At 59.8% G+C, this 137,834-nt stretch overlaps 3 protein-coding genes and 1 long non-coding RNA gene across 11 annotated transcripts; 2 read left to right on the top strand and 2 right to left on the bottom strand.

Annotated features, from left to right (window-relative positions):
- Nucleotides 1-621: 621 nt before the first annotated feature.
- Nucleotides 622-10,114, bottom strand: TEPSIN (TEPSIN adaptor related protein complex 4 accessory protein). 2 transcript variants are annotated; one of them, XM_042915233.1, is made up of 13 exons: nt 10,015-10,114; nt 8,854-8,926; nt 8,475-8,566; nt 8,244-8,337; nt 6,385-6,452; nt 6,145-6,223; nt 5,930-6,001; nt 4,989-5,198; nt 4,027-4,204; nt 3,825-3,938; nt 3,667-3,745; nt 3,292-3,426; nt 622-2,318 (listed from the first exon to the last, which is right to left on the bottom strand). In XM_042915233.1, exons 1-13 carry the CDS (start codon nt 10,060-10,062, stop codon nt 1,806-1,808), a joined length of 1,755 nt encoding a protein of 584 aa, XP_042771167.1. In that variant the 5' UTR covers nt 10,063-10,114; the 3' UTR covers nt 622-1,805. The 2 variants fall into 2 exon arrangements, with proteins under 2 accessions (XP_042771167.1, XP_042771168.1); XM_042915234.1 differs by having other exon boundaries at nt 8,854-9,467; nt 10,015-10,070.
- Nucleotides 10,115-10,167: 53 nt separating this feature from the next.
- NDUFAF8 (NADH:ubiquinone oxidoreductase complex assembly factor 8) lies at nt 10,168-13,034 on the top strand. 4 transcript variants are annotated; one of them, XM_042915235.1, is made up of 5 exons: nt 10,168-10,505; nt 10,613-10,723; nt 11,177-11,258; nt 12,003-12,082; nt 12,793-13,034. In XM_042915235.1, the coding sequence occupies exons 1-5, from the start codon at nt 10,422-10,424 to the stop codon at nt 12,820-12,822; spliced, it is 387 nt and encodes a 128-aa protein (XP_042771169.1). In that variant the 5' UTR covers nt 10,168-10,421; the 3' UTR covers nt 12,823-13,034. The 4 variants fall into 4 exon arrangements, with proteins under 4 accessions (XP_042771169.1, XP_042771171.1, XP_042771172.1 ...); XM_042915237.1 differs by having other exon boundaries at nt 10,640-10,723; XM_042915238.1 differs by lacking the exon at nt 11,177-11,258 and having other exon boundaries at nt 10,209-10,505.
- Nucleotides 13,035-14,579: 1,545 nt separating this feature from the next.
- On the bottom strand, nt 14,580-61,007 carry SLC38A10 (solute carrier family 38 member 10). Of its 4 annotated transcripts, none has more exons than XM_042914687.1 (17): nt 60,606-61,007; nt 55,181-55,298; nt 50,480-50,525; nt 49,624-49,717; nt 49,274-49,417; nt 47,939-48,063; nt 45,038-45,140; nt 43,932-44,114; nt 40,024-40,135; nt 38,854-38,960; nt 27,400-27,556; nt 21,989-22,156; nt 21,384-21,698; nt 20,461-20,601; nt 19,273-19,296; nt 17,057-17,218; nt 14,580-16,835 (listed from the first exon to the last, which is right to left on the bottom strand). In XM_042914687.1, exons 1-17 carry the CDS (start codon nt 60,702-60,704, stop codon nt 15,781-15,783), a joined length of 3,153 nt encoding a protein of 1,050 aa, XP_042770621.1. In that variant the 5' UTR covers nt 60,705-61,007; the 3' UTR covers nt 14,580-15,780. The 4 variants fall into 4 exon arrangements, with proteins under 4 accessions (XP_042770621.1, XP_042770618.1, XP_042770619.1 ...); XM_042914684.1 differs by having other exon boundaries at nt 21,243-21,698; XM_042914685.1 differs by lacking the exon at nt 19,273-19,296 and having other exon boundaries at nt 21,243-21,698.
- Nucleotides 61,008-61,245: 238 nt separating this feature from the next.
- On the top strand, nt 61,246-63,511 carry LOC122205993. Its single transcript, XR_006196334.1, has 2 exons — nt 61,246-61,359; nt 62,953-63,511. It is a non-coding gene; the product is annotated as an uncharacterized LOC122205993 (long non-coding RNA).
- The last annotated feature ends 74,323 nt before the right edge of the window (nt 63,512-137,834 follow it).

A 137,834-nucleotide genomic window follows, 5' to 3' on the forward strand; every position in this document is an offset into this window, starting at 1 on the left:
ATAATCTAAGCTTCCACCTTCAAGAAACTAGAAAAAGAAGAAAAATAAACCCGAAGCAGTAGGAAGAAACTAATAAAAAGCAGACAGCAATGAAATACAAAACATGGAATGGTAGGAAAAAAGGAAACCCCAAGGTTTAGTTCTTCGAAAAAACCAGTATTAACAAACTTCTAATCAGACTAACCAAGAAAAAGAGGGGAGAAGGTTATCAACATCAGAAATGAAAGATGGAATACCATTATAGACCCTACAGAAATTGGGTAATGAAATTATGTCATAAAATATTCTATGGTCATATTCAACTTCTGTGAAATGGACCGATTTCTTGAAAAATACCTTCCTGAAACTCACCTGGGAAGAAAGAGATCACCCAAATAGCCCCACACCTACTTAAGAAACTTTGTAGTTCAAAGCCTCCAATTAAGAATATTAAAGGACCAGATACTTCCACTGGGGAGTTCTTTCGAACATTTAAGGAAGAAATAACACCTGTCCTGCTTTTAGAAAAGAAGTTCTCTAAGCGTGTCCTCATTAATGCTATCTTCATTAGCACACACGCGCACACACGCACGCACACACACACGCACAGGAAAGAAAAACAGCAACGATGCAGCTTTGCGGGAACAACCGTGTTTATTTCGGAAGCTCTGGTGCTGTGACCCCTGGAGCAGCCGCGACCCTCTGAGGCACCAGAACCCTTGCCCCGAGGCCAGCCCCGCACAGTCTGCAGGGACCAGACACAGGTCGCACCGGGATCTGGCAGCAGAAACAGCCCGCCCCCCGCCCCAGGTGGATAAGCCGCTTGGCCGATTTAGGACTCCCTGCGAAGGGAGAGCTCTGAGCCCCAAAATACTCAAGCCGTGCTTCCAAATCCACACAAAAAACCCTTGTTTCTGGGAGGCAGGCACGGGTCTCCAGGGGGCCCCTGAGGTCAGTGTTTCCCAGACCCGCTGCTGCAGGAATCCAAGTCCAGACAGCTAGCCTCTGGTAAGGGAGACATGGAGGGGAAACTGAGGTAGCCCCGAGCCCTCCTCCCAGGGTGGCAAGGGCCACGGCCCGGACTGTCTCCTCCTGACTCGTCCCCACAGAGGGGGCCGGGCGCCCTTCTCCATGGTGTCTGTGAGGACCCTGGGAGCCCCAGACAGATCCAAGTGAGGAGCCAAGCCTCTGCTCCTGTCCCCTCCAGGCAGGCCGTGCCACGCCCTCTGCCCCGGTCCCCCTCGCAGTCCTTCTGGCCGCCGGGAGAGCGGCCTGACAGTGTCTGCGGATGGGGCCCCCGGGACGGCTGCAGGGCGGGAGACCCAGCAGTCGGTCCGGGGCCCCCAGCCACCACCCTGAACAAGCAGCTCAGTTCCTAACCCTGCCCAGAAACCGGCACGGCTCGGTGCTGGTCCTGTTTCTCCCTCAAGGTCTCAGGCTGCCCCTCCGGCCATCACGCCCACAGGAAGGGCCCGTGCACGAGGGGGGTCCTGCCTCATCCACAGGAAACCGGGGAACCCGCTTTCCGGTTGGGAGCCGACCTCCGTGCACGGTGCCACCTGGCTCTGCTGGCTCGTGGACCGGCGGCACATCACCCGGGGCTTGATCAGCGGCCGTTGTATTCGCTCTGGTCAGCTGCCCGGACCGTGTCCTCGGTGAGTGAGGGGGGGACGCCGGAGGGAGGGCGGACCGGCCACACACACCCGAGGGGAACCACTCCTCGGGATGTGGGGGCTGCGGGCGAACGGGACAGCACAGAGTCACGGAATCCTGGGATTTACAGGCCGGGGCCACGGTGACTCCACGTGTGGCCCAGGCTGGCAAGGTCACGAGTTTAGGAAAGGGAAAGCAGAAGGTTCCGAGCCGGGAGGGGCTCCTGCTGCCGCCGCCCTCTGTGGTGGCGTCCAGGGGGCCTGGGGGGCCTCTTCTGTGGCGGGCCCGGCCCCCAGCAGGCGGGGACAGGCCACCAGCTCCATGCCAGCAAACAAGGAGCTGCAGCCCCCGGGCCCTGGGCAAAGTTCCGGCGCTCCCTTTGGGGAGCCCGTGCCCGGCGGGCTCCACTCGGGTCCGGCCCCCTCCTCTCTGGAACCCACCAGGCCGGCCTCGGCCTCCCTGGGGACTGAGAGCCGGGAGCCATCGAGGGGAAGGGGGTGCGCAGGGCCCTGGGGCGGGAAGAGAGCGGAACTCAGCGGCTGCAGGAAGGCGTGGCTCCCGGAGAAGGGCACGGCGTCGGTCAGCAGGTCGGCCGGGCCCCCGCGGCCAGCCACAGGGCCCAGCTCGACCGGGGGCCTCTGGGCGGGGGGCCGCTGTCGGCAGGAGGCTTCAAAGTGCCTCAGGATCTGGAGGAGGAAGCGGAGGGGACCGGCTGAAGGTCCCTGTGTGCCCGGGAGCACAGCGGGCACAGAAGACACAGCCCCCCAGAGAGCAGGTGGCTCGTCCCACCTCCTCCTCCTCCGGCCACCCCCCACCGGCCACACTGTGTGCGCCCAGACACGGCGAACCTGCTGCTCTACAAATGCACACGTTCTCTGTCCCCGAACCCGGCCCCGTGACGAGCCAGCTCAGGGAGGGGGGGGAGGGGTCCCTCGCCGGGTGCCAAGCAGCGCCTGACACAGATGCTGAGGAAACGAACGTGCCTCAAACCCTCCGGTCCTTCCCAACTCTGCACACACGGCCTCCTCCAGCCTTCACGTCCTCAGAGACACCGTGATGCCTCGCTGTGGCGGGGTCACCGATTCTTTGACAAAGGACAATTTAAAGACGCGCCACTGAGGATCCGAATTCTCAGCAGCCACAGAGGAGCGCAGAAGCCGGGGATGCCAGTGGGCAGGTGGAAGACGTGCTGGGGCCTGGCTGAGGGGAGAGGCCAGCAGCCTGTGGGGGCTGCCCAGAGGCTCCCCAGTGAGGGAGCCGGGAGGCCCGCGCACAATTCGAGCATAACTGGGAAACGGACTCGCGTGAAAGAAAACACTTCTGCCCTCCAGGGGCCGAGCACGGACTCCTGAACCGTGACCCCAGGTGGCCAGCAGAAGGATAAATGGACCTGGGCAGGCAAGGAGGGCTTCCCGCAGGAGGCCACCCGTGGGCTGAGCCAGGCGGGATGGGGAGCTGCCTGCAGAGCAGAGCTGCTGAGCAGCAGGGCAGGGGAGAGGTCCCAGGAGCCGGAAGAATCCACGGGCCAAGGACCCCGGCTGTTCTAAGGCCCGGCCCTTCCCGGCCCGGTTGGCGAGGGGCAGGAACGTGGAAGCGGATCTGGGAACGGCTGGAGGAACAAGCGTGCGACTTCTCCTCCGGGTCCCGGCTGCTGCCCACCTTGGTGGCCTTGTTGGTCACGGGTCCAGGGCTGCCCGCGCTGAGCTCCTGCAGCCGCGGCCGGGCGAGGAGCAGGATGTGCTCCTGGGAGAGCAGGTCGGTGCAGCCCAGGGACGCGATGGCGCCCAGGGCCCTCTGCCGGGCGGACAGAAGGTCAGCGCGGTCCACCCCCGGAGGGAGGCCCCTCTCACAGCTCCGTCCTCCTCTCGGCCCGACTGCAGCCCCAAGGTGGGGGAGCCCCGGGGGTGGGCCCACTGCCCCCCCCCCCCCCCGGGCAGGCCCCGGGTGAGGCGGTCCCCGGCCAGCCCCGCCCGCAACCCTCACCTGCGCACACCCGTGCCCCCAGGCGCCCCCCAGCCTCGGGCCGGCCCTCACCATCTGCACGCGCTCGCTGGTCCCGTCCAGGCGGCGGGTCAGCAGTTCCAGGACCGCCTCACAGTTGAGCAGCCCACACCTGCAGGAAGGCACAAGCAGGAGGTGGGGGCCGGGGCCGGGGCCGGGGCCGGGAGCGGGGAGCCGGTGGGGGGACTCACTCTTTGATGAAGCACTGAGCCTCCTCTCGGCTCAGAAAGGCACGCGGCCCCCGTGTCACAGTCTGGACCAGGCTCTGCTCCTGCTGGCAGTCGCTCAGGGTCACGGCCTCCACCCTACCGGGGGCACAGCGGTCAGGGTAGAGAGAGAGACTCCTGCGGGTCAGGCCCCAACCCAGGGTGGGACCCCAGAAAAGGACCTCACCGCTCTGCCAGGTCGCTGGGTGCCTGGCTAGCCGCTGAGGGGCTGTCGCTGCCCGACCGACTGCCTGAGTCTGAGACCTTGCCTGGGTCACCGCTCTCCCGGGATGAATTCTGGGAGCTGGTGCCGCTGTCTGGCTCGTCCCAACCCCCTCCTGCCTGCCCGGGCTGGGGTCTCGTGACTGTGACAAACAGGACCGTGGGTGAGATCGGGGGCGGGGGGCCGTGACTTGCCTCATACACCCCTCCCCGGGGCACCTCGACCAAGAAACACCAGGGAAGAGGTGACACGGGACAGAGCAGGGCACCCCTCACACAGAACGGTCAGGGCGGGGACCGCCGACCTGTGGCGGCAGGGGCAGTGCCGGACCCCGAGGCACAGAACTCTCGGGGAGTCCCGACAGTCCTCCTTCAGGCCAGGCCAACTCCCGGGAGCTTGGGCCAGAGCACCGCGACGCTGCGGTCCCCTCTCACCACACACCTCGCTCGGGGATGGCCCTGTGTCAACATCCCCCCGACTAGAACGCACGCGCGTGGAGGCTGGCCCCCGGCCCTGGCCTCGCAGCCGTCCCGGCTGGACCGGCAAAAGCCGGGCTGCGGCCCAGCTCCCGACCCAGGTCTGTACCCGAGGTGGCGGGGCCCTCCGGGAGCCCCCGCCCCCCTTAACACCATACACCCCAGCTCCTACTCGAAGCAACTGGCGAGAAGCTGGCAAAACAGCATCCAGACGCCGCGCGACCTTTGTACGGCACGGAGGCCACAGCGAGTGCACACGCAGCCACGGAGCTGGCGAAAGGCTGTGCGGGCCCCCGGCCTCCCCAGGACACACCACCTCCTTCCCCGGCCTCTGAGCCAGGAGCCTGTGCCCCTTGCCGGGAAGGTCCTGTCGGCAGCTCCGCGGCCCCCTCTCGCTCCAACACACCACGGGGACAGGCCTGCTCACCCGGACCCCCAGGAGAGTCTCACCGCTTCCTCGGGCGCCCGGGAGAGCTCCGGGGAGCGGCTTCCCGGCACTGGGGCCACCACGGCTGGCTGTGGGCGTCATGGCGGGCTGGTAGGCGTCACCCCGCGGGAGGGGCCTCCGGGTGCCGGGGCTCTCGGGCCCGGGGCGCACAGCATTGGCCACCACCTCTGCGGCCTTCTGGATGGTGGAGAGGAAGGCTTCGCCCGCAGAGCCTGCGCCGGAGGGAGAGGGACAGGGTGCCAGCCCTCTTCAGTTGTGCCCGCCCCCGAGAGGAGTTCAAGAGGCCAGCACGTGAGCCGTAGTCACACAGCGGAGCCCACGTGAGGCACCCAGGCCCTTCCGGAAGCTTCCCCAGTGAATGCCGCTTCAGTGCGTTCCCAGGCCCGACAGAGCCTGGCGCTCCAGCTTACGGCAAGGCCGTGCCCCCAAGTCCCCCGGCCCCACGTGGGAGCAGGACAGCTAAGGGGATCGTCAGAGAGCTCGGTCCCCACGGCGGCTCACGTCCAGTACGGGTGCAGGGGTGCGTGAGTGCCCTGACGGGACCAACCACCCTCACTCCCGAGTCAGGAACAGGCAAGGCCTGCGAGCCAGGCCTGCTTTAGGAATCAGTGCTCCCGAGGTACCGGGGGTCTGAGAGCCGAGACCAGAACCGGCAGCACCCAGGCCGGCTGCGTCCACTCACGACGGGCACCGTCCCCACGCCACCGCCCTCCGCCCTCCGCCCCTCTGAGGGACCAGGGCCTGGGTGCACGCGTACAGACCTAGCCTCCGCCCGGCTTCTCACCTGTTGGTTTCGCAGACTGGCCCTGCCTCGTTCTCCCGCGGGCCCGAGCAGAGGAGAGCGCGGTGGCAGGACACCGGCCCCAGCCGTGCCACCCGCCACGCCTCCCAGGCCAGATCCGCCAGACCCTATGCCCGCGCCCCGCACCCCCGCAGCACTCACCTGTGGGGCCCCGTTCCTTGCTGTAGCCGAAGCCCTGGAGGGCGCCCTGGGGCCTGGACTCGGAGCCCATGCCTGTGAGCAGGACCCACGTCAGTGCCAGTGTGGCCGCTCACGCTCAACCCTGTGTACCTGGGACAACGGGGCGGGGGGGGGGGGGGGGACCTCAAACCCTCCCCAGGGTGAACACCCAGCGAAGGGGATGGGCGGTCGCCTACCTGCCGGAGGCAGGGCCCTGGGTGGCTGGGAGGGAGGCAGGGGCGACAAGTTGTCCGAGAACAAGGCGCTCCCCAAGTCCTAGACGAGGAAGCAGAGGGCACTCGGCTCGCTGTGGTCCGGCTCTGTCCCCCCGCCCCCCTGCTCTCTCGGGGTCCCACAGCGAGGGCGGAGCCAGGGCCCCGGGGTGGTGGAACAAATGTCTGGCAGTCTGTCCCGGGCTGCCCCGAGTGTGGACTCACCTGGGCGGCCGCCCGCACCTTCTGGTACAAGCTGTTCCCGTGGAGAGGGTCTGGGGGCCCCGAGAAAACTGTAGGACGGAGGCAGATGCGCAGGTGAGCCGCAGCTACTGACACTCAGAGGTGCGGCTTTAATGCCCACCCCCGGCCCTCGTGGCGGGCACCCCCCCGGACCCCTGGCAGATGACCCCGGCACCCCGAGGGTCAGGGGCGGCCTCCTGAAACACAGGCCTGGCCTCCAGTCCCCGGGCGACACCCCTTCCAGGTCAAAGCCCCTATAGTGGCGGCCACCCTTCGGCACCCCCAAGCCCGGGAGCCCCCAGATCCCCCTCATCCGGGACCCACTGCCCCCACGCTGCTTTTCAGAGATATACCACCCACTGGGCCTATGGAGGCCGCACCCCGGCCGCCCCCTCGCTCATGCCCACAGAGCGGAGCCCCCTGCCGTCTCTCGCCGGGGTCCCTGCACTGGCCGCCTCGCTGTACCCCCCTCAACCCACTCTCCACTCGGAGTGAAGCGAGCAATCAAAGCCCCACGGAGGCTCTCACGGCCCTGACGATACCACCTCCCTCTACGTAACAGCTTCAGCTGTGACAAACGAGTTTTTCCTAGAAGGAATTGAGTGACACCCCCGTTCCCAGTCTCTTGTCACAAATGCATCTCACTTTCTGCCCCGGCAGGTGGCCCAGGGTGCACGCCCATCGGCCAGCCGGGAATGGAACCACCAGGGAACCACCGGGGTGGGGGGGGTGGGGGGGCATGGCGTGAGCCTCCCTGCTGTTCCTGCCGCACAGGACCCCCCCCCCCCCCGCCCCGGCCCCTCGTGCCTGAGCTGAGGCCGTCGTCTGCGGCCCCCCCCACCCCAGAGCCACCTCCTCTCGCTACCCCACCTCCCAGACAGCCTGTGGCACGGTCCCCCGGGGTTGGCACTCAGAGTACAACGGACTGGGACCGGCCCAGCAGAGACTCTGGTGCCAACAAGGACCCGCTGTCTGCCGCATCCCGTGCTGCCTCGGCTGCGCCCTGGGGTGGAGGACGGCGGTGAGGACGAGGTGGAGGACGGAGGCCTCCAGTGAAGAGACGGCCGCGGTTTCGGGGTGTGGGGGTAGGCCACCACCTGGCAGGCAGGCAGGATGCTGGAAATGCTCAGGATCCCCGAGGAGCACGCGGTGGCCGAGAGCAACTAACTGGGCCCCCCTCCCCGGCGCTGCCCTCTCGGGGACCCTCTCAGGGACGGCTCCGTGGGCGTGGTTCTTGCCTGCAGGCCGAGCCCTTCCGGTGTCACTCAGGGCGGGGTCTGCTGACGCTGTGCCCCTGAGACCCACTGCGGCCAGGACTCCTGCCTTACCTGAGGGGAAGGCCTCAGGCCCCGTCCCCCCAAATCCCAGTTAGGGAAAAAGACATGGGACAGCCCCAGGCCCGGCTGGGGAGTGAGAGATGGAACCCCACCCCAGACCCAGCTGTGCTAGACCTAGACCTCGACAGGCCAGAACCCCGCCTCTCCCGGGGGCCTCCCACAGACCTCCCTGTCTCGGTCCTGGGGAGCAGTCCGGGGGGGAAGACAGAGCCCCTCTGGTGTGCCGGGCACTGGAACAGGCAGGACGGGCCTGGGCTGCCCAGGCCAGGCAGGGCACACAGGCAGAAGTAAGCCACCGTGCGGCGGCGGGCCCGGCGACGGATGGAAGGGAAAGCCCGTGACAGAGTGAAGGCGGTGGCTGGGGTGCGGGGTGCCGGGGAGAAGACGGCAGCGGGCCGGGAGGCGAGTCCCGCCGGTGGGAGGGGCGTCTCTGTGAGGGGGCGGTGGTCAGCAGAGGGACTCTGTGCAGCCTGCCCTGGCCGCCCCGCCCCAGCGCCCGGATACCTGCGGCTTCCTGGATGAAGGCAGGGTTGCGTTTGAGGATGAGCAAGGACGAGGAGGAGCCGTGACCACACAGGTGGAGCAGGATCTTCAGCACCTGGGGGACAGTCGCAGGGGGCAGCACAGGCCCAGAGGGCAGCCCGCACGCATCCCGCGGCGACCCTCTCCCCGTGCTTCGCCACCCGCTGGCCCGTCCCCCAGCGGAGGGTCTGCGGGGGCCGCTCGGGGACTCACCTTCAGCTTCACTCGGCCAGAGCCGCTGTGCAGACGGTTCAGAAGGTACTCCAGGAGGCACTGGCTGCTGCCCAGGGACTCGTGTGAGATTTCTGGCAGGCGCTCGGGTTAGGGAAGGAGCGAGCTGACCCCAGGCCACACGAGGCCACGCCGGCGGGGGAGAGAACCAGGCCTTCCTGCCACCAGACTTCTCCCGTGTCTTCCCCGCCAACACCCACCCGAGGCCCTGGTTTCAGGAGCTTGGGCCTCTTACGGCCTCCTGGGCCCCGCGTCATCAGTCGTGTGGCTTTTGGACCCACCCACACTTGGTCCCTACAGTAAAGGAGCTGGGGGGCCTCCGAAGGACAGGCCCCTGGACGTGGGTGACGAGGAAGGATACTGGCGATCTCCTCAAACAAGTAGCCCGGACACGGGACATCATCGTCCGACGTTCCCTTCAGGAGAACCGGGAGCTGAAAGGGAGCGCGAGCCCCTGGCATGATGAGTGGGCGTCACAGGGAAAAAACCCAAACACCCATTCCCACTTGGCCCAGCATCTGGGCGTCTGGGGAGCGTGAGCCTCAGAGCAAAGACAGGACGGGGAACCTCAGGGACACTCACGGGGACAAGTGCGTGGACTCTGCTGGGTGCTCACCACAGACTGACTACAGTTTGAAAGGGCAGCGGCCTGACGGCACGAGAACATGGGCCTGAAAGTCACCTTATTTATCCAGCAAGGCCCAAAGGGGAGCTGGACAGACGTGCAGAGCCGTGGAGGCCAGGGCCCAGAGCGGAGTCTCTGCACTAACGCAACCGAACCGACCGGCGGCTTCACCGGCGGCCCAGCCCCTGAACACCTGCCTGGCGACGCTCAAGGCCACCCGCTGCATCTGCTTTGGCTCTGGCCAACACCAACGACAGGCCCCGACCTCCGCTTCTCGGAGCATTCGCCACGATGAACTGACGATGGTGGACGTGGGTCTCCCACAACTCGGGAGCGTCCTTCCCTACGACCTGAGGGCCCCGGTTTGAAACGCAACCATTAGGAAGGCCCGGGCCTGGCTCGCACGCCCTGTACGGGGGCAGGACCCCAAGTCCCGAAAGGGCCGGCCAGCTGCCGAGTTGCACGGACACTGCCCGACCCCCGCCTCCCCAGTGCTCCTGCCACAAATGGGAAGGGGCCGGGGCTGCCCGCGCGGGCGTCCGGCTGTGCCGTCTGAGACCCCAGCTGTCTCTTCCAATTCGGGTTCTGTCCGGGGAGGGGGGGGGGGGGGGGATGTGAAGCAGAGGTGGCGTGCCCCGCCCACACGGCGTCGGGGATCGGGCCCCGACCCTGAGGCCACAGCGAAGAAGGGGACCCAGGAACGAGATGCAGGGGCAGAGGGGACACCAGGGGCCCAAGAACGGCCGGTGGGGCTCGAGGAGGAGGACGGGCACGGAGAGCGCCGGAGGGAGATGGAGGCATCTGTGAGCCTGGGAGGAGGCCCCAGCGGGCGCCGAGCAGGGCCGGGGAGGGGGACAGCTCTGGCCCGGGGTGGGGGCCGCGGCCGCCCGCACTCACCCGGTGCAGGAAGCTCAGGCGGTCCCGCAGCGGCGGCGTGGACGCCATGATGCCGGCCACCTTCCGGCCCCGCCCGCGGCCGCGGACCCCCTCCAATCACCGCGCGGGCCTGGACTAGCTGGCCAATCGCTCGCGCGGGGCGGGGCCTGCAGTCTATGCCGGCAAACAACTTGAGCCTGAACCAATCCGAAGTCCCAGATCAAAGACAGACAAATTCACGAGCCACTTGCAGGGCTCGGAGAGGCCCGGCGCCGTTCCGGAAGCGAAGCAGGGGCTGGAGCCGAAGCCTAGCCAAACAGAAAGCGCAGGGAAGGCGATGGGCGGAAGGCGCGCCTATCGAGAAGCTGGGCGCCGGAAAAGGACGGGCCTAAGATGGCGGCGCCCATGGGTGCCAGGAGGAGCCGCTCATGTCGGGGAACGGAGCGGTGTGGGGACGCGTGCGAGGCCGCCTCCGCGCCTTCCCCGAGCGCCTTGCGGCCTGTAGGGCCGAGGTGAGAAGGTGTCGGGCGGGGAGGGGGCGGGGGCGGAATCTGCCTTGGGTGACCGGCGGGGGGGGGGACGCCCTCCGCGACCCTCGCCCGTCCCCGTCCGCCCCCAGGCCGCGGCTTATGGCAGGTGTGTGCAGGCGTCCACGGCCCCGGGCGGCCGCCTGACGAAGGACCTCTGTGTGCAGGAGTTCGAGGCCCTGCGGAACTGCTTCGCCGCCGCGGTAGGTGGGCGCCGCCCCGGCCTCTTCCCTTGCCAACCCCAGCCCCGCCTTGGGGAGGGGCACCGGGCGGCGGGGACCCCGGCGTCCCAGCGCTGGACCGCTGGTCGGCCGCCCCCCCTCCCCGCCCCCGCCCCGCGTGTTCGGTGCCAGGCCGTACCTCCTGCCCGCCGGATCCCGCCGCCGCGGAGCTTGTGTGCCCTCGTCTGTCGAGCGAGGGGAACACCAGCCTCGTCGTGAAGATGCTGGTGGCGGTGGTGGCATGTATGCGAAAACTCTCTGTGACTGCTGCTGTCGCTGGAGCCTAATGCCCAAACGAACTGCAGCCCAGTAGTCCAATGGGCACCCGCTGTCTTAGCTTCCTTGGTGTTTAGGACCCCGCGTGTGTACCGCGCGTGCAGTTATAACCATAGGGCCACCCAGCACACACTGAGAGGCACCCCCGACTTCCCCCAGACAGCAACCCCATTTTGCAGAGGGTGGAAGGAAATCTATAGGCCACTGTCCTGGGTTTGTCAGAACAGGCTTCCAGAGGCTGGTAAGTCCTTAGCCTAGCTGCACGGAATGTTCTTCACTGGCTGGGAAGTGGGCCCCGCTGGGAACAGTTTGTGGGGTGTTTTTGGTTCTCGACTGTAACCACTCAACAGCGAGTCCCTTCTCTTTCTGAGGCATTTTTTTCTGATCCCTGTTTGGTCAAGTGTTGAGGCAGCAAGAGTCTCGTGAATATCACCAGCGCTTTACAAAAATGAAAAACTAGTGTTGTATTTACACATTTTCGTAAAAAACGTGGAATAAGTGGGGTTGGAGGACGTAGCCGTGCCCAGAGAACCTCCATGGGGAGTTTGACAGCATGAGGAGAGAGGGCTGTCTGTGATGAGGGTCCTGGGCTGGTGCCCAAGGCATCACCACCCAAGGTGCCTCCATTGGGTGGGGCTGGGTTGGGCCATGATGCCAGCCATCAGCTCTGTCCTCCGGAGCTGCTGGTGCAGTTGGGTGAGCTCGGCAGGATTCACGGGACCCGAGGCTGTTTCCTGATGTTCTGGGACCGTCTTGAGCAGAGTGGCTAGCTGTGGCTTAGCCGCTTCTCCAAGGAGAGAGTTCACGTGTGTTCCCAGAGGGCTCAGGTCTCCTTGGACCTCTCTTTGCGATTATCATGGCCGAGAGCCTTTGGCCTCATCCTGCCCTTGTCAGCAGCCTCAGATCTGATGTGGGCTGTTCATCCAAGGTTGCACCTGTTCCTTGGACTTGCTTCCTGCTTCTCAGCAGCTTCCTTGTTTGACAGGCCTCCCCAGGGGACAAGATGAAGCTTCGCTGTGTGATTACTGGTTGGAAGAATTTAAGTGCAAGATGAAGATCAAACGTGTTAGTTATGCACAGATTTTCTGTCCCGCCTTTTGTGGTTAGGAGTTGTCTGTTGCAGGCATCTGATCACCTGTGACTGTTTTTTTTTTTTTGCTTTTCTACCCTGCTCACTTGAGATGTCCCCACAGTGTGCGTGCTGCCCTCAGGAGCCCTCTGCTATTTTAATGTGCCATTCTTCACGGAAGGTGACTTACCTGCAGACCCTGGGCCCCAGGCACTTGGGAGTTTGGGACTAGGGTGCTCGAGTGTCTCTCACCACGAGGCAGCGCGCTGCTGAGTGCGTTTCCGCCCATCCTGCTCTCGTCCCCGGCACTCGTGCGGGGCTGCAGGAGGCCAAAGGGGCGTTGGGCTCCAGACCAGCTTCGTCCCAGGGAGCCCTGTCCCTGGGCCAGTGTTTCAGCAGCTCTGCCTCAGCGTTTTCTGTAAGAAGTTCCCGCTGCCTTTCAAGGACCAAGTGGTGTGCTGGAGGGGGGGGAAGGTCTGCACAGCACCTGGTCCAGGGTGGGCTTGGCTTTGGGAGCACGCTGTCACCAGCAGATTGAGCCCCTTGGCCCGTGGCAGCTCCGAGCAGCTGGGCCCTCTGCCACGCATCCACAACCAGGCTCTCCCACAAAGTGTTCGCTAGGAGATGGCATTGGGGGGGGGGGGGGGTTCTGCCCTTTGCGGTCACATCTAACAAGCCCATTCAAACCAAATCTTTTCTCTTCCAGGCCAAGACGACCCCAAGGGGAGGCCTTTAGGATGGACAAGCCTGCACTAAATTTGTGTTTGCTGCCCACAGCCTTGAGGGACAGACGCCTGAGACATCTAAAGCTTTTAGAACTAAAAGGACTGCACGCTCATCAGGGCAAGACGTGGGCAGACGGGGGATCTGGTTTTCTTGCCTCATGTATGTAAGGTTTCTGGTTAGAGTAAGAAACGACAAAGCAACAATACAGACTGTGGCAGACCACGCCGGGTCTCTGTTCTTTTGTACCCAGAGTGTGCGTGGGCCCTGGGAGTACACTTGTCAAAGAATTTGCACCCCAAACACGTTATTGGAATCTAACAGAGCCCCCAAATGTAGTTACCGGTTTACAGGATGTACCAAAGGACGTCAACGCCGTGAGGAAAAGATTCAGGCGTAGGGAAGGAAACTCAGGTGCTTTTTCTGGACTTAGAGGCAAAAAAGGAGGGGCTGCCCTTCTAGAGGCTGGGAGGGTGAGGCACCAGCCAGCCCAGAGAGGGTCTGGCCTAGGAACCCAGCAGCAGTGACAGCATGTGGGGCGTCTGCCCTTCTGCGGCCTCCTCTGGGGTCAGAGCCCAAGCCCTCTTGACCCCACCCTGCAGTGCTTACGTGCAGCACACACAGCCAGTAGGACGCCCAGTGCCTGTGGCTGAGGATCCCACGGGTCCTGAGTGCCACCTGCTGGACGCTTGGGCATTGTGCTCCAAGAGCCCCTCCCAGGGGTGTGGCAGCTGTGCTACCCCTGGGCTCCACCCAGCCCCTGGCCTCTCAAGAGTCCCCAGCATCCACATGCTGATGGGGGGGGAGGGGGGCAGGTGACTACGCTCTGCTGACCCCACACACACCCCAGGGGCCTGAGGGGGAAGGGGCGGGCCTGGGAGCCGAGTGATCCTTACCACAACCCCCACCACCATCACAATGCTCCTCATGGAGCCTTGAGGGTTGCTCTAGACCCTTGCACTCTGTCCCAGGTCCTGACAGCCTCTCGTGTGGAGTGTGTGGGTGGCCACTGGCCACTGGCTCAGGCCCTTCCAGAACCGTCCTGCCAGGTGCCCTCCTGCCCCCATGCCTCCCAATTCTGTCTCGTGCTTCCCATGTGCCCCTCCCCTTTGGGCCACACACCAAGATCCCTTCCAAGTTCCTTGGCCTTTGTGTTTGCTTTCTGGCTTCGCTAAATTCGCCCCATCTTTAAGAGTGTGTTTATGGAAGGAAATTCAACGAAACTGGCATCTGGATACGGCTGTCATCACACCCAATTCCTCGTATGCCTCTGTACCGGTCACTGGTGGTAGCCCTCGGGTGGCCCTGCCCTCAGATGGGAACCTTGAAGGCAGGATCCTTCCCCACTCGCTCAGGGCAGCTACCCACGAGGAGGGGCGCCCGCGGACGGCTGTGCTTGCTGCTTCAGCCAGACTGCCCGTCGCACCTGCTTGGCACCAGCGATCAGTCCCCACCCCCCACCCCAGCTCTCTGCAGTTCTGGCAAGGCGGCCCCACCCAGAGGTCCCAGGTTCTTCCCCGAGGGCTGTGGACAGGGGAGGAGGTGGAGGTGAGAGCCAGGAGGCAGGGAGAGTGTGGGTGGGACCAGGACCAGAGTATCCAAGGGCAGCACGACCCTGCCCCTGCCCTGGAAGGAAGTTGCAGGATGGCAGGACCTCCAGGAAGACGCGAAACTCGGGTCTAGAATGTACCTGGGTAAATATGTTTGGAAATAAAATCCCACTCTAAAAACTTAACGGAGTTCGGATCCTAGGGAAACATCCAAAAGGTGTCTTCCCACTGAGCGTGGTTTGTTTGGAATTTTTACTTAAAAAAGGATAGGAAACACCCAAGACCCCTCCTCACCCAAGGCTCACCAGGGGCTTTCCTCTGAAGAAGCAGTGCTCCTCTCCCTCCCCTCCTTTTATTACTAATTTCTGGTCCTCAAGCCGTCCAAGGACAGAAAAAACTACACGATTTCGAAGGTGCGGGGGAGGACAGATGAAGCGACGGCTGGAGCTGCCTGGGCAGCTGTGGTCCTTCCACCGCCCAGGCACCCCTGGCCAGCTGTCAGGGAGCAGCCGCACCCAGGGCCCCTGCCCTCGGAAGGGGTGTGGGGCATACACGTGGGACGGAGCTGGCACAGGCCTGAGCTTGAAGGCGGGCAACCCCCGCACGTGCCAGTCACACCTGCCCCCCGACCAGCCTCCGAAAAGCCGGGGGCAGCCTTGGGCTTCTGTTCCCTGAAAGTCTCCCCCAGACACCACCCCGCCTGCTCACAGGGTCTTTCCGGGGCTGCGTGGGGTCCAGTTTCCGTGTCAGCCGTGAGGTTTGGTCAACAGGGGTTCTCCGGCCGCCTGTTGCAGCTCTATGCTGGCCACAGGGGCTCCTCGACGCCGGCCCCGCTAACCAGACATCGCGCCGTTGGTTATGTTTAAAACCACTTTCTGGTTTGGGAAACGCAGGGAGTGGAGCACGCAGAGCAGAGCTCGAAGGGGCAGGGGCGGGTGTGCGCCCGGGCAGCTCTCTGACCCCGTGGGCAGCCCAGCCCCGTGCCCGGTGCCCCACCGACACGAAGCAGCGTCCACTGAGCAGCCAGGTGGTGGCAGTGTGTATTAGGGTTTTCCACAACACTCAGAACATCGCGTGAGCAACGAACAGTTAGAGCAACTGGGAGTCGGGCAGACGGGGGGGCTCTCGCTCTCCCCGAGCCCCTGTCGGGGCTGTGGTCCCCGGCCGGCCTCTCTCGAGGCCCCAACCGGACGCTGCATCGTCGGAGTCTTGGCGAGTGGCCGTTTCTCCTCGAGGCCGCAGCGAGCTCAGTCACTTGGACGAGAGGCGGGATAGCACAGGCACAAGCTGTCTGGAAACGAGGCCACAGGGAGAGGTCTTTCAGACTCCCACCCAGGGTGTGAACTCTGGAACTCCGCGCCCACGTGGTCCCGGTGTGGCTGGGTGACACCAGCCAGGAGGACGGTGGCCATCAGGGGTGCTCAGGGATCCTCCAGGGCCTCAGCCAGCTGCTTAATCTGGCGACCATGGACCACCCGCAAAGCACCCCCTGCAGCCTGGCGGAGCTGGGTCTCTAGGGCACTCCGGAGATCGTTGACCTGCACATCCGGGAGAGGGTTGAAGCTGATGATGACCCTGTCCTTCGGGGCTGGGGCTCCCTCTGCCCCAGGAGCCACATCCCGCCGTCTCCTCCGAAGGTCAGAACCGGCCTGGACTTTCAGGTCTCGGTTGGGTTTGGCGTAGTCTGGCTTCTGGGCCCCGGGGATGGCTGGTTTGGGCCCAAGATCTGGGTCTGGCCTCTGCTCAGGTTCTTGGACGGCAGCGTCCTCCCCCTGAGCAGGCACACGGTCCCCGCCAGGGGCCTCCTTTCTGGCCTCCAGGTGACCGCCCTGCTGCCCAGCCTGACCCAGTGCGGAAACAGCCCGGTGCCCCAGCTGCCGGGTCTCGGCCTGGGCCCGGGGGGCCGCTCCTCCGGGCTTGCTGGCCAGGCCTGCAGGCCCCTGGTCTCGGATGACTGGCTGCGACTTCACACGCGGGTCCCTTATCTCCCTCGCCTCCAGCGCATCTGCCTCCTTCCGAACCCCGGCACCAGTGGCTGCCACCTCTTTTCTGGATTTCCTCCTTTCGCGGGAGCCTCCGCCAAAAATGTCCTGACCCTGCTCCGGGAACTCGCCGGCGACGAGCTTCTCTGGGGTCCTGGGCGCCTCAGCAGGGCCCGGCACGGGCACCCGCTCCCGCATGCCGGCGCCCGCTGCCTCAGGCACGACGCCCGGCCGGCCCTCCCTCGGCTCAGCCGGGGCAGCCCGGGGCTCCGCGTCGGCCGCGCCAGGAGGACCGGCCGGAGCTCTGCCCGCGGCCCCCACGGGCTCCTCCGCGGAGCGCTGGCCGTGCCCCTGGGGCGGAGCGGGGGGTCGCCCCGGAGCTCCGAGCGCGGCTTCCAAAGGCTGTTGGGGGGGGTGCTCCACGGTCTCCTCGCCGGGGGCCTCCAGCTCCTTCCCCCTGGGCGCGGCCACTCCAGGCTCGGGCGGCACTTCAGCTGCAAATGAAGGAGGCCACCGGTTTGGCTACAGAAGTGAGAAGCTGCTGACGAAGGGACTGGAAAGGAGAACTGGCCAGCGCAGCCGTGTTAAGAAACACAAGTGCCCAGGGGGACTCTAGGCCCTGGAGCCACGCACCCAGCCACACGGGGACACGGGGAGACGCTGCCGGCATCCTGCGTCCGGGGACCACCCCCTTCCCGACCCGGCCCCGACTTGCCCTCCTCGCCGTCCTGCCTCTGCTGGTGGATCTCCTTGTGCTGCTCCTCGATCACCGCCAGCAGCTTCTCCTGCTGGTCCAGCAGCCGCTTCTGCTGCACCTGCTGCTCCTTGATCACCTGCAGCAGGACGGCGTGGTCCAGCATCTCCGCCCGGCCAGCTTCTGTTGGGAGAACGCGCGGTGAGAGCCGGCCCCGCCGCACGGGGGCTGTGCCGGCCGGAGGGGAGTGCGAGACGTGCGGCCACACCACCGGGTCGCCTGCGGGGGGAGGGGGAGACACACCCCAGCACACCCTGCACCGGTGCCGGCTCATGTGGGCCTGTGGTTTAGCCACGCCCGGCGGGGTCCCAGCTGCTTTGATTGTCACTTGCTGGGAATAAAGGCTGAGAAAAGCCCCAGAGAAGGTTCTGGGCCACGATGGCAGTGATGGTGGCCTTCTGGGCTGGGTGATTTAAACTGCAGACTGTTCTACGAAAACAATACCAATTCTCTAAGAAAGCGTCTGTCAAGTTGAGAACTTCAGAAACAAACAGAATTTGGGGCTCCTGGGGGGGCTCAGTTAAGTGTCCGACATCAGCTCGGGTCATGATCTCACGGTTTGTGGGTTCAAACCCTGCATCGGGCTCTGTGCTGACAGCTCAGAGCCTGGAGCCTGCGTCAGACTCTGTGTCTCCCTCTCTCCCTGCCCCTCCCCCGCTTGTGCGCTGTGTCTGTCTCTCAAAAATAAAGATTAAAAAAAAAAAAAAAAAAAAAAAAGGCAAACAGTTGCCTTCCTTTCCAGCAGGGACCAGACCCGCGACCTGACGGACCAGAGGCCGGCTGCTGGCGCACAGGGGTCCCGACGCTGCCCCTGCCTGCCGCTCGGGAGACGGGCTGCAGGCCGGCCCTAGAGGAGTGCCAGGCTGGAATGGGAGGAGGCCAGAGCAGCAGGTGCGTGTAAGAGGGCCCGCCGTGCTCTCTTTGTACCACCGACGCAGAACAAGGGCCCAGGAAGAGGCCTGGAGTCCGAGCGCCCGGCAGCCACCGGCGGGCACACGGGAGCTCGTGTCCGCTACAGATGCTTTGGCGCTGGGTCAGCTTTTCGCAGCGAGCAGCCACAGCTTATGCAACTTCTACAACACGCGTGTCTCTACTGAGGAGGCCGTGGAAGATGATGTGAGCGGTTAGGGCCGGTCGGGGGGAAAATTCGGAACGGAGAAAAACGTTCCGTGAGTGGTCACGCAAACATCCCGACCGGGCCCCACGGCCGGGCACGCGCAGAAGTGCTGGCCCGTCCTCCCCGATGGTGACCTGTGACGTGCTACAATAGCACGGGGTTGGCCTCCTCCCAGGGGCCGCGGTGGCCTTCCCCCAGAGGCCAATGAGGAGTATGCTGAGCCAGACCCTCAGGGAGGACAGGAGGACCAGGTGACACAGAAGGCAGGGCCAGGCAGAGGACAGGGCCCCTCAGCAGCCCCCGCTCCCCAGGCGCCCATCCGGACACCCTAAGGTCATGAAGACGCCTGCCCGAGCCACATTCCATAGACCGACGCGGGGCTCCACGCGCCCCGTTTGCGTGAAGGAAGTACCCCGCGCCATCTCCACGGGGCTCTAGACCAGCCACCTGAGCCGTGGGCCTCGCTGTCGCCCTGGGTACCTGTGGCTCATGGCCACATCACGGTCAACGGTACAAGGACAGCCCCACGTGCTGCCCAAACCACCCGTCCGCAGTGCTGGAGGAGGCAGGCCCCATCCTGCGCGGCCCCTTGGGGGACCGGACGGATGCTGGAAGAGGAGTGAGGTGACACCGTGTCACGTCCAGCCGGAAGCGACACACGGGGCAGATGTGAACCGGAGTGGTGGCGGGCCGTGCCCACAGGCAGAGCCCGGCCCCCGGGACCACGGGCACCGGCCTCGCGGACGCAATGCAACAGACACACAGATTCACGCGGGGCCACGCACGCGGCAGGAGTCGCACATGGGCCCCGTCCTCAGGGGACGCCGGAAGCCAATGGCACTTACAGACAGCACCCGCTGCCCTCCAGGGCCGGGCCGCTTGTGACAAGCCGTGAGTCGGGGCGCCAGGGGGACCCCAGCTACGGGGCTGGGGCCGAGCCCGGGGGACAGGCTACGTGTGTGGCCCCCGGGGTCTGGCTGTCACGGGCGGCCTGCCTGTGGCATCTCTGTCCCCTCCGCAAGCAGGCTTTCTATCAGGACGCGCTCCTCTGGATTCGTACCTGCTACTATCTTTTTGATTTCAGCTGTTCATCCCATTGAGAGGCATACGGAAGAAAGGCAGAATAGGAAACTGTGAAAATTCTCTTTTCAGAAAGAAAAACAAATCAAAAGCATCAAACAGGTTTAGGCAATAGATTATAAGGACCGGAATCAACAAACACAGGGAGACTAAAACCAAAGACAAAGCAACACGTGTGAAATTCCTAAAGCACCCCCCGAACTCCAGGGCCTCTTGGTTCAGGCGTCTGGCTGTTCAGAGGTTCAGCAGACATTCCCAGGCTCAGTGCTTGGAGCTGGCTGACCCCACAAGACCCGCTGGGAAGCAGCTGGGGGGCGGGGGGGGGGGGGGGGGGAGGCGAGGCATGCGGACCAGGAGCTGCCCCCAGTGCTGCTCCAGCGAGATCCCCGCGCAGACCCCGGGAGCACAGGGAGAAACGTCCTCGCAGGGCTCACGGGGGCCACGCCTCAGACAAAGTCGGTGAGGCCAGGGCTGGGTTCTCACCGGGCGAGCACATGCACAGAGGGCCCCCGGTCACCAGGAGATTACGAGCCGGGAAGGCTGCCCCCACCCACGCTACAGAGGCAGTGTCCAACGGGGAGGGGCCGCTAGGAGGGGGTCACCCCCAAAGAGGCTCGAAGGTCGAAAGGGAGATGACCCGCTGGAGGAAAGCAAGACAGACTCTTGTTTTGGGACAGGTGCCAGTCTTCACTGCGGGTGGCACAGATCTCCCCCCGAGCTAAGGGCAACAACAGCCCCCTGCCCAACTGGGTCATGGGGAAGACACATCCTGAAAATGAGCCGCGTCTGGGCGCTCAAACTCGCCTACGCCTGGCGGCGCTCGTCGCTACACGCGCGTAGCTGCTTTCAAGGAGCTACAAATGGGAACGGAGAACCGTGTGACAGGGCGACAGATGTTCTCTTAAGGGGAGAAAGAGACGTAAAAACCGTGCCTAGGGAGGGGCCCGAGAGAAAGCTGCTGGTGGGAGGGGGTAGTTCGAGTCTCTCCTCAGGGGGACACCAGGAGGTACCGAGGTGGGGGATGGGCTGGGGACGCCTCGAAAGGACCCCCCAGGAGGACAGGCACCTGCGGCGGGGGCTCCTTCTCCGTCATCGCCGTGGGTCTGGCAGGGAGGGGCAGACGTCGCGGGGCCCCGGGGAGGACGCGGCAAGAAAGCGAAGGCCTTACCCTCCAGTTTGCTGCCGGCGTGGCCTCCGCCCTGGCCCGCGCCCTGGCCCGCGCCCTGGCCCTCCGCGTTCCTCTGTTCTCGCAGCTCTGCCTGCGGCCCAGGCTCGGGGGCCAGCTTCACCGGGAGGGGAACCTTCCCACCTGCACACACGAAGATTCTGGAGGTTTGCAAAGAGTTCAGAAGGAAGCGGCAGGCGGGTGGGGAGGGGGTGGGGGCAGAGGGCGGCAGAGGAGGGACAAGGAGGGGAGCTGCTTCCTAAAACCCCCCTCCACGTGGCCCCTCTGTCAGCAGGCTCATACCCAACCTGACGATTACCGGGGAAGTCGTAAAAACATATTTAACAGGCTCACGGGCTCGTGGCAGGGAGCCAGCGTTAACCACCTTCACCAATTAACATGCGAGAACCGTCCCGGCCAGCACTCAGACGGCACTTAACAACGCGGTACCTGTCAAGCACTCCCCGCCCGTCCCCCGTGTGCGCCCACACACACAGGCACAGCGCGGCACCTGACGTTTAGTGGTCCGGCAGACAACTGTGTGACAGATACCACGGTAGCTGTCAAGCCACCAGACTCCCAGGTTCCCCAACAGCTGCTGAAGGGGCCGCTACGCTCACTTACTGACATGCCGGTCTCGGGAACCGAGCAAGAGAGTAGGGACTACGGTGACGACAATCAATCCCCACGGCCCCGCCCCAGCCCCCCTCCCCCCCAGCGGGGCCCACGGCACGGGAGCCTCTCGAGGGAGAGGAGTCTGCCGAGACAAGCCCACTGACACCCACCGGGCTGATTCTTCTCCGCCAGCTCGCCCGCCGCCCCTGCAGCCCGGCCTGGCAGCGGGATCCCGCCTGCTCGCTCCCCTGCGCCCGCCGCCGGGGCGTCCTGCCCCTCGGGGAGCACGGCCTGGGGCCCCGGATGCAGACCCCTGTCTCCTGGCCCCCGGTCCTCCTTCACAGGCTCGACGGCTGGCTGGCCATTTTCTTCTGGAACCTTCTGGGGCTCTCTGGGGAGACCACCTGCTGCCTCCAAGCCCTGGTCCTGTCTGGGTCTCTCTCTTTCTGAATCTGGCAGAGGTGGTGCCATCTGAGCCTTGCCGCCCACAGCCTTTTCATCCAGGTGCTTGGACGGACGCTCCTTCTCCTCTGCTTCTTCTTGGTCCTCCCCCTCGTCCACCACCACCTTGTCATGAGGGACGGGGGGCTCGTGGCGGTGGGCCTCGCCCATCGGGAGCACAGCGCCTGGAAGGAAACGGGTGTGTCGAGGAGCAGGCGGGGGAGGGTGGTCTCCATCCTGGGGGTGGGGGTGGGGAGTGAGTTCTAGTGCCCGACGGTGGCACACGGGCTGGCAAGCGCCACCTTTTACGGGTCGGACTTTTGTCCAAGCGCTGATACTCCTCCTGGAAAACTACAAAAGGGGCCCGGCTGCTGCGGCCGGGGGAGGAACAGCCACCTGGATCAAAGAAGGAAGGAGGCCGAAAGGACCAGAACGGAGGCAGGCCCCTCCCCCGCCCTGCCGGCGCGCGCCCCACCTTGGCCGGGGCGGTCCAGCTGCACCTCCTCCTGTTTGTTCTTGGCATCTTCCCTCGGGGGCACGTTCACAGGGCCCTTAATCTGGGCCTGCTCCGTCTCCTCTTTGTTATTCGGCAGCTTCGGCTTGTCTCGGCCGTCCTCGGCCACGTCCACCATCGGGTTCTGGCCTGTAAGCACGCGCAGCTGATTGAGCAGGGTTTCCACATGGCCACACCGCCAATCGGCACGGGAACTGGGCGGTTTTCCCTAGATTGTAATCACATTTCCTGGCCGAATGGCAGAGCCTCGGCAGTTATCTTCCTCCTGCTCCATCGTTAGCAGCTAAACACAGAAAGCCGTCATTTTTCACGTGTATTCATAACAAAAATAGCTCAAGATGCAACTTACACCTAACTGGGTACAGAAGAGCAACACTCTGCGTAACGCTGGCCGTCACCACCAGATGGCAGCACGAGCCCGCGCTTCACCGGCATCAGCCCAGGGTCCCCCTTTCTCCGGAACCACCACCCTGCCCTAACTCAAGCCCTTGCTGCAGGCCAGCACGGAAACGGGAGATGCTTAGGGAGGCCGATGTGCCATCTGTCAACGTCGTACTGCAGACGGTGAAAATTAGCGTCCAAGGAAGACGAGGGCAAGCAGCAGAGCCTGGGAAGAGGCACCCCGGCCCGGCCTGAGTGCCGCGGCCTGTCCCCACACAGCCATCCTGAGCCACAGCTCACCTGCACAGCAACCGTGGGGCCCACACGCCGGGGCCAAAACGGAGCCTCTTAGGAAATGGTCTCCGCTGAAAACGTTAGGCAGATGTGGCAGAAACTAAACACCCTGGGAAAAGAAACTTCAAAAAACCCCAAAAAACCCGCCATGTCACCCTCTGCTCCCCAACTCGTCCTCTGCGGGCAGCAGTGCCGCTGGCCTGAGCAGGGTTGGGGGGAGGCGAGGCGGGGAGGCTGGGGTCACAGCAATCCTGTTCAGACGGGGCCCGGCCTCTCCCGAAGGAAATTACCCAGGCCGACCCAATGCGCCAGCCGGAGGAGGCACGCTCACACGACAACTTGGGATAGCGCCCTCACCGAACTGGGGCCCTGCCAGGTGGCGGGGGCGAGCCGGCAGGAAGCAGACTCCGAACTCTACAGTTTAACCAAGTGGCTGATAACAGTAAGCTTGTGAAGTCGCCTGGGCAGGTGAAAATGTTCTGGTCGCCGGCACACAATTAACCCCTTCCCGGGGCCCCATGCTCCAACAGGAACCGCCAATAAATCAAGGTGTCTGACCAGTGGATTACAGAGCTAAGAAAAAAGGCCAGGAGAGGAAGGAAAAACACGGGAAAGCAGAGAAAACCGCCGTGCTAGCACGGGACCGAGCGGCCTGTGCGTGGTCCTGTCTCAGCAGGGAACGAGGTGAGTCCGCCACGAGAGCAGGGAGGGCCTGGCGTGGTCTGGGCCGAGGGGAGCCCTGTGTCGGCACCCCGCCCCCAGCTGCTGGCCTGACCCCCGGCATCACTGTCCACAGCAACAACCAGTCCTTCCTCACCTAGAACGGGGCTCTTCGTAGGGCACAGCTTGCCAGCCATGCCTCCTGGCGCAGCAAACCAACCCTCGGAATCAGTGACTGAAAAGCAGCCCGTGCTCACCAGTCTGCTGGGGCCGCACACACAGGAAATGGCCCAGTGAGCAGAGAGGCACCTTGGCTTCTCCAGCGACCCCGTCACTCAGCCTCAGGGTTGTGGCCCCTGGTTACCAGCGACCACTGACGACCCAGGAAAATCCCGTGTCTGTGCCTCATGCTACCCGGGGCGGGGACGGGCTGGTTCTCAGGGGTCTTGTGCCACACTTAGAACTGCGCCGCCTGGTGGCAGGGACCCGCGCACCCTCCTGACTGTGCTGCGGGCTGGGAGCGCCCCAAGACGGGCCGACAGATGGTTACTCGTCAGACTTTCCTTTCCAGCGTCCAGCATAGGCATCGAGTCCGTGATTCTGGCTCAGTGAGCTGGACGCCAGGAGCTCCCGGAACTGTGCCCCGGGCTCTGTGTTTGGAATCGGGGACGCAGTCTGGGGGGGCACAGCCCCCAGAGCAGCCCTGCCCCCTGCCCCCTGCCCCCAGGAAGTCTGCACTTGAGGACCAGGGACTGGGGGTGCCTCCTTGTTGGCTCTCCCCTCCAGAACCCCGTTCTGAGTTGGGGTACACGCTGCTGATCACCGGCATCACGGGCCTGTCTCCGGGCACTCAGTGGTCAGGATGGAAGGCAATCACCTCAGACCATCAAGCACCAAAGTAACGGGACCTTTCCAATCACGCCCGAGTCCACAGACACAGGGTCCCTGTCAACCAGAGGGGAACCCCGATTCAGGACACGCACAGGGCCCCAGGACCACGTCATAAAGCAAGAGCAGCTGCCTGACGGTGCTTGAGGAAGCCGGGCCCCGCTTTTAGGGAACTTTCTGGTGACCGGTTTCCAGCGCTCCTTGGAAACACCTGCCTGGACGTTGCTGTGAGCGGCTTAGCAAGCGCGTCTGTCTGAACCGCACTGTCCTGGACTTGACCGCGTCGCGATGACGGCCTTCTCCCGCCTTCCCAAGGGTGCAAGAAACACCATGGGCCCGGTTCTCCCGGGAGAGCAGCTGGAGGGGGGACTCCGAGGGCAGGTCCAGGTCGCTCAGGGCCGCACACCGGGGGCAGTGCCCTCCCTGCCCCACGGGTCCCCCCTGAACCCGGCACAGCGGGGCTGGCGGAGTTATCTCACTGCACACTGCCGTGTCCCGCCGCGGGCAGAAACCATGGGGGCAGCACAGCGGCCGGGACCCGGGAGAGCCGAGGTGGGGCCCCGCTGCCCCGGCTGAGAGAAGGCGGACGCGTGTGGAGCCACGTCCCCCTCACACGCACTGGCATCTGTCACAGAGTGCACGCGCTTTCGCGCCTGTGTGCAGGGGTGAGTCCTCGGGCGAGAGGGTGTGGGGCGAGGGGGCCCAGTGGCGAGCTGCCACTCGGGCCGGCGGTCACCCTCTGCCACCTGAGTCCACAGGCACGGCCACCGTGTGGCCCGCGCTCCGGCCCAACACCCGCAGGGCCCGTCCTGGCTCTTCTTGTTCCTCCCCCACAGAGCAGAAGCCAGCCGTGCCCCCGCAGGGCACTGGCGGGGACAGTGTGGGCCATGGGGGCTCTGACACATGCACAGTGGGGATGCGGGGCGGGGAGGGAACGCTGGGAGGGGAAAGAGGAGAGGGGACGTGGCACATTCAGAGGAGGGAGCCAAACAAGTTACAGAACCCGACCTGCCCAGCCAGACCCTCTAGGGTGCCATCAGATAGAGGAGATAAATGGCCTAATTAGCCTTTTTAACAGATAATTGCCTCACGGGAATCAGCAACCTCGTTCCTCCACACTCGCTGTTTGCCACACCTGCGCGTCCGGGGCTCTGCTCCCCAGGGGTGCCCGGCCATGGGTGCCGGTTACGTGCGTCCCCAGCAGGGCAGGACCGCCATCATCTGTCCCGGGGCCCGCTTGGGGCTCTAAGGAAAGCCGGCACCATTCTGGCCTCTCCAACATCAAAGAGACCAATAAAACCCCACTCCGGCTGACGGGCAGAAGTCCGACAGGGCGTGCACACGGACGGGGCAGGGCCCGCGGTCCCAGCTCTGCTTCAACGAGGCAACCCATCAATTACGGGGGAGGCCGGGGCGAGAAAAACGGAGAACGCGCTAAAAACAAACGGCATGTGGTTCCAAGGGGGGCCATGTGTTTCGTTACAGCCTCGTGGAAGAAATGGAAACCAGATGTGCCCTCGGCGGGCTCCAGGTGAGCCAAGGGCCCACAGCCCGCCTCCATGACAGGACGCAGCTGCTGACACAGGCCGTGGACTACGGCGGCCACGGGGACAGGCAGCCGGGTGCTGACGGATGCTGGAAAACCCACAGCCGGCTGAGATGGGGACACCGGTGCCCGAGTCCAGTTCTGCCAGGATCATCCCCAAAGCACCCAAGATGCCTGGTGGTGAGAGACCTGGCGGGCCGTCAGCGTGGCAGGTGCAGGCCACCCACTTCCCTCTTCGAGTGGACTTTCTCCACCCAAACTGCCCAACCCGTGCAACTCGGGGCGGGACGCTCAGGCAGCTTCTGACCACCCTGATTTGTTTCTCTGGCAAACGCTGCCATTCTCAGGGTCCTCTCCGCAGGGATCCCAGAAGGGGGATCTTTCCGCCGGCCCTCGCCACCCCAAGAAGGCAGAAGAGAGCAGAGCCGGCTCCTCTGAGCCCCAGGACGGACTGTTCTCCCGTAGGGGAGTCTGTGGGCTGCGCTGACGCAGCCAGGGGCTCTCAAGGCCAGAGACAGACACGGCAACACATCCAAGGGCCGTGTGCCTTCAACTGCTGGCAATTCTCTCGCCAGCCCTTTGGGACCTTCTCTTTTATCAGTCACGGTAGGGGGGGGAGACCGGGGCTCCCACCTAGGGCAGGCACTCCTTAGCTATCGGCGTCGACAGACACCTGAAACCCACGAGCAAACAGCCTCCCCTAGGGGGCCTCCTCCCGAGGGGTAAGCCTGGCAGGCAGCCTGGCGAATCTCAATCCAAGTGGGGGTCTCTTTGCAGGGGAGGGGAGTCAGACACGCACAGGCACACTGCTAGCGCGGATGCATACAACTGTCGCCAGAGCAGGAGCCCCCAGAGTGAACGCTACCACGGAAGCACAGCCCGCCGGTGCCCAAGCCTGACGCCGTGCAGGGCCACCGCTGGGGGTGAGGGCCCAGCACGGAGGAGGTCCTCCCCGCACGCCTCCCAGCTTTGCCCGGAAGGACCACAGGCTCAAAGAAACCTCTTCTCTTCCAACCGACTCCGGACACAATGGACCCCCTTCTGTACCCTGGCAAGTCACGCTCAGAAACCACCCTGCACCCCATGGGCACGGCCACAGGTGGGGTGTGACAGAGCCACAGCCCAGCGGGCCTTCCGAGGCTGGCCCGCGGATGTAGCAGGCCGTGTGGGTCATCACCCATCGACGTCGGGGCGGAGGCGGGGGTGCCGAGAGCAATGCGGAACATCGAACAAAGCCAAGGGCATTGCTGACTTTGTCCAGGCAAGACCTGGCTCGAACCCTACAAACTCACAACAGAGCAAGCAAATGTGGTAACACCCGCTCATCCGCTTACCTGTGGGCGCACCGAATGGTGGGCAAGGAGATCTCAACCCTGCTGTCTGCTGCCCACCATCTGCCATCTGTCCCCTGGCAAGCAGGTGGCCGTACCCTGCCCTGGAGGCCCCCTGCCCCACTTACCACCCCAACAGGACAGGGGCAGGTGAGACAACCTGGAAAGCGCCTTCTGCACACCACGACCCTGAGGTGATGCCGCCAGGGTGCCCCGAGGAGGCTGCGGGGCCGTGTGCGCCCCTGGGAGCCGCGCCCCTGGGAGCTGCATACCTGGGAGCCGGGCTGCCTCTGCCTCTATGATGCCCTCGGCCTCTTCCAGCCGGCCGGCCGGGGCTTCCTCGGCCAAGTCCACAGGGGCCTCCTCGCTCACGGACAGGGTAGTGTGTGTGCTGACCACCAGGATGCCCAGGCCAACCCAGAGCACCACCTGGACGAGACAAAGACCCAAGAGCAAAAGGGGTCAGGCAGTTCCTGCGGCCCTGCCCTGCGCAGGGGAGGAGGGGGCGAGTGGGCACAGCACACAGCAAGAGGGGCTGGGGAGCACAGGGCACACGGGCCACGGTCCCGCCAGCCTGCCGGCCACTCACGCCGGCCGCTGGGAGACGGTGGTTCCTAACTGGTGAACGCGACCGAATCGTCAGCGAAACCGGCTTGAGCCACGTTGGCGGTGGGGGGAGGGCGGGCTGGGGGCCGCGTGAGGGCAGCTTGAGGGCGGCCTGCAGACAGCCGACCCCCAAGCCAGACCCGTGCACCTGTGGCTGCAGAGGTGAGGCCCCGTCACCGACTCGAAGGGGGCGCCTGCGCCTCCCACCCCTCACCCAACGACCTTGCAGAGGGCCCAGGCCCCTGAGGGCCCGGCTCCGCACAGCCCGGGTGCGATCGTCCGCCTCCAGCGTCACCCACTGAGCTGGACGAGCCCAGGGCCGCTGGCACAGACGGAGAGAAAGCCATGGAGGCGGCGGCTCCGCGACCTCTTCAGAGGAGGGTGCCGTCGGGGCCGCCCAGGTTGCGGTGCCAGAGGCGCTGCTGACGGCTGGGGGGGGGGGGGGGCCTCGTCCCCGACCCCATCCCTCCCGTGAAGGAGCCGCGGCTCATCACAGACGCTGCCCTCAGTAATTCAGTACGACAAACCCCACATTCTATGAGGCCGTCTCCTCCTGCAGCTGTTTTCAGACGCGCACACGTCGGACCAACGCTGCGGTATTTGTGCCGCCACAGCAGTGGATGCTGCTATTTCTGCCCTGCCTGCGCCCGGCCCACCAGGCTCTCCCCGGGGAGCAGGAACTCTGGTCCTGCAGAGTCCGCGGGGGAGGAGCCCGCGGGGCGACCTGCCCCAGGAGCCAGGGAGAGCCTGCCACTCACCTGCACGCACTCTGAGCCAGGACTCAATACCTTTTTCTGAAGGGCACGTCCGTCGACTCTAAAATGTATCCGTTCAGAATAACCAGTGAGCCTTTCTGGGTCCGACACGGCTGGAGAAGGGGCGGTCCCAGGAGGAAAGGCCCCACTCACCAGGGTGGGCGAGAGCGACGGGAGAGCCTCCAGGACAGGTCCACCTCTGCCCCGCCGCTCCAAACACCCCGCTGGTCCGGCGCTCACACAGGCCGAGTGCAGGCCATGCTTCCGAGGTCGGCTGTGGCTCGGGGGGGGCCTATGGATTCCCAGAGCCCCCCAGAAGCGACCCCCCACCCACCTGCCGCAGTCAAGTGCAGTGGGGCTACCCGAGGTACGTGCAAGATCTGGGAGGCAGGAGAAGCCATCTGCAGACTGGGGTCAAGAGGGCCTGACCGTGACCTCGCCCCCCCCCCCCCCCCCCCGCCAAGTATGCTCATACCCTGCTTGAGTATGCTCAGCTTTAGCACACGACATCTTTCCGGGAAGGTAAGATTCGTGGAGCGAAGGTGGTGTCCAGAGACGACCAAAGTCATTTCCCCCGTGACTTGGAAGGACTTACTGTAACACTCTGCTTTCTAGGCTTAAAAGAAAAATACCCCACACGAAATAAAAAACATGGGTGCCTGGGTGGCTCAGTCGATTAAGTTTCCCACTTCGGCTCGGGTCATGATCTCACAGTTTGGCTCGTGAGTTCAGGCCTCCCGTCGGGCTCTGTGCCGACAGCTCGGAGCCTGGAGCCTGCTTCGGATTCTAGGTCTCCATCTCTCTCTTCCCTTCCCCCATTTGCACTCTCTCTCTCTCAAAAATAAATAAGCATTAAAAAAATTTTTTTTGGGGGGGCACCTGGGTGGCTCAGCATCTAGCTCTCGGTTTCGGCTCAGGTCATGATCTCATGGTTTCGTGAGTTCGAGCCCCACCTCGGGCTCTGCGCTGATGGTGCAGAGCCTGCTTGGGATTCTCTCTCCCCCTCTCTCTCCCTCCCTCCCCTGCTCACTCTGTCCCTCTCAAGATGAATAAATAAAAAAACCTAAAAAAAATTTAAAAAAAAATTTTTTTTGAAAAGATAAAAACCAAAACCAAAAACATAAAAATAAAAATAAAAAACGTCAACTCCACCAGTACCGGGAGACAGCCGAGCTTCCCAAAGAAGACTGACAGGCGACAACTTAAGGTTGCTTTATAAAGGAGGGCCTGCATGGGACCAAGAGGTTCCAGAGAACAAGCTCAGCTCCACTGGGTCCCAAGCAGACGCCTGCCCCGGCCACCGGCCTGGAGGTCCCAAGTCCCCACCTCGTAGGACATGGCCCAAAGCTCCACCCACGCTCCCCACCCAGCGGCAGTCACCGAGACCCCGCCCGTCTCCTGACACACCTGGTTTGCACGCCAGCCCCGGGCCCTGCGGGGCACTCGCCAGCCGACCGCTGTCCCCAGCGTGAGCAGCCCGCGGGACCGGCCAGAGGCTCTGTGAGGAGCCACACATCTCAGCTCTCCACCCTCACCTTTCCTCTGGAGAAACACCACAGGCCCACAGAAGCCCCGGGGCAGGGAAGTCAGAGCCGCTCCCGCTTCGGGGAAGCCGCGAGATTAATGGCACACGGGTGCCATGAGGACACTGGGGGACCACACCGGACACCAGGCAAGTTTTGGTCCACAGGGAGATGGCTCACGTGGTGACCAGACCGCCATCTGCGAGCAGGAACGTTGGAGGCAAGAGTCGGCCGGAGCCAAGGAAGGAGCAGGAACACGGCCACATGACGGTGCCGGGTGCCCCAGGTGGGCCGGGCACTGGGAAAGGGCACAGGTGCCGCCCAAGTCCCCCGAGGCAGCCATGACAAGTACGTGCTGACCACAGGCCCACGAGCACAGCCTGGAGCTAGCTCTACGAGGCCCAGGGCTCCCGGGGCCTTTGGAGGCTGGATACGGAATGTGCAAACAGGAATGATGGCGGTGCTCTAAAGTCCCGGATAAGGGGCCCTGCTCCTGGAGGAAGGAGCCGAGCTCTGTGCCATCCGGGCCAGGAGCAGAGAGACAGGGAGCAGCGGTGTAGGGGCGCACGGTCTAAGATGGGAGTAGGGAGTTCCAGTCCCTGGAGCTCAGCCTCAGCCTCAGCCCGGAAGCCCCAAGCCCAGCCCCTTCCGGGTCTAGCCCTGTGTGCGTCCAACAGGATAAGGCTCACAAGTGTGCCCAGTGGGCCAGCCTTCTGACTTCACAGTCCCCCTGCCGGGCCACCAGGAGACAGACACAATACATTCTGAGGGCTTGGGGCGCCTGGGTGGCTCAGTTGGTTAAGCGTCTGACTTCAGCTCAGGTCTGATCTCACTGTTTGTGAGTTCGAGTCCCGCATCCGGCTCTGTGCTGACAGCTCAGAGACTGGAGCCTGCTTTGGATTCTGTGCCTCCCTCTCTCTCTGCCCCTCCCCCACTCGCACTCTGTCTCTCCCTTTCAAAAATAAACAAACATTAAAGAAAAATTAAAAAAAAAAAAAAAAAAAGACATTCTGAGGGCTCGGCCCAGGCTTGGCAACACCAGGAGCTTGGCCTGGGGGCCACACGTGACATGATGTCCCGGAGCACCCCTCAAGCGGTGACCTGTAACCTCCAGATCTGCTGAGGTCCCGGACTCAGAGAGAAAGGCACCCAGGGACACGGAAAAGGTTCCCTTTTGCTTCGCACACGGAAGCCTACGTGAACAACACACAGGCTCAAATTCTGCACCTCAAGGATGAACACACACCTGGAGACGGGCTCGGGCCAGCGTGCGGCCACACGCCCTGGTTCTGGTCTCCGGGTCAGCACGGCCAGTGTCTGACGGGCACTCCGGCCCCAGCCCACAGATCCCAGCCGGAGGGTCTCCGGTGTCGGGCTCCGGTCGAGGTCAGCAGGCAACGTGGGGTGACTCACTGGAATCCAAGACTCGGTGTGCATTGACTCACTCGTGCCCTTCCAGGAGCACAGAGCCAACCTTCCGGCCCTGCCTGGGTCAGCTGCCACCCGCTGGGCGCCCGGAGAACGGCTGCACCGGTGAGCTGCACAGGCCGTGCCCTGGGCGCCCGCAGAACCTCTGCTCTCTTCCGGGGGCCCCTCCCATGGCTCCTGAGCCCCTGCTGGCTTCCAGGACGCAGCGCGCCAATTCCAGAACCCTCCACCTAGGTCAGGACCGGACAGACACTCTAATGTAGTCTCTGATTCTCAAGATAAAGAATGAATGCACTATGGCAGATAATGTTCCTTTTCGATTCACTAAGGGCTCATGGTGTTTGCACAGTCCTTGCTCCTCCTTCCAGAATGTTTCCCAGGACACTCCTTCTCTTGGGACTTTCTGCAGCCCCGCCCCGACACACCCATCACCCACGCACCCCCAGTCCAGCTCCTGTCTAGGCCGGTGTCCAGGGACAAGCACTGTTGTGTCAAGGAGCACTCAGGTGGGCTGGGGAGAGCGGACCCTGGGCCCGATGTCCAGTCTGTGCCTTTGACAGGAGCAGCACCTGGAGCTCCTGGGACAGAAAGGAGATGGGAGCCAAGCAGGTGCCCCCAGGGCCCAGGTCTATGCGCACCGACCTCCAGCCACATTTCCAAGTGCGTCCCTTGGGAGATGTTTTCCTCAACATGTGAAAGCTACATGTTCGGAAATAAAACGCAAACAAAAGGCAGCAGCAGGTGAAAGGTATGCCACGGTCAGATGGTCCACTCCAGAACTGACTTGCGATACAACTCACCAGGGCGCTAAGTCAGAGGGAGAAACTTAACCACCTTCTCCACAAATGGTTAATACAGTTCAATGTGCTCTCTAGATTAAAAAAACCATACCCTCCCCTACTTGCTGGCTCTCTCTCTCTCTCTCAAAAATAAATAAATAAACATTAAAAAAAAATTTATCATGATCTCACAGTTCGTGGGTTCAAGCAGCACATCAGGGTCTGTGCTGACAGCCCAGAGCCTGGAGCCTGCTTGGGATTCTGTCTCCCTCTCTCTGTGCCCCTCCCCTACTTGCTCTCTCTTTCTCTCTCAAAAATAACTAAATATATAGATGTTAAAAAAATTTAAAAAACACGGTAAAGCAGGCACAGAGAGGGGCTTCTCTGCCACGATTCCGTGTGTGTTTATGTAGGTGTATGTGCAGAGGTGGGTGAATGTATGGAATTCTCCATGCACGAAGCCACAGCCAGCACCAGGCTCACCAGTTAAAGACCAGGAGCTGTCCCCGCTGAGGGAGGAGGCCCCTCCCACTGCCAGCCCCTCCCACTGCCAGCCCCTCCCACTGCCAGCCCCGCCCACTGCCAGCCCCGCCCACTGCCAGCACCACGGCCAGAGGGGCAGGACACGCACACGAGGAAAGAGAAGTCGTAACCCCTGGAAAGGAGGAGGTGAGGTTATCAGAGACCCTGTACGGTGGGTAAAGAGCTGACATGTGAAGGGGACAGGCCCCTACACACAAGCAGGGAGAAGAGCTTTTGCAGAAAAGGAGATCCCGGTGGCGCAGACGCACGGGACAGCCTGGGAGAGGCGGACAGGACACCACACCCTGGGACGCCCAGGAAGGCTGCTCCGTACACACTGCACATCAGCTAGAGCGGAAAGATGGCACTTTCCAAATTAACCTACAGTTTCGGTGAATTCCAACTCGACCAAAAACCAAAAAGCTGGATTTAGTTTTGTTAAGAGTCAGATCGGCTAATTCGAACATTCATATGGAAAATGCACAGGCAAGCACATCCAGAAACGTCATTAATAAGAGTGAGGACAAGAGATCAGAATTAAAACGTTTCCAGGGCAGGGTGCCTAGCTGGCTCAGTCAGGAGGCCACCGGGGTGGGCATGTGACTCTTGATCTCAGGGTGGTTGAGTTCAAGCCCCACACTGGGTGTAGGATTACTAAAAATAAATATGCCTTAAAAAAATAGTTGGATCCAAATTTTAAAAAAAGTCTCCAGAACGATGCGTCACAGTGCAGGGGCCCCTGTGCTACCAGGGGCCATGGCAGCAAGCAGCGTGGATGGCTGCACGACAGGGCAGGCCAGAGATACTTTTTTTTTGTTTTTTAAAATTTTTTTAATGTGTATTTATTTTTGAGAGATAGAGAGAGAGAGAGTGCACGTGCACATGAGAGGCGGAAGGGCAGAAAGAGAAGGAGACACAGAATCCGAAGCAGGCTCCAGGCTCTGGGCTGTCAGCACAGAGCCCGACGTGGGGCTCAAACTCACAGACCATGAGATCATGACCTGAGCCGAAGTGGGAGGCTTAACTGACTGAGCCACGCAGGCACCCCCACCAGCGGTACCTTTGAATGCAAGTGCCACGTGAGGCCCATGCACATGCAAGCATCTATATACGTGGGAGCAGTAACATGGCACGTCGGGGACAGAGCGACAGCTAATGAGTTGGCTTTGCTTCTTACCCCACAATAAGACACAGATGATCAAAGATTCAAAGGGGAAAAAAACGAAGTCATGACAGTACTAGAACCGAGGAAAAGAATTTTTAAAAATCATACCGAGAGGTGGGCCTTTCTAACAATGACTTTTTTCCCTTATAAGAGTCTGAGGGACTAAAGCTCTGGGACTTGATGAAGGAAAAAACGTGTGCAATCTGGCAGTCATGGGCTAGTTAATTCCCAGAACTCACTAAAATCACCGAGTTGAAGATAGCGGCAGACAACCTGGGCCACTGAGACTGCCCGTGAGGATGGAGGCCAGCACAGAGGCCCCAGCTCCTCCCGACCCGTGGCACTGAGCACCAGGCAAGAGAGCAGCAGCCTGGAGCTGGCACAACATGCAAGGCGGGCACCAGGGGCTAGGGGTGTGGGCGCTCCAGCATCCAGAACTCAAGCGCCCCCATCCTTGGAGAAGGGCACCCATACCCCATGTGCAGTTCTCCCCAAGGCACATGCCAGCTACCAGCTACGCAGAGGCGCAAGGAGCACCTGCCAAGAAAATCAAAGCTAAGCGGAAAATTTAGCAGTGTGAGGGCGATGGCGTTGAGCTGAGACCCTGGAAGGGCTGTGCCCTAGGAGTGAGGCAAACCACAAACAGACTCACCTCAACTGAATACGGGCCTCCTGCCCATCCTCTGTCTGCTGGAAGGCAGCATCTTTCAGAATCTCTACCAGTTCTCAAACAGAAACTACCAAGCACACCAGAAGACAGGACCAAGTGACAGAAAACCAAGAGGCTGCAAAGGATCAATATAAATAACACTGACAACTTAAAACAGTAACGGTATCTTGTGATGTTTAAAACGTATATGTAATTAAAATACACATAAAGAAAGAAGTTTTAAAACTAAAATACACAAAAACAACAGCACCAAAGGCTAAAGGAAGGTAAACCGAGGCAAAATATCATGGGATACTTGTCTTATCCGGGAAATGGTAAAAATGATTTATAGCCAACTCTAAGATCCATATTAAACTGCCTTGTATAACCATTAGAACAGAGATGTGCAACTCCAGCTAAGAGAAAAATAAAAAGGTGAATACTTAAGGGGCACCTGGGTGGCTCAGTCGGTTAATTGTCCGACTTTGGCTCAGGTCATGATCTCGTGGTTCAGGGGTTCGGCCCCGCATCGGGCTCTGTGCTGACAGCTCAGAGCCTGGAGCCTGCTCTGGATTCTGTGTTTCCCTCTCTCTCTGCCCCTCCCCTGCTCACACTCCATCTCTCTCTCAAAAAAATAAACATTAAAAAAAAAAAAAAAAAAAGACGAATACTTAAAATGCCTGACTTATCCAAAAGTCAGCAAGAAAGAAACAAACAAAAAAAGAACAGATAGGACAAATAAAAAACAAAGAGTAAGACGGAAGTTTTAATCCCCCCCAAATCAGTAATTATATTCCCTATAAAAAAATCTTGGGGTGCCTGAGTAGTTCAGTCGGTTAAGCATCCGACTTCGGCTCAGGTCATGATCTCATGGTTTGTAGGTTCGAGCCCTGCCTCAGGCTCTGTGCTGACAGCTTGGAGCCTGGCGCCTGCTTCAGATTCTGTGTCTCCCTTCCTCTCTGCCCCTCCCCTGCTCATACTCTGTCTCTCTCTCTCAAATAAATGTTAAAAAAAAAAAAAAAAAATCTTACTCTTTTTTTTTTTTAATCTTAAATACTCTTATTAACAAACTGGATAAAAACAAAATACTACAAAAGCCAACTACATGCTGTTATCTAAGACATACTACAGATATAAAAAGCATAGAGAGATCAAAAAAGGATAGAAAACTATACTGTGTAAATATTAATCCAAAGCAAAGTCAAGTTAGTCACGCTATATCAGACAAGACCAACTTTAAGGACAGAAGCAGTCCCAAAGATAAAAAGAGACGTTTCACAGGAAAAAGGGTTAGTTGGGTTTAAAAAAAAAAAAAATGTTAAATGTTTGTTTATTTTTGAGAGCACAAACAGGGGAGGGGCAGAGACAGAGCGGGGACAGAGGATCCCAAGCAGGCTCTGCACTGACAGCAGAGAGCCCAATGCGGGGCTCGAACTCACAAACCTCGAGATCATGACCTGAGCTGAAGCTGGTTGCTCAACTGACTGAGCCACCCAGGCGCCCCAAAAAGGGTTAGTTTTAACAAGAAACAACCAGCCTAAAACGATATGCTCCTAATAACATAGCTTCAAGATAAAGAGCAAAGACTGATACACCTAAAAGGAGAAATAAACAAACCTACAATTACGGCCTGACTTGTCCTATCTTTCCCTTAACTGATACATGAGGTCAAAAAACGAGCAAGACCACGTAAGATCTGAAAATCGCAGTCAGTAAACGGTCTAACCACCCACAGGCCCTGAGCATCCACTGGAGAAGACCACGTGCTGGGACACAAAACAGGCCTCAGAAATGACAAAGCGCTGAAATTCAAGTTCTTCAGCGTATGTTCTCCGACCGCAAGGGGATCGTGCTTGAAAACAGTAGTACAAAAGGTTACCAGGAACCCCAAAGGTCTGGAAATCTAAAGAGAAACCGTGGGCAAAGAAGACAGAACGAAAATGAGGAAACGTTGTGCCGTGAAGGGCGGTAGCGGTTCTTGCGTCTATGGTTTGCTGCAACCCCATCGAAACCCAACACGGCTGTGTGGAGGGGGCTGAAAACTGACACAGAGACAGCGGGGACCCCCTTGCAGAAGAACGAAGGAAGGAGCTCCCGCTGCCTGACGTGCAGACTCACTGTAAAGCCCCCGCACTCGGAGCAGGGCCACGCCAGCACCAGGACAGCCGGACAGACCAGCCCCAGAGGCGTCCCCGGCAGTCCCCTGAGGGCACAGGTGACCGGTGATAGCAGGGCCACCTCAGTGGCGGGGACAGAGGGTGCAATCAGCTAGAAGCCCTCACCCTACCTCCCTATCCGTTCCAGACAGAGTGTGCGTCTGAATGTGAATGATAAAAGCTTCCAGAGTCTAACACGGGAGGCTATCCGTAGGACCCTGCAGTGGGCAAACGTTTCTAAAACAGCACATAAAAAGCACCCAGCAAAAGAAGGGTGACAAACTGAAGTACACTAAAATTAAGAACAGCTGTTGGTCAAAAGGTATCATGAAGAAAGTGAAAAGGTCGCCAAGAGCGAAAACATCTGCAGTAGGTATTTCTGAAAAAAGATTTAGATCCGGAATCTTCTAAGAACTTCCACAAAATCATTAAGAGAAAGACAGCACGCCTGGGTGGCTCAGTCGGTTAAGCATCCAACCTCGGCTCAGGTCATGATCTCACGGTTCGTGAGCTCGAGCCCCGCTTCCGGCTCTGCACTCTCTCTCCCTCTCTCTCTGCCCTTCATGGGATTCTCTCTCTCTCTCTCTCTCCCCCTATGGCCCTTGTGCCACTCTTTCTTTTTCTCTCTAAAATAAATAAACTAAATTAAATTTTTAAAATAAAAAAAAAAAAACTGTTTATAAAAAGAAAGGCCAACAACCCACTAGCTGAAACGGGACAAGACGTGAAAGGCAGTCACAAAGGCTCCCACGGCGGACATGCCCATGTGAGGGGGCTCAACACCACTAGTCATCTGGGAACTGCAAATTTGTTTTTTAACTTTTTTGATGTTTATTTATTTTTGAGAGAGAGAGAGGCAGAATGCGAGTGGGTTGGGGCAGAGAGAGAGGGAGGCACAGAATCCGAAGCAGGCTCCAGGCTCCGAGCTGTCAGCACAGAGCCCGACGCGGGGCTCGAACTCACAAACTGTGAGATCGTGACCTGAGCCAAAGCTGGTCGCTCAACTGACTGAGCCACGCTGATGCCCCATGGGAACTGCAAATTAAAACCCACACGAGGTGCCACCGCACAGCCCTCGGAAGGACTAGCATCTGTGACCAGGACAGCAGATGCAGAAGCAACTGGAATTCTAATGTGGGGCCAGAAGACCACTTTTGGAAAACTGGCAGAAGTTTGGCGAAAGCTGCCGAAGCCGGGGGGACGTAAGCCCGGGACCCGCTACCCCTGCCTCAGTGAATCACCGACGTGCTGCACGCACATCACAGAAGAGTCTCGTGGAGGGTCCCACCGTCTGCCCTGGGGGAACCATGCGATGTCACGCAGCAAGAAGAGGCAAGCTGCCCGACCCCGCGGCGACACAGCTGGCCACAGATGTGACGCTTGGGTAAGGAGGCCAGACGTACACAAACACGCATTGTTAGACTCCATTTACCCCAACTCGAAGACACGCAAAGTTTTTCCAAGAGGTCAGAAGACAGACGAGCAGTAACCTTTGGAGGGGAAAGACTGTGAGGCACCCCAGGGAGCCTTCGAGTGCTGGAATGTTCTAAACCTGCCACGGACGGTGGCTCTGTGGCTGGGTTCACTTAGCAAGGGGTCAGGCTGTGCGCAGAGAATTAGGGGCTCTGCTGTATGCATAGTACACGGTACTCCTGAAACAGTCACCAAACCACACCGGAGGGGAAGAACTCAGCAAGCCCCTACCAGGTTGGCAAGAGGCAAGTCTATCCCAGCACTCGGGCACACACACAGTCGTCACAGTTGTCTCCACGCGGCAGAGGGCACCCCATCACGCGGTCCAGGGAGACAGTGGGGGCACCGCGGCGGGGGAGGGGGGAGCTGGGGGACGGGTGTGAAGCGTGCAGCACACACGCACTCACGGAAGCGCCACTCACCGTCCAGACACACGGTCGCACAAAAGCACTCCGGTATTCGGCGCTCGGCTGAGGAAGCCGGTGCGACACACACACCTGGCCCCCGGGAACCTCCCCACGTCCGCATGGCAGCGGTGTGTGGCCTGACCCTGTGCCTCCTGAGCCATCCGGACCAAGGACCTCGCCTCCTGAGAAGCCCTCGTGGGACAGCACGACCCCCCGCCTCGCCCCGAGCCCAGACCCAGCCCGTGGGGCCGAGCCACACTCACCTGGGAGGAAAGGGCGTTCTTGTGGATTTTCTTATGGATCAGAGCCGGACAAATGAAGCAGATGAGGCTTCCCATCGTGGCGCCCGTGAGGCCCAGGATCGTCTCCACTGGGAACAGGAAGCAACAGGGAGGGGTGAGGGCCAGCGGCTCCGGCAAGGGACCGAATGAAAGCTCTCGGCAGGCCCAGGCGAGCAAGCCCCTTGCCACGCACGCCTCCAGAACACGAGTGGGAGCGGAGGCACCCCTCCCGTGCCCACAGCCACACTGAAGGGGACGCCGTCCGAGGCTACAGGGGGGCACGGCGTGGGGCCGGCGGCCCCAGGAGAACCAGAGGCCAAGAGGCCACGCCTTCCCAGCCGTGCCGTGGAGTCTCAGCCTAGCTCCATGCTGCCTGCACCTCAGTTCCTGGCCAGTGAAACGGGGCCAACGCGGCTCCCTCCCTCGACCGCGTGGGCCTTGGCGAGGCAGGGGCGGGCGTCTCTCCGTAGGGTCCGGCCCAAAGCGAGCCCCGAGAGCACCGCCCTGGTTCCTCCCAGAGCACGTGGGCGTCCAGCAGGGGCTTCTCGGATGGCTCATCTTAAATCACCACCCCCTCCGCCTCGCTCGGCGAGAGACGGAGCAGGACGGGTCCTCGGACGTGTGTGGGAGCCAGGACGCATGGAGGGCGGACGCCCGGCCGGTTACCTGGGGGGAGCGCACGCTGGCCCCGCCGGGTATCCGATGGCAGGAAGCTCTGTGTGTCCGGGAGAACGCGTTTGAGAGCTCAGACCCCCTCAGGTCCTCCCTCGGTGATGTGTCATCAAAACCGGGAGTCAAGAGCACAGGAGCTGCCGTAGCCCCTCGTTTTCACAAACCGGGCCCGCGTCCCCGCACCTCCGTCTCCACCCAGGGCTCAACTGCTCAGGTTTCTGCGTGTGCTTGTGGTTCCCTGAAGCTGAGACGTTCGTCCCACGCTTTTCTTGGGGTGCCAAAGATTCACTGAGTGTCTAGACTGTTCTAGGACACCAGGGAGGGTGGCAGGAGACTCTGGGATGTGTCCTGGTTGAATGAGACTCCAGGCAGGGACGGCTCCGGGGTCCCTACGCGTAATACAGGGACGCAGGAGGACGGGGGACAGGCAGAGGGCCGGCAGGAGATCGGGCCCCGGAGCAGCCTCCCCCCCACACTCACCGTTTGGGATCATGATTCCACCGACCATGGTTCCAAACACGACAGAGAGGGTGAGCGCTTTAAACCGCAGAGGGGGCATGTACCCCCCAGCGGTAAAGGTGCCATCTTTCTGCTGGGTGAAAGAAAACAAAAACAAAGGTTTCGAAGTCACTGATCTCCTCCCCGCGCTCCAGCCAGGACGCCCTCAAAGGGCCCTGCCTTGTGTCGCCGACGGGCGAGGGCGAGGACGAGGCCGCCAGCCGCGCTCCAGACACGGCCGGGCCTGGCTCGGCAACGTGACTGGGAACAGGAGACCCAAACCGGCGAGACGCCAGGAAGGCACAGGCTGCGCCTCGTGTCCGGCGGGGAAGGGAAACTGGAGAACTCCATTTCTCGACACGTGAGCGGCAAATCCTTCCGTCTTCCTTTAGAGCAACCCGCGGGAGAGACGGAGAACAGCGCCGCGTGGTAGCAGCACGGACACCAGAGCCCAGCCCCAGCCCCGCGCACACCGGCTGATGGCTTCAGAGCGCAGCGGGAGCCCCGGGGCGCCCACTCCCGGCACACCCTCGTGCCACCCGGTGCCACCCACTGTCCCTTCCAGGCGCTGGACACGCAGCCCGAGAGGAAGGAAAGGACGCCGCGCAGTGTAACCAAGGCCCGCGCACCAGAGCAGCGCTGGGCACACAGGAGGGGCCGACCGCGGTTCCCGCTCGTGGGCTGGGAAACACCTCTCCGGGGGAGGCTCAGAACCTTCCATAACCAGAAGTTCAAAGCACCCGATTTCCAGAATAGACCTTGACGCAGGCGGCTTTCTTAGGACGGCCGCAGCCCGACTTTCTGAGCGGCTTAGGAGGACGGCTCGCACCTGGTCTGGCGAGGGGGAGTGTTAGGGCTACCCCTCTGGACCCGAGAACTCCTGCCTAGAAACCTCCCCGGGACTCCAAGATGAGGGGGGGAAGGGGAAGCTCCATGTGCGGAGGAGGTCGGGACAGAGTCACCCCCGAGAGGTCACGCGTGAACGCCCCGCAACGACCGGAGCACCCACAAGAGCTGGGACCCAGAGCAAGGGCGGGGAGGTGTTCGCGGTTTCCACGGAGACACGCACTCGCAGACGGGAGCGCACTCAGGGAAGGACTCTAAAGAGACACACGCTTGCCACGTCATCTGTGGGAGGACGGAGAGACACAGATGAAGTCTCTTTCTTCATTTTTGAAAGTTTTATTTTTTATTTTAGAGAGAGAGAGAACATGCGAGTGGGTGGGAGGGGCAGAGAGAGAGAGAGAACCTTTTTAATTATTTATTTGTCTTTATTTTGGGGGGGGGGGGGGCGTGAGCACAAGCCAGTGAGGAGGAGAAAGAGAATCTCAAACAGGGTCTGTGCTCAGCATGGAGCCCAACGTGGGGCTCGATCCCACGACCCCGGGATACTGACCTGAACCGAAATCAAGAGTGGGATGCTCGACCGACTGAGCCACCCAGCCACCTGAGTTTTTTTCCTTGATTTACCATTTCCTCTACTGCCACCATGGATTTTACTTCTTAAACGATAAAAATTGGGGTGCCTGGCTGGCTTAGCAGGTTAAGTGTCCGACTTTGGCTCAGGTCATGATCTCACTGCTCGTGGATTCGAGCCCCACGACAGGCTCTGTGCCGACAGTTCGGAGCCTGGAGCCTGCTTCGGATTCTGTGTCTCCCTCTCTCTCTCCTCCTCTCCCGCTCATGCTCTGTCTCTCTCTCAAAATAAACGTTAAAAAAAATAATGTAAACGATAAAAATGCATTATATACAGAGGCACAAATGCCGCTCATACACTAAGCGGGTGTTGGCAACAGACCATGAAAGATGGACTCGAGCAACTCACCGTGCAGAGGTGGGGCGGGGAGCCGACCCAGCCACCACCCCCAAGGGACAAAGTGCGACGTCGTGCCATGCCTGGCGCCCAGGTACCTGAACGACGGGGGGTGAGGGGGACAAACCAGAGGTGGAAGGACCGCCAGTCCTTCAGGACTCAGCCTCTGCCACGAGGTGCTGTCTCTGGTGGCACCACCGGTGGGGGCGGGGGGTTGGGGGGGAGGCCGCCTCGAGCGCATGCCAACCACGTGGACAGCAGGCCCCACTCTAGCTCTTCTGGAGGCCCCGGCAGCCCGCCCTCCCCAATCTGGCTACTGGACCCCCCGTCTCCTGGAGTTCAAGACCCCAAACTCCCCACCTGCTCTGCGGCCTCGGCAGTTCACGCGGAACTTGTGCGGCCACCAGGAGTCCTGGCTGACACCGCAGACCGGACTCGAGGACCTCAGGCCAGAGTCACAAGACACGGCCACGGAAAGAAGCTGCGAAAGAAGCTGCGAGGCTGTGGGCTCCCAAGGACGGGGACTCCCACAACTTGGGGCACGAACTGTGACACAGAACTTCTGTTTTTGACTGGGCAACACAGAGCCGAGAGAAACTTCCAGTTCCAACCCATGCACGGGAAAACGTCTCATAAAGGGCTAAGCAGGGCCCTGAGTGCACACATGAAAGTGAACGAAACTCAGCCTCTTCTGGAAGCTTCTGTCAAACTGCTGAAACTTTAAGTTCCACCAGCATGGAGAGCACCGGGCGCCGACCCCAGTGCTGACCTGGCCATCGTCACAAAGTGGTTCTTCCACGTTCCCACACATTCCACAGCTTCAAGGGCCCAGTTTCCTGCTGCATCGCTGTTTTGGGGATGACAGCAGGGGGCTGTACAGTCACGGGAGCGGGCCTTCGCTGTCCACTCTCCACGCGCCCCACGTGAACAGACCCCTTCGTTCCAGCTCTTCTCTCCAAAGTTGGCTTAAAAAAGTAATAGTAATAATAATCCCAAGGTGCCTGGTCGCTCAGTCGTTTGAGCGTCCAACTTCGGCTCAGGTCATGATCTCCCGGTTCGTGGGTTCGAGCCCCACATCAGGCTCTGTGCTGATAGCTTGGAGCCCGGAGCCTGCTTCAGATTCTGTGTCTCCCTCTCTCTCTGCTCCTACCCCACTCACGCCCTCTCTCAAAAATGAATAAACATTTGGGGTGCCTGGGTGGCTCAGTCGGTTAAGCGTCTGACTTTGGCTCACGTCATGATCTCGTGGTTCGTGGGTTTAAGCCCCGCATCGGGCTTTCTGCTGTCAGCACAGAGCCTGCTTTGGATCCTCTGTTCCCCGCTCTCTCTGCCCTTGCCCTGCTTGTGCTGTCTCTCTCAAAGTAAGTAAACCTAAAAATTGGTTTTTTTAATTTAAAAAAAAAAAAAAAGAATAAACATTAAAGAAATTCCAAGGTGCCTAGTGGCTCAGTTAGTTGAGTGCTGACTCTTGATTTCAGCTCAGGTCACGATCTCACAGTTCGCAGGATGGAGCCCCGGTCGGGCTTGGTGCTCACAGCACACGCCTGCATAGGATTCTCTCTCTCGCTCTCTCTGCCCCTCTCCTGTGCACGCGTGTGCCTCTCTCTCAAAATAAACATATAAAATATATAAAAATTATTTTTTAATTAAGGTAAGTCCCTATAAAAGATTTCACTTTAATCAAAGCTTTTCCATTTTTTTAATTTAATTTTTTTTGAGAGAGAGAAAGAGCACGCGCATGTGCAAATACATGAGCTGGGGGGGGGAGGGAGAGAGAGAGACAGAGAGGGAGGGAGGGAGGGAATCTCTAGCAGGTTCCACGCTCAGCATGGAGCCCAATGCAGGGCTCGATCCCATGACCTGGGATCATGGCCCAAGCTGAAATCAAGGGTCAGACGCTCAACCACCTGAACCACCCGGGTGTCCCAAAGCTTTTCCATTTTTAACTAGGAAAAGCTCCCCCTACCACCACCTAGAAAAGAAAAGACCGAGCAAAAGCCAACAAAAGAGAACACGATTCAGATCAGGAAAGTATTTCCCTGGCCAAGTGTGGTCCGAAGGGCCTCGAGAGCCTTACCTGCTGCTCGAAGAGCAGTGTGTTCAAGGCCTGTCGGCACGGCAGGATCATCATGGGGAAGCCCACGGCCACCGACATCATGAAGCCCACGCGCATCATCTCCGTCACCAGGTTGGAGGGAAAGTGCATCAGCACGTTGCCCGCGGTGGCCTCGGTGAAGCTCACGTAGCCGAAGAAGCCCACCTGTGGGAGGACAGCGGCGGAGGGCGGGAGGTGGGGCCGTGCTCCCCAACCCCCGAGGCGGCCACAGAACCCTGCACAAGCAGCTCCGGCAAGCCCATGGCGCACGTCGGACTCTGGCTCGCAAACCGCCCCCCCGCCCCGCGACCGGAAGGCTCAATTCTGCCGAGGCTCCGGGAGCTTCCCGCGGGGACAGCAGGCACCGGGGAAGCGGAGCCGCCCCAGCGGAAGGAAGCCCCCGGACGCCCCGCAGGCCCCGCACGGCGGCCGGTCTTCATCTGGTGCAAAACCGAAACCCGGGAGCCGTGGGGCACACCGTGCTCGCCCGAGGACGGACACAGCGGCCGCCACGTGGACGACAATCTGTGTGGACCATCTGCAGAAACCGACACGACGCAGAGGCCGCGAGGCTCGGGGAAACAAGCTGGGATCTCGGCACAGCCATGATTTTGTGTGCGATGCGAAAACCAGAACAAATGGGAACACTAAGAAGTCTGGAAAAAAATCTACCGAAATGTCAACTGTAACGGCACCTGGGGGCTGGAATCGGAGGTTATTTTCTTCCTCCGCGATTTTACACTTTCTAGTTTCTATTAACAGACATGCCCCCTTCCACAGCTGACCGGCAAAGGTCTCGGAGAAGTCGAAGGAGCCTCCCAGCCAGTGCAACCTGGGAACGGTCCCAACGCCCAAACGCCCCCCGGAACAGGAGCGACGGCAGCACCGCCCAGGGCAGAGCGGCCTTGCGGGTGGCCGTGGAGCCGAGCTGAGGGGGTCTGTCCCGTGGCCACCGGGCACTGGGTGGGAAAGGAACAAAGGGCCAGGCTGGTGGCAGGTGGGGGGGACGGGGGGATGGGGGGGAAGGGGCCGAGAGCCAAGTCCGTTCCTGACGCGGGAGACAGGAGAGGGCGCGAAAGGGCTCCTACCGTGACGTAGAAGGTGGTGACCACGTTGAGGGAGGAGGCGAATATAGAGCTCATGGTTTTCACCGACGGCTCGTCCAGGCTGTCGTAGGTGGGCAGAACCTGGCTGTAGAAACGCAAGCCACTTCAACAAGCAGATTCCAGAGAGATACGCCCCGTGGCTCCCTAGTTCCCAGGTCCACGGTCGAGTCTCCAGCACCTTCCAACCACACCCGCCACCACAGTAAGTCGGGGCCACGGCTGACCACGGTTTGGACGGCGGACTGCAGCCACTTGCACCCGGAGCGCCCCCCCCCCCCCCCCAAACGAGCTCTCTGTAAACATTTCACAAGTGCCACAGGATGAAAGGCCATCTGTCCCGCTGGAGCAGGAGTGTGGCCCCCGTGCGGAGTGCTGGGCTGCGCTGGAGAGCACGCGCCCGCAGGAGAAACAGGAAGCGGTTCAGGGCACTGCCGTCAAAAGAACAGAAAGTTAAACAAACATAAGCGGGGCCGGTCCAAGGGCCAGGAGTGCAGAGCTGCTGGGTGTGAGGGGGACTCGTCCGGGCTCCGTGCGAACAGAGAGTCACTGAGGGAAGCAGGTGGGGAGAGGCGGGGGGGACAGGGAGGTCTGCGTGTGGCCCCAGGAGGGGAGGCTGCAGGGCGGGGGGGGGGGGGGGGGGGGGGGGGGGGCGGCGTCCAGACAAGGCAGCAGGGATGGAACTGTCCTGGGGGTGAATGACGGAGAGGCGGCCACCCTCCATCCCATGCACTGTGGCGTAAGGATGGGGGCAAGGGGGCCACGGCCAGCCGTCACGAATGCAGGATGCCAGCTGGCAGGGGTGCGTCGGGACACAGAAGATCGTCGTCAATGAATGGACAAGCAGAACGGTCAGTGGAGCCAACCCCCCAAACCACCTTCAAGAAAGCGAGAGGAAACGTCACCGAAAAGCCAGCGGAAACCAGTGAGAAGGCCCGGCTGGAGTGCACCGTCCCGTCAGGGCACCCACGGTGGGCAGGGGCACGCTGTACGGCCGCCTTCCCCTCCGCCCGGCCGCACGTGCCGTGCGGCCCACCCACACGGCAGAGGACACGCGGGGGCCACCACACAAACGTCTCGGCACCGAGCAGCTCCCGGGCCGGGGCGGGGTCCACACGGGCGAGTGCCGACTCGGGGGAGCGGGGTCAGACCCCCGGACAGGGACCTCCCTCCCGCGGCCCCCGGCACACACCAGGAGCTGCAGGGACTGTGCGGAGGGGCTTGTGCCCGGCACGTGGGCACGAGCAGGTGTGGGAAGGCCAAGGCGGTGGCCCCTTCTGATCCCGCCTGTGCCCCAGAAGCCCCTGGCAGTGGGAGCCACAGACACCCACGGCGCCCCACCTCGGCCCTCCGCAGAGCGCCGAGACCGCCCGCCCCGCCAAGCGGCCTCCACGGGCTCCGGGCCTCTCCGTGCTCAGTGTTCTCTCGGCTGCTTCTCCGGGCCCCGGAGCCTAGTGGTGTGGCACCAGGTACTCGTTACTATGAAGTCAGACCAGAAAGGGCCAGACAGCAAGGGCCAAGCAGAGACCTGGCCCGTCCCTGCAAGAAGGAGACCAGTCACACAGGAAGGGCCTGGTGGTCCCCTAGCGGTCACCTGGCAATGGCGGGCAGGGGCCCCCGTCCTGCACGCGCTCTGGTGCACAGACGCAGTGAGAGGGGAGAGCTCTATCTCTGCCCTTGGCAGACGCACGTGTTGTTAAGGATGGGGACGTCGGCAGATTGGTCACGCCGAGCTCTCAAAGCGCCATGGACACCCCCCCCCGCCCCCCAACAGCCGCTCACTACGGAGAATGTGGGCGTATCTACAGGCCGCCGCCCTCTGCAAGCAGCAGAACAAGATGGGGGCCCACCACCCTTCCAGAACCTACAATCTGACCTAAGAACCAAACCCAAAGGATGTGCGCTGGCTGCTACGTGGCCATCACCAAAAAGCCCAACCACGGGTTTATTTTTTAAAAAGCAAACTCACAGACAAAAAGGACAACCGGTAACTAGGTACGCGGTAAGAGAACGTAACTTCTGTCACCGGTTATAATGGGGACATTAAACAGCAAGCGTGGAGCACGTTCTGGTGGGAAACCGAGCTGCCAAGAGAGACAGCAAGCGGGAAGTGACGATTTGGATCCCGCATGTGGTGTAAACACAGCAGCACGAGCAAATTTATCTGCCACGTTAGTTTACGATTGGCACAATACATGCCCAGCGGAGCTACGGGGGGGCGGGGGTGGGGGGCTGCTCCGCCAGCCCCCCACCCCCGCCCCCCCACCCGTGCACTGATGGTCTTTTCCCGTCCGTGCCGGATTTACGCCTCTCTTTTGAGCGGGTTACCGTTCCGACCGGGCATGAATCACTGGCTCTTGTCATCCGGGGAGGACGGTAATGCTGCTGGAATTCTGGAAATCGCCTGATCTGCATTCACAGAGCCCCGTGTGCCAGAGAGAAAGCACGCTCGCGCACGCGCACACCCCTCCGAAGGCGCCCCGGCGGCAGTCGGAAGTCAATGTTTGTGCAATTTCCTTTTAAATATTCTCACACGAACAGCTCAGTTTTGGCAAAATGCTTGGGACTGTGTGAATCAGATGGTTTTGGGCTGTTCTGTGTTGCCCACAGCCAACTCTTCGGGGAGGGGGGTGGCGAACTGGGCACTGTCCCCAGTACTGCCAGCAGCACGTCTCAGGAATGAAGTCGAGTTCCCTCTCGATAAAAATACACACAGCTCTCTCCCTCAACTTGGAGGGGGGACAAGTCACAGCGAAACGAGGCATCGCAAGCTGGTGGCCCGCGTCACCAATTACAGAGCGCAGACGACGCCCACTTCCTGCATCGGACCCCCGCCCCACGAAACACGCTGGCGCCTGGGGCCCCTTGGGAGCAGACGGCACTTACGACTGGCAGGCGAAGGACATGCCGAAGATGGGGATACAGCGGAAGACGCCCTCCCAGCGCACGTAGCTGACCCGCTGCAGCCACTGCCCACCGAACAGGCCGTGCTTGAGGGAGGACAGCACGATCTGCACGAGGACGAGAAGGGAGGGCTCAGAACACACGGACGACCGAGACGGGACCCAGGACCCCCGGGGCCTCGGCCACGTGCTCCCCTGCAGCAAGAGCTGGCGTGGCCGGCCGGGGCCCGGGGTCCCCAGTCCGCTGCCCTCCGCTGTGCCACGGGCTGGACGCACGCAGCCACCAGGAGCTCTTGCTGCAGGACCCTCCTGGGCCTCCGGGCGGCTGCCTGCACTGGGGACTCGGCACAGACGGGACACGGCGAGGCCCAGATGGTCCCCACAAACTGGGCGGGTCCCTCCTTTTTTTTTTTTTTTAAAGTAAGTCCTACACCCAACACGGGGCTCGAACTCACAACCCGGAGATCAAGAGCTGCACGTTCCACCAACTGAGGCAGCCGAGTGCCACCCCCGACCCAGACAAACCTGGGGCTCCTGGGTGGCTCAGTCAGTCAAGTGTTTGACTCTTGATTTCGGCTCAGGTCGTGGCCTCAGGGGTTCGTGAGTTTGAACCCCATATTGGGCTCTGTGCTGACAGCACGGAACCTGCTTGAGATTCTCTCTCTTTCCCTCTCTGTCCCTCCCCCGCTCGTTCTCTCTCTCAAATACACGAATTTTAAAAAAGAATAAAAGACAAACCCATAGAGGACAGGGCTGTCTGGAGAGCAGGGGCGACCATCACCGCACTGGCCCTCACAACTGGGGGTGCTGGCCGCACCCCCCCCAGCGCTCGGAGTCCCGAGGAAAACCCACTGCAGTATTTCCACCCCGTTCACTCAGGAGTGGGCGCTTCTGACCTTCGCCGTGAACGGGCAGGTCCGGGGCTCGGCTCCGAGGGGCCTCCGGGCACTCATAGGAAAGGAGCATTCTAGGCGTGAGCTCCACACCGGACCCCCCAGAGCTGGCCGGCTGTACACGGTCATCGAGAAAACAACTTGCCCCCTCGTGACTAAACACTGGCGCCAAGCCTCCCGATCCCAAGCTACACAGAAAATGTCTTTCCGTAAAACGAGGAGCATCCACACTTTGTCCCCTGGGGAGTCGGCCGCGCCCCCCGCCCTGGAAGACTCCCCTCCCCCGCCGTCGACGGCCCCCGAGGCCAGGCGGCCCGTGTGCCCCACCGGGGCTCACGAGGATAACTCTGGCTGCCAACCACGTTCCCGTCATCCCCAGAAGGCAGCGGGGGGCCAGCCCGGAGCCTCGGGCGGCCTCCACTCACCACGAACATGAACACGGTGTAGAAGATGAGGGCCATCGCGCTGAAGGACTGGATGGAGGCCATCATGTTCCTCTGCAGGCTGAGTGGGAGCACGATGCACAGGGACACCGCAAAGAGCAGGAACACGCGGAAGGTGCCGGTCACCTAGGGGGGAGCCGAGCATGCCGGGAAGGCCTCGCCCTGGGGGACCCCCAGCGTTACGAACCTGCGCGCCTGGAACCGACCCTGGCCCATCCCGCCGGCCCTCCCGTCCGCACGGGGCTGAGCAGTGGCCCCACAGGGGCGCCACGCGGAACCGCCACAGCAGCGGCCACGGACCCTCCAGGGTACCGGGCCCGGGCGTGTCTTACCTGAAACCCGAACAGCCGAGCAAAGAAGTTGGACCCCAAGTCGCCAATCACAACGTAGAAGGCCATGCAGGTCCCCAGCATCAGCCCGATCATGCTGCGGAGAACGCGGGGGGGTTGAGAGGGCACCATCCTAGCAGGAGGCCAGGGGTCGAGCCCCGGGAGTCCCCGCCGATCATCACGGCTGGCCGGCGACCGCCCGGAGCCGGGCCCCATGGGAGACGCGGTGCCCAGCGTTCACCGGTCTGCGGGGCGGGGGGGCGCAGTGCGCCCTATCACACGCGACGCACACTGAGCAACTAGACTTCCCTCCCCACGGGGGGCTGCACACACCTTCCGGAGCTACCAAAGCGCCCCGCGATGCTGCTCAAGTTAAAAGAACAATCGACTGCTTCCAGAGAGACTTGTTCTTCTGCGTTCACGATTCCCTGGTTTAGAAGTCTACAAGGGCAATTTCCCGGCAATTTTTTCTTCTCGCAAAACTTCACTCCAAAGGGAGAAAGATAGGACACGTCCAATCTGATGCCGCCCTGAGGCGACAGCGTGCGGGGCTGGGGGCGCATGGGCTTCGGGAGGGGTGCCGAGGAAGGGGCCCCAGCCAAGCGAGCGCTGCTGCGCTCTGTGTTCCGAGCTGTCCGGTCCTGAGGCTTAAGTAAGGCTTTCACCCTCGACTCTAATCATTTCAAGAGAACACTAACTTGAACTCTCAACTCATTAGTAGGCGACACCTCAGAACAGGGTAGCCTTCTAAACCAACGCACGTCTGAGGCACGTGGCTCACGCAGCAGCTGTCCCCCGGCTTCTCAGCACGGGCGACGAAGGGCAGCGGGCGTCAGGTCGGCGAGGCCGCTCCACCTACCTGGTCTCCACCAGCATCTTCCCCGCTTTCCCGTAGGCGTGCAGCGCTAGGGCGGAAACACAGAGTCAGCTCCCGGCCAAGAACACGGAAAGCGCGCCGCCCAAAACGCCTCTAAAACGAGGTGAGGACGGCCATGTGACAAGGACCCGCGGTCTGGAGTTTCACGGGCGTGAGGAGAGCGTGCTAGGATTTTGGTTCCGTGCTGCTTCCGGTCTACCATCAAGGAAAGCACAGGAAAAAGAACAAAGCAAAGGAAAGACACAGGCAGTCGGCTTTTCTCATTCAAAACAAAACAAAACAAAACAAAACAAAGGAAAGCTGTCCCTGCAAAGTGGCAGTCTCCCACACGCAGCCCTGAAGGAGGCCGGCCCGGACCCGAGGCTGCAGGTGCACACGGGCGGGGGGAAGGGCGGGGACAGGGCGGACAGTGCCAGGCGACCTCGCTTCCCCGTCACCCCAGAGCGCCGGTTCTCCAGGCTCACGCCAAAGGGACCTGGTTCAGGGCTCTTATGTTCACTCTCTGTGATTTCAGAAGAAAACTCTGAGAATCCTTTCTGGTGGGGCACTTTGGGTGGGAGGGGACAAGAGGTCTCAGACCTGCCCCTTTTCAGGACGGTGAACAGCGTGTCCCACGGTGGAGGGGAGTTGCCTGTCCTTCCTTCTTGGCAACAGAATGGCTTTGAGCAGATGAGAGGTTAAGCTGGGCTCCACAAGGCCCTTCCCAGGACTGAACAGCGGTCCGGGAACCCTGCATCCCCCGCCGTCCAGGCAAGTCCCCATCCCCCAGGGGCAACCGGAGAGGGGGTGTGAGCGCACAGCCCAGCTTCCTGCTCCGAGGGACTCGGAGAGCAGGAAACATGCAGGCCAGTTGGTGTCGATGAGTCCAAACAACACTCGTCACTTTTAAATGACTTCGGAAGAGGCACAGGGCCGCCAACAGCAAGGGAGCTTGGCACAGGCGACACGGGCTACGAGCGGGCCTCCCTGGTTTGTCTGACTCCCCGCCGGAGACTCAAGGCCAAGTTGAGGCCTTCACGAACGAAGGACTCCAGACGGCAGCCAGTAGCTGAAGGTCTGCTGTCACCAAAGGGAGGTGCTCCAAGGCCCCCAAGGACGGCCGGCAGGCAGCACAGCCCTGGACGTGACCCGGAACTCAGTGCCCCGCAGAGGTGGCCCCGTTCCTGGCCCTCCCAGTCCTTCTCCTTCTGCACAAGGAGACGGAATGTCTACAGCATACTCCAAATGCTCAGAGCAGCTGCCAGAAAAAATTCCAGAACGCGCCCGCATCCTGGACAGCAAGAAAATGGAAGGCACTCTAGGAAGCAGAGGAGCACGGTGGGAGGTGACCCTCTTCACCCAGACACTCAGAATGACATCCTGACCGGGCCGTCCCAGTTCCCGGCCTCCCCACTCACTCCTTTCTTTACCTACCCCGCCCCTGCTTCAAGTGCAGATCTCTCAGCAACCTCCAACCCAGAGTCTCAAACAGAAATGCCCAGCAGCCCCCAAGCCCCAGCCTCCCGCCTGGCACGGTGCTGGAAGGGCAGAGGGGGCCCGGGACTGCCCCTCAAGGGTGGAACCACAGTGCCAGACCGGCCCCATTGGGCTGGCAGGCGTCCGCAAGAGGGTTTCTGAGCAAGCCCCATCTGGTCTGGGTGTGGACCAGAGCTAAGCCAGGCCGTCCCCCCCACCCCCACCCCGCCCCGCCCCCGCCGGTGATGGGCACTCTGCAGCTAACAGGCCGGGCCTCATGGGGACAAGCAGTAGGCGTGGCCCCGTACCAGCCTAAGCAGTGCACTCGTGCGGAGCTAGGACTGGTGCCAGGAGGCTCTCCCGGTCCTTCCCTGGGAGACAGGGTGGCGGCTCCTCCTGGGGGCCACTGCTCGGCCCAAGGCCCTGAGGCTGCCACGGACACAGAGCTCTCAGACCACCGGGCTCAGTGCGGGAGGCGGGCCGCGCTCCCGCTCTCTCCGCCAGCTGTCCAAAGCCTCCTCCGGACCACCGCCCGGCATCAGCAGGGCAGAGGAGGTGGTGCGCACACTAAACTGTGCCGTTCAAGACAGGACGGCGACCGCAACCCGGCCATCCCCGGAGCCGGGCCTCGGACTGCATTTGATTCCCCAGTGCCACCTGCACAGAGGACAATAAAACATTTGTTGCATAAATGAGGGTGTAGAGACCCCTGGGCATCAGGAGGCTTGGCTTTATAGCCCTCGTGCCCAAGCCGCGTACCCACACGTGTGGGTCACACATCTGAAGACAGGCAGGGAGAAAACTGGCCGGACAGGCCCCCTGCAGGCCCCACCCCGGGCCCCGGAGCGGGCAGCAGGCTGACCAGGCCCCCGGGAGGTCGGACGACGAGACCACGGACACAGCACCAAAGCATCTGGTGCTCACAACGGAGAGCTCGGAAGCACCGGCCACACTCCACGGGTCGGGGTGCGGGCTCAGGGTGGCCTCACGGGGGCTGAGGCCACTGGAGGAGGCGCACTGGCCCGCAGGCCTGTCTTCTGAAGGCAAGGTTTAGAAAAGTCTACGTGAAGCAGGCTACACAGGGCGAGGAAGCAGGAGGTAAGAAGTGGATGAGACTCACCAACACGGCCCGTGAGCAGCCAACGCCACAAACACACAGAAGTAACAACAGCAAAAACCGCCCGGCGCTCTATTTCCCGACCAGCCGAGCTCCCTGTCCAGCAGCCACCTTCACACGGGTCACAGGGAGGGGGCAGCACGTGACCACCGCGGGGGATCACCACACCGCAAAACCATCGTAGACTCACGTCTGGGCGAGGCAGACATACCCGTGAAAAAGGCCCGTACGCGCCCCCCCCCCCAACAGCCGTGGAGCGTTAGTGCCTCAAACGGCCTATTTGTTTGAGCTTCGCCCCCGCCCCAGCCCTGCACGGTCTCCAGGTCTGGCCGAACGCCATCTGTCCACGTCCCTGTCCCCCACGGCTGCCCGACGCCCACGGACCCAGCGGACGATGCACGCCGGGGCCAGGAGGTCTGCTGACAGAGACGGTCCGTCCTGACCCCGTGGCACCGGGATGCGGGGTGGCACCGGGATGCGGGGCGCCTCCTCGAGGGCCACCTTCTCCAGCCGTGGCGCAAGCTCTCACGGTCTCTTCCCAGAGGCAGAGGATGGAGAGAAAGACCCTTCAGTAGGTCTCCGCCCAGGTGTGGGTCCGAGAGGCACTCTTCTCCTGTCGAGGACTCCTCTCTGAGTGGCGGGGTCTCTGTTTCTGGGAGACGGGGCCAGGCCGAGGCTGGACACCAGGCGGCCGACACCGCAGGCGGGAGCTCACCCAACTGAGCCACTTTGCTGAACGAAAGACACCACCCACAACCGAAGACCGGTGGTGGTTTGGGGCCTCTTCTGCTTCTAGCAGCGGAGCTGCAGTCGCCCCAAGCGCGTAGAGGGGGGGCCCAGGCAGCCGCGTAGACGGGTGCCCACTGTCCGATTCCCTTTCGGCCTCTCATGTGCCACCACATCGGTCTGCCTTCTCGGGGACTTTCTAAGAATAATCAGACGGACCGCCGTCAAACCCGCGGCCTTCCCGGGCCTAGGGTCACACGTCCTCTTTCGGGGCACAGCCAAGCACCTCGTGGGCCGTCTTCTTGGGAAACCCCGCCGTATGCAGACCCTCAGAGAGGAGAGAGGGGACCCCGAGGCCAGGGCCCCACAGGCGGGGGAAGGGGTGCCCCGGAGCACGATTCATCCCGGCGTGGTCCGTTCACCTGTCACTATCCCTTCCTCAGGTGGCTCCGAGGACGACGACGGCCTGAGAGCACGGCTCTCTCCGGGGAGGAGAGAAGGAGGCGCCCCTTCGGCTCGGAGGTCAGAGCGGATGCTGGCAGCTTGGCGCCGACGCAAAGCCGACGAACTGGAAGGAAACCCGAGGTGGAGCCGCCAAGAGCCCACGCGCGGACCCCGCAGATGCTTTTATTTCGTTTGGCCCCTGGAACCCGCACGCCGCTTCCCGTCGCCGCCCCCTCTCGGCCCCGGCGCCCCGGCCACACGCTGGCGGGAGGTGGGGGAGGCCGGGAAGGGGCTCTGGTCCGGAGCCCAGGGACTCTGCCCAGCTCTGAGATCCCCCACGCCAGACATCCGCGGTGCGGAATCCACACCAGCCCGAGGACGCTGGGAAAGTAAGGGGCCCGCCCGCGGAGCCAAGCGGCCTAGGAAACAGTCCAAACCACAAGGAAGCAGAAAGCGCAGCCTCCTCGTCCTCGCCCTCACCCTCGCCCGAAATCCAAGGAAGACAGAACTAAAGGACACAAACTTACAACCGTGAGCATCGGGGAAACAGCACCGCTAGGGAGACAGGTGACGGGCCCGCCACCGGCCCAAGCCCATGACCGTCTCCCCCATGGCATCCACGGCGCGGAAGCACAGCAGACCCCGGGCCTGAGGACCGCGGGTCCTGCCGGAGTTCGGAAGGGAGACTCCCCACGGGTATTTGCACAAGTCGGGGGCGGCGGAACAAGGGTCCCCTCGATGGTAACGCACGTGTTTCCGTTAACGGTTTTTGAAAACCGAGTTACGCTTTACGATAAGGAAAAGAAATGCCGTTCAAGGAAGCATAAAGTGGACGAAAAGCAAACAAACGAGGGAGAAAGGGCCCAGCGCCAGAGTGCGTGCTGCCTGCCTAAGAAGGGGCTTCGGGCTGGGGCCACCGCGCCAGGGGCCAGCGCTCTCACCCAGGCCGGCGTATGTTCTCCTCTTGCTCAGGCTGGCGGACTTCACCAGGAACATGCAGGACTGATGTGTCATCCAAGAGCAGAAAACCAAGAGCAGGGCCCCCAGGACAATGCCACACTGGAGGGTTGGGAGAAAAAGAGACAAAATAAAACCAGCCGGTACTGTGGCCTCACGCGCGTGGCTCCCGAGAGCCCTCCCCGCCTCCCTCCGCTCTTGCTGATCCAAGACCCCGGCTCTGCCTCGCTTCTCTGCCCACGGGTGACAATTCCTAGCGCTGACAGGGACCGATTCCCCACGTGTGGCGGCCACACGCGTTGTGGCCCTGAAAGAGTGCCACGGACGCCATTTCCTCGGTGGCCTCTCCGAGTCTTAATGAACAGCCAGGTGCCGCCAACGAGCGGCCCCCCCAGTTCTCCGCGTGCACCCCGCAGTTCGCCACCTTCTAGCCACTTACATCAGCAGCTATGAGTGGTGACCACATTCCGGAAGGAAGAGATTAAAAATGACATTGACACCTTTCTTACGAGTTCCAGAGTCACCATCTGACCCAGCGATCGCACCCCCCCCCCATTTTCCCGGGAGAAATGCACACATACACGTTCACTCCAAAACCTGCATGTACGGAAGATTTATCCGTAATCGAAAGCTGAAGAAACAGCTTCAGGGCAGGGACTAGGAAGCCTTGGGGAGCGTCTAAAGGGCTAGAGCATTTTTAGAAATAAACACAAGGTCAAAACGCCTGGGTGGCTCAGTCAGTGGGCATCCAACTCTCGATTTTGGTTCAGGTCATGATCCCAGGGTCATGAGATTGAGCCTCAAGTCCGGTTCCACACTAGGTGTGGGGCTTGCTCAAGATTCTCTCTCTCTCTCTCTCTCTCTCTCTCTCTCTCCCCCCCCCCGCCCCTCTCCCCCACTCGTGGTAATAAAAAAAAAAATTTAAGCAACTGAAATAAACACAGGGTCTTGGGACCGGGTTTTGAGGTTGAGTTGAGAGCAGGGGAAACAACCCGAAGGTTGGTGCCCCTACAGAGCAGACCAGTAGAGAACCTCCGTGACTGTATCTTTGTTTTATCCAGTCGTCTTTCCTCTCTGACTTCCGGGTCCCCCGTGTCAGGTGAGGTACCAGGGGTCCCTGTTACAAGTCAGGAGCCCTGTAGAGAGAGCCCTCCTTTCTTTCGTACAAGTGCCTGAATGCTGCAACGAGCAGACTTTTGTAAAATTTTCTATTAGTTCCTAACGTCAACGGTGACTTGGTTCCTGGGGGCTACACCCAGCCTCGGACTTTTGTAAGAATTTCTGGGTGACTCACTTAGATGTCGTTTCCTTCTCACTCCCTTTTTTCCGCTGTGTAATCTAAGCGCATTACCCATATTTGCAGGAAAAAAAAAATAAAACAAAAAAAAGCTGAAGAAACAAGTGTCCTACTGGTGTCGACCGGAGACGAACATACAACATACCCTACAATCCAGCGATTCTACTCGAAGATAAACACCCCAGAGAAATGCACACGTGCCGGCAAAGCCCGCGCACAGGTGCGCACAGAGCTCCAGATGCAGGGAAGGGAATGAATTGTAGCGTATCTGTATAACAGACATTAAAACGCACAGGTAGGTAGGTAGACATTAAAACGCGCACAGGTAGGTAGGTAGGTAGCAGGGGCGCCTGGGGGGCTCAGCCAGTTGAGCGCCCGACTTCAGCTCAGGTCATTAGCTCACAGCTTGTGAGTTCGAGCCCCGTGTCGGGCTCTGTGCCGACAGCTCGGAGCCTGGAGCCTGCTCCGGATTCTGCGTCTCCCTCTCTCGGCCCCTGCCCTGCTCGTGCTCTGTCTCTCTCAAAAAATTTAATTTAGGGGCGCCTGGGTGGCTCGGTCGGTTAAGCATCCGACTTCGGCTCGGGTCATGATCTCGCGGTCCGTGAGTTCGAGCCCCGCGTCGGGCTCTGTGCTGACAGCTCAGAGCCTGGAGCCTGTTTCGGATTCTGTGTCTCCCTCTCTCTGACCCTCCCCCGTTCATGCTCTGTCTCTCTCTGTCTCAAAAATACAATTAAAAAACGTTAAAAAAAATTTTTTTATTAAAAAAAAAAAAATTTAATTAAAAAAAAATTTGTTTTTAATTTAAAATGCACATAGCAGGATGATTCTGTGTCCATAACGTCAACACAGAGGCACCACCCACGGACGGCCCTAGAGGTGAGAGGGTGGGCCGCCCGTGGAGGGGACAGTGCTGGCAAGGCTGTGTTCCTTGACGCGGGAGCTAGTTACCCGTGTGTGCTCACTTTCTCACAACCCGGCACGAGGACACCTAAGAGGGTGTTTCTTTGTATGTATGTCTTGCTTCGGCAAAATGTCCATTTTTGCTTAAAGGACCCGACTTACTACAACCAGACCAACAAAAAAAGCCCTAGACCAACTTTTTTTAAATGGCATGGTTGTCGGACACTAAGCACACACATCCCCAAAGTGCCCGCTGGCCTCCTGCTGCGCTCCAGCCGAGGGCCGCCCACGGAGGGGATGCCACGGCCAGACGAGAGTGGCTGTCCCAACCCCGCCAGGCCCTCAGGGTGGGGGAACCACTTGCGGTTCTGTGCGTGCACGTGGGCCTCCGCCACTCAGCTGTGAGCTCCCCCTGGGCCAGTGAGTCTGGCCCACGTTTAAATGCTCTGGCAGGGCCTCGTGCCCACCCCACAGCAGACTCGGGGACGGCTGAGTCACCCGGGTCCAAACGCGTGCCTCGCCAGAGCCCTGCCACGGTGGCGCCTCACCGACCGATTTCAAGGATGGCAGCCGGGACTTGCAGGCACGCAACCACACGTGTCCCGGGAGGCCGGGCCACGCCAGGCAAGTCACAGTGCACGCTGGGATCTGCATGGGCGCCGTGGGCTCTGCAGCAGCAGGTGCAGCGTGGCCTGTCACCTCGGCAGGCAGGGCCCCTGTCCTCCCGCCCACGTGTCTGTCAACAGATCAGTAACCCACATGGGAGCTCTAAAGGAATGCAGGCTGGTAGGCCCTGGGCGGGGGACCAAGAATCTCCAGGGGCACCTGGCTGGCTGGCTCAGTCGGTAGAATGTGCACTCTTGATCGTGGAGTCGTGAGTACGAGCCCCGGGTTGGGGCTAGAGCTGACTTTACAAATAAATAGATTGGGGCGCCTGGGTGGCTCAGTCGGTTAAGCGTCCGACTTCAGCTCAGGTCACGATCTCGCGGTCCGTGAGTTCGAGCCCTGCGTCGGGCTCTGTGCTGACCGCTCAGAGCCTGGAGCCTGTTTCAGATTCTGTCTCCCTCTCTCTCTGCCCCTCCCCCGCTCACGCTCTGTCTCTCTCTGTCTCAAAAATATAAATAAAGGTTAAAAAAAAATTTTTTTAGGGGCGCCTGGGTGGCTCCGGCGGTTAAGCGGCCAACTTCGGCTCAGGTCACGATCTCGCGGTCCGTGAGTTCGAGCCCCGCATCGGGCTCTGTGCTGACCGCTCAGAGCCTGGAGCCTGTTTCAGATTCTGTGTCTCCCTCTCTCTCTGTCCCTCCCCTGTTCATCCTCTGTCTCTCTCTGTCTCAAAAATAAATAAACGTTAAAAAAAAAAAATTTTTTTTTTTAAATTTTTTTTAAATAAAAATAAAAATAAATAGATAAAGGGACACCTGGGTGGCTCAGGTCATGATCTCGCGGTCTGTGGGTTCGAGCCCCGCATCAGGCTCCACAGGGACAGTGCAAAGCCTGCTTGGGATCCTCTCCCTCCCTCTCCCTCTGCCCCTCCCTCACTCGTTCTCTCTCTCTCTCTCTCTCTCAAGATAAATAAATAAACATTAAAAAAAAATTAAATGCAGATTCAGGGGTGCCTGGCTGGCTCCAGTCAGTAGAGCATGTGACTCTTAATCTCAAGGTTCAAGCCCCATGTTGGGGGTGGAGCCTACTTAAGAAATTTTTAGGGGCACCTGGAGGGCTCAGTCGGTTAAGCATCTGACTTCGGCTCAGGTCGTGATCTCACAGTTCGTGGGTTCGAGCCCCACGTCGGGCTCTGTGCTGACGGCTGGGAGCCTGGAGCCTGCTTCCGATTCTGTGTCTCCCTCTCTCTCTCTGCCCCTCCCCTGCTTGTGTTGTGTCTCTGTCTCTCAAAAATAAATAAACACTCTTTTAAAATTAAAAAAAAAAAAAGAATCTCCCGATTAAAAACATAAATGTGCTATTTTTATCCAAAAGATGCTCAATATGAAAAATGCAAAGTGTCTGTTACTCCAAAATCAAACTACTGATGCCCACTTTCAGTTCCAGAACGTCATTTTATTTTCATTTTTCTACCTATTTGGTTTCATCACGCAAGACTGGTATGTGTGGCCTTGCGGGCCACCTGCCCTTTCCCTCCTCTCCCCCCCCCCCCCCCCCCCCCAAGGAAGCAGCTCTCTCAGGTGGGCAGGGAGAGCCGCAACTCCATCCACCGGGCACTGAAGCTAAGAAGTTCATTTTTAGGGAAGAAGTTGCCCAATTGACAATTTCACCAACGTTCCTCTTCTAAAGTACCAAACACCTATTTTTTATGCGTTATTTAAACAGAAGCCAAATGAATCCACATCTCAAAAATGGTGACTTTTTTCCATCCGGTCGTTAATGCCCGACACCTATTTTTTTTATTTATTTATTTTTTTGGGACAGAGAGAGACAGAGCATGAACGGGGGAGGGGCAGAGAGAGAGGGAGACACAGAATCGGAAACAGGCTCCAGGCTCCGAGCCATCAGCCCAGAGCCCGACGCGGGGCTCGAACTCACGGACCGCGAGATCGTGACCTGGCTGAAGTCGGACGCTTAACCGACTGCGCCACCCAGGCGCCCCTCGACACCTATTTTTAAATAGATTGCCGATTTTTTCAACCGAGGTAAGATTTACATATGGTGACACCCACAATCTAGCAAATTCTGTAACGACCTTGGAACCAACACCCCAATCTAGTTCCAGGACGAAGGACTTGACTTGTGCCCCGCCCCCCCCCAACACACACACGCCCCCATTACAAATGCAGTCGGGTCAGAGTTTTTAAAAATAATAATAAAGAGGGGGCGCCTGCCTGGCTCAGTTGATCTCAGGGTCCTGAGTTCGAGCCCCAGCACCCAATCTCTTGGGTGCAGAGATTACAAATAAAATCCGCAAAAAAAAAAAGTTATAATCCTAAAGAGGGATAACACCGAATCCTGTGGCCACTCCCCACCTGGGAAACATCAGTCCGCTTTGCCACGCTCTGCACTGGGGTCTCAAGTTGTTAACCGGGAACTCTCCGGCCAACGCTGAAACTCCGCCACCGCGCGCCTTTTACGGAGGGAATCCTCTGGGGCTTCTCCCGCACATCCACCCGGCCCTGGCTCCCCGCGCCCCGCCAACAGCGGACCCTGGGCCGGGTGAGCCCGCGGCGGCGAAGGGGCGACCCCTGTCCCGCTGGACTCACCTGTTTGAAGCAGAAAGGCATGGTGAGCACACTGACCCCTACTATGCTGTTCACTATGTTGGTGATCAGCCCCCAGTTGGAGGCGGCGGCCGCCGTCATAGCGCGGTGTCTAGGGCCCGGGGGCCCCGGTCCCAGGCGCTGGACGACCGCAGGATGCGAGACCCGAGGGGAACGGGCGGCTGCCTGGAGGCGGCGGCCTCACGGGAAGGCGGCAGGGACAGTCAACCTCCAGACCTCGCCAGGCTTTCCGGCTGCCTCATGGCATCGCCCCCCTCCCCCACTAGCTCTCGGGGCCGCCTCCGGGTCCCCGCGCCCACACGCGGAAGAGTAGCCAGGCACCAGCCAGGGACACCTCAGCCCGACTTCACGGCCGCCTCTGCGAGAACACTTCCGCCTTCCGCAGCCTCCTCTGCCCGGAAGTGACGGCAGGAGGCGGGCTCTGAGGGGCGAGCACCAATGAAAGGCGGGCCTGGAAGGGCAGGCGGTGTCTTGCGGGGCTGGCGTGGAGGAAGAATCGACGTGGCCTGGTGGGGCGGGCCTCGGAGGATCGTGAGCCAATGAGAAGCGGGTGCGGGCTTCCGGGGCGGGGCCTGGGGCCTGCGGTCGGCGGGTTGCAGGCGGGGCCTGCCGTCGGCGGGTTGCAGGCGGGGCCTGCCGTGTTCGGGGTGAGGGTCCGCATCCGACCGGAGCTTCAAGCCGCTTTTCCCGCGGATCCGGTTTCTTGAGCCTCGCCTTGCAGGGGCTGGAGGACAAGGTCAGTGGCGGTCAAGAGAGAAAGGGCAGCGCGGCGCCTTTCGGGGAAGAGCGGGGCTTGGCGGGTTCAGTTTCAGCGATTACACTTTGGGACCGATTTCGGGGCGTGTGCTGGGTACCCCGGCCGCGGGGACCGGGGCTTAAGTGTTGGAGCTGAACACCGAACCAGTGTGGAGGAGCTAGCACCTCCGTTTTACGAGTGACACGCGGAGGCACAGAGAGGTTTGGTGGGCGCACAGCTGGTAGGAGAGGGCGTGGGGATCTGCTTCCTGGGCCGGCGCCCTTTAGCACTACACGCGGATCAGTGCAAAGAGAGAAGCTAACATTGTAAAAGGAGCAGAGGAAATACTGTGAGAGGACAAGAGAGGTAGAGACCAATAGGACTCCTGAAATCTAGGCGGGCTTCAAGAAGGAGGTAGCTTCTAGGCCTGGCCTTGAGGGACAAACAGGAATGGAAGACTAAGGGAGAGAATGGAGAGAGGCCCTGAGACATCTGTGAATTCCTGGCACCTGGCGATGCTCACTATGTGTCTGCTGACTGGATGCATAGAGACAGGAGGGCTGGGAAGGACCTTCTCAGGAGGAAGCAAGAAAATCCAAGCAAGGTGGAGCTGTGCACAGGAAGAGTTACCAGCTGCTGGGAGAGGATATAAGGCGACCGCGTTTGTGGACACACCAAGGACCTTCTGTCCTAGAGCAGAAGCTGATTCTTCAGCTGCACGCAGGGCAGCCACTAGATAAGGCTCTCCCCCCGCCCCACCCCACCCCAGACACGAGAGGAAGAAGAGGGAATACCGGGTAAAGAGTACTTAAATTCAAAGTCAAAACAGGAAATGCCATTTATTTTCCTTTATAGAAATCATACATACATTCTATAACCTTTTTATTACTTACGTAATTTTTGTGAGATGTTAGCATGCAAGATAGGATATGAAACTCAAATGTGTGTTTTCACAGAGAGTGATAAATACTCATGACCCCACCGTTCGGCTTTAAGACAGAATACTAACTTAGAGACTCCCTTTGGCCCCTTCCTGTCCACTTCCCAGATGTGGACACAGCTTTTCGGGATCATCACTATCCAGATTTTATCATTTCATTACTTTTCCTTTTTTTCAATAGGCTTCATGCCAGGCACAGAGCCCGACACAGGACTTGAACTCACCACCTTGAGATCAAGATCTGAGCTGAGGGGCGCCTGGGTGGCTCAGTTGGTTAAGCGTCTGACTTTGGCTCAGGTCATGATCTCACGGTTCCTGGGTTCGAGCCCCACATCGGGCTCTGTGCTGACAGCTCAGAGCCTGCAGCCTGCTTCAGATTTTGTGTCTCCCTCTCTCTCTCTCTCTCTCTCTCTCTCTGCCCCTCCCCTGCTTGTGCTCTGTCTCTCTCTCTGTCAAAAATAAACATTAAAAAAAAAAAAAAAGATCTGGGCTGAGATCAAGAGTTAGATGCTTACCCTACTGAGCCACCCAGGCACCCCCTCATTACTTTCCTTTAAAGGTTTACCACATATGGATATATCCCTAAACAATTACTGGGAAGTTTACTATTTGTCTCTTAATATTCATTTTTTCTGTCTCCCAAATTTCGCCAGCACATACGGCTGCCTAGGATAAAGAACGCACTTCCCAGCCTCCCTCGTGTCTGGTGACGCCTCATCCTACTGATTGTAACATAGAGGTCACGGGCGGAAGCTGGCTCGGGCCATGCGGACCGTGGCAGGAATGGAACAGCCAGCTGGAGCCTGGATCCCTGGACAACATGAGATGGCAGAGCCATCATCCCAGCCCCTGACTGCCTCCTCCACACTGCTCCACGGAGTGGAGACAAACCTCCCGTTTAAGCCATTGCTACTTTGGACTCCGTTGCATGAAGCCCAAGTTGTAGCCTAATTCAGCAGCGTACGGGGGTAGAGCATTTGGGCCTTTTTGATGTTTCTACTCGTGGACTCACATGTGTGTATTCTTCTGTAACTTCCCTTTTGACTCAACCGTTGGCAAGATTCACCATCATACTGCTGCTCTGAATCATTCCTTCTTGCTGCTCTATGGAAGTCTACTGTTCAGATAGCCCAGAATACATGTGTTTATGCTCCTGCTGAGGGCACCTCACTTGTTTCCAGTTATTTGCCATTATAAACAGTGATACAGTGACGGTATTGTCTCTTTCCTCTGTTAGAGTTTCTCTAGAGCAGGTACCTACGAGGGGAATTGTAGATTGAAGAGTATGCGAGCCTTCGATGTTCCTAGATATGGCCGAACTGCTTATACTGTACTTCAAAGTACTTACAAGAGTTCTTGCGAGTTTACATCGGAGGCTGGAAAACTTTCCTGCAAAGAGTCAGGTAGCAGATGATGTGTTCTGCTTTGCAAGCCATGTGGACTCTATCCCAACCATTCAGTTCTGCTGTCGTAGCTCAAAAGCAGGGCTAGCCACTACGTAAACAGAGAAGTGTGTCTGTGTTCCAATAAAACTTTATTTACAAAAATATTGGCCGGCCCCATTTGGCCTGAGGGCCGTGCATTGCGCTCCCCTGCTCTGAATTGTCACCATCACTTGGTATCCTCAATGTGGTCAGTCTGGTGACTAAAATGAAATCTTCCTGTGGTTTTAATTTGTTCTCCTTACTTGTAGGTCAACCACCTACTCGTATTTTTTATCGTCCATTCGTATTTCTTCTGTGGAATGCCTGGTCCTTTTGACCCATTCTTCTAATTGGCTTATGAATTTTGAGAAGTTCTTTCTATGTGCTTGATAACTAACCCTATGTCCCTCATACTGGGCCTGTCTGATGTCTTCTCATTGTATTAGTTCTCCATTGCTTTTGTAGCAAATCACCGTAAACCTATCAGTTTACCCAACACAAATACCTTATCTTACGGTTCTGTAGGTCAGAAGTCCAGTATGGGTCTCAGCAACCGAAGTCAGGGCCTGGGCAGGCCACCCCCTTTCCGGAAGCCCTAGGGGAAAATCAGTTTCCTGCTCCTGAACGCCCACAGAATTCACTTCCTTAGAGTGGTAGGCCCAATAGCCCTGTTTTCTTGCCAGCTGTAAACGGAGGGCCGTCCCCAGGTTCTGGAGGCCACCTCATGGTCCCCTTCCTCCACTCTCAGAGCTTCAACGGAGGGAGGGGTCAACTCTCCCTCAATGTGCATTTCTCTGACCCAGCCAGGAAAAGTTTTCCAGTTGTGTAAGGAGTCACATGATTAGATTGAGCTCATCAGATAACCCCGGATAATTTTCCCATCTCAAGGCCTATTACCCTAGTCCCTTTCTACCAAGTCCCCTGGGCCAGATGAGCCCATTCACAGGTTCCAGGGGTTAAGGGGTGCACATCTTTGGGGAGGCCTTTGTGCCTACTACACTCATTCTGAGATTTAAGTTACGTTTCTTTGGCAGGAATATCTTAGAAGTGATGACCTGTTTTCACTGAATCCTAGCGGGTGCTGCAAGACTTTGCTTTGTCCAATCACGGACGATGTTCTCTTTGATGGCCTGATTAGGTAGGCTTCTCCACCGTAAAGTTACCTCTCTCTCGTTTGTAATTAATGAGTGCTTTGGGGGCAGGTAATTCGAAACTAAATATCCCGGTCCCTATCAAACTTCCAATTTATCAACTGATCGATATCCGTGCAGACTCGTGGTTTCCTATTTTATTCAGTGGGTCGTAATCCGTGACTATCACTGGTTTTCTTCCCCATGTTCTAGTTTATCCCAGATCTGCACTGTCCCTCGGTGTGTCCTCGTCATGATCTGAGGACTTTTGCTTTCTTGCTCAGTAAGATGTCCCCGGCTCATCTCGTACTTCTCCTGCAATTAGTCATTTCTCCAAGGATCCCCGATTCTTTCCGATGGAGAATGGTAACAGAAGCAAAGATCTGGGCCCCGGGTGTGCGCTCAGCCGTGGGATGTCCCTGCTCCCGGGCCACTCAGTGACAGAGCTCGGAGGTCTGGGGGCATACACCACACGCTCACGGCCGGACTTCCGCGTAAGCCCATCTGTGCATGTTAAAAGCCACGAGTTCGTGGCAGGACCTCCAAACGCCCGTGGAGGTCCAGGGCCATAGTGTTCATTCTAGAAGACCCCTTCGGCATTAGCAACTCCCTGGCTTACGCCCGCCCACGTCCTTCGGGCTCCAATCCCCTGCCCCCACCTGGATCCCCTCCCCATCCACGTCGGTGCTGGGTGGCCTCCCCACCATCCAATCCCTGCTGGCACAGACACCCAGCTCATCCTGCCCCACCTGAAGTCTTCAGGACGGAAGTGAAAGCCAGTGGCCATTTTTGACCCTGTGCCCCCTCCACACTCACCTCCCACACGTGAGATCAATCACCAGAACAGACAGGGTGCCGATGTCCCGTGGGAGACCTCTGTGGCTTCTCCAACACAAAGGCTGTGTGACCTCAGGCACATTCGTGAACCTCTCTGAGCCTGCTCTGGGGCACCCACCGCTGAAGTGGCAGCTCTAAGGGCAGCAAGTTTCCATAAGTTTGCTAGAGACGACAGCTGTGGGCGCCACCTAGGGAAGGAAGAGACCGCACATGGGTGGGGAGAGGGGGTGCTGACCCTGTCCGTGGTGAGGTGAGGATCCTTCTTCTCCCCTGCTAGGCAGGGGCTGCTGCTTTGCCAGGGGTGAGTCTGTCTCACCCCATTCCCCTCCAGATCCCCCCGCCTCAACCATCGCCGAAGAAATGCGGGGGCCCAGCCTGGGCTCAGTCCACATGGGAACCGCAGCCACTTGTGAGAAGGGCTCTAGGGGAGCGGGTGGCAGGCAGAGCCCGGGCCAGGGAGCAGGATCTGTCCTGTGTGTGAGTGGAAATGGAGCCGATGACCCCACCTGGACACGTCCAGGGAGGGCTGGCCCCTTCTCTCCCAGAGAGCATCTTTATCAGGCAATTCTCTGCTTTTTCATCTGGGTCTCCAGCTTCCAAACTGGAGGCATGATGGGAAATGAGTGTCAAGGACCCCGGCGGGGCGGGGGAGGGGGGGGGTAGGGGGGGAGGAGCCTGGGCTATGTGGGCGTCAGGGAAGCTTGCATGGGGCCTGGCAGGCAGGGGTTACATGCTCACTCCAGCCCAGTGACCGCACTGTCCAGAAACGAGTTTCCATCCCCCTTTCTGGTTGGTGCTCCCCCGGTCAGACCGCCTGCATCAGAGCAGGGCCTCGAGGCTACCCCAAATCCGGGGACGTGTCTGGGGGAGAAGCCCAGGGCCTGGTGGCTCCGTCCCTGCCTCCCGCTGTTTATACAACCCCACAGCCGTAAACCTGACAACAGGTCCGGAACACAGGAATAGATCTCATTTAGCATCCCCTAGATGGGTCGCCACTGGAACCCACCAACCCCCTACCACAGCCAGACACGCCGAGGGCCACGTCACAGGGGTAGCGACCACATGAGATGCCAGCTGCGCAGGGAGTCTCAGGATGCTACCCCCCAACACACGCACTTGGCCTTGGCTTCTTGGGTGGGGGCAGGGCTGGGGGCAGTCAGGCCTCGATGAGGTTGGAGAAGCCAATCGAATCTTGTCCCTTCCACCAGCCCTGAGTGTTTGTCCTGACTGTTTCACTGGCCCCCTTGGGAGGGGAGGGGAGACCCAGGCTGGCCGTAGCGTGGACACATGCCCTCCTCCTCTGTCAGGATCCCCAGCTTGGAGCTACCTGGGGCCAAGATGGGGTTGGGTGCAGGGGGCTGGGTGGGCTAGGCGGGCCCAGCTTTGGGGGCCCGTCCTTGGGCCCAGATCTAGAAGCCACTACCCAAGGGTTTTTCCCAGGCCTTAGACTGTGGTCACCCCCTGGTGGCTCAGATACAGGGAGGGGGGCTACGGGTCGAGGCTCAGGCTGTGCTGAGCAGGCTGGGCTCCCGGGGGCTGCTCTGGACCCCTGTGCTTGGCAGGCCTGGGAGAGCCGGGAGTGGGGGCACAGCAGCAAGGTCTGTCCTGGGTCTGGACGCTGATCACTCTGCCTCCAGAGACCTCTCGCTGGCGAGGGGCTGGGGAGGGGCACCCCATCTCCTCGGAGCCTGGCCCCTGCCGCACCTCCCCGGCTCTGCCGTCCCCACCCCTGGCCGCCTTAGCTGCCCAAGCCAGCTGCAACTCATGCTGGGCTGGGTTCACACACCACCTGATTGGCCACACTCGCCCTGGAGAACCCCGGGGATTTGCCTGATGGAAGCGTGTGCAGAGGAGAAACCTGCCTAATTCCAGCAGATGCCTGCAGGTGAAGAGGGTGGGGAGCCCACCACGGACCCCGGACCCCTCGCCTTCTCCCCCTCAGCTCTGACCTCTGCTGCTTCCCACCGCCCCGCAGGTGGCCACTCTGATCCTGGAGCCCCAGACTCTGTCCTGCCCTTGGGGAGACCCTTGGCAGGAGCCTAGCCTTCTCCAGCCTCTCCTCCTTCCCTCTGCCCTTCTCTGCAGCATCCGCCGGCCCCAGCGCGCATCGGTCCCGTGGATGGATGGGGTCCCTGCCTGGGCTCCCCTCATGCAAAAGCACCCTGGCGATCAGAGGCCCCAGAGCCCTTTTGCCCAGGGAGAGGAGCTCACAGGGCTCTCTTCTCCGGGAGCAAATTCTAGAACTAGAGTGCTCACGCCGGGGGCGTCCACAATGGCAGCCTCCCGTGTTCTCAGAGCTTTCTCGCCCGCGCTGCTCATTTCCAGGTGCACGGCGTCTGTTCCAGTGGGTGGTCTGGGCAGGCGGCAGAGGCTGCGGTGACGGGAGCTCAGCCCTGGGACTGATGTATGGAGGCAGCCCCTCTAGACTGCTTGGGGGTCCGAGGCCATCACTGCATGGTGGCCCACAGTCTTCGCGGGGGGAGAGGTGGGGACAGGCCTGGTCAGGACAGCACAGGGGCCGGGGACCCACCTGCCTCGCTATCCCCCCCCCCCCCCAGCACAGGTACACCGGGCAAACAGGACCCTTCCCTCTCAGCTGCTGGACGGCAGAAATGAAAGTCCCCTCAAAACCTCTCATTCCTTCCAGTGCCCCAAGAGTGGAAATGATGCTGCTCCTGGACTCGGGACTTCTGTCTGGCTCTGGGTTCAGCGGTGGCAGGACCCTGGGTAAGTCACGCCCTCTCTGGCGGCCTCAGCTTCCTCACCGCTAGAAAGGCCATCGGATTAGAAGGTCCGTGCGCTGGGAGCCACCCGGCAGCTCACGCTCAGTGTCCCATCCCGGTTCGCCCAGGCGCCTGGGTGGCTTTGCAGACAAGCCCACAGCCCTGCCATCAGACTCCCTCCCTCCCCTCTGAGTGACGCACGGTGCTGGCCCTTCCCAGAGGCCCCGTCCACGGGGCCTGCCGCCCGGCCCGCGGTCGTCAGTACCCACTGGCAGCTGACTCTGGGCTAAGTGTGCCTCGAAGTGGCCCTCTGACCTGCATCCACGCCCCCCTTTCCTTACTAGCAGTGTTCCTGTCATTGCCCACAGAGGGCAACCAGCTACAAGATTACTCTTCCCTTTTTCCCTTTGCGGCCAGACGTGCTCATGCGACTAAGATCTCACCCATGTTAGCTGAAGGGTTGAGCAGATTTCAGGAAAGGCTTCTCAATAGTCCTTTTTACCTCCCCCCTCCTCCCTCATCCTGCTGCCTGGAATGGAGACGTGATGGCTGGAACTCCCGCAGCTACAATGGGGCCATCCTTGGCTTCTCCCTTTCAACACATCTCTCCCATCCAGTCTGTCGGGAAACCTTGCTGAATCCATGTTCAGACGGTCTCACTTTGGACCACCTCTCACCACTGTCTCTGTTTCCACCACGATCCCAGCTACCATCATCCGTCTCTCTCCTGGGTCCCTACAAGGTTCCCCTCGCTAAGGAGCTGCTACCCTGGCCTCCCCACAGTCTGCTCTCCGCACAGCAGCCAGAAGGTCTGACCTTACCTGCTTCTGTTCAACCCCTTCGCACTCAGAGAAAAGCCTAGGCTCTCACTGAGCCCACACGGTCAGCGCCCCACCATCCCCTTTCCTCACTGTTCCCTTGCAGCCACACTTCTCCTGCCGGGGACACCCCCCCCGCCCCCCGCCCCCCAGGCCTTCGCCCTGGCTGTCGCCTCCGCCTGGAGCATGTCCTCAGATACCCCTAGGCTCTCTTCTCTACCCCCACGCTTCTGTCCATTCCTTGCCTCCCTGGAGGCCATTCTGCTCATCCTACTTAAAATGGCAGCGGCCATTTAAGGGCCCTCTGCCGAGCCCTGGGTCTTCCCACGGAACCTCCCGCCTTCTGACACACCCTTTAATTTACTACTATTTATCGTCGTAGTAGGGGTATCGTAGAAGTATCGTAGAAGTCTGCCAGCTTCCAGACCATCTCGCCTACTAAAGGGCAAACTCTATAGCATTTGCTGAGAAACGTATGATGCCCGGACCCCGAGGAGGGAGGCCGCGGGAGGCGGGCACTGCCCAGCTCGGGGCCACCCACCACCGGCAGAGCCTCTGGTGTTGAAGCCACTTGTTTTGGGTCTCCGGATAGAGGCAGCCAACGGCAACCCGTTAGCCGCTCCACTTTACAGATGGGGAAATTGAGGCTCAGAGAGGCAGAGCAGTTTGTCCGAGGCCACATCACTCCTGAGTGTGGGGCTGAGATGTCGGACGCATTGTTGTGGCTCCGGGGTCCCCTGCACCCCAGGGCTGTTCGCCTCTGCCCCCTGCTGAGCTGAGGGCAGTTTCTTCCTGCTGATGCTGGAGTCCAGCACAGCGCCTGTGGGACTAACCCGTGGGGACACTCTAGGACACGTTAGGAGAAAGAGGGTACAATGAAAACTATGACGCACTCTAGACCTGACCCCTGGCCACAAGCTTTAGGAGCCTCGTGTGGCCCTCACGGGGCCCCCCTTTCCCTGGCGTGACCGGGTCCGGTCCAGCGGCTAGTAGAGGTGCATCCCCAGTCCCATCAGGTGTGGCCAGGCTGAAGAGGAGGGACAGCGTGAGCCCTGTGAAGTTCCCCAAAGCTGCAGATTGTAGTCCTGGTCTGTAGGAGGAGACGCCCCCGAACCTCATTATCATCTTGTAATTAGAGGGGTTGTTGAGATTCAGCGAGATGAAAAACCTGCCTCTGTCCGTCCACATGCTTTTCCCTTTCCCGAAAATTCCAGGCCCGAGGGTGGCGCCGCCTGGATGCACAGGTGCACAACGCCCGCCCCGGACGAGGGAGCCGCGTGCACGAGCCGCGGGCGCGCTCTCCGCTCTGCGAGTGTGGGCCGGGTCCTCCCTGCAGGTCCCGGGGGAAGTCACAGGTCGTGCCCCTTCCTGTCAGGGCAGGAGGCAGGCCTGGGGGCACAGGAAAGGCGGGGGTGACTTCCGAGCACGTTCTCCACCTGATTTCATTCTCCCGAAACACCAAACGGGTCAAGAGCTGGCGCTTGACCCCAGTCACCTGACCCGTAACCACCAGGCCACACAGCTGCCCCCGTCTGCTCTGGGCCTCAGTCCTCCCTAAGCCGGGACGGCCAGGATGTCCCGTGGCCGCATTCTGCCCAGCCTCCGCCCCGTAGTTTGGGACAAAGCCGGGGCTGAGACCCCCGCACTGCTTTCTACCCCAGGGACCCTCTGCCAGGCAGGCCGGCGAGGGGGCACAAAGCCTCACGCCTGCTCCCCAGGCTGTGTCTAGGGAGGGGTGTTCTGGCAGCAGATGGGTGGTCCCCAGGCTAGCCAGGGTGAGATCCCCCGAGGCTCTGAGAGAGAGGAGGGAGAGGTGTGGCCTGCAAGGGCCCTAGTCTGGCACCTCCTGGTCCTGGGGGCCCCCTGCCTGCCTTCCTCTCCAGCCCCGTAGGTGGGAGCTGCCCTGTCCACACTGGCCCACCTGGGCCGGCCTCCGAAGTGGGGAGACCTCCCAGAACTGACCCTCCCCCAGGGCAGCCACCCAGGGATCAAAGAGGTGTCACTGTCCCCCCTGAAAGGTGTGCCCCAAGTAGGGTTTGTCCAAATACCACAAAGCCTGTGCACCCTGCCCAAGGTGACTCACAGTGGAGGAGGGGCGACCCTGGAAAGTCACATGGTCCTGCCTCTCGAGGGACATCCCCCTCCTGGGAAAGGTTTCCCTTGCCCTCAGGATACCCGAGCTCCTCCAGGTGGCCCCAGTGGACCCCGAGTGATAGATTACTGACTTCTCTCTGCAGGTTGGAGGATGAGGCTGGGGGGGGGGGGGGAGGGGGGAGGGAGACACAGCTGGGAGCCCTGGGGCACAGTTGGGCTGTATTCAGGCTCCCCATCCAGCAGCTGCAGCCCCCCAGGCTCCCCATACCCGTGGCTGCCCCACAGTTGAGCAGGACAGTGGCCACGGGGAGGTATGCAGGAATGCGACATGCCCAGACGAGGGAGGGACAGAGCTTCTGAGAGCGTCCCCAGCTGTGCAGAGGCCAGGGCAGATGGAACCCAGGTAATTAGAGCCTCTGACAGCCTAGGGGAGAGGGAGACAGGGAGCACGGGTGGGGGGTGTAGGACAGGCTGTCCCTGGGGGCCTAGGGGACCTGGGGGGGTGGAGGAGGGATGGGGCCCGGTTCAGGTGGGGGGGGGGGACTTCAGGGGCATGGGGGGGCGGGGCCTGGACAGGCCCTCTGTGTGAATCCTCAGGTCCCTCCCGTGGCAGGCTGTGGTCTGTGCCTCTGACCTGCCGCAGGACCCCCGCCCGCGTGGGGGGAGGTGGCTCAGCCCTCCTCTCCGCACACAAACGGCTCAGAAGGACGGCACGTTCCAAACAAGGTTCAAATCCTCTCCCCAACATCCAGCCAGCAGTCTGGACCAGGGACTTCACTGAAATGCAGTGCTAACCGCACCCCCTCCCGAGACTGAGGCAGGAAGTTGAGTGTCACAAAGGGCCTGGTACACAGCAGGTGCTTAATCGACAAGGACCCCCGCTCGCTCCCTGCACTGCCCACCCCTTCCTCTGCAAGTGGCCACAGCGGGCCCCGCTTCTAACTCTGCCAGGGAAAGACCATCCTCCACTTGCTGGAGCGTTGGTGGCTCACGGGCGCCCTGGGGATGCAGAGGGCGGTCACAGCACCTGCCATGTCGTGTGTCCAAGGTCGAGCAGCAGGAGTGTTCCGGACGCGGGCACCATCACTGCCACCTGGTGTCACTGTCGTTGTTGGGTGCCCAGATGAACACAGAAGAAGTTTTCATATAACACGGGTGGGTTCGTGAAATCCCAGGCCGGGGGGTGGTGGTGCTGAGGCCAAGTTCAGGCACCCATGGCACAGCCAGGGCCCTGCCAAGGTCAGGACTAGTAACAAAGGTCCCCCAGACTCGGACTCCCGGCCCAAGCCCCTCCAGCTGTCCTCACCTTCCTGGTGCAGAAGGCGGGTGGTCCCACCCACCTGGGGGTGTGTCTGGGAAAAAGAGGACCCCTCCTCTTCCCCCCATGCTGTGCAGGCCTAGGTGTGGTCACCAGCCTGGTTCAACGGGCAGGGGGGTCAGGGTGCCCACCCTTTTATAGGGCACGGTCCAGCCCTGTGCCTGTCCACTCCACGCCGATGGCTAGTTACCCTGGGCTGGGCATTCTGGGGGCCTGGCGGTGAGGCCCAAGCAGGCGAGTAGCCCCCGGCTCTCCTGGGGACGACAGTCACAGCATGCGGCCGCAGGAAGCTTCCCCCACCCTTCCTGGGGGCCCCCAGCCTCTAATGGGGGGAGGATATTAAAAGAGGCCCTTTGTGTGGTAATCTCCTCCCTGGGGGCTGAGCCACAAGGTCACCTCAGTTTCTCAGCTGACGGGGGATGGAAGTCACTAGAATTCAAGCCTGTGGATGGGAGTCACCCCAACAGGTGGCTCCTGAGAGGTGCCCAGACCAGGACTTCCTAATGTTCCCCCCACCCCCAGGCCAGGCCTGTCATCTGTGGGACCTATTACATACCCTGTGGGGCCCGGCACAAAACGAGAGCATGTGCCCTGTTCAAAAGGCTGGGAAAATGCCCCAAAATGTATGAGAGCATGAGATGAGCTTCCTCTTCCTCCGTGGTTCCCCATTTGTCATGGTGTTTTTATTTATTTATTTTTTTTATTTTTAAATTTATTTTTAATGTTTTTATTTATTTTTGAGACAGAGACGGAGGCAGAGCATGAGCAGGGGAGGGGCAGAGAAAGAGGGAGACACAGAATCCGAAGCAGGCTCTAGGCTCCGAGCTGTCGGCACAGAACCCGACGTGGGGCTCGAACTCACGAACCGTGAGATCGTGACCTGAGCCGAAGTCGGACACCCAACCAACTGAACCCCCCAGGCGCCCCTGTCATGGTGTTTTTAATGGCCATTTAATGTCATTCCAGTAAAGAAAAGTGCAAAGTAATGGCACACGTTGTCCCGGTCACCGTCATGCTGGGCGATGCCAGGCTGCACCCTAAATACAGACAGAAGCACTGAGGTCGCTCAGTCCGCACAGGGCCGCCGGCACAGGCTCCTGGGTTTGGTTATTAGCAAGAGAGCGCAGACTATCTCCGTCCGGGAAGCAGGAAGCCGGCGGGGGAGGGCCTGGGTGCGGGCCTGGCGCCCGGGGGTCCCTCCCCTTGCCCAGACCAGCAGGGTTTCGGTGGGAGGGCTGGGCTGCCGAGGACACCAGCGAGCGGGGGTGCGGTGGCTCTGTCGGCGGGTGATGCTTCTCACAACACGTTTGAAGGGGTCTCCGGTTCTCAGGGAAACGTGGCCCCTGGAGGCTGTCGGTGCCCCCCACCCCTCACCGCTGCCTCGCAGGGGACACGCCTGTGCTTGCTTTGGGGCTCCCGCATCATCGGCCCCCACATCTGCTCACAGGGCTTCCTGGACTCAGCCTACAAGGCTCACGGCACAGCTGGAGACACACATAGGGCACCTGTCGCCTCGACTCTCGCACACGCTCCATTGTCCCACGCACAAACACAAATGGAAAGATGAATTTACTCAGAATTTCAAGACAACGGTAAACCACGGGCTCTTCTGAGCGTGGGGCCCCCCCGGCTGCTCCTCCGTGAAGCCAGCCCTGTCTCTTGGTGACTTTTGCTAAAATACCTGTTTTGGCCGGTGGGTTGGGGGCCCGGCTGGCAAAGCAGGGGCCTGGGGCTGGAGGAGGGGCTCCCGCTGGACCCCGGGAAGTCCCTTAGAGCTGGGTGTTGGGGACCCTAGCTGGTGGGTGTGCCCCATCCTATCGGATCCCCTTCTCCTAGTGCAGCAGCCACAGCCACCAAAACACGAGACTTTGTGCCCCTCCCATTTGTGGACAGACTGGGCATGAGCCCCGCCTCCCCTGCTCTGCGGCTCCTGGCCCCCACCTCTGTTCCTCGGCTCCTTGAAGAAACCAAGCCTACCTGGCTTCTGCCTAGTGGGCCCATCTTCCCCACCCATCTCAGAGCTCCGTCTCCTCCTCCTGGAAGCCTCCCTGGCCCTCTCCTTCCTCCAGCTGGGTCCTACGTGCCCAGGGCCCCCCAGCCTTACATGCTGTTGTCTCTTCCTGCAAGGGCTCGTGTGCCCTTGTGGCCTCGATATCTAGCACCCTGTCTGGAACATCACTAGAGCCCTCTTCAGGAGGGTGGATGACTACGGATAGGAAGAGATAGATAAGGATGGACGGGAGGACAAACGGACAGACGGATGGACGGGCAGGCGGGCGGGTGGGTAGGTGGATGGATGTGTGGGTGACTGGACCAGCAGGGGGGTCGGTGGGTGCGTGTAACCTGGACGGCAGTCCCCTCCCAGTGGAGTCTCAACTCCTAACTCTCTTAGCCTCATCTTGTGGGTCCTGTATCAGCCCAGAGCTTTCAGAGATGAGAATCAGGAGGCGCAGCCCGGACAGGGGACCTGGGCGGCCGCACCCTGAGGACTCTCTCTGTGCCTCCACCTGGTGACCTAGTCAGGAGTCAACGCCCAGAGCCAAGCGGAGTCTGCTGGCCAAGGCCTGGGCTGCCAGGGGGGTGGAGCCCGGCGGCTGGGTTTCCCCGTGGGGACGGAGCCCACAGAGCTGCGTCGGCCAAGAATTACGCGTGGCCCCTGCTAGTCTCGTGGCACAGAGCCCACCGCTCAGGAGTGGGGTGTGCCGGGGAGCAGTCTGCCCCGTGATGGCCCCCCAGAAGGCCGTGTTCGCATCTCCACCTGGCAAAACCATGCAGAACTAGTGGGGATACAGAGGAAGACCCCAGGGTCCCAGGGTTCTCTTTGGCGGGGGGGGGGGGGGGGAGGCACAGTGGCAGAGCTGGAGGCGGGGCAGGGGCCACGTGACATCGTTTTTGCTCGGAAGGTCCACTGAAAGCTTCCCAAACGCGGTCTATGCCACTTCATAGAAGATTGCAAGCTCCTCCCTTGTGCACAAAAGACCCTCTTTATTTCAGGCGGCAGCTGCGAAGGGAACGGCTCCCTCCTCCAGAGGGGACCTGGTGAAAGCCGACCCTTGTCCCCAGGTGTCCCGTGAGACCTCAGCTACAACATCAAAGAAGAGCTCAGTTTGAGAAACAAAAATGGACTTAACTCGTAAAAGACACAATTAGCCCAGTCACTCGTCCCTTCCAAATGGAAGGTCACCTGCCAAGGGACAGCCCCTCCCCCCAGGTGTGCCCCGCCCCCCCCCCCAGGAAGCTACCCCCAGGAGCAGGTGGAGAGGAGGATGTGGTGCCCACGGTAGCCCTTCCGCCAGGGAATTCACACTCCCCCCGGACGACAGCCCCCCTTCACAGTGGCCGGCTGGTTCCACGTCCGCAGGTGAGCCCTGGGAGTCAGCCCCCCGGCAGGGGCCGATTATGGGAACCCCTCCCGGGAGGAGACGTCCTCCGGCCAGGGCCTGGACGCCCAGCACAGCCCTGCAGAGGGCAGCTCGTGAACAAAGACCAGGTAAGGACATAAATCAGCCCCCGGATCACATTTCCTGCTCTGAAAGGTTCTGTAAAACATGGGAGAAAATTGACCTGTCAGGGGGGATAGATGGGCCGCGATAGTGGCCGCCATCTGGGGGCCCGTTCTCCATCCTTGGGGGGTCCCACCTGCACTGGCCGCCCTCGTCCTGCCAGGGGCTGGGCTTCTGTGGCCTGGGCAGCCCCTGGGCAGAAGCCAGGGAGGGGAAGGGGTGGCCCGTCTACCAGGCCACCCTGGTGGCGGTGGGAGGGGAGGGGTTGGCTCCTCACCCCTACCCCCGGCACACCCTGAGGGAGGAGGCCCACTGCCTGAGCCGTCAGGCTATAAAACGGATGGAGACCAGAGACGGTGTCGGCAGACAGCTAGAGTACCTTTTAAAAAATGTAATCTCTTTTTATGTCCCCTCCCCCTCCCCCCAACCTCCCAGTCACCCCTCCCCCTTCCTGCAGCACAGGCTGGCGGTGACCTTGATGCCTGGACCTTGGCGTGGGACAGCCAGAGCCCTCAAGGACGCCCTCATCACCTTGGGGGGTTCTGTGGTGGAAACAGGACGTGGGGCTGGAGTGGGCAGGGGCAGGGGGAGCACAGAGCCCGAGCAGGCTGTGGCCCCGTGGCCAGGCGCCACCCCTGCCGTGGTGACCCCAGCACCTGCAACTCCCACAGGCCGGGGCTGAGATGGGACCAGCCTTGGGAGGCCTGGACACCCCAGACCTCGGCGTGTGGCCGCCTCTACTGTCCCCCCACGGTCCTCGGGGTGTTGGGGGCTCCTGGTCTCCTGGGAGCTGGGCCTCCTACACAGTTACAGCAGTAACTGTTGTCTGAAGCCCCGGCTTTGGCTCCGGAGAGCTCCAGGGCTCACCCGGGCTTGGGCCGCCCATCTGGCCCCTTCTGGTGCCGGACCATGGCCACAGAGCCCCCAGGGTCTGACGGCCCCCCTCTGAGGGGAAAAGCCAAGAAAAATTAAGGGAGGGCCCTGGAGCCGAGCAGGAGGGAGAAGACAGGGGGAATCAGGTCCAGCAACAAGCTACTGAAAGGCGCAAACACCCCACCTCCAGGGGCGCAGCGCCCAGGCTGCGGGGCCAGGATCGTGGACTCGGGGGCCGCAGCCTGCATGGCTCTCGGTGGGGTGACCAGGTATCAGAGAGGCAGCCGCTGGAGAAGGCCAGGGAGCAGGTCAGGGTGTGGGGAGGGGGCGTGCGGGAGCCAGGGGTCCGTGCAGGCGGGGACTGTCAGGTGAGGCACTTGTCCTCTGTCCGCTTCGGCGAGGACAGGCTGCTGGGGGCAGGATGGGAGGGGATGCATAGGTGGAGAGATACCCAGAGACGGAGAGAGACACAAGGAGAGAACGTGGGGACCAAGGCCCCACAACACAGAGCGTGCAGGCCACACGGCTGTGGGGCTGCCCGGGGACGTCGCCCCCCTTCTCAGCTGGACCAGAGGCTCCGGGGACTGGGGCCCTGGACTCACCACACAGGGTTGATAAGGGGCTAAGAACAGGGAAGGTGGCCTCTGAATTCAGGCCTCACTCAGGCACTGCCCTCTCCCGGGTCCCCACTGGCTGCCCAGGCACCACTGGCCCTGAGACTGGCCCAGCCCGGCACCTCGGCTCTGACCCTGTGTGGCTGGCTGACAGCTGATGGGTCTCCACACCCTTCCAGAATCCCCTCTGGAACAATGGCCCTTTCAGGCCACTTGCTGGCAAGGGTAGGCCTGGCTGGAGGCCTGTGGCCTGGCAGTGAGCAGACAGATGACTGATAAGGAAAACAGGGCAAGGAGACACCCAGATCCAGTCCCAAGGGAGGTGGGGTCCCCCCAGTTCCCCAGCTCCCGGGGATGCCGGGCCCCTGGGGGACGGAGGGCTGCTAGTCAAGGCCGGCTCATCCTCTCCCTCTGAGCCGTTCTCCATCCTTAGGGCTTGGGGGGCAGAGAGGAGGTCCCTGAGGGCTGCGGTGGGGGCACAGTGAGCCTGAGTGGCCGATGTGGTGGTCAAAGGGCACGTGTGGGGAGCTCGTGGACGGGCAGGGCTGCGGGTGTGGTTGGGATGCCCCCACCACCTCACAAAGCCCTCTTTGCAGGGTCTCCCCTAGCACTCGCCTGCCCACCTCACCCCTGCACTCCCATCGCCTGGACGCTGCCTCCCCCCCAGCCCCCTGTCTCCCCTGGGAACGCCCACCCCTCGCTGTGGCCCCAGCTTTGGGCGCCAACTCTCCACCCTGGGATTCTCCAGCCTCAGCCCTCACCTGAGCATGCACTTCTGGGTCCAAGAGCACACACGGCCCTGGCCTCAGGCTCCCCGGGGCGTGGGGGTGGACAGTGGGAACGGGGTAGACGCCTCCTCTTACACACGCACACAGTCGTGCACACATATGTCCGTGCACACCTTCCTTCCCACCCTGTGGATCCCTTACCCCAGGCTCTCAAATGGGGGGCTGAGAGTGGCCTGTCTGGCAGCCGCACGGGCACAGCGAGTTTGGGGTGCTTGTGGACGATGGAAGTTACGAGAGGCTAAAGTTCACACCAGTGTCCCCACGGTGCCAGGTGTCATCACCCCCTCCTCCCTCCAGGTCACCAGGGCGCATCTCTGTCTCTGCGCCTTCTCCCTCCTCCCTCGTTGCTGCTGTCCCCACGGCCCCTGGCCAGTTCGGGAAACCTGGGGGGGGCCAGTCCGTAGAGCCTGTCCTGAGAGGGTCCCCTCGCTGCCTGGGTCTCATACCCCCAAATGGCAGACAGGGGTTGATTCTTTGGGGCTCTTGTCTGAGTTGTCTAACCCTTCACTGTACCAGCCCTAGAGGGGCCCTGGATTGCGCCTCAGGGTGTCTCCCACAGCTCAGCCTGAGTCTCTGCTGGTTTCGTATTCCCTGGCCTGGGGCCTGGCCCTGTGTCCCCGGACGTCTTGCCTAGTTACATCCTGTCTGGCGGCCCCTCCTCCCCCATGCCCCAGCCTGCCTCCTCCTCCAGTCTCCACCTGAAATCTTTGATATTAAGAGCTAGATCCCGGTTGGCCCAGACACAGGCTTAAGTAGGGCAGGCCTCGGCTCCCTGGGGGCAGGTGGCAGAAAAGCAGGTTACAGCCAGCGAGCGGAACCCATCAGGAAGCGAGGGTGGAGGGTGGAGGGTGGGTGGGCTCTGGGCGGTACGCGGGGCGGGGTTTTCAGGGCCTCCCCAGTCCCCCTGGGCAAACAGAAGGGCGGCCCACGGTTGGACAACCACTTGCCCAAGGTCACTTAGGGTCCCCACGTTCAGGGACACTGCAAAGGGCTACCTGAGGGACAGGCATCGAATATATCCCCATTTAGTCCCCGGTTTTGATGGTGATTTTTTTTAAAAGCGACTTTATTTTTCTATTTCTCAAAAAAACTAACTTTTCCAACTTGAATGAGACAGAGAAGTCTCCTGGAGCCAGCGAGGTTGGGTGCCCACTGTGGAACTGTCCACGAAGGGCCACCTGCTGGGCGAGGTGGAACAGTGAACACAAATGCAGGGGTTGGGGGCAGAGGGGGCTGGGAGGCTGAGACCACCGGGTCCAGGGGGCTGGCGGCACCCCCTGGCTGTTCCCGGTACAGCACATCGGGGGAGCCTGCGGGTTGGGGGACCCCTGTTTTGCAGGACTGGGAGCTGGATGCCCTGTCCACCCCCGCCTCACAGCTGACCCCAGCCCCCCAGCCCCCCTGGAGCCGGACAGCACCACGGCTCCCCCTCCCCAGACACACCTCTCTCTCCCACAAAATAATTTAATGCAACTTAATGGCTTGAAGTTGATGTAAAAATTACAGGCGTGTGGGGGTGGGGTGGGGTGGGGGCCTCGTAAGAAATCTTTTTGAAAATATAATTGAGTTAATGGAGCCATAACTGTGTCTCGTTTTGGGGGTAATTGGCCTGCTTTTTGTCACTCTGTCCATTTACATACTCCTGTTTTCTTTTCTCTATTGATTTTTTCTTTATAAAGTGGGCCACTTTACTGCAATTTTTAAAGCCCCAGTGATGAATAAAAACCTTATCTTCCCACTCATTAAGACACAGGAATTAGCTGGGCTCGGAGCCCCACCAGCCAATTTGTGTAACAATCCTGGGCTGCCTTGTTTTGGCTGAGGCTGGGGGGGCTGTCTGCCTAAGGCCAGGCCGAGGGGTTCAAAGGCAGCTAGGCTGGCTGAGCCAATTTCCGGGAGGCGGATCCGGGGTGAGGGAAGCCTCCAGAGGGGGTCCACATCCAGAGGAAAGAGGCGGAGGACTGAAGGCCTCCCAGGAATCTGGGTCCCCTAGACTGTGACCTTGAGACGCCCTTCCCCGGCCCCTGCTGAAGCGGCCTTGGGCCCCTCCCTCATCTGCACCTGCCTCCTGGTGGCTGAAACCCAGAGGCCCCACCCACCTGCCTTTGACTGCAGACCGAGGTCACATTTCCTAAAGGAAATTTTGTTTCAATTATAAAATCTATACACACACAAAATAAATGAAGCCAATGGCACGTGGGGCACAAAGCAAAAGCCACAAACCCCCCAGCTCCCTGGTCTCCAGAGGCAACATCTAGGAGCCGCTGGCTCGTGCCCCCTGCAGCTTGGCTGTTTTGTTGAATCTCACTCACTGGGGGGTTTCCCGGGACTCAGGATTTTTCAGTCCTAATTCCGGGACGGTCCCGGGGAAACTGGGACAGATGCTCAGCTTATGTGAATTTAGCCAACCTCCCGCTGCTGGACGTTTGGGCCGCTTCTGGTGTCTCAACGTAACAAATGTTGCAGCAGAGGACATCTCTGTTCACACATTTTTGTGCTCTTGTGCAAGCGTCTGGAAGACACAGTTCCTGGAAGAGAAGCTGCTGGGGAAAAGGCAAGCGTGTTTCAAAGTTCGATTGCTATTGCCAAATTGCCCAGCAACAGCGGGCCAACTTACACCCCTACCAAGCGTGAGAGCTTCCTTCCCGCCATCGTTTTGGCCTCCCTCATCCGACAGGTGACAACTAGCATCCAGTTGGATTTTTATTTTGATCAGTTTTATTGCTACATGATTTCGATACAATAAAAGGCACACAGTTTAAAGGGTACAGTTCGATGAGTGTGGACAAACGTATAGAGGCATATAACAGGCCCCACAATTGAGACAGAACATTCCAGCACCCCAGGACAGTTCCTTCGAGGCCCCTTTCCGGTCTGTCTCACACCTGATGGCAGTCCCAGCGGCCACGCCACGGATTCCCTTCCTGTCACCCCGGAATGCTTTCGCCTTTTCTAGAATTTCGTACAAAGGGAATCATGCGGAATGCACCGAGCCAGGCGACGATCCGCTCAGCACCACGATTTTGAGACTCGTGAGGATCGTTCGCTCTGTGCACGCTCTTATTGCCTGGCTGGACCGTGTTTGTGGCGTCCACTCTGGTTGGACGCTTGGGCTGTTCCAGCGTGGGGCTCTTCGTGAACCTTCGAGTGTGAGGCTGCAGGTGGAGGCGTGTCCTCACCTGGCTGCACACCGCGGAGAGGAATGGCTGGGCCACGCGGGGCTTCTCCCTGTGCTGCGTCCCGTGGGGCTGGGCCTCGGGCACTCCCAGCAGCCCGGCTCCACGCGGCCACGCTGGGGGCTGTGTGGCCACGTCTCATTGCAGCATCTGTGTTTGCCTGATTAGCCTGCTGCCTTTTGACATTTGTTAACAACGAAGCTTTTATCATGCAGACATTTCAAACGTTTTGTGTAATACATTTCTCCTTCTGTTGGTGGTTTTGGGTTTTATCAGTCTCCCTTTAGACCCCAGTTGTGATGCCTTCGTAGCCATAAACTGGCCCCTCAGGCTGACCCTCACTTACCCTTAGGTGTTTCCAAAGCACAGGAACACCGCCCCCCCTCCCCCCCCCCGCCACCCGGGGGGCTCATAAAGCCCATCTCCCTCCTCTCCGGCCACACTGGGGTCCACCAGGAGCTTATTGGAAAACAGCACAGAGACGGACATCAGTGCCCCCAGGGGGACCGACACCCACACCGAGGGTCCTGTCCTGCGTCTGCACAGCTTGGCCTGTCTCTATCACCCCCGACCGCGGGCCTCAGCCCCAGGTCGAGGAGGCTGGAAGTTATGACTGTAAGCCACAGCCACCTGCAGCGTGAGCCTGCATGCAGGGGCGTCGCCCAGAGAGACTGCTCAGCAGGACACAGAGTGAGGTCCCCGTCACGTCAGCCCTGACCAGGGAGCCAAGGCTGCCTGTTCCACCGGGGCTCAAGGAGCCCCACATCTGTCCCCTCTTCTTCCTGGCACACGGGTGCGGCCACGGTTACCGTGGGCCGTGTCCGGTCAGCGGTTTCGGCTCCTTCTGCGACCCATTCCCCCTTCCCAGCCGGGCCCCCGCCCCACTGCCAGCCAGCCCCCCAGGGAGGAGCCCTCTCTTCTCGTCACTCCTCTCGCCACATTTGCTTTGCCAAGCCTTTCCCTCAGCTCAGGGCAGCTGCCACCCAACTATGCCCTGACCCGTGACAGCGCTGTCACTGACTGCCCTGGGCCGAATGGTGTGTCCTCCCAGAGCCTCAGGATATGGCCTCCCGTAGAGTAAGGGCCTTTGCAGGTGTAATTAAGGTAAGGATTTCGAGACATGATGGAATAGGTGAGCCCTAAACCAAGTGTCCTTTTAGGAAGAGGACAGGTCGCACCTCACGGGGGGGGGGGGGGGGGCAGAGGGGAAGGCCGTGTGGGGATGCACCAGGGGGGCTGCAGTGATGCAGCCACAGCCAAGGGAAGCCAGGGATGACCTGGGGGGCCCAGGAATGGGGCAGGGCCCTCCCTCAGAGCCACAGGCGAGCGGACCCTGCCGACACCGGCCCGGATCTGGGCCTGCTGGCCTCCAGAGCCGGGAGAGAATCCACCGCTGTGTCTGTGGTCCTTTGTTATGGCAGGTCCCAGGCCGGGGGCTCCCTGTGCTTCCCCCTAAGCAGGGCCCGAGACAAGGGCCCCTGGGAAGTGACCCCAGAGTGTAGGAGTGAGAAGGTGATGAAGGAAAGCCCGATGCAGGTGCACCGACAGGGGCTGCACGTGGGCAAGTGGGGCCACACCCCCCCCCCAAAACGTGGTTCAGAAAGGTCCCACGAATGCTCACGCTCGGGGACACCGGCGGCACCTATGCGGGAGGACCTCTGCGGGCCCCCAGCCCAGAGCGCACACAAGCGCTCCGGACGTCTGCACGTGGTGAGCCGGACGGTCCCGGGGACTCAGCGGGCCGACGGGTCTCAGCAGCCCCCGCCCCCGCGGGAATCCAGCTCCTGCTCTGAGCCCCCAGTGTGCCCACCCCGGGAGCGCCTCGGTTGTCAAGCTGGGGTGCCCACCAGGCAGACAAAGAGGTGTGTGGAGGGCACCGGCAAAACCAGGAAGCCAAAACTTCTCGGAGATAATCCGACACGCAGTGGTTCCAAAGGGCACCAAAGCACTCACCTCGGCCGGGCTCAGCCAGGTTCTGATGGGGGAGGGGGACACCTGAGCTTCCAGGACCCCAGTCCCTTGCCCAGTGCCCCTGCTGGGACCTCTCCCAATGGCCTGTCCCCAGGGGCTCACCCCTGCAAGAGACACCAGCTCCTGCCTCTGCTTCTGCCCGGGGCTCCTCTGGATATCCTTGCCCTCTGTTCTCATCTGTCCCTCTCACGCGGGCTCCCCCAAAGCCACCACCTCCCGTGGACACCACCTCCTAACACACACCTCAGCTCACAGCAAGAGCCGGTCGAGCCTCAAGTGTGGCGGTTTACGGGGAGGGGTGAGTGCCTGAGTCTGTGATTTTACACTTCCCCAGAAGCAGCCAGTGTCCCAGTGTCTGCTGCTCCCGCAGTGAGGGGGGGGGGGGGGGGGGGGGGGGGGGGTGCGGTTGGGGGGGTGGCAAGTCTGCTCCCCGCATGGGCTGTGGGCGTGGAGGCAGTTAACGGGATGGGGGCTGCCCTGGGCGGCCTAGTGCCCCCGTCCCCCCTCCACTCGAGGACAACCCCTCCCCAAGTTCCCCCCTCCCCTCCCCCACCCCAGACCGCCCCAGGCTGGTGGGGGAAGGGTGCTGGCCCAGGGACACCCGCAGCCACAGCATCGAAAGGGCGCGTGGCACCAACTTTCTAGCAAAGAAGAGTCTGTAGGACGAAGCAGCGTGAGGACAGCGAGAGGGACCCAGGCTAGAGCTTGGGGTGAGCTAGGCGCTGGCAGAGGAAACTGGGGTGCCCTCCTTTTTAGCTCTGGGCAGACCTTTTTGGTGAAAGTGGCCCTCCGCACACATTTAGGAGGAGCCCCAAGGGTCCGATGTGCAGGCCGGCCCTTTGCAGCCCCGCTGGCCCGTGACGAGAGAGGCCCTCGGACTCTCAGGACGTACGGGCACCAGGGCCCTCACGGTGCCAGGCCCCCTCCTGAGGGCGTCCCTCGCGCTTGCTCACCAGGAACCCCTGCGGCGGGGGGGGGGGGGGGGGGTGGCGGGCATCACTGGCTCTCCCTACAGACAAGGAAACAGGCACAGAGAGGTTGAGTGGCCTCACCCAGGGCACGCAGCACCTGGCCACACAGAGGGTGGTGTGGCACCCATCACACCCGGCCCTGGCGTTAACCCAGCAAAGCAAGGCAGAGGCATTGGAGCCCAGTTCTCAGTATTCGTTTCTCCGACGTTGCAACTGTACATGTAGTTCCCCAGCCCAGGGCCTCTCTTCTTCTTCTTTTTCTTTACTGTTTATTTATTTTTGAGAGAGAGAGAGAGAGAGAGCACGAGCAGGGGAGGGGCAGAGACAGAGGAAGACACAGAATCCGAAGCAGGCTCCAGGCTCTGAGCCGTCAGCACGGAGCCCGACGCGGGGCTCGAACTCGTGAACCCTGAGACCATGACCTGAACGGAAGCTGAATGCTTAACCGGAAGTTGAATGCTTAACCGGCTGAGCCCCCCGGGCGCCCCCACCAGGCTTCCCTTCTTACGAACTTACAGATGCGTTTCAGGCTGGGTCATATGAGCCCCAGGCGCCCCACCCTCTTCCTGAAAGGACCTTTTCCTGCCAGCTCCTTCCAGGGTCTTGCCTGACGCAGCAGCTTCGGGAGGCCCTGCTGGCCGTGCCACCCAGGGTCTCACCCCCAAGCAGGCACCGCACCAGCGGCCCGGCCCCAGAGCTTCCAGGTAAGCAGGTCCATGCGCCAAGGTCTCTGCGTTTCCAATTCCCAGCACTGCTTCCGGGCGGGGGGTGGGGGGTCCCGGGGCCACGCTGAGAAGGCAAGTCTACCCTGGTTGTGGCCACCAGGTGTTGCCAGGAGCTGAGCCCACAGCCCAGACCCACCCCAGCGCATCACGTGACCAATGTGTGGCCTGCTCGGATTGGCCAGCGTCGGCCGTGCACCTGCCCCACCCGCATGACACCCTGAAGTTGAAGCCTGAGCAGAGGGGCCGGTGCTGGGAGGTGTCCCCCGGGCCTCACTTTGTAACCAGAAGGAGAGGTGTGTGTGTGCCTCAGCCCCTTCCAAGCAGGCAAGACCCACACTCTCTGAGAGCCTCCCTTCCACTCTGCACGGGGGGGCCCTTGGTGGCAGAGTGAGGACTGGCGAGGGCCTGGGTGTCCCGCGGCATCACCCTTGCCTGCATGAGGTCCCGGGCTGTGAGAACGTGGGCCTGTGGCTTGGGGCCTGTCACAGCACAGCTGGGGCTGGAGGGAGAGCGTCCACTCCCAAGCAAGGTCACCGGCTGCCAGTCCAAAGTCCCAGGGCTGAGGGGACTCAGTTCCCAGGGGACCCCCACTTGTAGCTGAGGCTGGTTGCACCTACGGGGGCCTCGCCACCTTTCCTGCTTCCTGTCCCACACCGGTTAGTGTGAGGTCACCTGGGGGCACCCAAGGTATGTGCACGTCCACAGACAGCGTGACAAGCACCCGTGACATCTACTCAGGCGAGGCCCTGTCCGGGGCTGGAGGCGGAAGGAGCTCTTATGTTGGGGGTCGGGGCTCCCCACGGTTCCAGACACCCTGGGATGCCTAACGAGGCTGCACGCCAGCGTGAGGGCGCTGGCCAGTGTCGGCCCGGAGCCATTGGGACGGGGCTGCTGTCACCCACGATGGCCGATGCGGCAGGGAGAGGGGACCGCTGACTTGGCTCTCAGGGCCTGAGTCCAGTCCCAGCTTCAGCACCGCAGGTCTGGTGACAAGGTGGGTCTCAGCGCTTCCTACTTCGGAGCCGGGAGCCCGGCTCAAGTCGGGGAGCAGGTGTCTCTCTCCGCCTCCCAGGAATCCTGTGAATGTGTTCTGCCCGCTGGGTGCTGGGGCTGTAGAGGGCCGTGGAGATCTCCTCCGGGGAGACCCGGAGAGGGGGCGGCTTGGGCCGGCCTCTTGTCCTCACTGTACCTTCCGGAAGTAGAGCAGAGAGCCCCAGGGAGGAAGGCTGAGAGGTTCCTGCCCACCGGGGACAGGGGCCGAGCAGGACGTGGTCAGAAGCCATTCCCCGGCCCTCACACCCCCTCTCCCCTCTTCACTCCTGGGCCAGGATGGGGGCTCCGGTAGGACACAGACACAGAGACTGAGCAGTGACACTCTGAGAGACACTCATGGGAGGAAAGTCCCAGAGATCAGAGAGGCCTCCACAGCGCCAAGCCTCCAGCCCCAGAGCGAGGCCAGGCCTCCCAGGATGGAGCCATGGGGAGGCCGAGAAGGGACAGAAGAGGGGGACTGGAGGGGAGAGCTGGCGTCCCCGTGTGTGCCGCGGACCTGCCAGGCGGCCTCCCGGACATCAGGCACACCTGAGGCCTGGGCCCCGGGAGCTGTGTTTCTGTCTGGTCCCCAGAACTGGCCCGTGTCCCAGAGTGGAAGGCTGGCCGGACAGAGCCTGGGGTCCCAGGGAAGGAAGAGCAGGGGCTAAAGTGGGTAAGTGAGCAGAGCTCCAGGAAAGTCCCAGTTGGAAAAATTACTCGTAAGTGCTCAGGAAGCATTAGAACATAGAGACTGCTAACGAGCCCTACTGAGATTAAATCAGGAGCCCGATAAACACTGTCATCTGGTTGCAAAGGGCAAATGCTCTCCTTACCATGGTTCTCCTGGTGTCGGGGGAGGAAGGGGGCGCCCCACACCCTCCCATCTCTGAAGGGGTCCTGGGAGGCCTGCAGGTGTCTGGGCCAGGGGTCTGGCCCCTGGGGCACCCCTCCAACCCAGCAGGCTGAAAGATCCTGGCCCCAGGAACACCCACCTGTCTGAGGGCTGAGAAGTGGGGCCCAGGGCCCCTCACCCACCCTGCCCCCATCCCAGAGGCTATCCCAGAACGCTTTGGGCCGGGGCTGTTGCCCGAAGTATGACCCCCAAGCTTCTCTAGAAGGGAGGGAAGGGTCTGAGCCCCTGAGGCCACACCTCCACCCCCATCACCTCTCATCCTGTACAAGCACCCAGACTCTAAGTGGACTTCGTTTGTCTTGGGGTAAAATCCCCATCTACAGGTGCCATTGCTGTTACCCTGGCCCTCCCCAGGGGTGCTGCTGGCTGTTCCTGGAGTGAGGAACGTGCCTTGGGTCCCACTCTGCCCACCTTGTGCTCAGACCGTATCAGCCGTCCCCCTTCCTAAGCCTGGGCCTGGCCTTAGGGGTCCCCTTGCAGCCCCCGCCCGTTATAGGACGGACCCTGAGCCCCAGCATATTCCCAGGGGGTATGTAGGAAGCAAAGTCCCCTGCCCCCTGTGGTGAGAGGGATGGCCTGGTGCTGGGCTGGGGGCAAGACTGCCTCCTACTCTGGGGTCACAGGGTTTGGGACCTCCGTCCTAGAGCATGCTGTCTAGGGGTGCGTCGACTGGGGCGGAGAGCAGGGCAGGGGCAGGGTTGTGCTGAGATCACATCTGGGAGAAGCGGTGGCCATCCAGCCTGGCAGTCCCACCCGGGGCCCCCCAGCTCCCTCCCCTTCCCCTGGGAGACCCACAGCACTTGTTTTCCGGAGCAACTGGAGGCCGAGGTCAGCGGGAGGCCAGCGGGGAGAGCCGGCTGGGGGTGCGGATGGGAGGCCCGGCCCCCGTGCCCGGCAGCCCTGGGGCCCCAAGAGGGACGGGGTGGCCCGGCCAGCCCAGGAGCCGCCAAGGGCACACAGAGTGCAGCGCTGGGGCGAGCTGCCAGCAACCCCCCGACAATGTGGTTTCAATCTAATTGTCCCAAAATATTGTTACAACACGAACCACGTGCCATCCACTCACCTGCAACTAATCAGCAGCAAAGCTACCGAATAAATCGGTTCCACACCCGTGGGGCTGGGCAGCCCGGCGCGCGAACCCAGGCACTCAGGCCAAGGCCGCTGCTGCCGGGGCCTGATTCTCCGGGGGGGGGGGGCAGTGAGAACGGTCAGGACAGGTGGAGGTGGGGGGCACCCGCAAGGGCTCCTCCTCCTCTGGGACCCCACCCTACTCTGGGGGGCAGAGCTGGAAGGGCCAGCCCCTCGCGTCACGGCCCATCCGGGCCTCAGAGGATTGGCCGGGGAGCTGGGGCCACACTGGGGCTGAAGCCGGGTCAGCCGAACTCTGCCCGGGGTCTGAGGGCCCAGGGAGTCCTCAGCGCCCTCTCTCCAGGCTGTTTCAGCCTCAGACTGTGTCCCGCGGGGGATATGCGTCCGCTCACTGCAGTAATAACACATAACCTTCAAAGCCCCCAAGGCTACGTGACTTGAGTGATTCCTCCAACACTCAAGTGAGCCCTACTGCAGTCGTGGGCATCGGGACCCCTTCCCAAGAGCCTGCACGGCCCCCGCGGTGGCCCTAGCGCTTGGCCTTGAGGGCGAACAGTGTGTCTTAGGCAGGAAACATGGCGGAACAGTGGGCTCCCCACACCCGCCCTCAGTTGTTTGAGCCTGACCTGACAGAGATGCTTTTTCCGAAAAAGATCACACTCGAAGGTTCCAGGTGGACTTCTCTTTCCGGGAGGATTGGGGTTACCATTCCACCCACGGCACAGAGAGAGCCTCACCTATGACCCGCCCTTGAGAGGTCATATTCCATAATCAGGGTGCCATACAGATAAGCGCTTTTCCTACACTACTTTGCACATTTCTGGGATGTAGATACTACCCTCTACTTTTTAGTAAGGAAAGTGAGGCTCAGAGATGTTAAGCAGCTGCCCTGAGGCTGCATGGCTTGGGAACAATGGAGTCGATTCAAACAAAGCCTGTGCCCTGCCTACAGCACTCAGTAAAGCCTGAGAAGTGACACTGGAGGCTTTGTTACAGCAGGAGCTGAGTACCAGTTACCTAAATGCCACAGAAGGAGGAGTCACGTCCCGGAGCCACCAGGAGCCCCTATCCCTCACGCGGGGGGCCATTCTGTGCAGACTCAGTGGCCCAGGAAGCCCGTGGAGTACCCAACAGCAGACAGCTGCCGGTGTTGGAACAAGGGTCTAACTCGGGCTCACATTCCTGCAGTGGCCCGCAGGCCGAGGGCGGCCCCTGACCGGCCTTCAGGTGGTGGCCAGCTGACAGAGAAGGTATGAGACTGGACAGAGAGGACGACAGCACACCCCAAAACCCTGCCGTGGGGTTCCCGCCGCCCATGCCGTGCCCCTGTTTGTGCCAATGGTTTCGCCCTTCCCCATCCATCTTTGAAGCAAAACAAAGTGGACAGGATTGCTTCTTGTCTCCCGTTGAGCTGGGCTCGCCTGTCAGGGAGCCACCAAGGAGGTGGGCTCGGGGCTTTGACCCTCAAGAGGGATGGTGCAGGGAGGGGGAGGCCGCCGGGACCCCCTATATGCCTCTCACTGGGCCCTTTCCTTTTTAAACCATTGTTTTATTGGGGCAAAAAATATATAACATATAACCAGCCATCGTGACCATTTTTAAGTGTAGAACTCAGTGCCTTTGACTGCATTCACAAAGTTTGCAACTGTCAGCACTATCGATTTCCAAAATTTTCATCATCCCAAACAGAAACCCGGTCTCCATTAGGCAATAACTCTCCGTCCCCCTCCCCCCAGCCCCTCGTAACCTCCACACTACTTTCGGACTGAATTCGCCTGTCCTACACGTTTCGTAACAGCGGGTTGGACATTTGTCCTTTTCTGTCTGGAATCTTCCGCTTTACATGATGCCATCAAGTTCACCCGTGCTATTCCTTCTTTTTTTGTTTTTAATTTAATGTATTCATTTTTGATATATATATACACACATATGAGAGAGAGAGAAAGTGCGAGCCCGAGCAGGGGAGGGGCAGAGAGATAGGAAGACAGAATCCCAAGCAGGCTGTGAGCGGTTAGCACCGAGCCCGATGTGGGGCTCGAGCCCACGAACCAAGAGATCATGACCTGAACCGAAACCAAGAGGCGGACACTTAATCGATTGAGCCACCCAGGCGCCCCACGTCATTCCATCTTAAGGCTGAGCACAGGTCCCTTAATTACGTGGATGGGGCACACCGTTCAAGGCCTTGCATTTGGTTCTTTGGGGTGCAGACCCAGAAGTAGTGTGGCTGGATCTACGAACCCCCCCTCCTCTTTCAACCCATTTTTAGTCTTTGGAAAAAAAAAAAGAGGTTCTGTCTCCCTTCCCTCTCGTGGACCAGTGGCAAATCTGTGGAGGTGGGAGATGGCCACACAGCCACAGACACAGCCAGGCCGGCGGGGGGGGGGGGGGGGGGGGGCGGGGCGCCCTGCAGGCAGCAGTGTGGACCTGCCTGCCTCTCCATCTTGGCTCTGACACTCTCCCCTCCACCCCTGCCCAGCCCAGCCCAGTGGTGACTCATCACCCTGTGCCTCGGTTCCCCCATCTGTCGAAGGTGGGTAGAACAGCATGCCCCCGTTGGGAGGCACTGAGTGTGGAGGCAGGCCCGGCACGGAGCCCCGCATTGGTCGCCAGTCACCAGTGCTTGGTAACGTCTGTCTCATGACACGCAGCCTCCCTCTGGGGAAGATGGGCCAAGACAGGCTGGCCCTAGCCCACCCAGACCGGCCCAGGTGTCTCGGGGACTCTGTCAACACTGTCCAGCTCATTTGCTCCCTCTAAACTGTTCCCAAGGGACCCCGGGCAGGGTAGGCCTTCCAGCAGGCTGGGAAGTGGACCTAGCAGCCTGGAGGAGGGGCCCCGGGGAGAGGTGGAGAGCAGAGGGCGCGGACCTCCCCCCTTCCTCCCTGCCTGACCCACTGGGCTCACTCATCTGTCCCTTGTGAAAGAAGGGAGCAGGGCTTTGAGGGCTGCGGGGTTGGCCAGCCGCCCAGGGGAGGAGGCTGGGTGCGTCCCACGGTTCTTTCCAGCAGGGGGCGCCCTCTGCGTTCCGCCCTCACGCTTGCTTTTCCAGCAGGGCACCAGGGATTCGGTCCTTAGCTTAAAGCGCTGGCTCTGGGCCTGGGCCTGGGCCTGGCCAACCGTGTGCGGCTCCCCTGACCTTCAGAGCCCCGGACAAAGCTGGTCATGTGGCCACGCTGGTATCTCCGAACCGGGGTTCCCAGGGACGGAGGAGGTCACTGGGGTTCTCTGCCTCACCCTGGGCGAAACGAAGAAGCGCTTAGAAGGGGGGGTTTGGAGATGACTGAGCAGCCCAAACAGGTGATCTCAGGGGAGGCGTGGGCGTGTGTGGGGCCCATGGGGAGCCTGCTTGGGATGCCCTGGCCTTCACACTGTTCCCAGGGCGGAGGGGACCCCAGCTGCCCAGAGAGGCTGATTCTGAGGGTCCGGGCCTGCAAGGGCGAGGCAAGGGGCTCCAGACTGGACTCGAGGCCGGGGCCTCCCCGCTCTGGGGCTGTCCCTTGGGAAATCCCTTTCCCAGATCACCCTCTCTGGGCCCCGCGTTGCCAAAGGAGGGATTCGCCTTCCCCCAGGCTGGACTGCCTGACATGATCCACAGATGGCCCCGAAAACATTTTTAAATGCATGATTTCTTTTGCATGTGTTAGGGAAAACAACACATCACGCCTTCGATTTCACAGATATTAACGCCTGGGACGAGATCAGGTAAAAGAGAAGCCTGTGAAAATTAGAGGAGGCGTGGGGGTGAGCAGCGGCACGGGGTCTGGGGACAGTCAGGCCTGCCGTGACTCAGGTTTGGGAAGTGCACCCCCTCTCCCACCACGCAGGGGCCTGGATGGTCCTGAGCCACTGGGCTGGAGCAGAGGGGAGGAGCCAGCTGGGTGGGGAGCCGCCCCTTGGGGGCCCGAGGGAGCCCCTCCATCCTGCCCCGCCTGCAGGTGCAGTGAAGATGCTCCCAGCCCGGCCCCTTCCCGCAGGTTTTTCCTGTCCGTCAGGAGCCCTGGCAGGCAGGCCACAGGCTGGGCGGTGACTCAGAGCTGGCTAGGGCCCATGTGCCCCTGCCCTGGGGTGAAGTGAGAAACCTGACCAGGCTCCAGCACAGATGGGAAACCCCACCCCAGGGCCCGCGGCAGGACAGGTGTGGCTGGGCTCCCTCCCACACCCACACAGGCCTGGGGCCAGGGCGGCCGAGCCCCGCCTGGCAGCTGCCTGCCGCTCCGGGCCCAGGATCCAGGCCGCCGTCCCAGGCATTCAGCTGGGGTACGGGGAGCCCCTGGAAACCGGCTCCTGCTCTAGTTAGCCGTGCGGCCTCAAGTGAGCTGCTTGGCTCTCTGCGCCTCCGCATCTGGCTTTGGGGGGCCTGCCGTTCAACAGGCATCACAGGTGACCCCGAAGGCTCCTGAGACCGCCCCTCCCCTCCCCCACCCCCATAGTTTGCTCTCACCTGGGGCAGAGGGGTGGAGGCTTCCAGGGCCTGGGGGCAGGGATCTGGTCAGTCTGAGCTTCTCACACCCTCCCTGGTGGAAGGGGCCGGGACCACTCAGGAGTGTAGGGGGGGGGGGCTCCCTCCCAGGGGACCCCTCCTTTGCGAGCTGCCTTGGGGAACCCATCGGACCCTGGTCATCCAGAGTAGCAGCATCTGATTCTTCTTCCCCTTCTTCCATCGTCCCCGGTGCCAGGCTGGCTTTGCTGCAAGAGGTGGGGGGATCCAGGCAGCAGCAAGAGGGGCCCGTCCTGCCAGGCTAAGGGGCACAAGGACACCCGGCCTCTGGGGAGCTGGCTGGGGCCTCTCAAAGGAGACGTTCTTAGAGCCGAGGAACGAATTCCCAGCCAGAGCAAAGAGCAGAGGCTCTGGGCAGGACCATGCAGATGGGGTCTGGGGGACTAAGATATAGGTCGCGGGGCCGTGAGGGGAACAGTGTGGGAGACGGCCAGTGCCTGCCGGCATTGGGGTGCATCAGGGCTGTGTCCTACACCAAGCTGCCCTGCCCGCCCCTCTCTCTGGCCGGGGACTTCACTCCCGTATTTTGACCCCACAGCAAGGTGGGGAGGGCAAGGACCAGATGATGGGCAGAGGGCTTAGAGTCTCCCGGCCCCCAGCCCAAGTGCTGCTGAAAGGCTGAGATCTGAATTTACAGCCAGAGTCCTGGATTCCAGGCCCACCCAGCATCAGAGAAATAGGAGTTGTCGTCTTGAGCCCGCTGACCGCTGGGAAGGGATGTACACACGGATACCGGGGTGCCTGCTGGCTCCAGGGGACCAAGCCGAGCCCCGTGCTGTGGGCGAGGCGTGCCCAGGAGTGGAGGGAGGTAATCCCTGGCTGGACCCTGGTGGGCCTGGGGCCGTCGCCAGCCCGGAGGGGCCAGCAGTTGTGACGTGAGCTCTGGGGAGCCAGCTGCCCGTCCCTCCCCCTGCCTGGGGCTTCCAGGCCTCAGGGAAAGCCGAGGCTGCGGAGGGTGAAGGGGCCAGGCCTGGAGGCCGGACCCAGAGCCCAATCCTTGCCCCTGCCCCCACCCTGCCAGGACCGTCCGGCAGCCGCACTAGGCCCATTGTCTGCTCGCCAGTGCAGGATCTCACTCGTGCACGGGAAAAGAAATTAAAGGAGGAGGAAAGGCAAACTGGTGAGCTGGGCCTGGAGGCCTCGTGCAGCCCGGGAGGAGGCTAAGGGGGGCTCATCAGACTCCGCTGTGCAACTTGCCTCATGAAAATACAGAAGGCCCCGGGGGTGCCTGCGCCTCAGTGGGCTGATTGTGCCCTCCTCCCAGGGGCGGGGACCCTTGTCCTCAGTGGAACAGAGGGGACTGCCCACGCCGTGGAATGCACCCCTGCAAGTGTGCGGGCGCCTGGGTGCGGGGCGTAGTCTGAAGGCATCCGTGTGGGGAGTCTATGTCTGCGTAGCCGCAGGCCTGGAGCTGGAGGCTGGTGTGGACCTCATTCATCCCCGTCGCCCCCAGAGGCTGCTGCAGGGGAGAAGCAGGCAGGGAGGCTTAGGGCTGCTGCCCGTGGGGCCTGCCCGGCTCCCCTCAACTTTCTCATTTGTGGAACGGGAATCAGAGTAAGACCTTTCTCCCCGTGTTGCTGTGAGGGGCAGGCGAGGTGTGCCACGTTCCGTGGCCTGTGCGTAGTAAGGTTTGGGTCAACTTGAGCCACTGTGTCCCCAGCTTCCCCTAAGCTTTAGTCTTTCTTGGCCTCAGCTTCCTATCTAAAAATGAGTTAAGGGGCACCTGGCTGGTTCAGTCGGTAGAGCATGCGAGTCTCGATCTCGGGTTGTAAGTTCGAGCCCCATGTTGGGTGCAGAGATTACTTAAAAATAAAATCTTTAGGGGAGCCTGGGTGGCTCAGCCGGTTAAGCGTTCGACTTCGGCTCAGATCACAATCTCACGGTTCGTGAGTTTAAGCCCTTCAATGGGCTCTGTGCTGACGGCTCGGAGCCTGGAGCCTACTTCAGATTCTGTGTCTCCCTCTCTCTCTGGCCCTCCCCAGCTCACACCCTGTCTCTCTCTCTCTCAAAAATCAATAAACATTAAAAATTTTTTTTTTTTTTTTTAATTGGATGCTCAAAGGGGCTCCTGGATGGCTCAGTCGGTTAAGCATCAAACTTCAGCTCAGGTCATGATCTCACAGTCCGTGAGTTCAAGCCCCACGTCGGGCTCTGTGCTGACAGCTCAGAGCCTAGAGCCTGCTTCCGATTCTGTGTCTCCCTCTCTGTCCCTCCCCCACTAGCACTGTCTCCCCCTGTCTCAAAAATAAATAAACATTTTAAAAAAATGTTTATTTTTGAGAGAGAAAGAGCGTGAAGGGGGAGGGGCAGCAACAGAGGGAGACAGAGGATCCAAAACGGGCTCCAGGCTCCGAGCTGTCAGCACAGAGCCCGACACGGGGCTCGAACCCACAAACCGTGAGATCATGACCTGGGCCGAAGTCAGACGCTCAACCGACTGAGCCACCCAGGTGCCCCTAAAGATTCTATTTTTAAGTAATCTCTACACCCAACGTGAGGCTTGAACCGATGACCCTTAGATCAAGAGCCAGTCAGGGGGCGCCTGGGTGGCTCAGTCGGTGAAGTGTCCAACTTCGGCTCAGGTCATGATCTCACAGTGTGGGTTCAAGCTCTGCATCAGGCTCCGAGCTGATGGGGCAGAACCTGCTTGAGATTCCCTCTCTCTCTCTCTCTCTCTCAAAATAAATAAGTAAATAAACGTAAATTAAAAAAAGAGAGAGAGCCAGTTGGACGACTGAGCGAGCCAGGCGCCATGTTTAAAAACACGCCATGGTGTCTGTGCTCTTTCCTCCCTTTAGAGAAAATCTCTGAGCCACATGGGAGTCATTCGCAGATGCCATGACACTTCGCTCCAAAATACTTGGGCATCGAGCGGGTAGGCATCTAACAAGTGGGCATTTAATGTCCAAGAAGGATTCTCTTACATCATCACACCCAGGAAACGTACCTGGCACAGTCTATTAGGTCCTACTCTGTCCCTACACAAAATCCCTGCTTCTGTCCATGATCCCTTCGAGCTGACCCCCAATCCTGGGGGTCCAGGACCCTACCCGGGCCTTGCACTGCAGTTACTCGTCCCCTCTCTTTAACCTGCTTTCCTGTAAAACAGGCACCCCATCTTTCCATCCTTTTCACCACTGACCTTTAGAAAGCCTCCAGAGTGGTTGTTGTGTAGACTGTCCTTTGGGATTTTCTTTATTCTTCCCTGTAGCTCAGTTCAGGTTAAGCATCCTGGGCAAGAGCATCACACAGGTGATGCTGTGAGCCACTTGGTGGAAACTGAGGCTCTGAGAGGTGGAGTGAGTCGGTCATGGCCGAGGCCCATCTCCAAAACGCCGCTGGCCTCCCTTCTGCCCTTGCAGGGGCTCCAAGGGGCTCTGTCTGCCACACCCAGGTCCCACAGCAGCCATCACTCATACATCTGTCCTTATGTGGACCCAGGGCTCCTCGAGGTGGCAACCTGCCTGTCGTGTCTCCTCTGAGCTGACCTGCGGGCCAGCGGGGAGCAGACAGGACCTGGCTGGCCAGAAGTGAGGGGCGGAGTGCCTGAGGACCAAGGAGCATGGGGCTCTGGCCGGGGTGCCTCGGAGGGCTGGGTGCAGAGCAGCACCAGGAAAAATCCAGCCGGGAACTTCACGCCCTTTCTCTAAGCCGGGTCTCAAGGAAGATCCAAAGTGTGTGGGCCAAGGGCTCCGGGGTAGGGGGTGGGGGGGGTGGGGGGAGTGTAGGACTACAGTCTGGCTGTGTCCGGGAGGAAGGTGGGAGCAGCCTGGATTCCTGTCTCTGCAGCTGCCGGTGCCCAGGAAGGAGGGCGGTGGGCTGAGGGGGGTGGGGGAGGGAAGGTATCCTCGATTTCCCAAGCTCTTCTCTGACAGATCCCAAAGGTGCTGTGGCTGGAGGAGAAGGGAGCCCCCACTGCCAAGGGGGCTCTTGGCCATCAGGTCAGTGTGTGCTACGGATCTGCTGGGGCCCTGCAAGGGCCCCCCAGAGGGAGATACGGGACACTCTCTGCAGGGCTGGGGGGGCATCACTCTCCTGGGGAGGGAGGGACGGGAGAGAAGGCACTCCTGGAGCCCAGGGAGGGTGGGAGCTGGGAGAATTGTGCCCGAGCGGGGTAAGGGGTGCACAGCCCTCTTGTGCACCTCCTGTCCTCATTAGCCTGTGCCTCCCCGGCCCCACCCCCGTGGGGGTGCAGGCCACAGGACCAACAACCACCCCACAAAGCAACACACAGCAGGGTGGGGGCAGTGCAGAGAGGGGGTGGGGGCAGGGCACAGCCGGGTGGGGCAGTGTCTGCAAGGGGCCCATCGGGCCCCTGTAGCTCAATCTATAAACAAGCATAGAACAAATGCCATCTCAATGAAAGCGTCACCAAACAGCAGATTCCCAAGCCCCAGGATGGGGGTCCCAGAGCCGATGGCCCCAGCTGGGCCTGCTCCTGCACCTGTCAGGGTCCACCCCGGTTGCCGGGTCCCCCCAGCTGACCGGCACCGCCCTCTGAATGTCCACTATGGGACATGGGGAAGGCCATCCTGGGGCTGGGATGGGGCCAGGGAGGACAGAGGCCTGCTAGGCCTGGAGCCTGGAGGTGGTTCGTGGATTTCAAGGTTCCTGGCTGTGTGTGGGTCTAGGATGGATGAGGACCAGTGGGGAGAAAGGCTGGCCCAGGGAGGCCAAGGTGGGGCAGTGACACATAAGGGACTAGGGTGAGAGAGAACTTCAAGCTAGAGACGCGACATCGGGGGCAGGATGGGCAGGACTTGGTGGGAGAAGGGACCACTGGAACCCCGGAGAGAGCTGGAACCCCTCTGCTCCCATGCTTCTGTCCCACCTCCACCCCAGGATGTCAGGGGATGTCCTCAGGGTGGGTGACTTGCCAGGATGGCTCTATGTGCAAAATACCCCTAAGCCCTTAGAGGCTTCTCCCGAGCTTTCCCGAGGCCGGGACATCATTACCTGCAGTGACTCAGGTGGGGCCAGCCCGGGTGCACTGAGGCCTCAGTCGTGGTGCGGTGGGGGATGGAGGGGGGGGGTGTTGGCATTGAGCGGTATGTCCTGTGCTGACCTGACCTGAGCAGGGCACCTGATGCTGGTCTGCGGGACAGAATGGTCTGTGTGAGAAGTGAGATGTTCTCCCGGAGGATGGCACCCCCTTTCCTAGCAATGTGCCCGAGGTGGCCCCACCCCCCCCCACACACACACACCCTGGGCCCTCTCCAGGCCCCAGAGCGGTGTGGCATGACCCTCTTCACCCTCAGAAGCAGCCTGCCCAACCTGCCCAGCCCACACAGGTCAGCTGTGTGGCTCAGGGCCAGGGACACAGTCCCAGGTGGGAGGAGGGACCCATCAGGTGCCCTGCGGAGATGATAATTTTAATTAATCTGCAATATGTCATGTCTTGGACAAAGGCAGGCTTCCCAGTCAGACGGGCCTGGCTCAAATCCTGCTGTGTGGCCTCGGGCAAGTTACTGACCCTCTCTGTGCCTCTTGTCTTCAACTTTAATGTGATTTCTACGGAAGGGCCAAAGCTATAAATGTAGCGAGTGCAGGCGCCGGGAGAGTCAGTCCTCCCCCCCTCTCTCCTAGCCTGTGTCCTTGTGGCCTCTGGACAAAGCAGTCTGGCAGTCCTGTTGGGGTGGTGGGGTGGCGGTGTGGTGGGCCAGCAGAAGCACACCACGGTCAGCACTGCTTGGGGGTAGACAGAGATGGCCGAGGTGGCCACGGCTGGCCTCTGCACCTGCCAGGTGAATAGAAGGCCCTTCCAGCAGTGGCAGCCGGCTGGGAGCCTAGTCCAGGAGCACAAGGGGGGATTGCTGTGTTCTCGCTGCCGCCCTCCGCGGCACCCCTCCACCTCCCTCCCTCTCCATTACATCCTGGCCCCTCTGGGGACATTTTGGTCCCACTTCAGCAGCATGGAGGTGCTGGGTGGGCGGGACCGTGAGGTGGGCCACATCCCGGGCCCTCCGGGCCCTCGCCCAAGATACGGGGCAGAGGCTTTCTTGTGTCTCTGCAGGGAAGAGGCCAGGAAGCCCTCTCTCCCAACTCCCCACCCCTGTGTGCCTCCCTCCGAGCGTGCTCTGACCTCAGGTTCTCGGAAGAAATTTTCCAGTGAAGCCGGCTCTGTTTCCCATAGGCAGCGCACACCCGCACCGCAAGAGTGACAAGGAAACCATCCTGGTGCCGGGCAGACCTCACCATCCATCCGTCCGTCCGTCCATCTTCAACAAACACTTCCTGTGGGAGGAGCACCCCCCCCCCCCACTGCCTCCCAGTACTGACCCTGCGGCCCATCCAGGCCTCCCGGGTGGTAGTTGGACTGCCTGGTCAGAACCATCCAGAGTCCTTGCTCGTCACACCCACTCCTCCCAGGCCGCTCTCCAGGGTAGGACACACCAGGGACACCGGAGAAGCCCTGCATCACCGCATCTCTCAGAAGGTGCCGAAGGCCTAGCAGAGCAGCCAGCACAGCGGCTGGCTGCGATGGAGCTGTGGGGGGGACCCTGCTGTTGGCGCTGTGCCCTACCCACTCCTGGGGCTGCAGAGACCCGGGCAGAGGCCTGTTTGGCGGGAGTGTTAATTCCCCCACACCGCCCAACAGGACAGGCCCTGTCCAGCCTGAGCCCGTGAATTCGAGGAAAGGGACTATGCCTCTTTAGAGGCCGGGGGTCCCGGGGCGAGGTCTTCAAGCACCGGGTTACCCTCTGCCTTGACTGGACCAGTAAGACCATGGTCACTTGTCTCCAACAACCCCAGCCCCCCGCCATCCACTGCATGGAGGTCTCTGGGCTCCCCCCTTCTTACACCTCTCTAGTGAAGGCCTCTTCCTTGTAAGGGACCCAGCTGGAAGCACCCCAGAAGACCCCATCAGGCCCAGGTCACATAGCAAGAGAGCTGGAGTGGGGGTAGGGTGCAGGGGTGGCTTGAAGCCTTCCAAAGCACCCACACACCTGTGGTGGCTATGCTGGGGCACTGGGGCCGCAGAACCCCTAAATTGCGCCAGGGACTCCTGGCCCCCCAGAAGGCCTCGTTCATGCTAATGGCTTTTCAGGGGTCCTTGTGCACCAGCCCCCCCTTCTCCCGGCTGGCACGATCAGCAATGAGTTCAACGCCAGGAAAATTATTAATTTCCATCCTCAAGTTTACTTCTGGGGAAGTTTGCCAATTAACTCAGCAAGCCGAGGCGCCCAGAGTAAGAGGGACAGGCGGGCAGAGACCCAGCACAGTCCTTGTGAGGGGTGTGCGGGGAAGCCGTGTAGACTCCATGACCCTCAAGAGCTCGGAGGGCCACAGACAGAGGAATTAGGAGGCCACCCCCAGCCCCTACCCACCCATGGCTGCTAGCAAGGGGTAGGAGGGCAAGGCCGTCTGCTCTTCTAGGCCACGGTGGCTGCTAAAGCATGTGTGTGTGTATGCGCGTGTGTGCGCATGTGTGTGTTGGGGGGCAGGGATGATAGGCTGGGCCGGGAGCCCTGGCTCTCACAGTGTGCACGTGTGAACAACAAAGCTGATAGTTTAGCACTAGGTTTGGATGGCAGGAGCTGGTGGCCTTGGATCCTGTGACAACCAGGGCCAGAGTGCGCTTCGGGGTTTCAGATGTCCTGCCGGACGGTCCCCAATCCCAGTCCTACACATCCTTTCTTTCCCTCTTTTGTTCAAGGCCAAGCCCCTCCACTTCAACGCTGGGTTCCACTCCGGTAGCCTTGGCTACCATCTCTCCTGGGTCCCCAGTCACGGCTCTGGCCTTGCCCTGCAGTCTGTGTACAGGCAGGGGAGGGGGTGGAGGGGTGCAGAAGGAAGGCAAGGGGACACACCTGCTGGGGCTGTCTGGGCCCTCAGGCCTTGGCATTGCAGATAAGGCCAGCAGGAGTCAGCTGGCCCCTCCAGAGGCTTCGGAAATGGGAATGAGATCCTTCCACAAGGCCAGAGGGGGAGCTGAGCCTAGGTAGGGCTCCTGACAGTGGGGGGAGTCCCCGGCAGGCTACTTCTGGACCCGAGGAACCCACCCTGCCTCCCACGGGATGGGCAGGGGACCACTCTGCCCAAGGTCCCAGGGCCCCCGGGGGACAGTCGTGCCCAGCAAGCTTTCAGATGTCTGGCTCAAGAATGCTTCCCCAGGCCTGCTCTGCAGCGTCCAGGAGCAGAAGGGCAAGGCCTCAGGGTGACTTTTCGTTGCTTTTTTACTATTTATTATTTATTTTAAAAAAATATTTATTGGGGCGCCTGGGTGGCTCAGTCGGTTAAGCGTCCGACTTCGGCTCAGGTCACGATCTCGCGGTCCGCGGGTTCGAGCCCCGCGTCGGGCTCTGGGCTGACGGCTCAGAGCCTGGAGCCTGCTTCCGATTCTGTGTCTCCCTCTCTCTCTGCCCCTCCCCCGTTCATGCTGTGTCTCTCTGTCTGAAAAATAAATAAACGTTAAAAAAAAAAAAAATTATTTATGGGGCACCTGGGTGGCTCAGTCGGTTTAGCATCCGACTTCGGCTCAGGTCACGATGTCATGGTTCGTGGGTTCAAGCCCCGCGTCGGGCTCTGTGTGGACGGCTCGGAGCCTGGAGCCTGCTTCCGATTCTGTGTCTCCCTCTTTTTCTGTTCCTCCCCCACTCATGCTCTGTCTCTCTCTGAAAACCAAATAAACATTAAAAAAAAATTTTTTTAAAAGAAAGCTTATTTATTTTTGAGAGAGAGAGAAACAGAGCATGAGCGGGGGAGGAGCAGAGAGAGAGGGAGACACAGAATCCGAAACAGGCTCCAGGCTCTGAGCCGTCAGCACAGAGCCCGACGCGGGGCTCGAACTCACGGACCGCGAGATCATGACCTGAGCCGAAGTCGGATGCTTTAACTTAAACTGAGCCACCCAGGTGCCCCTCACCACTTTTTTTTTTTAAATGTTTATTTATTTTTGAGAGAGAGAGAGAGCAGGGGAGGGGCAGAGAGAAGAAGACACAGAATCCGAAGCAGGTTCCGGGCTCCGAGCCGTCCGCACAGAGCCCGATGCGGGGCTCGAACCCACAAGCCGTGAGATCATGACCTGAGCCGAAGTCTGACGCTTAACCGACTGAGCCACCCAGGCGTCCCCCTCACCCCTTTTTTAAAAAGGCAACCCAGAACATTCTGCCAGCCTAAGGCCGCTGCCTGCAAATGCAGCTTCCTCTGTGTCTCCTGCTGCTCCCAGCCAATTTCAGCTCCGCCATTCCTTGTCCCTCCAGTGGAGGGGCTGCTGCGGCCCCTCCGGTGATCCCCTCGCTGCCCCCATCAAACCCTAGAAGTACTTAAAAACGTAAATTAAAATAAATTGCATTTTTAAATTGTAAGTAGGGGCCATTTAATCGCTTTTATTGCATAACAACCATTAATGAAGTATAGTCCCTGCCGCCTTAATTGCCTAGAGACTAAAGTTCAATTCCTGTTGTCCACGCGGACTGGGGGTGCTGGAGGTCACGTCCACGCACCGGGCCTAACGCAAGCATAAATAAATTTATGGGCAGAACAAGAGGCTTCGGGGAAGGTCCTGGAGGCTACAGGTGGAGTCCCTGCCTCCTGAGTGATGCATCAGGGGGTCCTGGGAAGGCAGACCCTCTGTGGACAGGACAGGAGGGATGGGGGCTGAGACCTCCCCACTCTCTTTCCAGGCCAAGGAGGGCAAGAGATGGTGGTGTAAGCGCCCTGGCAGCCCCCCACACTCAGCCCCAGCGAGAGAGAAGCAGAACGGGATTGACCTGGCGGAGGCTGATACCGGAGGCCCAGATCAGCCACACACCACGAGACCAGCTGGCTAGCCTGGCCCCTCCTGGGCATGGCCACTTTCCTGGGCTTCTCCTGCCACTCTGCAGGCGGCCAGGAGGGCCAGAGCCCCCTCCGCTTCCTACACTATGCACCAAGAGGCTGCAGGGGTGAAGCCGACAGCCAGTAATGGCTGTAGTTGGCAACTGAGCTCCCCAATCTCGCTCCCCGTCCCCCAGCAGGACAGGTGAACACACAAGTGTGGTCCTCTTAAACCTTCCGTTCAACCTTGGGGTTGGGGTGCAGCCTTGGTGCCCAACTGAGAGAGGGACCAAGAGCCAGCCCTGTCCGACTCCATCCACAGCGCCCCCCGCCCCCACCCCCAGGCCCATTAATCTTTAACTGCCTCTGGGCTATCACTGACCCCGAAAGCAAACATGAACAATTCCTGGGGAGGGGACAGTCTGGTTAGGGGCCACCTGAAGTGGGCTTGGGGTAGGGGTGAGGGCCAGGTGGGAAGGCTGTACCTCGTCCCCCAGCATCTACCTCCAGGCAGCTACTTTCTCCCCAGTTTGGAGCGCTGGGGCCCCCAAGGCGATCCTAGATTTCGGAGCCAGAGCTGACGGCCCAGCAGGGGTTTCGGGCAGGGGCAGGGGAGGAGGTCTCCGCGGCAGCCTGAGGGCAAAGGCGTCCCTGGCAGAAAGCAGGGCTGGGGGCGCTTCCTCCAGAAATCCGATGGGCTATTGTTACACTTTCCGAGGCCAGGGAATTTTTCCGGGAGGTTGTGACTACCAAAAAAAAATAATAACTCCCCTCCCCCAGCATCAGGAATTCTGGAGAAAACAGCTGCAGCCGCGATCGGGCCGAGAAAAAAACCAGGTCAGGCGCCGCGAAGATCTAATTTAAGGCGCGCACCGGCACCCACACCCGCCAGCCACGCACCGGCACGCCACCGCCCTGGCGGCCGCGGTGCAGGGTTCGCGGCCCCGCGGCCCCCTAAGACCAGGGCGCGCGCCCGACTCCCGCGTCTTGTCCGGAGTCTCGGGCGAGGGCCTGTCCTGCGGGGCTGTCGCAGCGGCCGGGAGACTGGAGGGGGCGGGGGGGGGGGTGGCTAATTCGGTGTTCAACAAAGCACCCAACACATGGGGGAGGAGGAGGGGGCGGATGCCGCCGCCGCCGCCGCGGGGTAAGCAGAGCCCGACCTCAATCAGAAGTGACAGCAGAATGGGCCGCGGGCGCTGGCGGGCCAGGCCCGGGCTGGACTACCGAGACCCCGTCCGCACCTCCGTCTTCCGCGGGCCGCGCCTTTCTCCGCGGGGTGCCGAGAGCGTGGGCTCCGGCGTCGGCTTAGAGGCGGGGGCCGGCTGGGCCTGGAAAGTTCCTCGAGTTGACGCCCACTCCCCAGGGGCCGCCAGGGGTCCGGGGCGGGGGGAGGGGGGGCGCAGGGGGTTCTGGCAGCCCGGGTCGTCCGGGAGGGCGCGGAGCAGGCCCTGCGGGGGCGCAGGCGTTTCGCACACGGTAGCGAGGCCGAGCCTGCCCGGTCCCGGCTGTCCCTCCGAGGGTCCTGCGGGGGGCCGCTGTCCCGGGCAGACGCTCCGGCCCCCGCGGATGCTCCGATGGCCCGACACTCCGGGGCCAGTGCCGGGAATTCCGGCGTTTCGAAGGACGCCGAGAGCGGCCCCAAGCCTTCTCGGGGAAAGGGCACCGCGTGCGCGGTACGGGGCGGGCGGGCGGCGCGGAGCGGGGAGGCCGCGGGGGACGCGAGGCCGGCTGCTCCTCGCGCCCCCTCCCCCCCGCCGCCGGGTGTGAGTTCCTGTCTCTGGGGCAGAAATCAACACACAAATAACTCTCCGTATTTCCCAAACTGGGGGGCCGGGGTTGAGACGGAAGGATGGAGACAGGAGGGGACAGGGTCGAACTCGTGGGGTGTGTGTGTGTGTGTGTGTGTGTGTGTGTGTGTGTTTTTACTTTAAAAATTATATATTTTATGTCACAATCGCTTTTCGTTAAGACCACAAACATCCAATTTGGCTTGGCGTAATAAAATCAGCCGGAGCTCCCTTAAACGGAGCCATTCCGGAGAATTAAGTTGTGAAATCTAATCTATTATATCCATAAAGGAGAATGCTTTCATTGTAAATTCAGGTTATAAAGCAACTATACCTGGGCCGCCAGCCTCCCTTTCGGATTTGCTACTTGAAGGCTTATCAAATTACTTCAAAATGTTGGGCTACCCTCTCCATATCTCATGGCAGCAAAAATTAAATGTGGCAACATTTCTTTTAATAGTAGGAAAAGGTCAGGTACAACCGCCACAACAAGGGGGTATAATTAAAAAAAGGCTTTCCCCCCTCAACCTCTTCTCTGTGTTGGGAAGGGCGGTTTCTATTTTACCAATTAATTCGAGTTTTTAAAACCTATCTAAGCGGGCCAAGACTTCTTCCACGTTCTCTCTTGCTCCGTGGCTGGAGGCGTCTAGGGCGTAGCTGGGAGCGCACGTGGGCCCGGAAGACGAGACACCGGGACCCCCGGACCCGGTGCTGGGACCTCGTGGCTCAGCCCCAACCGACGTCCAACGTCCCCGCCCGCGGTCTGCACACCTGGGCCAGAGAAGGGCCTCGGAAGCCCCGCTCGCTCCTTCCCGCACCGGTGCGGGGACCCTCAGGCCCAGCGCGCGGTTGGTTGGTGTCCGCAGTGGCCGGGCCAGACAAAGGAGTGCTCCACGAGGGGTTAATCCGCCCCCAACCCATCTGCGTCCCCACCCCACCCCCTCCTCGGGCAGCGCGGAGCAGGGGACGTGCAGCACCCTAATAATATTTATTTGGTTGGCAAACCGGGTGGGGGGGAGTGCCGCTTTTCCTTGGACGGGGGTCCGGCGCCCCAGGCCCTCGCTGTCCAGACCACACCCTCCCCCTGCGACACCTTCATCCATTTCTGAGAATTAACTGACTTCAGGCTGGGGCAGGGAGGATCGTGCGCTGGCCACAAGTCGGGGGCCCCCAAGGAGTCTCCACCCGCGCTCTCCCGAAGAGGGGTGTTGGGGGGACGGTAAGGCGCAGATCGAGAAGCTCGAAACTCCCAGGTAACCTGAGGACGCGGCTTTCTGTCAGGCCCGCGGAGATTTACGAGGCGCCGGGCGGAGTGTCGGCCAGGCCTCGCCGGGGCGGCCAGCGCACCCCGCCTAATCTTTGACTTCCATCTAATTATTTTGTTCCTGCCACTTTCAACTCAGTGTCCAGAGGAGCAAACAAAGGGAGGATGGGGGATGGGGCCACCAGGCAGCTGCGAGGGATCGGTGGGGGTCCCCCCCCCCCCGCAGCACAGTGGGGGCCCCTCGACGCCCCAGACTCGTACCCTGCGTGGGTCCCCAGGAAGGTGAAGGATGAAGGGTGACCGTACTGGGACCGTGGGGGACTCACTCTCCGACTTGGCTCACCCTCCGCCACTGGCCTAGGGTGGGGGGCCACGACCCCTAAGCAGGGTTCCGAGCCCTGCGCAGTCCGGGGCGCATCCAGGGTGCCACCAGGCAGGGCTCCTTAGGAGGAACGCCCTTGGGCGGCGGGAGAAAGAAAAAAACAAAACAAAACAAAACCTTCCCCTAAATTGCTATGGAGGGGGTCCGGGGGCCGGTTGTGCTCAAGCGGAGGTGGTAGAGAAAGCAGAGGCAGGCCGGATTTCTCTTCTTCCCACAAGATAAAAGATCCGCCCAAGCGGGTAAGAAAGGAGTGAAAGTTGCATTTTTCATGTTTAAAAAAAAAAAATTCTAAAATGGAAAATGACTTTCGTGGTCACCACCCATAAGTCAACTAAAAACGGGGATAATTAGAGTGTGGGGAATTCGGGGGACCATAAATCTTCGGCGCCTTTTCTACTGGAATCGGGAGCCTTTATGGTTTGTTGAGTTTTATTCCCGGGCTTTGGTGGATGCGGGTCCGTGCCAGGAGCGCCACGCCGGGGCGAGAGGGGACGCGCGCGGCCAAGGGCGCCGTGAACCCGGGCTCTTCGTCCCGAGAAGGTGGAAACCGAAACCACGCACTTTGCCCAGAGGAGGGGCCTTTGCTGACCTCGGGGGGCGCCCCCCTCTCCCTCTCAGCAGTCCGGTAACCGCGACTTGAGACGGCCTGAAGGAGGGTCTCAAGAGCTAAGCTCGACTCTGGGCGGGGGGCCTCCTTTTCTTTCCAGCCCAAACTCCAGGAATCCTCGGGTGTACACCAAGACCGGGAGGTGAGGCGTTTTTGTTGTTGTTTTTTATAGCGTGCCCATTCGAACCGCCACCTCTTTCGCCTCGGCCCTTTGTTCTAATTTATGGTGGGGGGAGCCGGAGAAAAGAGCACAGCATCATCCCATCCGCGTTAACCATTAAATCTCTCCATTTTCAGTCTTCCCCCAAACGGCAAGGAATACACTTCACTCCATGGGGGATTTTCCCCCACCGGGTAGAGGCCGAATTTCCAATTTCCCACGTATAACTACAGTCTCCAAACAAAAACACCCCAACCAACTATCACCTAAAGCCCCATCAATCAGGTGGGTAAGTGGGGAGGAAGAGGTGCATTCTCTTCCTTAAAGTGTCCCCAAATAAAAGCGCGCTCTTTCCTTCAACTCTCTCCAACCCTCCCTCCCCTTTGTTGTAAAGACTCAGTCCCATTCTAACAGGGGCGGGGGGGGGGGGGTGCTACAGGTTCACATTCAGAAGAGCTTTCCCCCCCAGACGATTCTCGGAGGACTTCTTTTGTTTGACGTGGGCATGGGGGAGGGGAAGGAGCCCGCCCCAGGCCGGCTACCGGGCCTCCTCTATTACCACCCCCCCCCAACCAAAAAAATAACTCCAAAGCCCAAGGGTCTCCCCTAACTGGCAAGTCCGGGGCTCCTGGGGCCAGGAGGGGCTCAGTACGAAACGAGGGGAGCTGCCCGCCCAGCATGGGGCCGAGATTGGGTCTCTCCATTCCGAGCTTCCTCCAACCCTCCCCCAAACTGAGCACCGCGGCTCTAAAAAGAATCCGGGTTTTCCGGGGGATAAGGGTTAAGAGACGGCAGGAAACAAAGCCCCGTCGCCCCAGCTCTGGGGCCGACGCAGGGCTCGTGGTCTCTTCGGTGAATTAAACGGAACCTGGAAAAAAGACACTTTTTTCCAAAAAGGCACTAGCTCCCGGCCCCGAGGTGGAGCGGAAGACTGTCCACCGGCAGGGACTGCAGGCGCAATCCGGGTCGGCATCCACCCCGCGTTTAGCGGCGCTCCCTGAACACTGCAGAAAGACACGCTTGCAGCGAAAGGCTCTTACACACCAACCGGGTTTTTATTCGTTCTCTACCCGGGTGCGCTCTGGGCGCGCGGGAAACAAGGAAACGCACGTACCTGGCGGCGCTCCGAGGGCGGCCTCGCGGGCCCTCCGTTGGCTAGGGGGCCCCCAGAAGCCACTCCCCGCCCGGCCGGTCGCCCCACGGCCCGTCCCTCCCTCCCCGGCGACGCACCCCGCCGAGTCAACTCTCCAGGAAGCGCCAGGAGCTTCCTGTCCGAGCGCCGCGTCCAGCTTCCAGTGCCAGGGCCCGCGCCTCCTCTCAGTGCGCCGTCCCTGCAGAGGATCACCGCAGTCCGGCAGGCCGGAAAGGAGGCGCCGAGCCCGGGGAGAGGCGCGTCCCGCCGCTGGGCAGGGGGTCTCGCCGCACGTCCTACCCCCGGCCTGGGCGCATCCTTCTCGGCCGGGGCTCCGCGTTCCCGCGTTCCCAGCCGAGCGGCGGAGACGGACGCGGAGCCCTCGGGGAAGACCAGGAGGCGGCAGCGGCCGCGGTCCGGGCAGGAGCCCCGGAGCGGGAGGGGTGCTGGGCGGAGGGGCGGGCGGAGGGGCGGGCGGGCGCCCCGCGCCCCGCGGCCGCCGCCCTCCGGGGCGCCCCGCCCCGCCCCCGCCCCGCCTCCGCACAGGAGTCCTCCCCCTGCACTGCCCGCGCTCCCCCCGAAGCGCTCCAGCCGCCTTCCCTCTACCTCCCCTTCCGCGCCGCGCCCCCCTGCCGCGCCCGGCCCAATCACCGCCCGCCGCCGCCGCTCCCTTTGTCTGGGCCGCGGGCTCGGACCAATGGCATTGCGCGGACACGCGGGCGGTGCGCCTCTGGACCAATGGGCTGGTCGGACGGGCCGCGTGGGGCGGCGCCGGGCGCCGGGCCCCGGGTGTTCGTGCGCGGCCGCGCGGCGTCTGGCGGGCCCGCGCCCGCGGCCCAGACGTAGGCTCGGAGACAAGGGACTTGCGGCTGCAACCCGTAGGGCTGTCTCCCTTCTCGGAGTCGCCTCCGCTGCGCGTCCAAGCGCCCCGCGGTGCGCAGGGGCCGACGACACTTCACGCGGGCCCGGGAGCCCGAGGCCCCAGGGGACTGGGGCCAGAACAGCTCTGGGCCTGCAGCCCCATGCGCTCCGCGCGCCCAGGGCCGCGTGCGTCTCTCTGAGGACTTGCAGAGAAATGCAGCGCTCTGGGAGGGAACGAGGGCGCCCCGAGGGAGGTGCTGTGTCCCTTGGGGCGGGATTGGGGCCCAGGAGCCAGTTCTGGCCGCACTCCTTGCCTAGCGGCTCTAAGGACCACCCGGAATAAAGAGTGGCTCCCTGTCCCCCTGGGCTGGGTCATATTGAGGGGGAAATCTCAGGACGCCAAGAGCTGGCACCCAGGGCCTCTCAGATCTGAAGTCTACACAGCCAGGGCTGCATGCCTGATGCGCTCTGTCTCCTCCGGGCAGGTGGGGTTCTTCCAGCTGCTAGAGAAGTGGGTCGAGGGAAGGCCTCTGCCTGTGCCCTCATCCAAGCCCTGTGGGGGTGAGAAAGGCTCTGACCCCTTTATAGTGTCCTTGTTGCCTCCTCACGGAAGGAGGAAGTGACAAAGCCTCTCCAGGATGCCGCAGTGCTCGTTCTGGTCTCCTTTTCCCAAGGGAGACACGCAAAAAGCAGGTTGGCGTCTTCGTGGAGGACTTCTCTCCACCCGGATCCTGTATCTTCTGTAAAAGTAGCAAACATAATTAGTTTTCCCTCGGTGAGGGGAGATGACCACAACACATGGTCCTGGGCCTCAGAGAGGCTTCCAGACTTGCCTTGGTTTCCAAATCTCAGCTCAAAATGAAATCACAAATAAGCCAAAATAGAATCCTGAGCACAGCAGCCTGGGGGGGGGGGGGGGCGGTCACCCTGAAAGCATTGAGGTAGAGATTGGGAATGTCCCGCTCCGTAGGATGGGGACCCTCCCCGGGGGAGTGGAACACGAGTAAGGTGCTGCTTGGCAGAGGGACCGGCCAGGTCACAAACGTCCCAGGACTTGTTGGGTTTGGCCTGAGCATTCTCAGTCGCCACATGACTGGAGCTCATGTCACCAACGTCACCATGCGACTCCATTTCTAAGGCCACAAGACCGTGATCTCTAAGGCTCCATTTTGGGGTTCCCCGCTGCAGATCGAGGGGATCCCGAGGCAGGCCCAAGAAGGCCGGCAGCAGACCTCTCTGGCCCAGGCCCTGTTGCTGCCCACAGATTCCATCAACTTGTCCTTGGACATTCTGCTCCCAGGGACTAAACATCCAAGTCTTGAGAACTGAATGGGTTTAGATGCCACAGAGACTGAATAAAGATGATGGCCTAGATGCTTCTTAGTAGTCTCCCTAGGCTCACCTTCAATGCCTGGAAATGACAGAAATTTTAAAAATCTCTTATAACCAGAAGAACAAGAGGAGGGAGTGTCCTCAGTGGGCCAGAAATCCCCAGGGGTTCTGGGGAGATGGGCTGGGGGTGTTGCTCTGGCCCAAGGGAGGAAGCCAAGCCCAAAGCACACAGGCAGCCAGTGCTGGCAGGTGAAGGTGGCTCAGAGGCAGCAGCTGAGGGGGCCAAGGGCAGCTGTAGGGGTGCCCTGGAGGGGCATCGGACAGAGGAGAGACGCTATTGGTGACTAATGCCTGGAAGGAGCCGAGGTCCCGTGTCCCCTGAGCGGTCACTGATGTCCTCGGCAGCCTGCTGGACCCTCCGAGTAGCAAGGGGCCACCAACAACGTGCTGATGGACAAACAGAAAACGTGGCGAATGAAGAGCACAAACCGGCAGTCGCCAGCCCCGTGGGAAGTAGCAAACACCACAGACGAGGTCACGCGTGAAGGGGGCTGGGGCTGCAGCTGTCCACCGAGGTCAGGCACCCCTTCCTCCAAGCTCGGGCTACACTCCCTTTCCCAAATTCCTCAGCAAGTGGGTGTGGCCAGGAGACCCACCCTCTCCAGTGGAACTTGAGCAGAGGTGACAGGTGCCACTCCCACAACCGGCCACAACCCCCTCCTGGGGTCCTAAATTGTAACAACCCCCAGGGACCGGAAGGGACCGGGAGACTGCGAGTGGCCATCAGTCTGGGGCTGTGAACGCAGGCAAGCATTAAGGCCACCGCCATACGGGAGGCTTTTCTGTGGCTTCTCCAGAAGGAAGCTTCTCTTCTGTGCGTGTGGTCACACCAGGATCTGTACACTTCCCGTGGCTCCTGTGCGTTCCCTGTGCACTTCCAGGGTGACTGAACTGCCCGTGATCCCCGTTTCTTCACTGCCCTGCACCAGAATTCCACATCTGCCTCCGCGCCCCGGCCTCTGGGTGAGTGGGATATACTCCCCACCTCGACTTGGGACTTGGCAGTGTGACTCCTTTGGCCAACAGGTGTTTGGCAGGTGCGAAGTGAGCGGGGGCTCCGAATGCAGTGGCACGGTCGGCCTTGTTCAGCAGAAGACGGCCCGTGACAGAGTGAAGGGCAGACTGCCGTGCGCCGACGGGAAGCTCCTGGTCCAAGGAGCACGAGGGAAGCCCGGAGCAGGCCTGGACCCGCCCCGCAGCGGCCCTTGGCTCCGTGAGAGTGGGCATCAGTGATTGTCGCTTTGCCATGGAACTTTGGAGTGGTTTGTTATGCAGCATTGCCGTGGCAACAGCTGACTAACACGCCAGTCCTAACTAATACAGAAATGGGTGCCCAGGGAGCGGGTGTGACAAAGCCTTAAAATATGTGCTGTTGGCTTCGTGGCTGGCTCGTGGACGATAGGGAAACGGACATGGGGAGCCGGAATTAATAACACTCTTCCCTCGTTATGTCGCAGCAACATTCGGAAAACCGGGGCCGTGATACACAAGGGCCCGGGCGCGAGTGCGTGCTGGCAGGTCCCGGCTGCTTCACCGTGACGTTACCAGAAAGCGAGGGCCAGCTTGCACTCAGAGAGGCCTGGAGACCCGGGACCCACACGTTGGAAGAGCCAAGTGCTTATTCCTCAAACGGTGGGAGAGCCGACTGATGTCGCCCAGGGCCCTCCCGTGAAGACAGTTCAGCCAAAAGGCAGTGCGGGGCGGGGGTGGGGGGCGGCAGTGAAGATCTGATGAAAGACCAGATTGGAGGGGCGGGGGACAGATCGCTGGACAGCTAGTCTGGCAAATGGACCGGGAGGATGCAGAGCCGGACCCGGTGGGAGGTCGCACGTATTCGAGAGACTTGGGCTTTGGGCTGGGCCATCTCCCTCCAGACGAGGTGCTTTTCACCCTGGGGGCGGGGCGCGAAACCCGGTGCTCACGGACCTCCGGAGCCCAGAGGGCGGACTGCGGGTGTCTCAGCCGTCCACCAGTGCGCCCCTGGCTGCACTACATTTCCCGGGTTCCCTTGCAATTGGTGTGACCAGGTAACTGGTCCTGTCCGACAGCACGTGGGAGAAGCAAACGAGTGCCAGCTTCAGACTAGCACCGAGCCTCTCGGGAGCCACGTTTCCCTGATTCCCCTGCCCGTGGCTGGAGCGGGGACAGGCGCGGCAACCGTGGAAGCCACGGGTTGTAGGTAGGGCTTCCCGCCTCCAGTTGGAACACTTGCCCTGGGCAGGTGAGAGACAGCGACGCTTGTGCTAACACGAGAAGAAGCAAGAGTTTCCGGAACACAAAGAACGTTTAAAACAGCATGGGGGGTGGGGGTGGGGGTGGGGGGCAGCGCCTGGGTGGCTCAGTCGGTGGAGCATGTGACTCTTGATCTGAGGGTTGCGGGTTCGAGCCTCACCTTGGGTGTAGAGATTACTTAAAAATAAAATCTTTTAAAAAAATAAATAAAAAATAAAAATAAAAATAAAATCTTTAAAAAATAAAAATAAAACAGCCTCAGTAATACTATCAGAGAGAAAAGAGAGTTTATCTTTTAAAAACAGCATCTGGGGAAGCAAAGGCTCAGATGATTTTTGCTTTTTTTCAAAAAATAATTTTATGTATCATACACATTTTTATAAGAATTTATTATTTACATATTAAGAGGAAAGACAACGGCAAAACTCTGTTGTGAAAGAAAATGAAAATGAGGGGCGCCTGGGTGGCTCAGTCGGTTGAGCGTCCGACTTCAGCTCAGGTCATGATCTCGCGGTTTGTGAGTTCGAGCCCCGTGTCGGGCCCTGTGCTGACAGCACGGAGCCTGGAGCCTGCTTCAAATTCTGTGTCTCCCTCTCTCTGCCCCTCCCCTGCTCATGCTTGCTCGCTCTCTCTCTCTCTCTCTCTCTCTCTCAAAAATAAATAGACTTAAAATTTTTTTAAAGAAAAATGAGTTTAAAAAGATACTTTCCAGAAGTCAACTCTCTTGGGATATAAAAAATTTGGACATTGAAATAACAGATACTTAAAAAAAAATACTCAGAGGCGCCCAGCCAGCTCTATCGGTGAAGCAAGCAACTCTTGGTCTCAGGGTGGTGAGTTCGAGCCCCATGTCCGGCGTAGAGATTACTTAAAAAAAAATAGGGGGAAAATACTCAATAGGTGGGCCAAGAAATTGAATAGAATCAGTTGAGTCTGGAACGGGTGAGCTGGAAAGTCAAGCTGAGGAATTCTCTAGAACGCAGGGTAAAAGATAAAAAGTTATAACGTAGGAAGAAAACTTAAGCATGAAAAATAATTCCACAGTTTTCTACATCCAGTTATTTAAAAGGAATTCCAAAGGACAGAGACTAGAAGGGGAGCTCGACTTCAACAAAGAATACAGGAAAACCACCCTGGACTGAAGAAAACCCGTGACAGGACTTTGGAACATGGACAAAGGGGGCAAATAAAAGCTCCCAGTGGGAAAAAAAAAACATGTTACTTCCAAAAAAAGAAAGAAAAGGATAAGCCTGATGTCAGACATCAGCAACTTTGGATTCCAAACAATCCAGGGGCACCTTCACAGTTTGGAGGGGAAATTATTTGAGCCTATGATTCTCTGCCAGGCCCAACAGCCATTCAGCTGGGAGGAAAAACAAACACTTTTTTGGGTCATGCCAAGTGTTCAGAGAGTTTATTTCCAACAAATACTATCTGACATAATTGCTAGATTATATGCTCTAGCAAAACGAAAAATGAATCCAAGAGGAAGACATGGCCTTCAGGAGTCAGTGAAACTATTTTTACCGGGGAACTCAGGCCGGAAAATACTCTCAACAGTCTGGGGGGAAAATCCAGATGAGCTCATCCTGAGCAGGGCGGGGAGAGGAGGCGGGAAATAAAACTGCCAAATGTGTCTTATTTGGGGGACAACCGGAATACTGATTAATTCTCCACATGGCTAGGGAAAGGGGAGTTCAGATGTGCACGCTAAAAATTTTAAGTCACCACTAGGCAAACAGAAATATGGTGCCAACCTTTCAAACCATTAGAAGAAAACACTGGAACGAAGACAAGGTTGGAATCGAACAGGAACAGGAAGTGAGGCCAGGACGGGGATAGCGAGGGCAGGAAACAGGCAAAGGAGAACCTAACCCTAACTCACAGGACTAGGTTTCCGTGTGCTGATAATCACAATAAATGCTAACGAGTCAAATTTTATGCATTCAAAGGCAGAGACACTGCGATAAGTCGAAGTTCGAAATCCAGACCTGTGCTGTGAGGGAGGCTGACCCCACACCGACCTGGGCCCGTGGAGGCTCCCGGACAGAGTCAGAGGGCCCAGGAGCCTGGACGGGAGTGCACCACAATGCCTTTCTTTGCTCTCATTCCCAACTGCAACTCGGCGTTTCCGTGGGTGATGAAAGTGGACTTCGCTGGAATGACATTTACTCTCAAAGCACACTGCAATTACCACAGATGTCTTGAAATACTGCTTCTGTTCGTCAACACCTTCCAAATTTTGGTAGCTATTTAATGTGTTAATGAAGATGCTCAAATAGCGCATATCAATTTTGATGACATATTAACATACATGTGAACCATACGTACAGAAATCATACAGACTTTGATGATTGTATTTCAACATAATTGGTTTTCTGTATTTTGTTTATTTATTTATGTATTTGTTCATTTTAATTTTTTTAATGTTGATTTCTTTTTGAGAGAGAGAGAGACAGAGTGTGAGCGGGGGAGGGGCAGAGAGAGAGGGAGACACAGAATCCAAAATGGGCTCCAAGCTCCGAGCCGTCAGCACAGAGCCCCACGCGGGGCTCGAACTCACGAACTGTGAGATCATGACCTGAGCCGAAGTCGGATGCTCAACCGACTGAGGCACCCAGGCGCCCCCGTTATGTTAAAACCTGTACGTTAAAACCTGATTCAGAGAAGGGGTCCACAGACCACCAGGTGCCAAGAAGAGCCCAGGCCGATCTCGGGGACTTTGCTGCTGGAGCCGGATCCGGGCGGGGTGGGCGTAGGTCCGGTTGTGCACGACGCATGCAAACGGACATGTGCTGCCGGACTCCAGGACAGGCGGAGTGCTCTCTGAGGAGGTGCTCCGTTCTCCCCCTGCATCCTGCCCAGCCGGGGTGGGGAGCCTGCATCCAGCAGCCACCTCGCCCAGCCTGGGGGCAGACCCGGCCCTTCCGCATCTCTCCTGTGAGTCCCGGCATGTGCCCCCAGGTCTGGGAGACGCGGAGCCACCCCAGTCGCCAACCCTGGTGCTTGCCCACCTCCGTCGTGCGAGACGTTAAGCGGCGTCGTTGACGCCAGCGTGAGGCCAAGTTACCGCCCCCTGCACGGCCGCCCGGGAGAGAGCACTGCGCAAGGCCAGAAAAGGGCGGCAGGCCCGGGGCAGCAGGCAGACGTGTGGCTCGGTGAGCTGGTTGTTGGCGCGCTCGTTGCGCGACGGTCTGTAATGCAGCCGCTGACACAGGCGTGTTTTTGCACGTGCGTCTTGTGCTGCAGTCCAACGTTTCAAAATGCTGTGTCGGTGGTCACGGTTGCAAGGCATTGTGGGAGTTCTTCGCGTCACTGAATCGCTGATTGACACGATGAAGGCTCTACGTACGTTTTCCTGCAAGCAAAAGAAAGGAAAATTCATGCGATTACGGAAAACATGCGAAATCAAATGCTCCCCAAAAGGGACGGATGTAGGGGCGCCTGGGTGGCTCAGTCGGTTAAGCGTCCGACTCTTGATTTCGGCTCAGGGTGTGATGTCGTGGTTTGTGGGTCCCGGCCCCGCGTTGAGCTGTGTGCGGACGGCAGGGAGCCTGCTTGGGATTCTCTCTCTCTCCCCTTCTCTCTCTGCCCCTCCCCTGCTCACGCTCTCTTTCTCAAAATGAATAGCTAGACTATAAAAAAAGGAACAAATGTAGTAATCTTAATGACAAATTGAATTCAAGGCCAAAGGCATGTAAAGAGACCCCCAAAAGTCCACTGTATTTCACTTCCAGTCGTCACGGAGGTTTGTCAATTGTATCTGCACTTGGTAGGTGTTCAGTTGCAAATAACAGAAAACTTAACAGATAGTGACCCGCACAAGCACATTCTGGCCTTTGGCGGCGATTGGCTTGTGTCCTCGGGGTTGTGGTGCCTCTAGTCACATCCTGTTTCCAAAAATGAGGAAGGGGGAAGGGCCGAGAAGTAGAGCTTGGTCTCCACGAAGCTTCCTTTTATTTTTAGGAGGGGAAGTCCTCAGAGGTGGCTGCCCACATCTTCTTAGCCAGGACCGGGTCCCGTGGACACCCCTGTCTCCGAGGGGGACAGAGGCTGCCCCTTTGATTGTGAACTGGTGTGGAGCAACCAGCATCTCTTCAAAACAGAGAGAGGAAAAAAGTATAGAGCGCGCAAACCCGCACACCGTAGAAGGTCTCAGCCCATCAGTTTCAGAAACCGAGAGACCCGGCGAACAAAAGACAATGAAGGAAATGACAGCTTTGAAAAACACAACTAACAGATGCGATCCGACAGATCTCTGTGATAGTACTTGGTGATCAACAAACAGAGGTTCTGTTATTTTCACACATATGGACCAGTCACAAAAAGTGGTCCATTTATTGGGCCACAAAAGATTCGGGCCGGCTCAGTGGGCGGAGCTTGGGGCTCTTGATGTCGGGGTTGTGAGTTCGAGCCCCACGTTGGGTGTGGAGCCTACTTATTGAAAAAGACAGAAAGGAAGAAAGAAATCGAATAGATTAACAGAGCAGAGATCATGAAGCTCGCATCCTTGACTACAAGGAAATCATTTAGAAATTAAGAGGAAGAAGGTTAAATAAAAATTAGTCACTTGGATGTTTAAGGACATCCTTCTGAGTAATTCTTGGCTAAGGAAGGAAATCAGAGCACCAATCATAAACTCTTTACAAATGAGGAAGCGATGAGAATACCGTACTCAAAACCTGTGGGCCACCCCAAAGGAATAATTGAAAATGTGTACCCTTACGTCCTAGAAGGCAAGAAAGATTGAAAAGGAACAAATTCAGTTTTTAACCAGAGAAATGTATAAAAAGCAACAAAGAAACTTCGACATTTTAGTCAGTTCATAAAAGAACACAGGAGGTTGAGGGGCACCTGGGTGGCTCAGTCGGTTGAGCGTCCAACTTCGGCTCAGGTCATGATCTCACAGCTTGTGAGTTCGAGCCCTGCATCGGGCTCTGTGTGGACATTCCAGAGCCTGGAACTTGCTTCAGATACTGTGTCTCCCCCCTCTCTGCCCCTTCCCTGCTCACACTCTGTCTCTCTCTGTCTCTCGACAATAAATAAATGTTAAAAAAAAAAAAAAAAGAACGCAGGAGGTTGAAACAGATTTCCGTTGGTTTTTCCGCTTTGGTTTGTAGAAGAGTCGGGCAGAGTCCTACCTTCTGCGCTTGGAGGGGTCTCCATATCTGCTCCGTGAGAATGTGGCTGCACGCGCCTGAAGGCCGTCTGGGCCTGGAGCCATTTTTACGGATAGATTCGTCCATCTTGCCAACTTCTGATGGTTATTTCTACTTCTTCTTGAGTCAGTTTTACTTTTTTTCCCCTAGAAAATAATCCAGATTGTTTTTTGTTTTGTGGGTGCTGAGGTGTACCACGCATTCTCATAATAAAAACGAACGAACAAACCCACACCACTCTGCATTTGTGTGTCTCATCCCTTTTCTTATTCCGTGTGTGTGTGTGTTCTTTGCTGTGTCCTGTGACCCATCTTTCCCCACTGGCTTTTCTCCAGTGTATAAACGCGCTCAAGTTTCTCTCACCCTAAAAGCAAACAGCACCATCATCAACAACAAAACAACCCCAAACACCTCCTTGTACACTGACTTTCCCTTGGCTTATGCTCTGTCCCCCTCCGGCTCTCCTCGGCAAAACATCTGGAAAGACTAGTGACTCAGGGCTTCTGTTTTAGTTTGTTTTTATCCCGATCCATTGGAACCAATACCTCTGTAAAATATAATAAATTTGAATTACTAGAAAAATGAGGGGCGCCTGGGTGGCTCAGTCGGTTAAGCGTCCGACTTCGGCTCAGGTCACGATCTCGCGGTTCGTGGGTTCTAGCCCTGCGTCGGGCTCTGTGCTGACAGCTCAGAGCCTGAAGCCTGCTTCGGATTCTGTGTCCCCCTCTCTCTCTGTCCCCACCCTGCTCATGCTCTGTCTCTCTTTCTTAAAAATAAACAAAAAACAACAACAACAAAAAAGGAAAAGGAAACAAAAACCCCTAAGACATCCACAGTGCGGGTCCTAACTTTGTGTTGTCAGATTCCACAGGTCCGAATTACCCTGTCAGCTTGCCATCAAAGTTGCTAAATGCTCACTCCGGGCCCCCGTGCCCCTCAGCCGGGCCTGGTGTGCGGCCCCTCGAGGGCGGGGCCCGGCTGCCACCCTCCCACGGCCTCCAGCGGCTCCCTGCGACTCCTCAGCCCTTCCCTCCCTGGGCGCTTCCTTCACCACCTCCTGGTGCCTTTTCTTCACTGAAATTGCTCTCCGGTCTCTCCTCCTCCTTCCGCTTCTTGTCCTTCTTGGCTCCTTCTTTCTCCCCCACCCTTCGAAACACCGCACCCTGCCCCCTCTTGGCCTTCTGCATGCTCTCTCTGGAGAATCACACCGTGGGCTGGACCTCCCTCGCCTGAGTGCTGAGAACATCCAGATTCTTTTCTTTTTTTTTTTTTTTTTTTTAACTTTTTTTTTTTTAATTTTTTTTTTTAACATTTATTTATTTTTGAGACAGAGAGAGACAGAGCATGAACAGGGGAGGGTCAGAGAGAGGGAGACACAGAATCGGAAGCAGGCTCCAGGCTCCGAGCTGTCGGCACAGAGCCCGACGCGGGGCTCGAACCCACGGACCGTGAGATGGTGACCTGAGCCGAAGTCGGAGGCTTAACCGACTGAGCCACCCAGGCGCCCCAGAGAATGTCCAGATTCTTGCCCCAGTCGCCCCCCTGTGCCCCCCCCACCCCCGTCTGCTGGTCACCTCCTCTTTGGCGTTCACAGCTCCTCCTGGTCAGCACCCTTGCATCGGTTAGGGTTCCTGGAGCGACATGGGTTGGCTCACGGATGGGGGCAGAGCCGCGTCCCCAAGCGCCCCACGGGACAAAAGTGTCTGGGGTCTGGGCTGGGAAGACAGCTGGCGGTGACTTAAATGGCCGGGGGCCTGGAATCCTCTGGAAACACCCGCGCTCCTCTTTCTGGTGGTTGATTCCAGCTGTCGGTCTCTCCGGTGTCTCTCCTGGTGGCTTGGGCCACACGACCTGGCAGCCTGGGTACCATGTTTTCTGCAGCACAGCTCGGGCCTCCAAAGGCCCGCACACCAAGAGAACCGGGTCGAAGCTGCGGGTCTTTTCGGACGCAGCCAAGCCAGGGAGCAGGACCAGCCCCGATCTGACGGGGCTGGGGGGACGCAGTGCAAAGTGTATCAAGCTATCTGCAAGCATCTTTTTTTTTTTTCAAACTACCGCACGAAGGAATTGTCACATAAGCTTCTGTCGCTGCCCAAGTGGAAATTCCGGGGAGGGAGAGTCTAACTGCTGAGACGCCTGTTCCGGTGCAGAAGAATCCCCAGGAGAGTCTGTTTCAAATTCAGATCGCTGCCCGGGAAATTTGGTCTCTTCGTTCAGGGCGGGGCCGGGAAGCTCACACAATAGGCTCCGCCAGTGATTCTGAGGCAGGATCCCCCGGAGAAACTCACTTCCGAAGACATCAGAGTGAGTTTCTCCTGGTTTTTCCAAATCCTGAGTGTGAGCGGCCAAGGTCACCACTCCTGCCCTGAGTCAGAGCTGGGCGGAGAGACAGAGGGGTAGGCCCCAGGCCTGGCTGGGGAGGGGGCTGTGAGCTGAGTGTGAACAAGGGGTCCCCCCGCCCCCGCAGGCATGAAATGCAAGAGGTGAGAACAGGGGGGATGCTCTCTGGTCCGGGGGCCCTGGCCTTGCCGGCTGCCTGTGCTGCGGGACCTCAACTCCGTCCCCTGGAGGCCTGGGAGCCACGAGCAGCTGGCGTCCCTGCTTTGTTTTCTGCCCCCCAGGCCCACTTCTGCTCACAGCACACTGGCAAATCCGAGGAGTGAGCTGGAATGCGGGGCTGTGCCTCTGTCTTCTCTGCAGACCCTGGAGAGCCCACAGCTCTCTGTTCGAGTGCGCAACAGAATCAACTGGGAGCCCGCCGACCTTGCCAGCAGCAACTCCAGAGACCCAGAGACTGGCATTTTTCCCCCTAAACACTTAAAACGTCATTTGCGTGTGCCAATGTTTATGATGAATATTGCACAGGGGCAGCTGGGGGGCTCGGTTGGTTAAACATCTGACTCTTGATTTCGGTTCAGGTCATGATCTCACAGTTTGTGGGATCGAGCCCCACGTCGGGCTCTGCGCTGACAGGGTGGAGCCTGCTTGTGATTCTCTCCCTCTCTCTCTGCCCCTCCCCCACTCATGCTCTCTCTCTCTCTCTCTCTCTCTCTCGCGCGCGCGCGCGCGCGCAAATTACATAAATAAGCAAACAAATAAATATTGTACAGCAATATGTATTTAGCGTTGATATAAAATCACATTGCACGACACCAATATCAGGGTTTATTGTTGCTGTTATGCTTATTTGGAAATAGAGATTCACCTGTAACGTCAGAAACGCTTCCCACACTCGTCCCTGGTCGGGTCTGTGGTCGGCCTGTGTCCTCTTCCGGTCCGCAGCTTGGACGGGGTGGGTTCCTTTTTTTAGCTTTTCGCTTTTGAACAGTTTGGAACTTACAGAAGAGCTGTGTGAACGGTACCAAGAGCCCCAATGTTCACCCACGTCCCCCAGGTATGAACGTCTTACCACATTTTCTTATTCTATTGTTTTGAACCGTTTGAGAGTAAGTTGCAGACGCGAGCCCCGTCATCCCTTCATACTTGAGCGTGTACTTCCTGAAACGAGGACAGCCCCGAGTGGCCCCAGCACAGCAGTCACAACCAGGACATTAATGGGGATACGACACTACCCTTCAGACACAAGCCCCAAGAGAATGTCGCGGATTGCCCCCAAAAAGTCTTCTAGAGTCCCAGAACCCAACTGGGTTTGTTGTCGTGTTTCTTTAGTCTCCTTCAACTTGGAATTCAGTTCTTTCCTTGTGGCTTTGTCACTTAGGCTTGGGAAAGCTTGTGTTCTACACTTCGGTCTGAGGGCCAGGCTCAGCGCCTAGGAATTCAGGGAGGGAAGCAGGCCAGGCAAAGCCTGTCTAGCAGACGGGCAAACCGAGGCCAGAAAACGTGGGGGCTTGCTCAGGAAAGCACAACTAGCTGAGCGTGGGGTTTCTGGGCTCACTAGCCCCTGCCCTGAGACCCTGTATGCCCTGGGACTCTGGATGTTGGTGTCCACTGCTAAGGCAACCCAGAAGGTCAGAGGACAGAAGAGTCACTTTTTCAAAATAGAATTTAGAAAGTGATACACTGAGGGCTCCTGGCCGGCTCCGTCAGTGAAATGCACAACTCTCCATCTCGGTCGGGGTCATGAGTTCAAGCTCCACGTTGGGTATAGAATTTCCTTTAAAAAAATAAATAAATAAAAATTTAAGAAAATTAAAAATGTATATGTGTTTTTTTTTTTTTTTTAATTTTTTTTTTTAACGTTTATTTATTTTTGACACAGAGAGAAACAGAGCATGAACGGGGGAGGGGCAGAGAGAGAGGGAGACACAGAATCGGAAGCAGGCTCCAGGCTCTGAGCCATCAGCCCAGAGCCCGACGCGGGGCTTGAACTCACGGACCGCGAGATCGTGACCTGAGCTGAAGTCGGACGCTTAACCGACTGAGCCACCCAGGCGCCCCTGTATATGTGTTTTTTAAAAGTACTACACTGGACCACGTTCTTACACCATACACAAAAATACACTCAAAATGGATTCAAGACTTAAATGTCAGAGTTGAAACCACAAGCCTCCTAGAAAAAACCTAGTAATTTCTCTGACTTGGGTCTTGGTGGTATTTTTGGGGTCTGTCTCCTCAGGCAAGGCTAAGGAAAGCAAAAATAAACAAATAGGGCTACACAAAAATAAAAAGCTTTTGCACACTGGGGAGCCTGGCTGGCTCAGCTGGTGGAACATGTGACTCTTGATCTCAGGGTCCTGAGTTCGAGCCCCACGTTGGGTGTAGAGACGACTTAAAAAAAAAAAAAACTTTCTGGGAGCACCTGGGTGGCTCATTCGGTTGAGCATCCAACTTCTGCTCAGGTCATGATCTTGTGGTTCGTGAGTTTGAGCCCCACGTTGGGATCTCTGCTGTGAGCACAGAGCCCGCTTCGGATCCTCTGTCCCCTCCCGCGATGCCCCTCCCCTGCTCACTCTCTCACTCTCAAAAATACATAAACTTTAAAAAAACTTTCTGCACAGCGAAGGAAACCATCCACAAAACAAAAAGGTAACTTACTTAAAGGGCGAGGATATTTGCAAATGACAGATCTGACAACGAGTTAACATCCAAAATATATACACATGACTCAATATGAAAAAAAAAACGCGAATAATTAATTTAAACATGGGCAGAGGACTTGAATAGATATTTTTCCAACGAAGGCACACAGATGGCCAACAGACACAGGAAAAGATGCTGAACCTCACTCATCATCGGAGAAATTCAAGTCCAAACCACAATGAGATACCACCCCACACCCGTCAGATTGACTGTTATCAAATAGACAAGAAATAGCAAGTGTTGGAGAGGATGTGGAGGAACCTCGTGCACTGTGGTAGAAACGCAAACTGGTGCAGCCACTGTGGGAGACGGCATGGAGGTTCCTGGAAAAACTGAAAATTGAAGTAATGTACGATCCATTGGGCGCCTGGGAGGCTCAGTCAGTCGAGTGCCCAACTCTTGATTTTGGCTCGGGTCGCGATCCCAGGGCGGTGGGACTGAGCCCCGCGTTGGGCTCCGTGCTGATCGTGGAACTTGCTCGGGATTCTCTCTCTCTCTCCCTCTGCCCCTCTCCCCAGCTCACATGCTCTCCCTCTCTCAAAGAAGAAAGAGGAGGAGGAGGGGGAGGAGGGAGAGAAGGAGAAAAAGGAGAAGGAGAAGAAAAAGAAGAACTCTAACACCCAGCAATTCCCCTTCCAGGTTTTCATCCAAAGAAAACAAAAAAGCGAATTTGAAAACACCCACGCATTCCTCTCTTTGTGGTGATGTTATCTACAATAGCCGAGATATGAAAACAACTCAAGGGTCCGTGGATAGATGAACAGATAAAGATGGGGTGTATCCACACACACACACACACACACACACAGACCGGAATATTACTCAGCCACAAAAAAAATGACGTCTTGCCATTTGCAGCATCACGGATGGAGCTAGGGAGTATAATGCCAAATGAAATAAGTCCGTCAGAGCTAGACAAATACCGTATGATTTCACCCGGAAGGGAGAAACCTGAAAAACAAAACAAAACCAAAAACGGAGACAGACTCACAGAAACAGAGGGCACGCTGGCAGTCACCAGAGGGGTATGGAGAAAATAGGCGAAGGGGATGAAGAGGTATAATCTTCTAGTTACAAAGTAAATAAGACATAGGGGTGGAATGAACAGCGTGGGGTATGTAGTCGTTGATATTGTAACGACTTCGAGTGGTGACAGAGGGGATGGTGGCCATTTCACAATGTGTACAAACGTCTCCTCACCATGTCGTGCACCTGAAACGAATACGATGTTGTGTGTCAACTATCCTTCAATAACGGTTTTTACAACGGGATAAAAAGGGGCGCCTGGCTGACTCGACCGGCAGAGCGTGGGACTCTTGATCTCCGGGTCATGCGTTCAAGCCCCATAGTGGGCATAGAGCTTACTTTAAAAATGTGATAAATAAATCTGTATCTTTAGAATTGGTCTTTATATTTCATGACTGCGATCTTTCTGAAGTGTCCAGGCCAGTGATTTTGTAAAACATCCCTCAGTTCGGGTTTGTCTGATGTTTCCTCATGATTAGGTTCCATTTCTGCGCTCCCGGCAGAATCTCTCTCCTGGTGCCTCATCCCACTGGGAGGCACTCGGTGTCTGTGGGTCCCCAGTGCAGGTGACGTCGGTGTTCATCACTCGGTTAAGATCGCGTCTACCGACTTCCTCCACCGTAAGGTTAATTAATTCGTATTTTCAACAGTCAATAAACAATAATTAGTCAAAACTTCGTGAGGAGATATGCTGAGTCTGTGCAAATGTCCCGTTTTCGCCAGGCTTTCGCCGCCAGCAGAGACCTTGCTGTTGACTCTTGCCTGAATCGGTGATGAATCTGTGGGCTGCCCGACGCAAGTTTGCTAATTCCTGTATTCCGTCCCTGCCGTCTAGGTATCCGGCCATCTATCTGCAACACGGGTTATCTACCCCACAGATGAAGAGAGCCGTCCGTTACTGTCTCCTTCTTCCACATCTGGCAGTAGTATCTTAGACGTGTCTCCCTCTCTGTGGACGCTTCCTTCCTTTGTGGCATCTCACGGTGCCAACGCTCATCTGGACATTCCCTGCCCCAGCCCTGGAGCCCGCCATTTCTCCAAAAGGCCCTTGTCCCTTTTAGAGGAGAATGGAATTTGGAAACTAAGATCTGGGCACCAGGTGTGCTCAGTGCTGCTGTGACGTCATTGCTCCTGGGCCCTGTGGGCAGACAGAGCTAAGAACCCCCTACACACACACACACACACACACACACACACACTAATATCGATTTCTTTTTTTTTTTAAGATTTTATTTTTAAGTAATTTCTATGCCCAATGTGGGGCTTGAACTCACGACCCCGAGATCAAGAGTTACACGCTCCACTGACTGAGCCAGCCAGGCGGCCCCCACCTCCGTCTATTTCCATATTTAAAAAGCAAGTTCATGCCAATAGGTGCTCACCTGAGCAAGGGACAGGTGGCTGTGGGCCGGACGTGGGAAACCTGTCCTCGGACGATGTCAGCTCACTCGACCCAGGCCCAGGGCAGCGCTGGCCGGTGACCCCCTGCACTGCAGCCGGCATTGAGCCCCAGGACCCCAAAGGGAACCTGTCTTGATTCTTCCAGCCTTGGTGCTGCAGTGACCTCAGGTCTCAGGTCTGGACGAGCCAGAGTGGTTCTGGGGGGTCTGCACGAGAGGCTGACTCGGTCTTTGTATGAGAGCTGAGTGGCCCTGGTGCAAAAGCCGGAAACTCTGGCTCAGGTTCCTACCTGTGAGATGACGCGGCTGCACCAGAGGGGCCATGCCCCATTGACGCTGTGTCCCCCTCCCACACTGTTCAGGCTCTGCTGTGCTATCCGGGCCATTTCGAAAACCATCCTGGGCCTAAAACTTACAAGACACCTACCTCTATGAGCACAGGCCTGAGCCATAAAGGTGTCAGCTGCTCAGACCTTTTGGGGACTGGGGTGGGGGCAGTGCAGGGGTCAGGCAGCACCCCAGAGGTTCTGCTAAGCACTGCCAGATCTTAGAGAGAACGGGGTTCTGGAACTTGCTGCCTCCTGCAGGGATGGACAGGGATCCTGGTGTTGGCAGCCTCAGGCCAGGTCTGGCATCTGGAATTCAAGAGGGAATCAAACAGTGCGGGCCGCTCCCAGAGGGGGAAACTGAGGCCCAGCGAAAGATCACACACCTGCCTTATGTGCCTGCCCTGTGCACAGTTGTGTCTGAAGCCAGAGAGGCAAGGGCGTGGAGTTCGGGGAAAGACCTGGAAGGGACTGAAAGGCACGGCAGTCCTGGGAGCTGGAGGGGACCTTATCTCCTGACGCGCACGGAGGCGGGCTGCCCTCCGTGCTCACGGGTTCATTTGTTTGATGAATTTGTCATAACTTGAAAGGCCCTGGTTTATAACGCTGACTTCCTGTTCCAGTCCCTTGCCAACATAACCACAGGCAGGTTAATTGCACGTCCATCACCGGCCGGGGGCGGCAGCCAGCGGAGCCCTGCAGCCTCCTGGGTGTCCTGGCCGAGCCGGCTCCCCGCTCCCGCTGCCACAGCCACCCCGCAGTCCCCCTGTGCCCCAGAGCCCTCCTTCGCCACCCCTTCCAGTGAACCGGCCCAGACGTGGCTGGAAGAGGAGACAGCACCCTCAGGGTTTGCTGGAGAAGGAGGGGTCTGGGCGGGCCTTCCCGGAGAGTCTAGGGGAACCGTCGTGGGCAAATGGGAGTGTTCTCAGCCTGGGGCGGGCCGGGCAAGGCCCTGAGCTGGATGCGTGTGCCCGCGGGTGCCGCTGAGGTCTGCCGGGGGGCAGGGTTGGGCTGCCACGCACCCCCGTGGTTGCGAGGAGGGCGCCAGGCCCCCGGAGCGCCCCTTCATGCTATGGTCTCTACCGCTCGGACCTTCCTTTTGAAGGATTGTAGTCTCCCTGGGACCCTCCATGACAGGTCCCCACTAACCGGGTGCCTGACAGCAACGGGACGGCCTTCACTTACAGTTCAGGCGGCCACAAGTCCCGAACCAAGGTGTCGTCGGGGCTGAGCCCCTCCAGAGGCTCCCGGGGAAATTCTTCCTGGCCTCTTCCAGCTGCTGGTGGCCCCAGGCGTGTCCCCAATCTCTGCCTCCTCCTCACGGGACTTCTCCCTCCGTGTGTGTGTGTGTGTGTGTGTGTGTGTGTGTCTGACACATCCCTCTGCCTTTCTCTTATCACAAGGGTGCCCATCCCTGGACTTAGGGCCCAACCTAAGTCCACGATGGCCTCATGTGGAAAAGGGATGTAAGCCAGAACCAGGAGGGACCCGGGACCTGGAGCCCGGCCCCTCATCCATGACTGAAGGTGCACGGGCCCGAGAGGGAACCGGCCCAGGCCAGTGCCCTCAGCACCCAGGCACCTGGGCGACTGGGCTGCCTTCCCAGGACACCCAGGCTGGAAGAGGCCAGAAAAGCCACAGTGAAACATTGATGTATATTTGAGCTCACATCCAGGTGCTGCAGAGACTGAGTGGGGCCGAGGGGGTGGATGGTTCAGCTATGACCGGTGTCCCGGCCAACTCCTTGGATGGCACTCGGCCCACACTCGGCCTTGGAGCCCGCAGGGTGGGGTCAGGCAGCCCGGCCTCTGTGTGCAACCCCGGGGCCTTGGCAAGTGACCTCTCTTCTTCACCTGTAGACAGATGAGCTCCTCCTCCACTGGGGGCCCTGGGGCTGCCCACGGAGACCGATTTGGTCTGGCTGCCAGACTTCACCCAAGATTCAGCCTTGGGAAGCACAAGTGGGTGGCCAGTCCAGCCCTCTGTGCTCCCCAGCTCTGGAGGCGGCCAGGCCCACAGCGATACCCTTACCTGCAAAGGTGTAGGGCCTGACGGAGGTGGCTGGGAGAGAAGGCAAGCCCAGGGTCCCACGCTCAGGCCCTTTCCCCCTTTTGGAAGCAGGGTCAGGCCTGGCGCTGGAACAGGAGGCTGAGGGTTGTAGGCCAAAGTCTGCTGGGGGCAGCTGAGAAGCCAGGGCCCTCCCTCCCCCAGGCTGCCCGGTGACCCCCAGGCTCACACCGGGAGAGGTGGAGGGGCAGACGGAGGGCCCTGAGGCTCTTGTGGTGGGCCGGATAACTGCCCGCTGCTGCCCTGGCGTCCCCGGAGCCCATCCTTCTGTCCTCCTGCGGCTGGGGCGGGAGGGGCCAGCCCAGGACATCACCCTCCAGGACTCCGGGTCGTTTCCCCTGCTGGGAGCAGCCAGCTCACCCCACGCATGTCCTGGGCCCCCTGATGCCCCGACCCCTTCCACCCTCCTTGTGCTTCTCCTCTGGGGTGGGGTGAGGGGCTGGGAGGCCTGGGCGTCCTGAGGGAAGCTGCTGGCCCTTCCTTGCTGTTCTGCGAGGCGAGCAATTCATTCCCACAACCACCTGGTTAGCCCAGTGTTCAGGGGGGAGACGCGGGGTCACAGCAGACAGACCCCTGATTCCCCGCTCCTGGGGACCAAGGCTGGACTCGGGTGACAGGGTGTTTGTAAAGTGAGGCACCAGGGTTCGAGGCACAACAGGGCGGGTGCACTTAATGCCCTGAGCCCTGAGCTTACACGTGGTTCAAGGAGCCCATTTTATGTACATTTCACCACAGCTTTTGCAAAAAAGTAAAAATTTTAAAGAGGAGAAAAGAGCAAGGCAGCGGGAGATCTGAGACACAGAAGAGACGGAGGCTGGAGGGCGGGGTGGGGGGCGGGAGAAGAACTGTCTTTCAGCCTCAGGGGCCCCAGCCCTGCCCCGCCTGGTCCGCGCCCCCGGGTGTAAGGAGAGAGCGCGTGACCTGGCGGGGGTGACCTGGCGGGGGTGACCTGGCGGGGGCCACGGGCCACACTCGCCCCGGGGTGTGAGGCTGGAACACGTGCCCTGGCAGGGTCTCGCAGGAGTAAGGCGGGAGGCAGGAGCCCGTCCCGTCCCTCAGGCAGTGCGAGTCCCATCGGGGCCTCCGGGAGTCCTCGCCCGCCAGGAGCGCTGGCTGTAACCAAGGAGGCGCCTGGGCACCTCGGGGCCACGGCGGGGCTCCCGGGGCACGCAGGGAATGCTCCTCGGGGCCGGGGCCTCCCTGCAGGGTTGAGAGGTTGGGGCCGGGTGGCCAGCTCAGGGAGGGGACCCTGGGGTGGGTGGGGTTCAGCTCTGTGTGCTGGCGCTAGGCCTGAGAGGGGGAGGGGAGAGAAGCAGGGGCCCGTCCAGGCGACCGGTGGCCGCCACTGCCCAGGATGCAACGGTCGGTGCTCAGCCCTGCTCTTGGGTGACCCAGGGGGTGACGCCGGCCCGGTTTGACCTTGCTTTCCCAGGCTTCCAGGCCTGGTGTCCCTCCTGCTTCTCTGGCCTGTCCCCCACTCCCAGGCCGTCCGTTGTCACTCTTGCACCGGCCTCATCCACGCCTCTGCCGGCCACGCCAGCCACGCCCGGGGACTCTGCGAGCCAGTCGGTGGCTCTCACACTGTCCAGCCTGACATGCTGCCTCATCGCCGCCCTCATGCCGAGCAGAGCAGAACGCACCCTGGCCCCTGAGCCCCCCCCCCGAAGCCTGCCGGCCCTCAGCACCCCTTCTTGGCCAAGGGCCCCCCAGCCCTCCAGGCTCAGGCCCAAACCTGCAGTCGTGCTCCACTCTGTTCTTGCAACCCCGGGGCAAATCTCCGTGGCTCTGAGTTACAAACTTCATGAAAAATCCCGCTCCAGCCACCCTCACACCTGCAGCCCCCTCCCCTGGGCTCCATGGGGGGGCCCCCAAGAGGCACCCCCCAGCAGCACAGGCGTCCTTCCCACACTCAGAGCTCTCCGCTGCCTCCCCTGCCGGTCTTCCCAGTGTCCCCACCAGCCCCTGGCTCCCCAGCCCCTGCCTCAGGTCTCCTCCCTCCTGCCCCCACTGGCCTCCTTTTGTTCCCGGAAGCCCAGGGCCTTGCACCTGCCAGCTCCTCTGGCTGAAATGCTCCCGACTCCCCCTAATGCACCTCATCTCCTTTATTGCTTTTCTCAAACGTCCTCTCGAGTGCCCTATCTAAAACCGCAGCACCCCCCCACCCCCCGCCCCGCCAGCTTCCTGGGCTCTGCGCACACCCTTGGAGCATCTGTATAGCGGACTCATTTGGTGCGTGCTCTTGACCCCACCCCAGTCGCACTGCGGCGTAAGCTCCAATGGTCAGCTCGTGGTCCCAGCTCCCTGTGCGCACACACCAGGCCCACGCCTGGTCCCAGGTGACTGTGTGGTGGCTGAATGAGAGGGTTGGTGGTGAGGACTGCTGCATGGCAGGTGAGATTGACCTGGGCTTGCCCTTTCCCTGGGAGCTGCCCTCACTCTCATCCGCAGCATCCTCCGGAAGGTGTGCTCGGCCTCAGTAACAGGTCTGAGGTCGGGCCCCAGCCTGGGAGGTGCAGCTGGCTCTCAGGGCCGTGGGCCACCTGCTGGCCTGGCAATTCCAGGTTCTGCAGAGACTCCGTGGGGGTGGCTGTGCTCAGTGGCGGACAGAGGAAGGCCACCCTCTGGGGTGGAGAGGAGCAAGCTGGGTGGACGTTTAGAGGCCAGCCTTGGAACCTCCCTCCAGAAGCCTCCTCTGCTCCGGCCAGCGGGCAGATTCACTGAGCAGTGAGCAAAAGGCTCTGATGATTGGCACAAAAATAGTCAAACAGACCAGCGGAACAGGAGAGAGGGTCCAGAACGAGACACCCCCTCCAGCCCATCTCCGAATCAACTGGTTTATAACAAAGGCCACTCTAGCGCAGGGAGAAAGGATGGCCTAGGGTGGCCTTCTCATTCAAGGTGCCATCTCGGTTGGATTTGATGGGGAAAGATGACCCTTGATCCCCACATCATAGCATATACAAAAATTAATTAAAAATGGATCACAGACCACCATGTGAAAAAGTCAAATAAAAAAACTCCTAGAATAAAAATAAGAGAATCTCTTCAAGATATTGTCACTGGCTAAGATTTCTCATATAGGACACAAAAGGCTCTCACCATGAAAGACTGGACTTCATTACATTTAAGAACATGTGCTCATCAAGATGCCATTAAAAGAGTGAAAAGGGAAAGCCACAGACAGGCGACAATATCCACTCCATACATCTGTACACCTTTTTTTTTTCCATAAAGATTTTATTTTTAAGCCAATCTCTGTATCCAACGTGGGGCTCAAACTTACAACCCCGAGATCACGAGTCGCATGCTTTATTGACTGAGCCAGCCAGGCGCCCCCACACATCTCTATGTAGTGGTAGATAGATAGATAGATAGAGAGGAACCCAACGAAAACTTCATGTCCAGACCGTATAAAGAGTGCCCACAAAACCATTCAAAAAAAAAAAAAAGGCAAGCAGGCCATTTTTGAATTGGGTAAAACACTTGAACAGGTACTTCACAGACCTCTAGGACACCCAGATGGCCAGCATGCAGGTGTAAAATTGGTCAGCCTCATTGATCATCAGGGAAACAAACATTTAAACCACAATGAGATACCGCTTCACATCCAGCAGGAAGGTTAAAACGAGAAGTCAAGTGCCAGCAAGGCTGTGGGACATTGGGAGCCTCACTCCCAGTGGGGTGAAGGCTGGCGTGCCCCCACTGAAAGCCGCCTGGCAATCTCTACCAATCCCCACGCCAGAGCTGGGACCCAGTAATTGCACTCTTAGGGATCTACCTGTGATTAGTTTTATGTGTCCATGTGCCTGGGCCATGGGCTGCCCAGACATATAGTCAAACATCATCCTAGCGTGTCGCGAGGGTGATTTCGGATGGGGTTAACATCTAAAGCCACAGACTGCCCTCCCTACTCTGTGTGGGCTCATCCAATGGGTTAGCGGGCGAGGAGGACAAAGAGGGGCCCCCTCCAGAAAGTGAGAGAATCCCCTCCTGTCCAGCTACCCGAGCTGCAGCACCCATATTTTCCTGCCTTAGCACTCACACCAAAACATCAGCTTTTCCCGGGTTTCCAGCAGCAGGTGCACATCTGTGCACTTGTCAGCCCCACAGTCACGTGGGCAATTCCTTACACGAAATCTCTCTATTCCGTGGCGACTGTGTCGGTGTCCCGTGGCTGCTGTGACAAAGGACCACGGACTGGCTGGTTTAAAACAACACAAGTGTACCTCTCACAGTTCAAGAGGCCAGACGTCTGAGAGGAAGGTATCCGCAGCTCTGGTCCCTCTGTTCGTGACTCCCTCCTGGCTTCCGGGCGGCTGTGACAATCCTCATCACCCCTTGCTGTGGTCACATGACTCTGATCTCCACCTCCATCGCCCTGTGGCCTTTCCTGTGTCTCTGTGTCTCTCTTCAGCCTGCCCCATTCTAATGAGGACATCTGTCTTGGGGTTTAGGGCCCACCCTAATCAGGGTAGTCTCATCTCAGGATCACTAATTACATCTTTTCCTAAAATAACGGCACATTCACAGGATCCGGTTCACGCACCCTTCAGTGGGGCACATACTCAGCAAGCCCCAAACTGGAAACGACCCAAACACCCATCAGTAGGAGAACTGGATGGACAAACGGTGGTTTCTTCCTGTGATGCCATATCACTGGGCCAGAAGGAGGAAGTATTGGCACGTGCAACCACAACAGAGGAGTCTCACAGAAGCAGCGTGGACTGAAGGAAGCCAGACACCGAGATTAAGGAAGAAACAAAGCAAATCCACGCGCTACGAGGGGCAGTTAAAAACTGCAAGGTCCCCGTGCGGCACCTGGGCGGCTCCGTTGGTTGAGCCTCTGGCTTCGGCTCAGGTCATGATCTCGCGGTTCGTGGGTTCGAGCCCCGTGTCGGGCTCTGTGCTGACAGCTCGGAGCCTGGAGCCTGCTTCGGATTCTGTGTCCCCCTCTCTCTCTGCCCCTTTCCTGCTCATGCGCTGTCTCTCTCTCTGTCAAAAATAAAAAAACATTAAAAATTAAAAAATATACACCAGGAAGACCCTGAGGTCACCCCACAGGGTGGGACTTGTTCTGTCCTCACCCAGTGCACCTTAGTGTACATGTGCTGTCCCCTGATTAAGACAGGACCCCTCCCCCCAGACCTCAGGCTGGGGGGATGCCTGCTGGGCAAGGGTACCCACCTTCGGGTCTGGGGAAGCATGGGGACGTGGGTGCTGTCAGGGCTTGGGGGGCATCGGTGACGCTATTTGAAGCTTGGCCTCAGACACCTCCCTCTACCTCTCTGAACAGTAGTTTCCCCAACTGTCAAATGCGTGAGGACCTGCCGGCCGCACGGGTGTGTAAGTTCTCAGCCCTCACCCCCTCCGCTCCAGGGGGAAACCTGGCTCCGGGGTGAGGGGCCAGGGCCAGGTCAAGGCAGGAGGCCAGAACCAGCGTTTACAGACACTCCTGCACCGGTGTGCCCACACGTATGAACGTGTGTGCTCGTACGCGCACGGGCGTCAATGTATTCATTGGAAATCTGCGTTGGGGAAGGGGAGACGGAGGCCTTGGCGATCACGAAGGCTTAAATTCTGTGTGTGTGTGGCTCACAGTGTTACTGCGGACGGCCCTGCTCTGCGAGATGCGTCAGGGGACAGCAGCCCTTCTCCAGAGAGAAAATCAGTGGCCGCTCAAACCCACTTCGAAGTGCCCCGGATTCCACACTAGTGATCTCCAAAATCAATCAGGCATCACTATGACCTAGACCTCTCTGCCCACCTGTCCCAGCGGGTCTTGGGATCCTGGTCCTTTCCTGACCGGCCGGTGGCTGCTCCCCAACAGCACATGCTCCCTCCATCGCGGCTCTGCCCGGAGAGAAGCCCACACCCTCACCCGCCACCCAAGGTCGGAGGAGCTGCCTGGGGCCAGGGACAGCGTGGGGGTTGGTGTCGTGGGACTGTCAAAACCAATGACCACAAACCGGGGGCTTAACGTAGCGGAAATGTATTCTCCCAGCTCTGGGGGCGAGAGGTCCAAAATCCAGGTGTGGCAGGGCCTCACCCCCTCGGAAAGCGCCAGGGGCACGTCTTTCCCATCTCTTCTGGCTTCTGGGGGCCCCACGAGTTCCTCGGCATGTGGCCGCATCCCTGCAGTCCTGGCCTCTGTCGTCACACGGCCTCCCTGAATCTCCCTCTGCCTCTCTCTTAAAGGGACACGTGTCGTTGGGCTTAGGGCCCACCCTAATGCAGAATGACCTCATCTCGAGGTCTCTATCTCAGTTACATCCGCAAAGACTCTTTTTCCAAACAAGTTCACTTTCATAGGATCCTGGTGGATTTGGCTTCTGGGGGCTACCATTGTGCACGGACACTTGCCCCCAGGCTTCTCCGTTGTCACTTGGGACCACCCCACCGTCTGCCTCTCAAGTCCCCACCTACAGAACGTCCTCCCCGCGATTGTGGGGGACGTGACCTGCCCGGCTCAACCGGCGGTACGTGGCACACCTGGGTTTGGGCCCGGGTCTCCTGAGACCAAGGAGGCACACGTCAGCTTGGCCGTGGTGGTCCTGGAGCCCTCGGTGAACCAAAGCAGGTGCAGGTGGGCTGGAGAGAGCTTGCAGGAAGTGAAGGGTCTCGTCCCAAGCCATTGGAGACTTGGGCCCCACGAATGCTAGGCAGCCCCTTAGAAACAGGAGGAAAAGGGACCTCGGACGTGCCCCCAACAGGCTCCATTTCTGGGGTCCAGGTCACAGGATGGGCCTGTGGGTGTCTGGTGTGGTGTGGGCCCTGGGTGTGGCCTTGCATGGTGTGTGACAGGGGACGGGGCACTGGTGTGGGTGCACAGCGGGCTGCAGGTGGCCTAGACTGCCAGAGACACGTGGGGCCCAGGGGGCCGACTTCCTCTCCGCGCGGTTGGCCGGGGCCTGTCTCAGCCTCTGTCCCGGAGCGGCACAGAATGGCTGGAGATGAGGCCAGGGAACCTTCGTGACACTGATATGCCACTCAAACCTTTGACCTTTGTATCATATAATGTTCATATAATGCGAAACACCCAACAGGAGGAAGAAGCAGGCACTGGCCTCTGCCTGGCCCCCTACCTGTCCCCTCAGCCTTGGGGCCGGGCCTCACCCTTCTCTCCCAGGCACCCCCACCTCAGCCCCTTCCCCACCAACCCCAAGCCCGGCCTTGCCTCCACGCTCCAAGAGGCCTTTCCAAGTGAGGAAATCACCCAGCACCTGAGCCCAAGTACAGACAAGCCCACCTGCCCGGCCCTACCTCCGTCTGAGGACAAGGGGAGCTGTGTGCTTCGCGGCCACCGGGGACCGAGAGCTGGGCTCAGCCAAGGACGGGGGCATCTGTCCCCGCCGAAATGCTCCACAGAGGCCCCTCTGAGGTTGCTCATCAGAACCCAAACCCTGGTGTCTCTGGGTTTTCAGGGCTGGAGCTCCGACTGAGGTGAATGGCCTGGGTCCAGATACTGGCTCCCCCTTCCCGCCTGAGTGGCCTTGGCCGGGAATCGGGGTCACCCACTGGCTGAGGTTTGGCACTCAGGAAAGCTCCATTCTCCCTCCTGGTCAGCGGTGATGGCTGGCGCCCCTCGGCCTAGCTGGCAGCCATGCCCATTTCTCTTCCTCCCCACCCCCCACTGCAGATTCCTGTTTTCACTCTGTTGGGGGGGGGGGGGTCTCTCCTGCCCCCTCCCGGGGGCCCCAGGACTCCGGGCACCCCCTCCGGGCACCTGTGCGAAGCCAGAGATTCCCTGCAGCCAAACTCTCACCCAGCAGCTCCGCTGAAAATCCTCCGCAACCCCCACACCCAGCCACCCTCAAGGGGCCTCCGGCCCATGGCCCTTGATCCTGGAGAGGGGGCAGGGCAGATCCACCGACAGCCCACAAAGCAATCACTGTGGTGAAAACAGGGGCAGGCTGGGTGAGGGGCTCCAGCCCCTCTGCCTACCTCCGCCGGGAGCCCTCTGCAGGCAGGGTGGGGCCACAGCATTGGCAGGGGGTGCAGGGGGCCCAGGGATCCCACTGGGGATCCAGAAGGAAGTGAGCTCACCCTCGCCCACACCTGAGGCATCAGGAGGCCCCCCACACGGGTGTGCCTGCAGCAGAGGACCCTGACCCCTGGGTGAGCCTTTCCCAAGGCCCTCGACGGGGTGCGGGAGGCTGGCTCAGCCCTGGAGGACCGGGCCCCCTATGCCCTGCCGTCGTGGGGTACCCGGCGCCTTCAGCCTTGGCCGTGGGCCTCCCACGAGCAGGGGTCTGACTGCCCAGGGCTCACTTTACTGTGGGTGTTCAGCACACAAATGCCCAGTCACCGGTCACATCCCAGCTTTGGGGAAGTGGGAAGGGCTGCTGGGGGCTGGTCTGCGTCCCCCCTGGACTCTGTGCACTGAGGGACCAGAGCCGGAGCAGGCCACATCTGCCCTGGGTCCAGCCGGTGGTCTCTACGGGGCCTGGGGGTGGTGGGTGCAAGGGCAAACTGAGGCTCCCCAGGGCGCACAAACCATCAGGGAGCCTGTGGGGCAGGGATGGGGCGGAGAGGCTCCGCAGAACCGCGAGCACCCAGCGGGGGCAGTGAATTCACAGGGCGGCCAGGAGAGGGAGCAGGGTGTCCCAGGGCTTCCCAAGAGCGTGGCGAGGGGGCCGGGATCTCTGGGCCTGGACGTGTGTTGGGGGGTAATGTTGATTATCTTGGTTTTCCGTGATTACAAAATGAATACATTTCAAAAGAGAAATTTGAGGAATTTAGGAAGAGAAGAGCCTCCCCAAGGCTGCCTGCGCAGGGGGAGGAGAGAGGCGGCAGGTGGTATGGCCTGGACCGGCGACACAGCAGCCCTGGGCGCTCCAGTGCCCCTATTGTCCAAGTCGCTGGGCCTTCGCCACCCGGCCTTTTACTAAGAGAGAACAATGCAAACTCACAGGGAGGACCCCATTTCCTAGCCCAGACCCCCAATTCGAGGCCTGCGAATCACCCTCACCTACCACCTCCCCACCTCAGCCTGCCCTTCCCTCCTCCGGGAAGCCCCTCCTGACGGACTCCCACCCGAACTTCCTCTGAAGTCACCACAAGGTCCTTGGGTTTCCAGCCAAGGATGTTTGGACTCTTCTCCCCGCTGAGGTTGGGTCGCCTGGGTCTCCCCATCGTGGGGGCTGAGATCTGGCAGGGCTGAGGGATGCCCATGTGGGACCCGCTCTGCATGACCAAGAGCTCTCCAAAAGTGAGGTGCATGCCAGAGCCAGGCCAGGGCTGGGGCGCCATCGGGTTGGGCTTCTATTCCCAGATGGGCCTGACTCAGGAAGGGGATTCTGTGGGGAAGGCTGAGTCTGTCTCAGAGTGACCTCCACCTGGATCCCCTCACCCAGGGCCACCCTCTCATCTTCCCCAACGGCCGCGGCCGTTTAAATCTAGAAAAAATTGGGTTTAACAACCCTGTTTTGAACCTTGGACACTGACACCAATTTTTACCCTTCTCCTGCAAGCCCCCAGCCCCCAAGCACAGAGCTGGGGGAAAACCATGCATCCGACACCCACTCAAGGGTTAACTGAGGCCAAAAGCAGCCACTGTTGTTCCGAGGCGCCCCCAGCCCTGATCCCTGGTCCCGTGGTGAGCACGGGAGTGTGGGTGCGGACAAAGCTGTGTTCATCCAGCCCTGGGTTTGATGATAGCCGCACAAGGACCCCATTCTCCGGCGTCTCCAGCTGTGTCCCCTCCCCCTGTGAGCCTGACACCCCGGGGAGGGCCCCCAAGGGCACAGGCTCAGCTGCTGGGGCTCTGGCGAAATTCACAAGGGGCCTGCGCTGGGGAGCTGGCTCTGCCTGAACAGAGCAGACAGCTGCGAGTGGGCCCATCACATCTTCCGCGGGAAACTGCCTGCGTTTTTACAACTGATTTTTGAACCTAAAAGTGGAGGTTCATATCCAGCCTGTTAAACATAATCTTATTGGTTTCAGTCCAATGTGACCTTTTGGAATCTGGCTTCCAGATTCTTGCCATATATTAGCAGGTCTTCCCAGCTGTGGAGATGTTGACCTGCCTTGCCGAGTCTTGCTTCCAGTGACTCGGAAAAACAGGCCAGGCTGGCAGCGCCTGCAGAGGGGGCTTCCCAGGGAAAATGGGGCCCCGGTGGCGTCCTTCTTGTGGGGGCTGTGGCCCACAACGTGGCATCATGAGACCCATGTTTTTCTGCTGTTCATCAAGAAGCATAAAGGGCTTGCACAGTCTGCCATGTCCAAGAGCCTTGGGGCTGCTCGGGACCCACAGATCAGTCAATCTGGTTTTGCAGAGTCTGGGGCCCAGATATGCAGCCCTTGGGTGAGAACAGACCAAGTATTTACTGTCCGGGTCGCAGTTTGCTCATCTGTAAAATGGGCATGATCATCATGCCATCTGTGTCCCAGGCGGTCCAGAGGACGAAATGAGTGTCTAGGACACCACCTGGAACCCAGATGT

This window comes from Panthera leo, chromosome E1 (genome assembly GCF_018350215.1).
Source record: "Panthera leo isolate Ple1 chromosome E1, P.leo_Ple1_pat1.1, whole genome shotgun sequence".
NCBI classification, from domain to species: Eukaryota; Metazoa; Chordata; class Mammalia; order Carnivora; family Felidae; genus Panthera; species Panthera leo.

What these genes read in the sequence shown, in the direction of transcription:
- TEPSIN (XM_042915233.1), bottom strand. Translation starts at nt 10,062, where the DNA reads ATGGCGTCCACGCCGCCGCTGCGGGACCGCCTGAGCTTCCTGCACCGG. An exon ending in CAAGGAACGGGGCCCCACAG is followed by an intron (nt 5,199 to 5,929) that starts GTGAGTGCTGCG and finishes CCTCCGGCGCAG; the next exon opens with GCTCTGCGGGCGAAGCCTTC. An exon ending in CCCAGCGACCTGGCAGAGCG is followed by an intron (nt 3,939 to 4,026) that starts GTGAGGTCCTTT and finishes TGCCCCCGGTAG; the next exon opens with GGTGGAGGCCGTGACCCTGA.
- NDUFAF8 (XM_042915235.1), top strand. Translation starts at nt 10,422, where the DNA reads ATGTCGGGGAACGGAGCGGTGTGGGGACGCGTGCGAGGCCGCCTCCGC. An exon ending in GGAACTGCTTCGCCGCCGCG is followed by an intron (nt 10,724 to 11,176) that starts GTAGGTGGGCGC and finishes GACTTCCCCCAG; the next exon opens with ACAGCAACCCCATTTTGCAG. An exon ending in GCAAGATGAAGATCAAACGT is followed by an intron (nt 12,083 to 12,792) that starts GTTAGTTATGCA and finishes TTTCTCTTCCAG; the next exon opens with GCCAAGACGACCCCAAGGGG.
- SLC38A10 (XM_042914684.1), bottom strand. Translation starts at nt 60,704, where the DNA reads ATGACGGCGGCCGCCGCCTCCAACTGGGGGCTGATCACCAACATAGTG. An exon ending in TCACCACCTTCTACGTCACG is followed by an intron (nt 44,115 to 45,037) that starts GTAGGAGCCCTT and finishes GTCCTCCCACAG; the next exon opens with GTGGGCTTCTTCGGCTACGT. An exon ending in AGAACGCCCTTTCCTCCCAG is followed by an intron (nt 27,557 to 38,853) that starts GTGAGTGTGGCT and finishes TGTCTCGTCCAG; the next exon opens with GTGGTGCTCTGGGTTGGCCT.